Source organism: Pan paniscus, chromosome 20 (assembly GCF_029289425.2).
Source record: "Pan paniscus chromosome 20, NHGRI_mPanPan1-v2.0_pri, whole genome shotgun sequence".
NCBI lineage: Eukaryota > Metazoa > Chordata > Mammalia > Primates > Hominidae > Pan > Pan paniscus.
The window spans coordinates 23532539-23654434 of record NC_073269.2 but is presented as its reverse complement, the minus strand read 5'-3'; the positions used below and the strand labels follow the sequence as shown (position 1 = coordinate 23654434).

At 56.1% G+C, this 121896-nt stretch overlaps 2 protein-coding genes across 6 annotated transcripts; one reads left to right on the top strand and one right to left on the bottom strand.

Moving 5' to 3' along the window:
• The first annotated feature begins 1924 nt into the window (after positions 1-1924).
• Positions 1925-11103, top strand: COMP (cartilage oligomeric matrix protein). Its single transcript, XM_034945518.3, has 19 exons — positions 1925-2677; positions 2933-3018; positions 3255-3306; positions 3753-3925; positions 4580-4717; positions 4964-5038; positions 5127-5285; positions 5363-5467; positions 5558-5665; positions 6235-6394; positions 7227-7345; positions 7586-7638; positions 7731-7912; positions 8026-8204; positions 8331-8379; positions 8785-8981; positions 9514-9686; positions 10683-10822; positions 10915-11103. The coding sequence occupies exons 1-19, from the start codon at positions 2599-2601 to the stop codon at positions 10959-10961; spliced, it is 2274 nt and encodes a 757-aa protein (XP_034801409.1). The 5' UTR covers positions 1925-2598; the 3' UTR covers positions 10962-11103.
• A 439-nt stretch (positions 11104-11542) lies between these two features.
• On the bottom strand, positions 11543-110966 carry CRTC1 (CREB regulated transcription coactivator 1). Of its 5 annotated transcripts, XM_003817748.4 has the most exons (15): positions 110670-110863; positions 50884-51000; positions 49768-49815; positions 47961-48098; positions 46808-46869; positions 44043-44137; positions 40339-40424; positions 34334-34374; positions 33677-33897; positions 28390-28514; positions 25122-25430; positions 22328-22432; positions 18892-18978; positions 18057-18237; positions 11543-16707 (listed from the first exon to the last, which is right to left on the bottom strand). In XM_003817748.4, exons 1-15 carry the CDS (start codon positions 110793-110795, stop codon positions 16496-16498), a joined length of 1953 nt encoding a protein of 650 aa, XP_003817796.2. In that variant the 5' UTR covers positions 110796-110863; the 3' UTR covers positions 11543-16495. The 5 variants fall into 5 exon arrangements, with proteins under 5 accessions (XP_003817796.2, XP_008969268.2, XP_063456108.1 ...); XM_008971020.4 differs by lacking the exon at positions 49768-49815 and having other exon boundaries at positions 110670-110966; XM_063600038.1 differs by lacking the exon at positions 22328-22432.
• Positions 110967-121896: the final 10930 nt, after the last annotated feature.

The following is a 121896-nucleotide window of genomic DNA, read 5'->3' as shown; positions in this document are numbered from 1 at the left end:
GGGACACCCTCAGGAACTCCACCTTTGTAGTTCCCTCCGCCTGGAATGCCCTTCCCTGCAACTCCCCGTGGCCCAGCCATGGATAAGGCCACGTGTGTCCAAGCCCCAGCACTGTGACCAGCCTGTGGCAGGGGCCTGGCTTCCATGTGCTCCTGTCCTAGCTGTGTGCAGCATATGCCAGCCCCCAGGCCCCACTGGAGCTGTGGTTTTCCCGAGAATTCCAGTGCTGCCGGGAGCGGCCCCCAGGTGTGCTGAAGGCCAAGGAAAACAGGAGGTGAGCTCATGGCCCCAATGTAGGCAGCAGGCAGGGCAGGCACTATTGAGGACAGGCTTCATTGGAAATGCTCTGGCTGGGACCAGCTGCTTCCACCAACACTCCATTTACAGGCCTGTCTCTCTTCACGCACTCTCTGTGGCTCCCCATTACCCTCGGGAGACCACTGGAGCCCCACACCACCAGCACTGCCCTTTCACACACAGCCTCATCTCCTGCTTCTCACTGAGCCCCAAGAGCTTGTCACCTTGAGGTCAGTCCATCCAACGGGCCAGGTTGGTTCCTGCCTCAGGGCCTTTGCCTATGCTGTTTCCTCTACCTGGAATGACTTTCTGCTACCTCTGCCTGGCTGTGTCCTCCTCATCATCCAGTCCTCAGCTTGGTGGTCCCTCCTCCTCCAGAAGCCCGCCCTGACCCATCCCCTTTCAAACAGATCAATTTCCTGGGGGCTCCTACCATTGTCTGTGTGTCCCATCACAGCCATGAGCCCACTGGGCTCCCCATTTGAAGGAGAGACTGGTCTGACTTCTTCACCCTGTGTGCCCATCACCCAGCACAGGAGACATGACACACAACAGTCCTTGATGTTTGTGAAATAATTAATGTGTCTAGAAATGTCCCCACCTCCAAGCTTCACATGCTTCCCTCCACCAAAACTGCCCTCACCTTTTCCCTCTGCTGATCCAAGTCCTCCTTTTCTTTTATGTCTGTCTCCTTGCTACCTCCTCCAGGAAGCCCTCGGTGACTTCTCTGTAGGCTCTCCAGAAAAGATATCTGGCTCTGAGTCTAGATTCACCCCTGCCCTCGGGCAGTGGCCTTAGGCCAGTCACTTTTTCTCTCTGGGCCTCAGTTTCTCTGTCTATAGAATAGAGGCTGTGAGTACTGGAAGGTGGGAGTGGAGAGTGTTAACTGATTCCAGGAGGTTAAGGGGTTTTGTAACTCCAGAGTGTGGCTGGCCAGTTAGTGGTAACTTTTATTTTTATTACAGGCTGTTCCCACAGCAGCTGGAGCACAGTTTGGAAGGTATGGCACAGCCTGGACAAACAGAAGCCCCGGACCTCCCCTTGCTAGAGCCCTTTAACTTGCTCCCCTCCAGATGGGGGCCTCACACCCCATTGCACAGATTGGAAAACCAAGTGGGCCTGTCCCCTTGGACAGGGGTTGGGGCAAGATCCTGAACGCTGTCCCCTCCTCCACCAGCCGAGGGACCACGGGGAGGGGAGGGAACACCAGCAATGAGTTGGGTTGGGGGGAGTCATTTGCAGCCCTCCAGCGTTGGGGCCAGAAGCGGCCTCCTTGGACAGAGGCAGGAAAATTGAGAGTCCCCGGTCTCAACTGCCCCTCCCCTATTTTCCATTCATCATCATAATCATCATTACTATTAATCATTAATTAATAATTATTAACTTATTACCTCCATTGTGTAAGGGAGGAATTACGCCCGGGTAATTTTTGTACTTTTAGTAGAGATGGGGTTTCACCATGTTAGCCAGGCTGGTGTCGAACTCCTGACCTCAGGTGATCTGCCCGCCTTGGCTTCCCAAAGTGCTGGGATTACAGGTGTGAGCCACCGCACCCGGCAATTTACCCAGTTTTGAAGCACTTCAGGAGGAGTGGAGGGCCAGTCAGTCTGATCCATAGTGGGTGGACCTATTTTTTCAGACACTGGTGACTCTGTTTCCCCAAGTGTGAGCTGAGAGCGTGGCCATGGAGCCTGCCTTGTTTGGAACTCAGGTTTGGCATACAGCAAGCACTCAATCAATCAATCAATCAATGAGCTGAATGCTATGGCTGGATCCTGTAATCCCAGTTATGTGGGGAGTATCGCTTGAGGCCGGGAGTTTGAGACTACTAGCCTGCACGACATAGCCAGACCCGGTCTCTAAAAATAAAAATAAAAATAAAAATAAATTAGCTGGACTTGGTGGTGCACGCTTGTAGTCCCAGCTACATGGGAGACTGAAGCAAGAGGATGCGATACAGCCACACCCCGTCACACACACACACACACACACACAGACGCACACACACAGTGAATGAAAGTGGGGGCAGTACCCCCTGACTCCCTGCCCCACCAGCTCTCTCCACAGACCCCGGGACTCAGTTTCCCCACCATGTCGAGTTCAGCCGCGGGCGACTTCGCGGGGCATTCCGGGCGGGGACTTGAACGCAGGGGCCAGCGCCATCTGTTTACCTTGAGGCTGGACGTTGGGCAGGGCTGTGGTGGGCCGTCCCTGGGGCCGGCCGTGCCTTGGGGATAAATAGGCCCCGCGGGCCTCGTGGGCGGTAGAAAGCGAGCAGCCACCCAGCTCCCCGCCACCGCCATGGTCCCCGACACCGCCTGCGTTCTTCTGCTCACCCTGGCTGCCCTCGGCGCGTCCGGACAGGGCCAGAGCCCGTTGGGTAAGCCGCGTTAGCACCCGCGCCGTGCCCACGGCCCCACAACGGACTGTAGGACCCGTGAGAGGCCCGGGATCCAGGCTGTTTGGGGCTCACGGACTGTTCGTAGGGGACGTGCCGGGCGCAGAAAGCAGGTGGCGGGACCGAGACTAGAGGAGCGCAGTGGGGCGTCGGAGGTCCGGGTTCGCTGCGACGGTGGGAGTTGGTGGTGGGATTCCCCGGCCCCATGACGCCTCACCAGGTCCCCTGCCGCCGCAGGCTCAGACCTGGGCCCGCAGATGCTTCGGGAACTGCAGGAAACCAACGCGGCGCTGCAGGACGTGCGGGAGCTGCTGCGGCAGCAGGTGCGGGGCCCGGGTGCGGGGCAGGGAGTGCCAGGGAACGGAAGGGGGTCTCAGTTCCCAGCGAGGAGAGAGGAAGTACCCGAGAAGGTGGAGAGGAGATGGGGAGGGAAGGGGGTCGGCGGGTAGGGAGTCCTTGGCGAAAAGAGGCTGTAGAAAGGGACCCCGGGGTAGAGACAGGGGAGACCCGAGGGATGAGGAGAGTTTGGGACCCCGCTGATTCCATCCCACCCCTGCAGGTCAGGGAGATCACGTTCCTGAAAAACACGGTGATGGAGTGTGACGCGTGCGGTGAGCGCGGCGGGGCGGTCGGGAGAGAGAAGAGACGGGAGACGGAGACACAGAGACAGAGACAGAGAGCCAGGGAAAGCTGGGGAGGAAAAGAGACGGAAGGAGATGGAGGCTGACGGAGAGGTGGAGAGACGAACGGGAATGGGATGGGGGGTGTAGAAACAGAGACAAAAACAGACAGAAGCGGTGCGAGAGTTTTGGGAAAGTGAGAGACGCCACGGGGCAGAAAAGCGGGACAGAGACTCAGAGAGAGACCGGGGAGACCCTGCGGTCAGAGCGCGCAGCCTCTGGGGCGGGATCGCGGACAGCGCAGGATTTCGGGCCGCCCCGGGGCGGGGGGTGGGGGGGAAGGGGAAGCCTCCAGCCCCGGGGCGTGGCCATGATAGGCTCTGCCCCCGGGCGAGCCACCGATCAGCCCCGCCGCGTCTCCCCCCTCCCCCCCGCAGGGATGCAGCAGTCAGTACGCACCGGCCTACCCAGCGTGCGGCCCCTGCTCCACTGCGCGCCCGGTTTCTGCTTCCCTGGCGTGGCCTGCATCCAGACGGAGAGCGGCGCGCGCTGCGGCCCCTGCCCCGCGGGCTTCACGGGCAATGGCTCGCACTGCACCGACGTCAACGAGGTGCGCTAGCCCCGACACTCCACCGCCCTGACGACTCCCTCTACCGCCCCCCAATCTCTCGCCGCCCGGGAGACCCCTTCCTCCACTGGGAGTGTTCGCCCCGAAGAGTCTCTCACCTCCGGGGGCGCACGGCCAGACTACCTCCTTACCGCGGGGGGACGCCCAACCCAAGGACCATCCCCGTCACCACCCGGGACCACCCGCCCCCACAACCCCCTCCATAGCTAGTGACGCCCGCCCCGACGACTCCCTCACCGCCAGGGGTGGTCCGCCCCAGCTACCCTCCTCGCCGCAGGGGATCGCCAGTCCCAACGACCCTTCCACAGCCAGGGAACGCACGCCCAGACCCCCCGCCACCGCCGGGCACGCACGCCCCGACGACCCCTGCCCCCCTCTGCTGGGGATGCCCGCCCTCATCCTTCCTCCCCTCGCCCATGAGGGAACAGCTCTCCTCTCCTCTCCCGGTTGCGCCCTTGCCGTCATCAAGGCAAAGTCGTGCCTGACCCCTGCGACAATTGCTTCCATCTCACGTGGCGAAGAGCTCCAAGCACTGGCATATGGCCCTTGAACTTTCCACATCCGAGACACTACGAGGTGCGGCCCCCAGGGCCCAGCTCGAAGCCCTCTGACCCTCTGTGGCCCCTCCTCCCCCAGTGCAACGCCCACCCCTGCTTCCCCCGAGTCCGCTGTATCAACACCAGCCCGGGGTTCCGCTGCGAGGCTTGCCCGCCGGGGTACAGCGGCCCCACCCACGAGGGCGTGGGGCTGGCTTTCGCCAAGGCCAACAAGCAGGTGAGGGGTGTGGGGGCCCCATTTTTGGAGCAGAAGGGAAGGGGGCGTCCATTTTGTTTACCAGTAAACTCCTCTTCCAGCCTCCTTCCAGCGGGAGGGGTGGGGAGAGGAGGGGTCCGCTGCGCCAGGGCTGATCGGTTTGGGGCAGGATGGAGGGGAGAGGCAGGATGCGGAGGAAGTGTGGAGGAGGTGGGAGGTCCGGAGGTGTCTGCGTGGGGTGGTGACCTCTGAGTTCCCCTCCCCTAGGTTTGCACGGACATCAACGAGTGTGAGACCGGGCAACATAACTGCGTCCCCAACTCCGTGTGCATCAACACCCGGGTAAGGCCCGCTGGGGAGGAAGAAAGGATCGCGGGAGGTGGGGCGAGCGGCGGGCGGCCTGCGCTGACCTCCGGCGGCTCCGGCGCAGGGCTCCTTCCAGTGCGGCCCGTGCCAGCCCGGCTTCGTGGGCGACCAGGCGTCCGGCTGCCAGCGGCGCGCACAGCGCTTCTGCCCCGACGGCTCGCCCAGCGAGTGCCACGAGCATGCAGACTGCATCCTAGAGCGCGATGGCTCGCGGTCGTGCGTGGTGAGTGCGGGCGGGCTGGGCTTGAGGCGGGGTTGGGTGGCGGCCACTCCAGGGCACCCACTTACACTCTCCCACAGTGTGCCGTTGGCTGGGCCGGCAACGGGATCCTCTGTGGTCGCGACACTGACCTAGACGGCTTCCCGGACGAGAAGCTGCGCTGCCCGGAGCGCCAGTGCCGTAAGGTGGGTGGGGGCGGAGCGGGGCGGGCCCGGGCAGGAGGGAGGGCGGGACTTCATGACCGCGCCCCTCACACCTTCTGTGCCCGCCCCCAGGACAACTGCGTGACTGTGCCCAACTCAGGGCAGGAGGATGTGGACCGCGATGGCATCGGAGACGCCTGCGATCCGGATGCCGACGGGGACGGGGTCCCCAATGAAAAGGTAGATCTACGGCTCGGCAAGGTGGTTCACTCCTGTAATCCCAGCACTTTGGGAGGCCGAGGCGGGCGGATCACGAGGTCAAGAGATGGAGACCATCCTGGCCATCATGGTGAAACCCCTCCTCTACCAAAAATACAAAAATTAGCGGGGCGTGGTGGTGCACACCTGTAATCCCAGCTACTCAGGAGGCTGAGGCAGGAGAATCGCTTGAACCCGGGAGGCAGAGGTTGCAGTGAGCCGAGATCGCGCCACTGCACTCCAGCCTAGCGACAGAGCAAGACTCTGTCTCAAAAAAAAAAAGAAAGAAAGAAAGAAAGAAAGAAAGAAAGAAAGAAAGAAAGAAAGAAAGAAAGAAAGAAAAAGAAAAAGAAAAAAGAAAAGACAGAGTGTGAGCGGGGCCTAGGGAAGTGGGATGGGGCGTGGCTTGGATGAGGGGCGTGGCCTCCGTGGTCTAGGAGGGGCGAAAGGTTCCTTGCGGAGGAGACGCGTCCTCGGAGATTTGGGAATCTGAGGAGTGTGACCTTTGCCTTCTCGACCTGATCTCACCCTTAACCCACCCTGTCATCCAGGACAACTGCCCGCTGGTGCGGAACCCAGACCAGCGCAACACGGACGAGGACAAGTGGGGCGATGCGTGCGACAACTGCCGGTCCCAGAAGAACGACGACCAAAAGGACACAGACCAGGACGGCCGGGGCGATGCGTGCGACGACGACATCGACGGCGACCGTGAGCTCGATGGGGGTTGGGGGGCGAGGAGAGGCGGCGGGCACCGAAGGGCGGGATTCGGCTCCGGGGCGGGGCTTGGCTGGTTTTGGAAGCCGGATGGGGTAAGCGGACTAGGGCGCCCTGGACCAAAGACCATGGTGGGGCGCCAGAAAAATGCAAGCTGGGCTGCAAGGCCAGGAAAAACGCAGGGATATTTGGAAGGGAAGGTGGTCCCTGTGTCAATGCCGCAGGCAGGAATTAAGAGGACAAGAGATTCGAGCCTGGGGTTTAGGACCTGGGAGGTGACAACTTTACAGATGGGGACATAGGGGCTCAGGGTGGCACACACGGGCACCCAGCTGAGCCACCCTGGGAGTGAGAGCCCGTCCCCCTCACTAGCCTTCCCTTGGATGGGACCATTCATTCTTAAAGTTCCTGTGGGCCAGACGGGGTGGCTCATGCCTATAATTCCAGAACTTTGGGAAGCTGAGGCAGGTGGATCACGAGGTCAGGAGTTCGAGACCAGACTGACCAACATGGTGAAACTCCGTCTGTACTAAAAATACAAAAATTTGCTGGGCGTGGTGGCGCACACCTGTAATCCCAGCTACTCGGGAGGCTGAGGCAGGAGAATCATTTGAACCCGGGAGGTGGAAGTTGCAGTGAGCCGAGATCATGCCACTGCACTCCAGCCTGGGTGACACAATGAGACTGTCTCAAAAAAAAAAAAAAAAAAAAAAGCTTCCATGAAGTTGGGACTCTGTTCCAGGCCAGCCTCAGGCTGGCCTCATCCTAATGAAGTCATCCTGGCCTGGTCCCAATCTTGGGGCTCTGGTCCCGTGGATTTCTGCAGGGATCCGCAACCAGGCCGACAACTGCCCTAGGGTACCCAACTCAGACCAGAAGGACAGTGATGGCGATGGTATAGGGGATGCCTGTGACAACTGTCCCCAGAAGAGCAACCCGGATCAGGTGAGGGCAGGCCAGACTCCAGCTGGGTAAGCCCTCTGGGTGAACTGCAAGTTGGATTACCCAGCCCACAGCCCAGCTTAGAGCATTTTACACTGCCAGAGAAATGACCTCCCGGTCCGAGCAGCCTGCGGTGGGGGTTTCCTTGGGGTCAGGAGGACCTTGGCTGTGCGGCTGGGTTGGGTGGGAGGCTTTCTGATTTCCTCTGTCTGATTATGGACCCCCGCATGCTGCCCTCCGCAGGCGGATGTGGACCACGACTTTGTGGGAGATGCTTGTGACAGCGATCAAGACCAGTAAGGAGGCCACCTGGGGTGAGCGTCCGGGTAGCCTTTGACAAAACGCTCTGGAGAGCTCATTGTCTCTGGATCCCACCTATCCACTCTAGGGATGGAGACGGACATCAGGACTCTCGGGACAACTGTCCCACGGTGCCTAACAGTGCCCAGGAGGACTCAGACCACGATGGCCAGGGTGATGCCTGCGACGACGACGACGACAATGACGGAGTCCCTGACAGTCGGGACAACTGCCGCCTGGTGCCTAACCCCGGCCAGGAGGACGCGGACAGTACGGCGGGGGCGGGGTCTGCGGTGGGGGCGGGGCCAGTGGGGGCTCCTGGCGCGGGGTCTACGGTGGGCGGGCCCTGACTTTAGCCCACCGAGGGGTCTCCCACCTCTCAGGGGACGGCGTGGGCGACGTGTGCCAGGACGACTTTGATGCAGACAAGGTGGTAGACAAGATCGACGTGTGTCCGGAGAACGCTGAAGTCACGCTCACCGACTTCCGGGCCTTCCAGACAGTCGTGCTGGACCCGGAGGGTGACGCGCAGATTGACCCAAACTGGGTGGTGCTCAACCAGGTGGGAGCGGGGTCCACGTGGGGGGTGATGGGACCCTAGAACCCCCACAGTGAGGCCTATGCTGAGGACAGGGTGCGTAGGGCTGTCACGGCCAGCCTGAGGCCCTCCTTTCTTTGACCCCATCAGGGAAGGGAGATCGTGCAGACAATGAACAGCGACCCAGGCCTGGCTGTGGGTGAGAAGCGGGGAGCAGCGCAATCCTGCCACGGAGCGGGCTCAGGGAGAGGGGCCAGAGAAGGGGCAGGCCCGGGCTGAGAATGGGCGGGGCCAGAAGGGGGCTGGCCCGGGCTCAGGAAGGGCGGGGACAGAGGGGCGGGGTTATATGGGCGGGCCCGGGAGGAGAAGGCGCGGGGCCAGAAGAGGGGCGGGCTCGGGAAGGGCGGGGCCAAGTGGAGCTGGACTCTGGAGGGGCGTGGCCAATGGTAGATGGGGGGCGTGGCTGAGTCCGGGCTCTGCGAGTGGGAATGGTGCAGGTCTGCAGGCAGATCGGGACCCAGGGGGCAGGTTTGGATTCTGGGTGCCAGGTTCCGGGGGCTGGGGCTGGCGTTCGGAAAGGCCACTGCTCTCTTTCCATCCCTAGGTTACACTGCCTTCAATGGCGTGGACTTCGAGGGCACGTTCCATGTGAACACGGTCACGGATGACGACTATGCGGGCTTCATCTTTGGCTACCAGGACAGCTCCAGCTTCTACGTGGTCATGTGGAAGCAGATGGAGCAAACGTATTGGCAGGCGAACCCCTTCCGTGCTGTGGCCGAGCCTGGCATCCAACTCAAGGTGCCAGGGCCGTCCGTGCCTGACCTCTGCGGTCCTCATGCCCTCCCATGACCCTCCGTAAAACCCTTTACAGCCCTTAGAGCCCCCCAGCCCCCTAGCCTCATACTATGGACCTCAAAGCTGTCCCAGCCCTCCTCTGGGCTCCCGCAGTCCCCAAATCCTCCCAGTTCCTTGCACAAATTCTCAAACATTCTCAGGGCCCCCCAGTGTTCCTATGGACCCTAAACCCTCTCGCACAGCCCTAAACTTTTCCTTAGTTTCCAAGTCCTTCTGCAGAGCCCCCCATCCTCCCAGACCCTGAATCTGTCCACGGACTCCCAAATCCTCTCATGAACCTGCAGACCACTGCTGCCCCCTGTGACCTATCCCCAAGCTGCCATTAGGCCCCTGAAGAAGGCTTCCTTGTGGGTCTCTCATCCGGATCCCCCTGGCCGCCCACCACCTGCTGCTCCCAACTGTCTCTCCAGGAAGGTGTCTAGGGGGGCTCCGGTGGCCCGCGAGGTCTCTGACCACCTTTCCTGGGTATTGGCAGGCTGTGAAGTCTTCCACAGGCCCCGGGGAACAGCTGCGGAACGCTCTGTGGCATACAGGAGACACAGAGTCCCAGGTGCGGCTGCTGTGGAAGGACCCGCGAAACGTGGGTTGGAAGGACAAGAAGTCCTATCGTTGGTTCCTGCAGCACCGGCCCCAAGTGGGCTACATCAGGTGGGGACTCCACCCTCTGTGGTGGGCTGGGCTGGGGACACACGGGCCCAGGTGGGAGTACCCTGGCCAGGCAGGGGCTGTGTGACCCTGGTCCCCTTATCTGTACGATAGGAAACATACAGAGCAGTTAGAATGAACCTATGCTGGTCCAGGCGTGGTGGCTCACACCTGTAACCCCATCACTTTGGAAAGCCAAGATGGGAGGATCGCTTGAGCCCAGGAGTTCGAGGCAGCCTGGGTAACATAGTAAGACCCTGTCTCTACAAAAAAGAAAAAAATTAGGCCAGGCGCAGTGGCTCATGCCTGTAATCCCAGTACTTTGGGAGGCCGAGGCGGGTGGATCACCTGAGGTCCGGAGTTTGAGACCAGCCTGGCCAACATGTTGAAACCCCAACTCTACTAAAAATACAAAAATTAGCCAGGTGTGGTGGCGGGGCCCTGTCATCCCGGCTACTCAGGAGGCTGAGGCAGAAGAATCGCTTGAACTCGGGAAGCGGAAGTTGCAGTGAGCAGAGATCGTGCCATTGCACTCCAGCATGGGTGACAAGAGTGAGACTCTGTCTCAAAAAAAAAAAAAATGCCAGGCATGGTGGCACGTGCCCATGGTCCCAGCTACTAGGGAGGCTGAGGTCAGTTGAGTCTGGGAATTAAGGCGGCAGTAATTGCACCACTGCACTCCAGCCTGGGTGACAGAGCGAGACCCTGGCCAGGACACAGCACACAGTGTGTATCCAGCTAGAAATGGGGCCTCACCCAGTCCCTGTTTCTCAGCCTCCATTCCATGCTGCTAGCAAGCCCAGGTGCTCTGTTTAGCACCAACTATGTCCAGGGCCCTTGATGCCCACCACACCAGGAAACTGAGGCCCAGGGCAGAGGCCTCACTTGCTCCCAGTGCAGCCCAGTCAGGGGTACCCATCTTCCAGGGCTGGCCACTGAAGCTCTGAGAGGGAAGGGTCTGGCCCAGATCCCCCAGGCCTCACCATGTCTGACCCTCAGGGTGCGATTCTATGAGGGCCCTGAGCTGGTGGCTGACAGCAACGTGGTCTTGGACACAACCATGCGGGGTGGCCGCCTGGGGGTCTTCTGCTTCTCCCAGGAGAACATCATCTGGGCCAACCTGCGTTACCGCTGCAATGGTGAGCCGAGGGCCAGCGGGCCGTGGGCGGGGAGTCTGCACACAGGCCCTGCTGGCCTTCTCAGCCCTCACCCGCCTGCCCTCTCCCTGCAGACACCATCCCAGAGGACTATGAGACCCATCAGCTGCGGCGAGCCTAGGGACCAGGGTGAGGACCCGCCGGATGACAGCCACCCTCACCGCGGCTGGATGGGGGCTCTGCACCCAGCCCCAAGGGGTGACCGTCCTGAGGGGGAAGTGAGAAGGGCTCAGAGAGGACAAAATAAAGTGTGTGTGCGGGGAGTGGCGGCTGTGGTTTTTGCTGCATGGAGACAGTAGGGACGGGCCTCTGAGGGAGGGTCGGGCCAGGGAACCCCAAACCAAGGCCTCAGTGCTGCAGCTGCTGCTGAGTGCCAGTGGCCTGCCAGGGACTGTCCAACTGTGATTTGGGATTTGGGGAGGCCCCTGGGTCCACCTCCACGACCCACCACCTCATGGTCACAGGACTGGATGCCAGCCATGGAAGAGCTGAGACCCCGATACAGTGTCCGCCCCAGGATTCTGGGGGGCAGGTTCCCAGTTGTCCCAGCTTTGGGGACCCCTTCCCTTGCCTGGTCTGGGGTGTGTGTGTGTGTGTGTGTGTGTGTTCGGAAGGGTTGAGGCACCTGCCAGTGCACCTGCCACGCCCATGTGTCACCCCTGAGGGAGGAGGGAGGGGCTCAGAAAAAAGAGGAAGAGCCAGTGACGAAAACGTTGGATTTTTATTACGTTTCATTACAAAGGATGCAAAGGTACAAAGACAAAAGCGGCCCCGCCAGAGGATGGGGCAGGGACGGCCGAGTGTGCCCTGAGCCGCCTGCCCCCGCCCGCTGCGGCCGCCCACAATCATGGCCCACGGGACGTCCGTGGCAGAGTATACATGCTAGGGTTGGGGGAGAGCCAGCCTGGGCACAGAGGAGCACAGGCAGGAACAGGGCTCGCACCGGCGGGTTTGCATATATCAGTGGGGCCACCCAGCCCCTAGGGGACAGTTTCCTACTCAGGGGCACGGCAGGGCCAGTGGACTTTGGCTGCCAAAGCCCTCCCTCCCCAGGCCTACTGGCCAAGTCCATGGCTAAGTCCCCTCCTGGTGGGCAGGAGATCAGAAGTGCTTGATGGCTGGGCTGGGCAAGGGTTGCCCCCAAATTCCAGAACACTTCGAGATGGGGGCCATCCCCCGACCCCAACACATGCTACCTGTCCCTGGCTCCTGGGGGTGGGGTGCTGGCCAGGAGCCCAGAAGGTGGATACAGGCTCTGGAATCATCAGAGCCAGCACCACCCCAAGGCCCAGCCCCTGCCCCCCATCCTGCCCAGGAGGAGCCCGGGGCCCTGAGACCTGCAGGTTTGAGAAAGTGACAAGAGAGAAACTGAGGCTGGGATCACGAGGCACTCACTCCTGCCCCACCCATGCCCTCAGGAACTCCCCAGCACCCAGGCCTGGGGGTACAACTTACTCCACCTCCTGCTCCCAGGGGGAGAATGGTGTCTGTGGCCAGTGGGGGTGGGTGGACACCTGTGCCACACGGAAGAGTATGGGGTGCCTGACCCCTGCCTGGCCAGGACCCTGGAAGGCCAAGGGCCACAGGGAACAGGACACTTGGCTCAGGTGGAGCTGACTGGGGAATGTCCCAGGGACCCCCAAATCACATGCCGCAAGAGCCCCCAGGAAATGGAGGCCCCTGGTCCATGGTGAATGGGGGTAGAAAGAGACCCAGGTGTCCATGTAGCCCAGGCAGGCCTCCCAGGGTGAGTGAGGGGCCGAGTCTTGCCCCTGCTCTTAGGCTGTGTAGGGAAGGCTCTGGCGCCCGCACGCCCTGGCCCAGGGCACCACATGCGGGTGACGGGGCCAGGCCCAGGGGCATATCTGTGCCATCGGCTTTGTGGCCCTTGCTCTGAGAGCCCCTGCGTCCCACCCCCACACAGAGGGCCCCTCGGCCTCTGAGACGGCTCCATCGGGACCCAGTGAAGGTGATGGGAGCTGCTGTTTTCAGGGCGAGGTGACAGAGGACCCCCGAATACCACTGGACCTTACTCCACCAGCCTCTCCCTGGTCGGAGGGCTCCTTGGAAATACAGAAAACTCAGGAAGCAGGTCGCAGCCCGAGTTTGGAAGGATGTTTGGTTAAAAACCAGCTCAAGGCCCACCTAAGGGAGGCACCAGAGCCCCCTCTAGGGACGGGTCCTGCCAAGGCTGTTCAGGCCTGGGATGCTGGGCAGAAGTGGCTCACACCTGTAGCCCCAGAACTTTGGGAGGCCGAGGAGGGAGGACTGCTTGAGCCCAGGAGTCCGAGACCAGCCTGGGCAACACAGCAAGACCCCATCTCTAAAAAAATAAAATAGAAGCCACCCGGCCTGGCCCCCCATGGGCCTCTGGCAGGCTCCTGTCCCACCTGACCGGGCTCAGGCGAGGTCCCAGCTCACAGCCCCCAAGCCTGACATCCAAGCCCCAGCAGGAGGGATGGATGGACATGGGGGGCCCTCCTGGCTAGGGGTCCTCCCGGGAGCTTGGCCCCCTGAAGAAATCAGGCCAAACACACTGATGCCAACACTCTCCTCCCCAGAGCCAAAAACCCACAAGCAGGGCCCTGATGAGGGCAAAGAACCCTCTTCTCTGGAGGACACAGAGAGAGGCTGAACTTGGGCTACACCCTCTGCCTGCAAGACTTGCCACCCTGGGTAGTGACGTCGGCGAAACAGGAAGGTGGGGACGCCATGCTCTCAGGAGGGAGAGCCCTGGCTGAACTTCGCCGTAGGGGACCGATGTACCCAGCAGAGGGTCTGCAGAAGCCATGAGCACATGGGTGCATGGGGAGAGCAGCCTCTAACCCAGTGTAGACCAAGCATCCGGGCCTGACCAAGGACACAGACGGCGGGTCTATGTACACGCCGCAGCCTCCCCACATGGGCCTGCCCCTCAGGAAGTGGCTCGTCAAATCACAGTATTTTCACATCACAAAGCAAAAGGCTGATTCCCTTAAGCTGTCTTGTTTCAGAAAGTCTTGGCAATTCAAGAATATGTAGTAGTGATATTTAAAAAAACCACACGTACGCACACACAAAAGGCCGTGATACAGACCCCCTGGGAGGCCCGCCCAGGTCCAGGAGGGGCATGAATCCTTCTGGAACACAGGGACGCCTGGCTGCTGGCTCCTGGCTGGGTCCCAGGTACTCGCGTGGGCCCCACTTTCCCTGGCAAGCTCGGACCTCGGTCCACCAGGTTCTCATTGGAAAAAGAACTCCATAATGGACCAAGGTCGTCACGTTAACACAATGTCACTGTGAATCTGGCTTCAGGATGCTGAAAATGGGCCACGGGCCTGGGATGCTCTGAGGTGGGCATCCCTCTTCTCCTATCTGTCCACACCGAAGACCAGAGGACAAGCAGTGGCGCCCGCCGGAGGTTGGACGGATGGGGAATGAGGTTTCCTAGCATGGTCCTCAATGCCTTCTTTTGAAAACCGCATCCAGGCGGGTTGCTTGTAATTTTATTAAGGCCATTTTTTTTAAGTCCTACATACAAGTCTAATGGTAATCAAACTCTCCTATGTACATGTAGTTTTTCTTTAAAAAAAAAAAAAAGTCCCCGCTGTCTGCCCCCAGCCTCTGTCATGGTAAGAGAAAGGGACCTTGACCTGGACAGACTGACAGTGTCCCCCCCACACCTTGGAACAAGACGGCAGCAGGAGCAACGTGACCAGGGAGCCTTCTCCTATGAGTGGCCACTTGGCTGCTCAGACACATGCCAAAGGCATTGCCGGGCAAAGAGAGGAAGGGATGGTTGCTAGGATCAATCCCAGCTCTGAGGACAGAAGCCAGGGTGCCCAGGACCCCAGTGAAAGCAGCGGCCATGACACTACAAATAAACGGACTCAGCAGAAGGCGCTGGCCCGGCAGGCAGGGGCGAGCGAGAGCCGCAATGCAGTTTTGGGGGGATCAGAACAGCAGTTCCTATTCCAAGAACAGCAGAAAACAAAGCCAGCCCTGATGCCTCCCTTGCAGGGCCCGTGGTATGGGGAGGGTCCAGGACAGCTCCCAAGTACCCTGTCACCCTGGTCTTGGAGGTGCTCCTGAAACCTGCCACTAAAACGCACACTGCTGTGTGTCTCCAAGTCCACCTGCCACGACCCTGAGCTGCCAAGAAGGGGCAGCCAGCAGACCACGCTGCCCAAGAGAGGGGGTGTGGGCTAGGAGCCAGAGGGTAGGGTGGAGAGGGGATGAAATGCCAGTTCCACCCAGGTTCTCAGGGAGGGCCATGGTCCTCGTCTCGGGGACCCTCGCTCCCTGCCAGTCCCCCACACTCTTGGGGCAGAGAGGTCTCAGCTGCCACTGGTCATGGCATCTTCACACACACACTCTAAGGACTAGCAGGCACCTCTGGGAGAGGCTGGCAGGGCTCGGTCTTCGAGAGACCCTCAATAAAAGCCAAGGCCCCTTCCCGGAAGTCTGTTCTGTGGCCCTGACAGAGGCACCTCTGCCTACCGTGAGCTCCTGACAAGGCCCTGCCCAGCCTGACCAGCCCTTTTGTTTTGAGATAACTTGGGGTGAAACCCAAAAGCCGGACTCACTGCTTACACTCAGGTGGGTGGCGGGCTGCTTTGGGGCGCATGGCCTCCATTTCCAGTTAGCTTAAAAAATAGGTAAAGTTGGATTTCTGAAATAAAAACATGCTCTCAGGCAAGTGTTGGCTTAAAAGATTAAGCGACTCATCTACAACCAAAATGTAACTAGAAACTAAAAGGAAAAAAAAACCACAATGAAACTCCCCTGGCCACCTCTGCCTGTACCTTAAATTAACAGCATCTATGACAGGACTGGTGACCACAGTGCAGGACAGGAGGGGCCACGGATTGTAAAGCCCCAAGAGGTAACCCCTGCCTCCGCGTTCGACCCCTCACGGGGCCTTCCGGTCACTTCCCGGCAAAGGTGGCCACCGATGGGCCTGCCTGCGGTGAGGCAGGGCTTCGAGGGGATGGAGACAGGGCGAGGAGGGTCGTGGGGGGGTCCGCCGCCCTGCATGCTCTGTCCACTTTGCGCCTGCCCCGGTGGACGCCAGGGCTCTGTGTGTGCTCAGAAATATAAAAGACAGCCGTCAAAATAGTGTTTATTTCACTTTGCGTCTGCCCCGCGCTCTGGCGCCTCCTCCCTGGGGCGGCGTGGGGCTCACTCTCTACCTGACCACGGGCTGGGGATGGCGGATGGGCTGGGGGACCGGGAACCAAGGAAGGCAGTGAGAGCTGGACAAACAGTCGGAAAATGCGCCACGGCCCACAGCCCTGGCGGACCATGCGCGCCCCTCCCCTGAGCCTCCCCGCCACGCCGGGAGCTGACACTTCCCGCATCTTACAGGGGACGGCTCAGGCCCCGGGGCTGGGGGCGAGGGAGCCAGTGCAGGGAGGGTCTGCAGGGGCGGGAGGCTCACGGCCTCCGATCCCAGCCCAGCCCTGGGCGGGCGGGTGGGTGGACGGCCCGGCTCGCGGCCTCGCGATTGGGCTTCGCGGGAGGTGGACAACCGGGGGCGGGCTGGCGGGGGGCGCTTGGCGGCATTGCAAGCTCAGAATCACAAGCTCGGCCGTTGGCGAGGGACGGAGCGCAGCCGTCCCCGGGCTGGGGAGGCGCCGTCGGGACGGCTGAGCGGCAGGGTGCCGGCGTGCCCGCTCACAGGCGGTCCATCCGGAAGGTGTCCTCGGTGGCTGGGTCGGCCAGAACCATGTCGGGGTCGTTGAGCATGTGCAGTCCGTCGAGGGTCAGGGGGTCGATCTTGAGTTCATCCAGGGGAAACTGGCTGTCGGAGTCGAAGCTGACGTCGCCGACCCCGGCCAGAGAGCTGGTCAGTTCTTTAGAGAGGCTGGGGGGGGACTCTCCTGTCACTGGGGGATGGGGTGGGGACAAAAGGCACTGCTTAGCCCTGGCTCCATCGCTCGCATCCATGTGTCGGACCAGGCATGCCCGCCGGGCGACTCTGTCCCCTGGGTATGCTGGCAATGTCTGGGGACATTCCAGCTGTCATGACTGGGGGAGGGGCCAGCACATGAGATGCTGCTCAGCACCCTACAGTGCCTGGACCCCAGAGACCAGTCTGGCCCTAGATGTCAGCTCCAGATGTCAGGAGCACCAAGGAGAAGCCTCAGGCCAAAGGCTGTGTCACTGACGCACGTCAGCATGACCTGGCGGGGGCAGGGACCTCCCCGGCTCCCTCAGCCATGAGGGCTGCTCGGCACGAGTCACTGAGAAGCAGGCTGGAGTGACTGTGGGGACCCAGCTGCTGCTAGGGCTGGAGGGAATCCTCAGTTCCCCCACAAAGACCCGGGTTCAAACCTAGGCTTCCACCTACACTCAGGTTCCAGGTCTGAGAAATGGGGCTGAAACGCCCTGTCTTTCTGGGCCCTTGAGGCCATTGCGGGGGTCAGATTCTGATTCTTCTCCTGAGTCTGAGGCTGGAGCGTCCACCCTTGAATTTCTCGTCAACTGCTGCCTACACCCGCAGGGTGGGAAGGAGGTGCTGGATTCTGCACTCAGAGCCCAGGCCACAGTGGGGGAGCACTAAATACGGACACTTCCAGCCTGGAAGAGGCCGGTGAGGACTGCCAGGGGGCGCATCACCCTCAATCCAGCAGCCCTGACTCATAAGGGAATCATCTTCTTCAGCAGGGAGACAGGATCTGGGTTCTGTGCTAGATGGAGCCGGGTCTTGCTGATATGTGCCATGCAGGACGGGGCTGGCTTGTCCCCAGGAGCCCAGGCGCCGTGCTCAGACTGCTTGGGCGTGGTTGTCACGGTGCATCACAGCCCTGACCTGTTAGCTGGCTGCCCAGGCTGGGCTCACCAGACAGGGCCCACCCCACAGCCGTCCCTGACCCTGGTGCACATTCAGCTGACAAGTCAGTGGCCTGGGCAGTGGGCACCGTGTACCCGGCTGCTTGACCTTTACCCGGGCTGCTTGGCCAGACAGGAGGCCGCCGAGAGGGGAGAGTGACCGTCTCTATCCTATGCACGGGACGTCTGGTCCAGAGGCATCTCCCTGGCCTGGCCTGGCCCGAAGCCCAGGAGTGAGTCAAATTCGGGGGAGAGGGGGTGTGGCCTCCTCGGGCCCCCATCAAGCTTGGGTCACAACCCCGGCCCTGTCAACCCTCCTGCTGCGGGACAGCAGTCTCTGGCTGTCTCCGCACGGGCTGAGGCCCCTTGGGGCGCCGCACACGCGCCCCCGGCCTGGCCTCACCTGTGAGGATGATGTTGGGGATGCCACTGTGGCTGGCGTATCCCAGCTGCTGCGAGTCCGGCAGGCTCCCGTGGCTGCCGGTGAGGCCCATCATGGCCGCCTGCGAGTAGTTGAGTGTGGAGCCCGGGCTGTACAGGCTGCTGGAGCTGATGGCGTTCTCCATCATGTTGAACTGCTCCAGCTGGGAAGGGAGGCACACCGGGCTGTGAGGGCCACCGCGGGCCTGCCCAGCTGGCCACCCCAAGCCCCTGGCTGCTGTGGCTGGCCTGCCCGCAGCTGGGGACTCTGTCCCTGCAGGATGCTCGGCACCCAGGCTGCCAAGCACGAACCCCGCTCCGCCCGCCACCTGGGGCCTCCCCGCCACCCTAGAGACTGGCTGGATGAATGGATGAATGGATGAGCAAATGAGTGAGCAGCTCCAGGCTGCCACCAAGCCCTCTGGATGCCCCCGATCCTGGCCTCCACGCAAAGCCAGCACGACCTCCCGGCAAACCCGCGTGCACGGTCCATGCCGAGGCGCCGCGTCCACAGCCACGGTCCCATCCCTGTCTGGCCCGGCGTTTGCTGCCTGCCCCCCCTCACCCTCTGCCCTCGGCCTCCGCTCTGTAGGTGGGCATAGATGCCAGGGGAGGCAGCGCTAGGCCACCCCTGCCGGGGACTCAGCCTCCATAGCCCGCAGATGGGATGGGGCGGGGGCCGAGGGGCAAAGCTGAGGGGCAGGCACGGGCCCCCCGAGCACGTGCAGCTCTGACTCGCAAGGCCCGGGTCCCAGCGAGGGTCCCAGCAAGCATCTGTCCTGGGCACTGGCCGGCTGGCAGCCTGGGCGCCCGCTCACCTGGTGGGACAGAGCATTGGCCTGCCTGGCTGCCATCTGCTGCTCATAGTACGCGTCCCCAAACACGCTGCCCAGGGTGGAAGTGTGCTGCAGACAGAAGAGAGGCCTGCTGTGGTCACGGCCTGAGGCCAGGTGGGAAGTCGGCACCTCCCAAGCCCGGCTGGAAGACAAGAGGCCCCTGGAACCTCCCAGATGGCAGGAGGCTGATGATGATGCTTATTTTGGGGTTCCAGAAGTGCCCCCCAATCCTGGATGACTTTTTTTCCGCCACCTGCTCCTGGGAGGCCTCTGCAACCCGAAAGCCCCTTCCCAAGGCCCCATCCCCATCTCCTCTCCTCAAGCCTGGGTAAGGCAGCCTCTATCTCCATCACAGGGAAGTTGGGGGCCACAGGGATGAGGAACCCCCACCCAACAGGCCCCAGAGGAGAACCTGTCACCAGGGCCAAGGCGGGAAGTGCCCAGACGTTACATTCAGGACAAAAAGTGCACTTGGTGACTCCTGACAGGAGACAAAGGACACGACGCAGGCCACGTACATGGACAGGATGGGCGCGCAGAGCCAGCCACCAGCTGAGAGAGCACAGGACAGGCACAGGGAGAGCCCCTGCCCAGGGCTGCCGGCCTGCGGGACCCGGGGCCCTACTCCTGCTATCTGAGGCCAGCAGGGCTCTCAGAGGCAGGGTGACAGGGGCTGTCCCTTGACAGGAGCAGGGGGCTAGGGGACCTTATGGGTGGTGGAGACGCTAGAAAGGAGACACTCGGAGCCCCTGCCCAAGAGATGGTGGGATGAGGTCTGGCTGGGGTGTGGAGGCGAGGAGAGGGTGGCTGTGGACGAGGCCTCGGGAACCCCAGCTGCAGTGTGACCTTGTGGCTGCTGGAGGCCTGGCAGCATCCAGGGGGCTGGGAGCTCTGGCTAGTGTCCCCAGGAAGCCACTGCCCCACAGCCATTCTCAGAGCTATAGCGTAAGGCATGTGCCCTATAAGGCGTCCAGGTGAATGTCTCCACAGACCCAAAGCCCTGGCCCTCTCCCTTGGAGCTCCCCATCTGAGCTTTGTTCTAGAGCGATCCCCTTTGTTCCAGGAAGACCCCAACGCCTGAGTCTCTGGCCTCAATCCCAGAGAGGGGCCGGCCACAAACCCACCAGCTGCTCCTGGTGGTCAGTGGGCAGACAACAGAGACAGACACGCTCACCCTGGGGCGAGGAGGCTTGTGAGGTTGGACGTCCCACTCAAATGCCAGAGAAGAGGTAAAAAGGTGACCCAAGGAAGGGAAGGCCAGCACGTGTGGCAAAAATGCTATCTTGGCCCTAAAAATCAACGGCTTCAGGTTTTGGAAACAAGGACCGCAAGCTTGCGGCTTGGTTTGCCCGAGGCGAGGGAGGCAGGCAGGCAATAGGTAATGTCCTGGCTGTCGTAGAGCTGGTCCGAAGCTGGGTCTATCCTGGGGCTCGGGGTGTGGGGTGGGACCAGGCTTCCAGGACAGCGCCTGATCCTGTCCCTGTGGGCTTGGGCTCAAAAAGGCCTGGCATACACAGGGGAACACAGGCTGAGGTTTCCCTGTGAGCCTGCCGTGAGGGCTTGCCAGAAAGGTGAGCCTGAAGTTGGGAGAGAGCCACAAACTGGACCAAATGGTAGCTGCCTGTGGCCCAGGGCCTGGCTGGGGTGCACACAGTGGCTACTCAAGGCAGGACACAGCAGGTGTGGGGTGGTCTGGGCCTGTGGGACCGATGGGTGAGTCCTCGGAGACCCAGTGCAGAGGGAAGGCAGGTCTCGGCTCCACCTAGAACCATCTGCCCGAGAGCCCCGTACTGATGTCCCTATACCTCCATGAGCCGCCTGCCTCCTGCATCAGCGCACGACGGACACCAGACACACAGACATGGGCTTGACAACACCGCCACCTGCTCGCTGCCCAGCAGACTAACCCGCTTTGGCTTGGGGCCCAAAAATTCACCAACCATTCCAGTGACTCTCTCCTGAGAGAAACTGGCTCGACTCCTAATTCCTGTCCTGTCCTGTCTCACATGCAAGAGGGACCTCACTCAGGAACCAGCCCCACCTGGGCTGCCCACCTGGGACAGGCCTCACCTGCCGCTTCTCCAGCCCCTCCAGCCCCATCCCCAACAGTACCACACGACGAGACCAGACACGCTGCCAGAGCCCGAGAGCTCAGAGAGCCAGTGCGGGCAGACCAAGCATGCGCAGACACCAGGCTGACCCCCATACGTCCCTGAGACCACTGCTGCCCACCAACTTGCCTCCAGAACACGGGGCTACAGGCAGTGGTCCCAGACGGCCCTTGGCTGATGGGGCAGATGTCCCTATACACGTGTGAGAGCTGGAGATGGGGGCAGAGGGGCTTCACTGTCCTTGTCTGTGGCGCTCACGGTTTGCCCTGGGACAAGGGAGCCCGAACTCAGCCCTGGAGGAGCGACTCTTTTATCTAGCTGGGAAGTAGGACGAGAGCATCCCCTCTACAAGGGACAGGGATGGCTTCAGGGCCCTGGGCACGGCAGTGGCTGCTAGGGGTTTCTCAGCTTGGTGAAATTTCAGGGATGAGATGGTCCCAGGATAGCGGGGTTCTGGGAAGGCTCTGCTGCCAGGGTAAAAAAAGTTGGCAGCTGGATGTTGGCCTTGTGGGCACCCCTTCTCCCGGACAAATGTTCTAGATGGAATGTGGGGTCTACTGGCCACACCTGATGTCAAAGTACAACAGGAGGAGGCTGAGTGGGGAGCCAGGCTGGCCGCTTCCACTGGCCAGGCAGAACGAAGGGGCATTCCGAGGAACCTGAACCTCGGAGTGGCTGGGGCATGAGCAAGCCAGGGTCCTACGGTGCTGGGTACAACAGGAAAACCCAGGGCTGATGGGTGAGGTTTGAGGCTGACCTCAGTCTCCCGTCTGTGGAATGGGGACAAGGGCCCTGAGACACTGCAGAGTGGCTCAGAGAAGCCTCCTGGGCCAGTGGTTCTGGAGAAACACAGCTGCCTATGGGGTGAAGGGGAAAGCAGGGCTGCAGTCAGCGCCTTCCCTGCGGGCGGGCCAGCCATCTCAGCTGCACCCCCAAGTCGGGGGGGTCCCTAAAGCTCCAGCTCACGCTCTGGGTGACACACTGGGTGTGGAGGGCATTGTCCCTGGGCCACTCAATGAGGACACCCAGGCAGGGCCACAGCCATGGCTAATGTCACTAATGCACACCCCCACCTAGTGTTCAGCAGAGGCAGGCTCTGGCGGCTCCTGGGAAGGACCCTGTGGGGTTCCTGCCCTGGTGCAGCCTGGTAGGTGCACAGCTGAGGTCCGATGGCGTGGACGGGATGGGATGCATGAGGACATGCATGAGGAGCGATGCATGAGGACAGACAGTGGGCAGGGAACACACGGGGCATGAACAAGACAAGCGTGGAGCCCACAGGCCAAGGGGGAGGCGGCGCCCCTTACTTGCGGGGAGCTCCCTGGGGAGAAGCCTTGATTGGAGACTGGCGAGGTGGGAGACTGGTTGGCCGGGGAGCCGGCGCTAGTGCGGTACTGCTGCAGAGCCGGCGCCTGCGATGACAGACAGATCAGCACACCGCAGCCCAGCTGCCCAAGCCCGGGCTCCAGTCCCTGCTTCCCGGGAGCAGCCTGATTAGCCCCCAGGCAGGTCCCCCTACCCCTCACACCTTGGTGATGGTCGCCACCCCACTGGTAGGCAGAGGAGCCTGGACACCTGCAGGAAAGGTGGGTACCTGAGCCCTCTGGGGAGCTGCCCCCGAACCCAGGAAGGAACGGCATGGAGGGTGAATAACTGCCCTCCTTCTTGGAGCTACAGGAGGGTGATCAGAGGGTTGGCCCTGACTCAGCAGGCTCAGAGCCATATAGCAACATGTGCACTCTCATGCATGCACACCCACACAGACACACCCACGTGTACACATATCCACACTAGAATATACATACCCACACATGCACACCCACACAGACACATGCACACACATCCACACACACACGGACACCCCCACACATGTGCACATATCCACACATGAATGTACATGCCCATGCATGCACACCCACACATGCACACACACGCATACTCACACCCACAAATGCACACACAGGCACACATCCACACACAAACGTACATACCCACAAATGCACACATGCACACAAATGTACACACCCACGCATGCACACCCACACCCACATGCACACCCATACCCACATGGACACACCCACGCATGTACACACCCACACACACATATATTCACACACCAAAATGTACACACCGTGTGCACACACCCACACAAGCACACATATCCACACACAAATGTCCACGTATCCACAAATGTCCACACATCCACAAATGTACATACCCACGCATGCACACATGCACACACATCCACATGCATGCACACCCATGCAGGTGCACACCACATACACCCGCACCCACCCACTTGTGCACACCCACAACCCACACACACACACCCCCATGGGCAGGGAAAACCCAAGGCTGCCTCCTGTTCCCGGCTCTCGCTGACTGTGTGCCCTGGGCAGGTCCCCTGGCTCTCTAAGCCCCTAAGTCTGCAGCCCAGCAGGTCTGGCCCACCTCTGGGGGTGGGGACTGAGTGAAGGCCATCTTGCTGGTAGCCCAGGCTCCCAGCATGGCGCAGTCACTATCCCTGCCCTGCTGCAGGACAAACCTGCCTGGGTTATGCCATCTGAGACCTGCAAGGGGCAGTCACTTCCTCCACCTGCTCGAGGGACGAAAGGCCCGGGCATCTCACTGCTATGACCCAGAACTTTCAGAGGCAGGTCGGGCCAGGCCAGGCCCTGGATTCAGACCACTCTCTTGTCCTAGCACGGCCCAGCCATGCTGTGTGCCTGCAGACAACTTGCCTGACCTGTCTGAGCCAGTCACTGAATGAGGCCCAGCCTGACCGGTCCAGGGCCTATAACTGCTGTCTCCCCCATGTCCTTGGTGGCGCCTTCTGGGCAGTTTGGGGTAGGGCTTGAGTCCAGGTGGGGCGGGGTGGGGTAGGGCGGGGGGTTGCGGGTAGCTCGCCTGTGTGGGTGATGGAGGTGCCAGCACTGTTACTTAGGGATGGCTGACTTGGGCCTTCCTGGAGTTGGAAAGGACAAAGGGATCAGAGGGAGATTCTCATTTGGGTGAGTCTGTGCAAAAACTCAGAGTCCCCCCTCAACCCCAGGAGGCTAGAAGTCCTTGAAGTGGGGGCAGGAAGCCGTCTTTCTTGTGTGAGGGTGCTGGACATGGACAGCCTGACCCAAGAGCCCTAGAAGGGCCGTCCCTGCACCTGGCCCAGACACCCTGTGCCTCCAAGAACCACCCAGCTCCAAGGCGAGGCCCCACCTTGGGAGCCTCCCCCAGGACCTTCTGTGTTTCCACCAAAGAAAGGACTTGGGCACTCTTCCACCCAGGGGCCGTGGGTGGTCCCCTCCGTGAGGTCAGAGCAGCTTGGGAACACGGGTGTCTACCCACAGGCTCACCTGCCTGCCCCACCCAGCTCAGGCGGCTGTTCTTTGCAGAGCACACAATGTTTGGAGGACATTTAGCCTGGGGCTGGCAGTCGGGGTCAAGTGGGAGGACTCATTGTGCCCGGAACACAAGTCCCTGTTTCCCTGGATGTGGCCCAATGCAGCTGTTTGCCACCCAGCCCGCACCGCTGGAGCAAGCAGGTGGTCTGGACAGTCAGGAAGGTTTGTGGGTACGGGGTTAAAGCCCAGCCTTTGTCTGCCTGAGCCGGCCCTAGGCAGAAAGTCCAATGGTCTGAGCTGCAGCCCCCAGCCCTGGGCCCCAGGCGCTGTGCCCAACGGGCTGCCGCCTCTTGGACTGGCCTCGTCTTTCCTTCTCTGATAAGCTCACGTCATCCCCGGCCCCCGGCCTGCGCCCTGGCCCTGAGAACGCCGTACTCTTCTTGCCTCCTAGGAAGCCTGGCTTCAGGTGGGAGGGGCCAGAGAGGCCAAGAAGGGGTGCTCGGCAGTTAAACATGGGGTGGCCCACCTTGGGTGGAATCTGGGGCCAGCCACCTGCTCGTGCCTCAGTTTCTCCATCTCTACAGGGAGTGACAGTCTCAGTTTGATTCCAAGGGGTAGCCCCGTGGAGAGGTGGGCCCAGGCAGCGTTCGCTGGGGTTCTGACCCCTGGCCCATGCAGCAGGTAACCCGACTGTTCTGCAGCCCCCGGGCTGTCCTCTACAAGACCCCCAGTCAGGCCCCGAGGGACCCCACCCTGGGCTTACCGAGGCGATGTCGATCCCCATCGATGGCTGGCCAGGGTTCTCTGGGGGGGACTGGGGGAGAGAGGACGGTACCGTGACCGCAAGCGGGGGCGGCTGTGGCCCACGAGTCAGGCTGGCGCTGGGCAACAGGGGGCCGCCAGGGGGCAGGCGGACGGGCGCCTGTGGGGGTGGCGGGGGTGGTGGCTGCTGGGACGCGGGTGGAGGAGGCGGTGGGGGCTGGGGCTGCGGCGGTGGCTGCTGGGAGCCCGCCTGGGTGAAGAAGGCGTAGGGCAGCTGCTGCTCCAGAGACAGGGCGTCCATGGCTACGGCCTGCAGGAGAGGAGAGCGTCAGGCGGGGCGGGCCCTGGTTGTCAGCGCCTGGCCCCCTCGGGCCCCCATAGCCTGGCATGCTCAGCAGGCGAGGTGGAAGGGCCCTGTGATCACAGGCAGCCCCTGGGCTGGGTGCTCCTCACAATGAGGGAGCCCAGGCTAGAGAGGGTGGGCCTCACGCAGGGCCCCAAGGGGGTCAGCTGGAGCTGGGCAGGACCTGACCTCCTCCAGCTTGTTGTGCCTGCACCCGCACTACATGCCGTGCAGCTCAGGCCAGCCCACCAGCTGCAGGGCAAGCCCAGGATGGCCATCCCTGGTGGCTCAGTGAGCAGCCAGCTCCCAGCCCCTGTGGGTGCTGTGGGGAAACCTCAAGTGATCCACTGGCCTTGCCTTCCCAAACCCCCCCACCCAAAGCCTTGCCCACTCTGGGGATGCTGGAGAGGCTGGGGTTGCTGGAGATACCAGCATGGCCCCTCACCAAGGGCTGGCTCAGGCCTTCGCAGAGCTGGAAAGAGGAAAATCAATAAGAGGGAAGTGTGTGACGTTCACTGTCTGTGTGGAAACTCACAGCCAGGGGCTACCAAGCTGACAGTCCTTGGGAAAGGTGGGGTCCCTGCCCTCTAAGAAAGGCTGAGCGTGCCCAGGAGCTATGGAACAAAAACCACTTAGCAGGATGCCCGGCCTCTGAGGACCAGTGGGTCATTTGTGAAGAGAAAGGAGTTTCCAGATAGACGGAAGGGGCAGGTGTCAGATTAAGACAGCCTAGCTCACAAAGTGGCTGAAGACACAGCTGCCAGGAGCCAGCGCCCACAGCTCTGTCTGGATCTTGATCTGAATAAGACAGCTTTGTAAGCAGACAGGAGACATGGGGGCCGAGGGGCGGGGAGAAATGGAGTCCGGGCCGGGCATTGCCAGGTACCAAGGAACTACCATTAACTTCGTTGTAGGTGGACAATGCCACTGTGGTTACATTAAAAACAAACAAGTGACGGGCGCGGTGGCTCACACCTGCAATCCCAGCACTTCAGAAAGCTGAGACGGGGTGATCACTTGAGGTTGGGAGTTTGAGACCAGCCTGGTCAACATGACGAAACTCTGTCTCTACTAAAAATACAAAACTCAGCTGGGCATGGTAGGCACATGCCTGTAATCCCAGCTACTTGGGAGGCTAGCACGAAAATCGCTTGAACCTGGGAGGCAAAGGCTGCAGGAGAGCCAAGAGCACGCCACTGCACTCCAGCCTGGGCGACAGAGTGAGACTCTGTCTCAAAAAAAAAATTAAATTAAAATTAAAAAATAAAAAAATTTTAAAAATGTCAAAGTTCTCTGTTAGGGTTTTTTTGTTTTGTTTTTAAAAAGACAAAATGGATAAATTTCTAGAAATGCACAAATGACCAAAACTGACTCAAGAAAAAACAGAAAACCTGAATAGCCTTATAAGAAGGAGATGAGATTGGAAACTTCCCAACACATTTGAGCTAAGACACAGGTGGCTGCACTGGTGAATTTTACCAAACCTGGGACTACAGGAATTTACCATTACACCCACCTAATTTTACCAAACTTTTAAAGAGGAATTAAAAATACTTCCAAAAAATAGAAGAGAAGTGAACATTCCTAACTCATTCTATGAAGCTGCATTGATTAGGTAAAAAAGAGGGAAGATTCAAATTACTAAAATCAGAAAATGAAAATGGGAACTTTGCTACCAACTTTACGTAAATAAAAAGGATTACAAGGCTGGGTGTGGTGGCTCACGCCTATAGTCCCAGCACTTTGGGAGGCCGAGGTGGGCAGATTGCCTGAGGCCAGGAGTTCGAGACCAGCCTGGCCAACATGGCAAAACCCCATCTCTATTATTTTTTTTTTTAATTAGCCAGGCGTGGTGGCGGTCACCTGTAATCCCAGCTACTCAGGTGGCTGAGGCACAAGAATTGCTTGAAATTGGGAGGCAGAGTTGCAATGAACCAAGATCACGCCACTGCACTCCACCCTGGGTGACAGAGCGAGACTCTGTCTCAAAAATTTTTTTAAAAAAGGGATTACGGTCAGGCACGGTGGCTCACATCTGTAATCCCAGCACTTTTGGAGGCCAAAGGAGGCAGATCACTTGAAGTCAGGAGTTCGAGACCAGCCTGGCCAGCATGGTGAAACCCCATGTCTACTAAAAATACCAAAAAAAAAAAAAAAAAAAAAAAAAAATTAGCCAGGCATGGTAGCACATGCCTGTAGTCCCAGCTACTTGGAAGGCTGAGGTAGGTGAATGGCTTGAACCCAGGAAGCAAGGTTGCCGTGAGCCGAGATCATGCCACTGCACTCCAGCCTGGGCTACAGAGCAAAACTTCGTCTTAAAAAAAAAAAAAAAGGATTACAAAAGAGTATTATGAAAAATTTTCTGCCATCAAGTTGGATAGCAAAGATGAAATGGACAAATTCCTAGACACATACAAACTACCCAAAAAAGTAGACAAGCAAATACAGCAAATTGAAAAATCAAAAGCTAACCTCTTGAGTTTTTTCTTTTTTTTTGAAACAGAGTCTCACTGTCTCCCAGGGTAGAGTGCAGTGGTGTGATCATGGCTCACTGCAGCCTCCACCCCCTGGGCTCAAGTGATCCTCTCATCTTAGCCTCCCTAGTAGCTGGGACCACAGGCGCACACCACCATGCCCAGCTAATTTTTGTATTTTTTGTAGAGACGAGGTTTCACCATGTTGGCCAGGCTGGTCTCGAACTCCTGACCTCAAGTGATCCACCCGCCTCAGCCTCCCAAAGTGCTGGGATTACAGGCATGAGCTACGGCACCCAGCTTGAAAATTTGATAATAAAAACTAAAAGTGTTGGGAGCATTCTCAAGGTTTTGTGGCCTCCTGGAAGGAACAGGAGGCCTTCCGAGAGGTAGAGCCAGGCCTCCACCTTTCCCTTTCCCCCTCCCACCTGCCCCCCACCTTGCCCTCGCACCTGAGTGATGGGTGACAGCGGGGACAGGGTGGGCGATGCCTGCTGACGCCTTGCCTCTGTGCTCAGGGACAGGGGGCTGACGCCAGCTGGGCGGTGCTGTGGAGAGGAGCCAGGTGTGCTCATTCCTAGAAAGGAAGTAGGAGGGAGGGAGAGCAGGTGTGAGACTGATCACTGAGAAAGGGCTGCTTACACTCCCACAGTCACACTGCATGGGAATAGCTCAACTGCTCAGACAGAAGCCCATGGACATGTCCCAACTGCCAAACCTGGGCACCCCCCGGAGGCCCTGATCCCTGACCCGAGGGTCCCACAGTCCTGCAGAGTCTGTTCTCCTTCCTTCCAGGAAGGGGGTGTCTCACAGCCAGCCAACCAGCACATCCCCATCTCTGGAGCATAAGATTGGCCCCCAGATGGGCATGTAACCAGGCTGGCCCAATGAGAGCCTTCCCAGGGGCTTTGGATGGAATTCCAGGAAGGGCTGTCTGAAGCCATGTGTGGGGCATCCTGTGGCGAGGTGAGGAGCCAGCTGAAGGGCTGCAGGGCAGAGGCAGCATCTGAGCCTGCTTCCCACTTTCAGGAGACAATAAATGGTTTTTTTTGGCTGAAAATGGCTGGGGTTGTGGTTAGCTTCAAGCCAGCAGGCCCTGCCCAATGCTGTGGTTTTGCCCACCGCCTCGTGGATCTTGCCCTCCTTCAGTGAATGTGTCCATTCCTGCAGCTGCTTCTCTTGGCCCCCAGACCTGAGCACCTGCTATCCCCTATGTCCCACAGCCACTTCCTCCTCCCCAGACCTGGTGCATTCCCCAAGCTGCAGTGCCACCCATCAGGCTGTCTGAACTAAAGAATGTCACTCCTCAACATCCTTCCCCCTCTCTGCCCTGGGGTCTGACACATCATTCCTGCTGGAGGTCCTGCCAGGAGCCGCCTCATCACCCCTTCCCTCACCCCGGCCCCGAAGGCCCTTGCACTGAGCAACCCAATCCTTGGATTCTGCTGCAGTGATGAAGCTGGGTGAGGTCAAGTTCAACGTGGCAGTAGCTGGGGCTGGCTGGGTTATTGTGGGCACCATGCCAGGCAGGCAACAGGCCCCTCGATGGCAGGAGGACCCCTGCGGGCCTGGCCTGACCCCCATCCACTCTGGAGACTTGGTTCCCTGGTTGGTGAGATGGCGACGATAACAGCCGCCCTCTCCGGTTCAAAGTGAGGCCCTGGTGAGGTCAGGAGCAGTCTCTGAAGAGCATCTGGCCTGCAGTCAAGGCGGGGGTGAAGCCGCCTGACTCACCCCAGGAGATCTGGGCAACAGATTAACCTTGTTCCGGCAGATGAGACGGCGGGTGCGTGGGCCCGTGGGAACACACCCGACAAGCACCGAGGGGAGATGACAGACAGCCTTGTCCGTGCCCAGGGCAGCTGCTCACCAGGGCGAGCTCAGTCACGCCTGCACATCCCCTCGGATGCCCTGGCAGCTCTGCTTGGCTGCGCACTGTGGGAGGAAGCCTGGTGCTGTTGACTGCTCCCCAGGCAGCAAGTGCCCTTTGCAGACCCTGGCGTCCAGGGAGGCATCAACAGAGGCCTGGATGGGAGGATGTGGGGGAAGCCTGCTCAGAGCACACTCAGAGTCACGACCCTGGGCCACTCCCTCATCTTCTCCTAAGTGTCCGCCACTTCGTGCGTCCAGCAGGCTGAGAGATGCTCAGTGCCCAGGTCAGAAGCAGAGGTCGGGCTCGGTACAAAGTAGGGGCAAACGTCAGGAGCGTGTGAGGGTACCGATGTGGGACGACAGGGGCGGGTGGGGCCTGAGGCAAACCAGAGCACTGTGGCCCGTCTCGAGGTGCAGGACATCGGCCATGGCCACTGGGCTGTCTGATTCTTCAAGAGCAGCCAGAAATCTGGTGTTCTACGGGCATTCCCCTGGTTTTTCAATGTTGATTCTAAGTACAGTCAAGCATCACTTAACAATGGGGGTGACTTCTGAAAAAACGCGTTGTCCGGCGATTTCATGGCTGTGCATGAGGATCACAGGGCAACTTACACAAACCTGGATGGCAGAGCCTCTGTACACCTCGGCCAGACGGTAGGGCCCTTGTTCCCAGGCTACAAACCTGTACAGGGTGACTGTCCTGAATACCGTCGGCCAGGCGCAGTGGCTCACGCCTGTAATCCCAGCACTTTGGGAGGCTGAGGCAGGCGGATCACCTGAGGGCAGGAGTTTGAGATTGGCCTGGCCAATGTGGTGAAACCCCGTATCTACTAAAAATACAAAAATTAGCCAGGCGTGGTGGTGGGCGCCTGTACTCCCAGCTACTCGGGAGGTTGACGCAGGAGAATCGCTTGGGACTGGGAGGCGAAGGTTGCAGTGAGCCGAGATCACACCACTGCACTCCAGCCTGGGTGACAGAGTGAGACTTTGTCTCAAAAAAAAGAAAAAAAAAATTAAAAACAGTAGGCAACTGTAGCACAATGGTAAGGACTTGTGTGTCTAAGCCTAGAAAAGGAGCAGTAAGACACAGCATTATACTCTGATGGGGCCACTGCCGATTATGTGGTTTGCTGTTGTCAGAAATGTCAAGATGTGGCGTGTGGCTGTATTACAGATGCACAACTGTGGGCCCACACGAAACATACCATGGGCTGGATTTGGCCCTTGGGCTGCCAGTCTCTAATGTCTGCCCTTAATACAAGGGAGTTTTTAATCTTCCACTGGCTGCAAAGTGAGCTCTCGGCCACCCCTGGAGAGGCCAGTTGGCCCAGGAGGGCGGACGGGAGCCTTGCTGTTGAATTCCTTTTGGCAACCTGGCTCACCTTTGGGAACAGGCACAGAGCCAGCTGGAGGGGAAGTCTGGAGCGGGCAGGGAGAGCTGCCAGGGGAGGGCGGGCCAGGTGTCAGGGCCCGCCCGGCCTCAAAGCTGGGCCAGGAAGGAGGAGCCAGGGCCTGCCCTCCTCCTGCACTCTGGAAAGCAGCCAGGGATATGGGAAATGTAGATGGAGCCAAGCGGGGTACTGTCTCCTCGGCCGCGAAGGCCTCTGTCTTCCTTCCTGAGGGAGCTCACGTTCTGACTGGCGGGTGGGTTTGCGAGGAGGGAGGGGGCCACCTTCGTGTGTGCCAGGGGCCGGCAGCTCGGCTTGATTTAAAAGGCGTCCAGAAAGCAAAGCCCCTGCCAGGCGAGCTGCTTGGGCGGCAGGTTCACAAACAACCCAACACATGTCAGGCATTACCGGGCCGCTCTGGCCAGCGCCAGCTCCAGCTTCCACATATGTTGTGTGTTTCCTTGTGCTCGTTTAGACTGGGTGCCGGCTGGAGGTGCGCAGCTCCCGGGCGGGCGCTGGGGACCTGCCAAGGACCCTCCAGCGGGAAGGGGGCCATGTGCTCTGGTGGCCGTGAAGAGATGTGAGGGGAAAAGCAGGGGCTGGGAGATGGCGGCTTCTATGCGGGGCAGGGGTACCTGCAGCCCCAGCGCTGACCTTCAGCTTTCTGGTTCTGCGCAGGTGCGTGTGGATGCCGCTTGCCTGGCCCTGTCTATCTGGAGACAATGAAGAAGGCTCCTCCGAATCGGCTGTGTTTTCTGGGCCTTCTCTGGTGCCCTCTGTCCAGTGGCAGAGCCCCGCGGGCCCAGGGCCCAGGGGCCAGGTGTGGGAGTCAGAATGCAGCCTCAATGCGCTCGGGCTGGGGCCCTGTTCCCTCTTCACTATTCTAGTCCCCATGCCCTCCTCCAAAAAACCCAGGAACATTCACGCCACCCTCCACGCCCCTTGCCTGCCCCTGGCCCTGCTGGCACCAAAGCCAGGAACGCCTCCAGGCTCCTCCCTCTCCTTCACTCCCTGCATCAACCCAGCTCCCAGGCTGGCCAATTTCACCCTGGAGTCTCCAGGCAGAGCCCCCAATTGGGGTGCTGTCCTGCTCCAGTGGCCGCCCCTCCCAAAAGCTCCTTCTTCCAGGGCAGCCAGGGGGACTCCGCCAGTTACAAATGTAAGCATGTGACTGTCTCATGGAAAGCCCTGCCTGGTGCTGCCTTCCAAGCCTGGGGCAGAGGCAGGATGGGCTGGTGGAGTGGGCCGGGGCCGGTTCATTCTCCAGCTCTGGGGCAAGACAGAGCACAGCAAGGTGGCGTCTGTCACCCCCACCCCCAGTGCATCCCCCACAGCCCCTCCAGCCTGTCCCACCCCCCAGGCCTAGTTGGAGCCACGCCATTTCTCCTCCTTGGAAGCCAGGTGCCTGCCACCCCCAGGATGCAGCCAATGGGGACGCAGACAACAGCTAAGGACGGAGCAGCAACGTGGGCCAGGGCAGGGGTGCAGGAAAGCAACGCGGCAGTAGAGGCCAGGGCCGGGACAGCCTTGCCAAGGGGACTAGCTCTGACCAGGGCAGGGCAGGGCAGGGGAGGGAGGGAGGCCTGCAGCCTCCTGGAGAGGAAGGACTACATGTGCAGAGGCCCTGAGGTGGGACTGGGGCTAAGTTCAGAGGGTGGAGGGTGGGCCAGGGTGGACATCCCAGACCCTGGAGGCCTCAGGCTTTCACTGAGAGGGAGCTGGGGGCCGTGCGAGGTCCCAAGTGGAGGAAGCCATGGCTGGTGGCTGTTCTAGGTGGGGAGGGGGCTGGGGGCCTGGGGAGAGGAGCCAGGTCAGGCCAGATCCTGAGGGCGGAGCCGACAGGACACGCTGACAATGGGTCAGGTCCACGTCCGGGAAAGGACAGAGGAGTTGGGGGACACCTCTGCAATCAGTGCAGCCACAGGAGGGGGTCCCGGGGGAGCAGGGCAGCAGCAGCACCAGGAGCTATTGGGACGGGCGAGGGGCCTGTGCAACGTCCCTGTGGATGTGGCTGAGGAAGAAAGGAGTGTGGAGCTGGAGACGGTTGGGGGTGGTGGTGCTGGGATGTGACAAGTAGGTGGTCGCTGTCAGATGTCGGGTGGAGGAAGCAGGTCAGGCCTGGTCCTGCCCCCCAATGAGGGGCTGGGGGCGAGGAGGGGCGGAGGGAAGGCCTGGCCCACCCCAGCTGCGTTAAAACTCCCAGGGCTTCCCTCCTGGACTCCCCAAAGCACCATCACACACCCTCAAACCCACTGTCTGGTGTCTGGGGGCACCAGGCACTCCTTTCCACCAGGCCTGTACCCAGGCCCCACCCCTACCTGGGATGCCTGTGCCCGCTGGGTCAGCCTGTCGGCCGCCCCCCAGCCCTGTCCCCCATGCCCTGGTATTTGGGACGGGACTCTGCCAAGTCATCCTGCAGATGCCCGTGTTGTCTCCACAAGCCAGTGCTCTGTCCGAGGGCGGAGTGTCCCTGCCTTACCCTGGCCGGCGCCACCAATGCCCAGGTGCGTCAGGTTGGCCGCGAGGTTGCCGGTGCTGCTGGAGCTGCTCAGTGCAGGGAAGGTGGGCTCCTCGGGGTCCAGCGGGGTCGGGAGCGGGGAGGGGAAGTGGATGTTGGTCAGGTCGGGCAGGGACCCCCCTGTGTTGTGGGTGGCAGGGATCAGGGCTGTAGTGTTTTCCTGGTCGGCAGACGGGAAGATGCTGGGAAAAGGCCAGAGGCAGGCAGGAGGTGAGCTCACGGGGCGGGGCTGGTGGCGGGGACAGGGGGCTGGCGGCGGGGACAGGGGGCTGGTGGGAGAAAATCAGCAGGTGCAAAAGGCCACCCCCCATCAGGTGCCGTGTGCTTGGGAAACCACTGTTGGCTGGCACCAGGCTGAGACCTTGGAAAGCAGCCTATCACCCGGTGAGGACGGTGGGGGGCCTGGGGGCAGCAACCTCCCTGAACCCAGGAGAGGGCATCATCCCTGGGAATGAGGTGTCTGAGGGGTGGGCATGTGGGGGCTCTGTCACTGGCCTCTGGTCACACGGTGTCCCTCTTGCAGGGACTTGCAACCTCAAGAGAGTGGACAGAATACCCCGGGGTGGACGGAGCAGCGCAGCAGATGCAGTGTGCGGGGTGGGCCCTGTGGAGACTTACTTGATTCCGGGGACCTCACAGGACTTGGGCCTGGACCCCGTCTGAAAGAGAAGACAGGAGAGCCTGAGCCCTGGGGCACACCCCGTGGGGCCCTCCTCCTGGGCACTGGGCCTCCTTGAAACGGCTGATCTTCCCACAAAGCCCAGAGATGCATCATGAGAACCAAGCTTGCTGGGGCCACAGAGCCCCACAGATGGAGGACAGGGGCACCCCCCCAGGGTGGAGGGGCGGGCCCCAGACATGCCCAGCGCGAAGCCAAGAGTTGCACAGAGAGGGTCTCCCTATGGGTCCCCTCCCCCTGCTCCTGCCCTCAGTGGGCAGTCTCTTTTCAGAGGAGTCTGGGGAGAACATGGCATGTGGATCTTTTTAAATTTTTATTCTATTTCATAGAGACAGGATCTCACTTTGTCACCCAGGCTAGAGTGCAGTGGTGTGATCACAGCTCGCCGCAGCCTCAACCTCCCGAGCTCGTGATCTTCCCGCCTCAGCCTCCCGAGTGGCTGGGACCATAGGCACGCGTCACTGCACTGCGCCCGGCTGCTTTTTAAATTTTGTGTAAAGCGCCTCTTGACACTCCCAAGGCTGTGTACCACAGCAGTCAGCAGCCAGCACAGTAGAGGGGCCTCTGCTAAGCTGGCCGCCCTAAGCCCTGGTACCCGAGGCTAAGTGTCCCTAGAGCTGTCCCCAACCATCCATGCTGTTCCCAGATCATGGTGGCAGGGGTTCCGGGGGCAGGAGTTGCCTCTGTCCAGTGCCCACCGGGCAAGTTTGTGAGCAGCCACCAGTCTCCAGGGAGTGAATCAAGCCCAAGGCCCAAAGGAGGGAAGAACTGAGTCAGGGGAGACCCAGGAAGCTTGGACCTGATGCCCTAAACTCAGTTCAGAGGTCACTGCCCCTGTCTTGGGGCTGACCAGCTTTGCAGCAGAGACCTAGACATGTGACTTCCCCAGGGACCCTCAGGGTCTGCTACTTCCTGAGAGTCCCGAGACATCCCTCTGCTATGTGGGCAGCCACACTCATCCCCCACTGACTAGGGCTTGGGTAGCCCTCAGCATGACATTGGTTTTTCTGCTTGGCTGAGGAGCACTGTCAGGACACTTTCGGGACGTGGACATGGTATATGGAAAGGGCCCACAATAGGCTCCTCTTGGACTGTGGCCCACAGAGCCTTTGAAGTTCAGGGTCTCGGGAAGGGCTCCTCTGCCTTTTTTTTTTCTTTTTTTTTTTTTTTTTTTTTTAGAGACGGAGTCTCACTCTGTCTCTCAGGCTGGAGTGCAGTGGCACGATCTCAGCTCACTGCAAGCTCCGCCTCCCGGGTTCACCTCATTCTCCTGCCTCAGTGTCTCGCGTAGCTGGGACTACAGGTGCCCGCCACCAAGCCCGGCTAATTTTTGTATTTTTAGTAGAGACAGGGTTTCACCGTGTTAGCCAGGATGGTCTCGATCTCCTGACCTCATGATCCGCCCACCTTGGCCCCCAAAGTGCTGGGATTACAGGCATGAGCCACGGTGCCTGGCCTCTTCCGCCTTTTAAAAAAATGTTTAATTTTAATTTTAATTTTTTATTTTTATTTATTTTTTTGAGACAGAGTCTGGCTCTGTCGCCCAGGCTGGAGTGCAGTGGCACGATCTCGGCTCACTGCAAGCTCCGCCTCCCAGGTTCACGCCTTTCTCCTGCCTCAGCCTCCCGAGTAGCTGGGACTACAGGCACCCGCCACCACGCCCGGCTAATTTTTTTTGTATTTTTAGTAGAGACGGGGTTTCACCATGTTAGCCAGGATGGTCTCGATCTCCTGACCTCATGGTCTGTCCACCTCACCCTCCCAAAGTGCTGGGATTACAGGCGTGAGCCACTGCACCCAGCCTAATTTTTATTTTTAAATTTTTTTTTAAGAGATGAGGCTCACCGTGTTGCCCAGGCTGGCCTCAAACTCCTGGGCTCCAGTGATCCTCCTGCCTCGGCCTCCCAAAGTGTTGGGATTACAGGCGTGAGCCACGGCACCCGGACTGAAGTATGGACTTTCACAGCAACGGGAAAGAAAATCATAATCCCAGCAGAAAGACCTGCCGGGTACCTCCAAGGGCTTCTGAGGCAGGGTGGGGTCTGGCTCTGGCTGTGAGGACACAGTAGGGTAGCAGGGCAGCCTCCAAGCCCCCACCGCTCACAGACAGAGTCCGGTGAGTTGGCCCTGGGGAGGGGGTGCCCAGGAAAACCTTCCTGGAGGACCAATGTTTCCTCCCCTGTGAGTTGGGGGCACTAACACCAGCCAAGACATGGGATCACTGCAGGCCCTGGGGAACTACAGGCTCCAGGTAGGGTCCCCCGAGACTCCTGTTCAAGGACAAAGGCAGGACCGTCTTCTGCTCTTGGCAGGCATGACCAGACAGAACCCCAGCCATGGATGAGGCCTCCCAGTGTGACACGTTTCCGCCCCTAGGGCCCTGGGGCAAACACTTCTGGCTGAGTTCTTTCGGGATTATCAGATGAAAAAGGCGAACATGCTGGCAGAGGGTGGGGCTGGCCTCAAAATGCACACACCGTGAGGGGGCAATGCCCAACCCGCAGCCACTGGGGTGCCCGAGGGGTGGCGTGCGACCGGCGGGTGTTAAGCCTCTGTGGAGAACGCCGGCTGAACGGGTTTCTGCTTGGCCAGAGCCTCCTTCATTCTGAGAGTAAACATTCGCTTCATTACCGGATTTCTGCAAAGCACACCGGCGATCACGTTCTCAAGAATACTTTGAAAAGCATTCCACCAACATTATGGAGACATTAATGGATTTCTGAGCAGTATTAAAAATTCACCCACCACCCCACTCCACTATCGGGGTGTGTCTCCCTCTGCAAGGTGACTGTCGCCATCTTCCTTTTCTTGAGTAACGGCAGAACATCCAGCTGTGTGGGTGGACCGTGGCCTACTTACCCACCTCTCTGCTGCTGGACATTTGTTTTCTTGTTTTGTTTGTTGTTAGAATTTTTTTTTTTTTAGAGACAGGGTCTTGCTCTGTTGCCCAGGTTGGACTTGAACTCCTGGGCTCCTGGGCTCAAGTGATCCTCCTGCCTCCCAAGTAGCAGGCACACACACATATCACACTAGCTAACTGTTTTAAAATGTTTTGCAGAGACCAGGTCTCAGTATGTTGCCCATGCTGGTCTCAAACTCTTGGGCTCAAGCAATCCTCCCACCTCAGCCTCCCAAAGTGTTGGGATTACAGGCACGAGCCACTGTGTCCGTCCAGCCTAGAGTTTTTTTTTTTTTTGAGATGGAGTTTTCGCTCTTGGTGCCCAGGCTGGAGTGCAGTGGCGCAGTCTCAGCTCACTGCAACCTCTGCCTCCCGGGTTCAAGCAATTCTCCTGTCCCAACCTCCCAAGTAGCTGAGATTACAGGCAAGTGCCACCACACCTGGCTAATTTTTTGTATTTAGTAGAAATGGGATTTTACCATGTTGTCGAGGCTGGTGTCAAACTCCTGACCTCAGGTGATCCACCGGCCTCGGCCTCCCAAAGTGCTGGGATTACAGGCGTAAGCCACTGCACCTGGCCTAGGGTTCTTTTTTAAAGTTTTTTTCCCATAAGAGTGGAAATCTCAGTGACTCCTTGTGCCAAACTGAAACACAGAGACCGAGCCCAGGAGTTTGAGACTAACCTGGGCAACATAGTGAGACCCCCGTCTTTAACAAAAATTAAAAAATAGGCCAGGCGAGGTGGCTCATGCCTGTAATCTCAGCACTTTGGGAGGCTGAGGCAGAGGACTGCTTGAGCCCAGGAGTTCGAGACCAGCCTGGGCAACGAAGTAAGCTCCTGTCTCTATAAATGATTTAAAAATTGGCCGGGCACGGTAGCTCACGCCTGTAATCCCAGCTACTCGGGAGGTTGAGGCAGAAGAATCACTTGAACCTGGGGGACGGAGGTTGCAGTGAGCCCAGATTGCGCCACTGCACTCTAGCCTGGGCGAAAGAGTGAAACTCCATCTCAGAAAAAAAAAAAAAAAAAAAAAAAAGCCAGGTTTGGTGGCACGCTCCTATAGTCCCAGCATCACAGGAGGCTGAGGCAGGAGGATCGCCTGAGCCTGGGAGGTTGAGGCTGCAGTGAACCGTGTTCCCACCATTGCACTCCAGCATGGGCAACAGAGCAAGATCCTGCCTCAAAAAAACAAAAAATACAAAAATTTGTCAGGCATGGTGGCATGCACCTGTAGTCCCAGCTACTCTGGAAGCTGAGGCAGAGGACTGTTTAAGTCCAGGACTCCAGGGCTGCAGTGAGCTAGGGTGGCACCACTGCACTCTTGCCTAGGCATAAGAGAGACCCTATTTCTAAAAAAACAAAAAGAGCCTGTCATCCCAGCACTTTGGGAGGCCAAGGCGGGCAGATCACTTGAGGTCAGGAGTTTGAGACCAGCCTGGCCAACATGGTGAAACCCTGTTTCTACCAAAAATACAAAAATTAGCCAGTTGTGGTGGCACACGCCTGTGACCCCAACTACTCGGGAGGCTGAGGCAGGAGAATCACTTCGCTTGAACCCGGGAGGCAGAGGTTGCAGTGAGCCGAGATCACGCCACTGCACTCCAGCCTGGGCAACAGAGCGAGACTCTTTCTCAAAAAAATAAAATAAAAATAATTAAAATAAATATAATAAAATTTTAAAATAAAAATAAAAGAAAAGAAAAAGAAATACACAGATGGATATAAAGGGCTGACAGCGCCACCCACACTCACCAAGACAGAAAATGCACAACCCTTGTGAGACGCCCCTCAGTCAGGTCTGCCTGCTGGTATCTGTGCAGCTGCATCTCTGCAAGTTTTATGCCTTTTCCAATATTCTTATCCCACTCTGTCCACATGACAATAGTATCAGGAGTGTTTCTCATGAGTTTAAAATTTCTTCAATATCTTATCTCCTCGAGGGACTGAAGACTATTTCCTCAACAAATTCCTTACTCCTGAAATGTGCAGGCTGTTTCTAGTTTATTGCAAAAGCTCTGGAAAATACCTTTAAAAAACACATTGCTCCTTATTCATTCCTCAACTCTCAATGATTGAATTCCTGAAGAAGAAATTATTGGAGCAAATATTTTTTTTTTCCCCACCAGAAGGGGTCTTGCTCTATTGTCCAGGGTGGAGTGCAATGGTATAGTCATAGCTCACTGCGGTCTTGACCTCCTGGGCTCAAGTGATACTCCCGCCTCAGCCTCCTGAGTAGCTCAGAGTACAGGTACACATCACCACCCCTGGCTCATTTTTTGTAGAGGCAGGGTCTCACTTTGTTGACCAGGCTGCTCCCAAACTCCTGAGCTCAAGTAATCCTCCCACCTCAGCCTCCGAAAGTGCTGGGATGACAGGCGTGAGCCATGCACAGCCTGGAGCAAACCCTTTTGAAAGGATTTTGGCACAGGCTGGTGCCTCACTTTCCCATAGGGGAGGAGTAATTTGCATTGCTGTCCCTTTCAGTGCAACTTGACCAGCAACGGGTTTTAATTCTTTTTTTTTTTTTTTGAGATGGAGTCTTGCTCTGTTGCCCAGGCAGGAGTGCAATGGCACAATCTCGGCTCAGTGCAACCTCTGCCTCCAGGTTTCAAGCGATTCTCCCACCTCAGTCTCCCAAGTAGCTGGGATTACAGGCGTGCACTACCATACCCAGCTAATTTTTTGTATTTTTAGTAGAGACAGGGTTTCACCATGTTGGCCAGGCTGGTCTTGAACTCCTGACCTCTGGCAATCCGCCTGCCTCGGCCTCCCAAAGTACTGGGATTACAGGTGTGAGCCACCGCGCCCAGCCTGGGTTGTAATTTTTGTGCAGTTCCGGCCTGTTGGATAAGGCCTGCTGTTAGTGATCTTAGTGATCAACAGACCTAACAGATTCTCTGAATTTGAAGATGGAAAAATCGGAGTGAGGTTCCCTGTCTTGGGAAGGTGAAGCCACCCCAACCTGCCATTTTGTCACCTTTGCCCAGGTGATGCTTGAGAAGAGAAAGAAGAAAAAAAGTTTTTGAAAGCTCATAGGCTCTTACCTTCTTGGTGTCCCATGCTTGCTTGGAAAGGTTTTTGTCTGCCTCTGATGTGGTCTCTTCCATTCCTGGGACTGTTAACAGTAAGACTGGGGAGGTGGGAGGGGGAGAAGGAGAATCAGAGAAGAAATTTCTTTGCAGCCACATGGTGGTACCAGGAGGACACGTCCCTGACACACGGAGTCATGGCCATGGTAAGACTGCAACTGTCCTAACGGGAACTTCTGTGGACTGTACTAAAACCACAAAAAAGGGCTTCATGACAAACAACAACAACTTTATTTATTTATTTATTTATTTATTTATTTAGAGACGGAGTCTCGCTCTGTCGCCCAGGCTGGAGTGCAGTGGCACAATCTCAGCTCACTGCAAGCTCCACCTCCCGGGTTCACGCCATTCTCCTGCCTCAGCCTCCCAAGTAGCTGGGACTACAGGTGCCCGCCACGATGCCGGGCTAATTTTTTTTTTTTTTGTATTTTTAGTAGAGACGGGGTTTCACTGTGTTAGCCAGGATGGTCTCGATCTCCTGACCTCATGATCCGCCCGCCTTGGCCTCCCAAAGTGCTGGGATTACAGGTGTGAGCCACCGTGCCCGGCCCATCAACTTTAAATAAGTCAGAGAATCTGTGACTTAAGAAAAAATAGGCTGGGCGTGGTGGCTCACGCCTGTAATCCCAGCACTTTGGGAGGCTGAGGTGGGCAGATCGCCCGAGGTTAGGAGTTTGAGACCAGCCTGGCCAACGTGGCGAAATCCTGTCTCTACTAAAAATACAAAAATTGGCCGGGCATAGTGGTCAGGACTCGTAATCCCAGCTGCTTGGGAGGCTGAGGCAGAATTGCTTGAACCGGGGAGGCAGAGGTTGCAGTGAGCTGACATCACGCCATTGCACTCCAGTCTGGGCGACAGAGTGAAACTCTGTTTCAAAAAAAAAAAAAGAAAGAGAGAGAGACAAAGAGAAACAAGGCTGGACACAGTGGCTCACACCTGTAATTACAGCACTTTGGGAGGCCAAGGCAGGCAGATTACTTGAGCTCAGGAGTTTGAGACTGCCCTGGGCAACATGGCAAAACCTCACCTCTACAAAAAATAAGAAAGTTGGCCGGGTGTGGTGGTGCTCACCTGTAGTCCCAGCTATGCGAGAGGCTGAGGTGGAGGGCTCGCTTGAGCCTGAGAGGTAGAGGCTCCAGTGAGTTGTGATCATGCCATGGCGCTCCAGCCTGTGTGACAGAGCAAGACCCTGTCTCTAAAATAAAATAATATAAAACAGCAGCTCTGGAGCCTGAGGATGTGTGGATTCTGCTTCCCACAGAAGAGGCTGAACCAACGTGGGCCTCAGAGGCGTCAGGCTACAGAGAACAGCCAAGAATCTCTCCCAAGAGCAGCTGCCTAGCTTGTGTGTATATTTTTCTTTCTTTCTTTCTTTTTTTTTTTTTTGAGACAGTCTTGCTCTCCCACCCAGGCTGGAGTGCAGTGGCACCTTGGCTCACTGCAACCTGCGCCTACTGGGTTCAAGAGATTCTCCTGCCTCAGCCTCAGATTATAGGCATGTGCCACCAAGCCCAGCTAATTTTTATATTTTTAGTAGAGACAGGGTTTCTCCATGTTGGCCAGGCTGGTCTCAAACTCTTGATCTCAAGCAATCTGCCCACCTCAGCCTCTCTCCCAAAGTGTTGGGATTCCAGGCATGACCCACCGCGCCTGGCCCTAGCTTGCATGTTCTGTTCCGCATCCACCACTTGATCTTGCTTCCTGCTCTGGGCTGCTGACACCCAGTGGCTGAACCTTTATTGAGCCCCCGGCACCAAGCACAGGGGTTCAGACCATGTCACTCAATGCTGATGGAGGTGGGACCAGTGCACTCATGGCAGCAGCAGCCCCGTGAGTCAGCCACAATGTCAGCCAGCCCCAGAGCAAGAAGAGGAGAGGGAGAGTCTGAGCGACGGGATGGATGGGCATCAATTGAGGCTCTGGAACCAGCTGGGCCTGAAGGTGCCTTTCCTTGGATCTTTCAGTCAAGGTAAGAGTAAACATTTCCCCATTTTCTTTTTTCTTTTGAGACAGGGTTTCACTTTGTCACCCAGGCTGGAGTGCAGTGGCGTGATCTTGGCTCACTGCAACTTCCACCTCCCAGGCTCAAACAATTCCCCCTCCTGCCTCAGCCTCCCGAGTGGCTGGTACCACAGGCACGTGCAAACACTCCCAGTTAATTTTTTTGTATTTTTGGTAGAGACAGAGTCTCACTATGTTGCCCAGGCTGGTCTCAAACTCCTGGCCTTGTGATCCACCCACCTCGGCCTCCCAAAGTGCTGGGATTGCAGGCGTGAGCCACCACACCCAGCCCATTTCCCCATTTTCTTTATGCCTGTTGCACATTTCATTTTTTTTACTTGTAACTGGGAGACCCACGATGAGCACAGCCAGATAGGCCAACCCCTTCCTTGTTGAAAGCCAGGCTGCGAGGAGGCAGCCAGGCCAACCCCAGCCCTGTCACCACCTCAGGCGCTCCGTGGAGAGTGGGGATAGATGATGTGTCCCTGCCAGGCCCCCACTCCAAGGCCACCAGGGGTCCCACGTTACAGCTCCTTTCCCAGGTTACAGTGTCCCAGGGGATGGTGACATCCTGTTGCCCACCCCTCGGACGTCCTGTCTGTGGGGACCTAGTAGGACAGGCAGCAGCCTCAGAACAGCCTGCTCATTAGGAATAGCAGGGAAGCCCCAGGCACTGTGCCGTCCTCAGCACCCCTGGGTGTTCCAGAAGCCTCATTTTCATTATGGAGACATTCTCTTCTCCCTCCCGTCTCTGCTGCACGCTGAGCCGGAACCCCGGAGTGAGGTTCTGGCCAACAGTCCTCCTCCTCCTCCTCTTCCTCCTCCTATCAGCAGAATCTCCCTTGCGTGTTAACCACCCACTCGGTGAACGGCAGCAATACAAGCATAGGTATGTGAGCCCTAAGCACGTGCAACTCCCTGGCTTCAGTGCCTTGGGCCACACCAGGTTCCCTGGGGCTGGCCTCAAGCCTCCAAGCTCCCTTCTCTGATGGCACCGCCCCAGTTTTTAAGACAGCATATGCCCTCCTTGAAGGTTCCCAGGGTGCCGCCTCCACGCCCGGCTTCAAATTGGAGCCAAGGACCTGGGTACAGATCTGTCCCCGCCACAGGGGTGTGCATGGCTCAGCTGGAGGCGACACTCTGGCCAAGAGTTGGGAAGAGATGGCCTCTTTCTCACTCGCTATAGCTAGGACGGGCCCAGGGACTGCAGGCGAGGAGAGTTCTCAGCAGCAGAGCCAGGAAACAGTCCAGTGGGAAGCAGTGGAAGGAGCTGAACCTGTGGCTAGAAGTCGACCCCTGGCCTGCTCTGTCATGAGCTGACAGATGCTCCTTTGCGTGGGCTTGCTGCCGCTACATTTGAAACCAGCATCTGTGCAGCACCCAGACTTCATGGCCACGCCCTCAATCCAGGAATGGGAGCCAACGTGCGCCTGCAGGGTTGTTTTCTCTGCCTAGAAAACTCCTATGCACTCTTCAAAATCCAACTTAAGTAGCACCACCTCTGAAAGTTTCCGATCCCCTCCCCCGATCCCTCAGCATGGTCTGAGTCTTCCTTTGAAGAGCCATCTGCCCACAAGCTTGTGACCTCCTGGAGAACAGGGGTTACCTGCTGGACTTGCCTCACCCCAGCAGAGACACCCGAGTCCCCTGTCCATACCTCTTTTCTGGTGCACGTCCTGGGACCCACTGCTAAAGGATTCTGGCTGCGTGGGCGTCATTGTGCTCTGGTGCAGGGCGGAGTCAGAATTGGTCCTGGTGGGGAGGGAGGAAGAGACAATGAGCCTCAGCCCAAGGCAGACAATGCGACAGTCCTGATCCCAGCTGGGACATGCTGGATGGACAGGGTGGCAGCTGTGGATCATTTTTGTGAGCTGCTGCACCTGAGCAAAGCTCTCAGGACCTCATTCTAAAAAGAGCCACCAGAGTGACTGCGGTGTTCATCTGCAAAGCTCGTGAAAAACAAAAAGCAGCCACGCGAGGTGGCGCATGCCTGTGGTCCCAGCGACACAGGAGGCTGAGGTGAGAGGATCACTTGAGCCCAGGAATTCAAGACCAACCTGGGCAACAGAGCAAGGCTTCTTGGCTTTGGGGAAAGGACAGTGCCCTCCTGCTGAAACCTCCCAAAGAAGGAGCCCCACAGGTGCCCAGCCTTGGGGTATGAGCCTCCAGTCTGTCACCAGGTCCCCTCTTGGTGACAAACACAATCAGGTGACTGTGACCTCTAGGATGCTCAGTGTCACACAAACCCAGTGTGACAGGTGGAAGGGGCTAGGAGAAGGCCCCGGAAGGAATGAAGCCACTTAGAGGCCCCCGTGGTTGGGAAGCCAACCTGAGGCAGGAGGTCTTGCTTCAACCAGCCCAGGAGAGGCTCTTCCCTCTACCTCCAGGGACCGCATTTCCCTCTAGGAACTGATGGGGAGAAGGCACAAGGCCACCCAATCTGCTCCTGGCTGCAGGTGCCTCAAGAGTGGGTCCCCAGAAAGCCTCCTTGGCTGCCAGGCAAAATGTGGGTACAGCCACCACCAGCTATGTGTCTCTGAGCAAGTGTTTTGACCTCTCTGTGCTCAATTTCCTCATGTCTAAAATGGACTACAATGGAGATGAACACACTGCCCACTCCATAAAGCTCCATTCATTTTATGTAAGTTAATGAATGTGATGGCGGGAACAGGGCCCGACCTATGATACGGGCTTGGTGAGAATTTAATATTGTAGTATACATATATCTTTTGAACAGCTTGCTTACTTTTCTTCTGTTTACTAACATGTGTGTGTATGTGTGTGGTGTGTGTGCGTGTGTATGTATGTATATGGTTTTTCTTTTTTTTTTTTGAGACAGGGTCTCACTCTGCCCCCCAGGCTGGTGTACAGTGGCATGATCATGGCTCACTGCATCCTCAACCTCCCAAGCTCTAGTGATCCACCCGCCTCGGCCTCCCAAAGTGCTGGGATTACAGGTGTGAGCCACTGTGCCTGTTATATATATTTCTATTGTAGTAAAATATATATAACAGCCAGGCACAGTGGCTCATGTCCTGTAATCCCAGCACTTTGGGAGGCCGAGATGGGTGGATCACTTGGGCCCAGGAGTTTGAGACCAGCCTGGGTAACGTGGCAAGATCTTGTCTCTCCAAAAAAAAAAAAAAAAAAAAAAAAAATTAGCTGGAAGCAGAGGTGGGACGATTCAGTCTGGGAAGTCGAGGCTGCAGTGGGCTGTGATCGCGCCATTGCACTCCAGCCTCAGTAACAGAGTGTGACCATGTCTCAGAAAAAAAATTATATACACACACACGTTTGTATACATATATATGTAAATATGTGTGTATATATGTATAGTTTTAACTGTTTTTGAGTGTATAGTTCTGTGACATTAAGTACATTCACATTGTTGTGCAACCATAATCTATATTATTGTATGTTTTTATATTAACTATATTATTGTTATTTTAGGCCTTGGAGACAGGGTCTCGCTCTGTGGCCCAGGCTGGACTGTAGTGGCATGATTACAGCTCACTGCAGCCTTGACCTCCTGGGCTCAAGCAATTCTCCCACCTCAGCCTCCCGAGTAGCTGGGAGTACAGGCGTGCACTACTACATCTGGCTAATTCTCTCATTTTTTGTAAAGATGGGATCTTTCTATGTTGCTCAGGCTGGTCTTCAACTCCTGGGTTCAACTGATCGCCTGCGTTGGTCTCCAAAAGTGCTGGGATTACAGGCGTGAGCCACTGTGCCTGGCCTGTATTTTTCCTAATCTTCCATCCTAAATGTGTTAATATAATTTTATCATCACATTTTTAATGGCTGTTGAGTAACATGGGTACCTGCTCTGAATACAGCATTAAATAGGAAAGAGCAAGCTACAGTGCTGAATATGCGGTATCGTCCCACTTTCTTTTTCTTGCGATGGAGTCTCACTCTGTCACCCAGGCTGGAGTGCAGTGGCTCAATCTTGGCTCACTGCAACCTCCGCCTCCCGGGTTCAATTATCCCGCCTCAGCCTCCTGAGTAGCTGGGGATTACAGGCATGCGCCACCATGCTGGCAAATTTTTGTATTTTTAGTAGAGACGGGGTTTCACCATGTTGGCCAGGCTGGTCTCGAACTCCTGACCTCAAGTGATCCGCCTGCCTCGGCCCCCCAAAGTGCTGAGATTACAGGCCTGAGCCACCACTCCTGGTCCCACTTTTGTTTTTGTCTTTTTTTTTTTGTCATAAGTGGGGGGAAGGGAAATGTTAGAAGACCTCCCAAAGCTGGAACTCCTGTGTTTCAGGGTGAAGGCTAATTTCTAGAAACTTCTGGATGCATCTTAGTTTGGTCATTGTTTAAGCGACTGTGTCCTGCTTTTCCACATGTAACCATGATGAGAGTTTGGTTTTGTTTCCAACAAGAAGGGGGCGGGGCGGGGGGGTGTCCAGCCACTGACCTTCTCCAGCTGGTGTCCGCGGGTGGTGAGAGGTACACGGTGCCGTAGGGGCAGCTGTCGGCGTGAGGTGAGTTAAGGGGGCAGTGCCACTGGCTGAGACCCCGCCTCCAACAACACACTCTCAGCCCAGGGCAGGAAGCCCTGGCTGGCTGGCTGGGGTCGGCCTGAGGCCTGCAAACAGCTGGGACCAGTAGGGCGGGGGGCGTTTCCTGCTGGCCTTTCCTGCCTGGCTACAAGCAGCCCCCATTCCAGGGGCTCTCCAGGGGTACAGCCCTGTCCACCTAGCACTCAGCACTCTGCTCCGTGAGCGCACGTGCGGGCTGCACCCCTCCAAGGGAGGGGGTTCTGGGCTGTGAAAGTAGGGCCTGTGGGGACGCTGGGGAGTCTGAGTTCAGCTGGCCCTGGTCTGGACTCTCCATCCTGGGCTGACGGGGTGGCTCCTGGGGCCCAAGGGCTCAGTCTGGGGCCCAGCTGGTCAAGCTCCCCCAGCCCACGGAAATGAGAACTGGAGAACAAGCTTCTCTGTTCTGGAGAGCCGGGGGATCCCGGGAGCAACCTGAGGCCGCTCAGACTCTGGTGTTGTGGGGCCTGGCTGGCTGAGCACCAAGGGGCGGCTGAGTTGGGGGGGAGGGGGGGACTCTGGCTGATCTCTGCGTGACCCAGTCGCAGAGGCGAATTTTACTCCTGTCTTACCGAGATGGAGCCTCCCTTGGATGCGTCCAGGTCTCACACAGACCCCCTTAGCCCCACTGCCTTGGCTGGGCTGCCCTCCGTGCAGCGCGTAGGAGAGGCCTCATCAGCTCACAGCCCTGACTGTGGGCTCCCTGCTCATGGCCTTCCTGGCCCCACTGCCCTGCCAGGTGTCTAAGCCCTCTGTGGTCAGGTATAACCTTCCTCAACTCCTGCCTTGGGAGCTGTTCCCTGTGCCCCTTGAGCCCCCAAGTCTGGCCAAAGGCTCCAGGGCTTGTGGCACAGCCTCCTCCAGGAAGTCCCCCAGGCTGCCCTGAGATCAAGCCTCCCAGATGGTGCTGCCCTGATTCTGTCCCCAGAGCTGGAAGCAGGCAGCCCTGTCAGAACCTGCTGGGTAAACTTGGGGCCCTGCCGGCACCGACAGGGCCTGGCCCCCACCCTCATCCTCTGGGGAAAAGGATATCTGCCGTCCGTGTTTGTCCACTGACAGGGGCCGGCGGTGTGGGGAGCCGAGCCGGCCACGCTCCCGGTACACCCTGTCCACCAGCCCATGGTGCCGGGTGGTCCGGCTGGTGTCCAGGCCCGAGGATTGGAAGGGGGTCTGGGGGAGGAGGAGATGGAAACAGAGAGAGAGAAATCCAAACAATGGTTACCAGCTGTGGCCCCAGCGCTGGCCCCAGTCTGATCGCAGGGCCCCCCACTCTGGAGCACCCTCGGCCATCGCTCCACAGCCTGGGATGGGCTTCTTCCTTCAGCCCCAGCTCCCTGGCTCTCCAAGCACTGGGGGGCAGGGAGGGGGTGTGAGCTGGGGTCCCGGGAGCCAGGGTGGCAGGGGCGTGCAGTGCAGCTGGCATGCACAGGCCAGGCAGAGCGGCACAAGCTCGGGGCCAGCGCCCGCCGGGTGCCAGGGATGTAGCCGGCCTAGGCAGCCCTCCTCCCCAGTCTCACCAGGTGCAGACAGGCCTCCGCCCTCTCTCTCCGGGCCTGGACGGCCTCCTACCCCCACCTACGTCATCCCTGGAGGGGCCTGCCAAGAGACGGCCCAGGGGCTTCCAGCCCAGGACTGTTTCGGGGCCCACCTGGCCAAGCGAGAGTTCCTGGGAGGCTTCCTTGTGGAGCCCAGGGCTGCTCTTGATTGAGACGCGGCCCCCACACACCCTCCCCCGCAGCCTCCTCCAGGCACTCCAGGCACCACCAGAGCCAAGTACAGGCGCCTTCCGGAGCCATGGCCCACTGCTTGGCTGGACGGGGCTTCCTCCCAGCACCTGGGGCTGGCACCAGGCTGGCCCTCCCCAGGCCCTGCTACATGCCCGGCCTCATGCCCCCGGGGCTGCCAGGAGCCCGCCCTGACCCTGTGTTGCCCACTTGCCATCTGACTGGGGTGAGATCAGCAGGCTCTGCCAGCTTTGGATGCAGCCAATCCCCCAGTCCGGCCATCTGGCCCCTGAGCCCTTATGCCTTCTCTGGGCAGCCGGGCAAAATGAGACTCTGATACTAAAGTGAGTCTCCTCTCCAGAAGCCTGTCCATGGCTAGGATTGCTGCTTTGTCCCAGCCTCGGCCAGAGTTCAGGGCTGACTACTGTCCCCAGCCCTGGGGACCCCCAAGTCTTTCTTCGATCCAGCATGAACTCTGCTGGTTTGGGTCTTTCTGTGGCTCTTGCCCCCAAAAGGCTGTGGGCATGGGAGACGTGGGCCTGTGACGATGAGGGTGGGAACTGTGCTGTCCAGCGCACAGGCTCCTCAGGGTAGGGGCAATTCATCTCCTTCCAGAGATGCCTTGAAGCCCAGAGGGAAACTGAGGCAGCCAAAGCCAAGCCAGAGGCAGAATGAAGTGGGGGCTGGCCACACCCGGGCTCGCCACATCCTGCCTGCTGGCCTGGTTTGGGAGATGCGTGCACATGTGTGTGTATGTGTGTGTGTGTGTGTGTGTGTGTGTGTGTTTGTGTGTATATAGGGACGGACCATGCAGCTTTGGGGCACATGCTGGGATTCTGCTCTGCTGGACCCCAGATGGGGATGCGCGGCTATGGCATCTGCCCCAGATGGACCCCAAGAGTCCCCAGGGCCTCTCGACGCGACCATACGCACTTCCCGAGATGGGGGTGCGGAGTGGATCCATTTCCATTTGGCGGACGGGACACCTCCACCTCCCTGGGAGCCGCAGGGGCGGCCGCTTGGGGAGCTCAGGGATCCCCAGCGCCCGCACACGGGTCGGGGTCTTGCAGGCTGGCGCCGGGGACGCCGCGGCCTCAGCCTGGGGGCTCATTTACCAGAGAGACAGGAGCCGCTGCCAGGGCCTCCCCCAGAAATCCGCTGGGCTGAAAATGCAAAGAACCGAGACTTTGAGACGCTGCTGCCTTGCCTGGCCCCAAAGGCGGGATGCGTGGGACCTCCCCCCGGGCTGTGGGCCTCGGGCGACAGACACCCAACAGGGTCCTGTGCCCCTCAGCCCCACTCAGGCTGAGCTTGCAAGGTGCCCAGAGAGAGACTCTCCTCCAGGGAAGAGGGGACAGGAGAAACAGGAAAGGGAGAGAAGGGCAGGAGGGGAGAAAACCTGGCCGGGAAGGGCTGTGACAAAGAACACGCCCAGCATCAGTGATGGCCCGCACTCTGTATGCCGGAGGAGGCGCACCGTGGTGGCCAGCCCAAGGATCCCTGCCCTGTCCAGCGGCGGTGCAGGTGGCGGTGGAGCTGGTGGGTGACTCGGGAGGGGCCCCGGCTCCATCTGGCCTGTCAGTGGCCATGGCTGTGTCCGAGGTGGTTTTCTCAGCCACAGAGTAGGTGTGACCCCCCCAGGGGGACCTGTCCATGCAGAGCCCAGACACCGTCCTGGGGGTGGCCCTGATTCATAGGCCAGCTCCCTCGGCCCCACCCCATCCCCATCTCCACCCGCAGACCAGGGACAGGGAAGAGGGCCGCTGTGGGCCTTATCTCCTGTTTACGATAAGGCTGTGCACGGCGGCTGTGCGGCCTGCGGGAGCCGCGCTGTGTGGGCCTCTGCCAAGAAACGTTTGCAGACAAGTGGGGTCAGGCCGCCGGGCCTCCTTCTGAGAATTGCTGGGCTTGCGGATTAGTGAGGCAGAACAGAGCCAAGCCCCAGTGGCCCCGAGCGGTTCCCGCTGCCGCACAGCCGGCCAACAGGTGTAGCGGCTGCCGAAATGCTGGATGGCCAGATGGAGGGCTCGCCTCGGGGTCTGCTGATGGGGAATGGGCTGCGGGGGCACCCTGGTGGGGCCACTCTGCTTCCTCTGGTTCCCAGGGCAGACAAGGAGAAGGCAGGGGTTGGGTGGGCTCCGCCAACTGTCTGATAACCCCAGCTGTCCTCAATGTCTGGCCCCCAGTGGGAGGCTGGGGGAAGCTCCCCACAATGGGGGCAGGGCACTCACCTGGAAGGGCAGGTCCATGGTGCCACTCCCGATCTGGTTCACGTTGGGCAGGGACCCGCCATAGTACTGGCCTCGGCTGGGGCCCAGTTGCAGGTACTGTGATTTCTGGAGCTGGAGCTGCGAGAGAGAAGCCAGCAGCTGCGGGAGGGGTCACCTCCCAGGCTCACCTCAGAGTGCCAGCCCCAAAGGCACAAAAAGACCCAAGTGGTGGGATTGACAGCCTAAGTGCAGAAGTTTGCAGGACCTCATGACCCAGATGCTTAAGGAAACCAGGTGTCCCTCCACCAAAAATGGCAGAATCAGAAACCCGAGGTGCCGGGACGGCTCCCCAGGCGGGGCAATGCACCATGCAGAAACCCATGACCGTGAACCTGGGGAGCTGGCTGCCTTGCTGCTGATTCGGCCAGTCAGTGAATGAGCAAGAGAGGCACTGGCGGGCCTGCAGCCTGCCAAGGAGGCCCCTCACCAGCCCAGGGGAGCCATTTCTTATCACGGCCAGAGGCTGTGACTTGGCAGGCCAGGCGGCTTTCCACTGGCCTGAATCGGAGGAAGCTGTCTCAGAAGCGTGGTGATGGCCTTCAAAGCGTGGGACTTGTGATCCCGACGGCAGCCCACACAGAGCCAGGGCAGCCAAGTCAGTCCCCCAGACCCAGCTTGAGTTCTAGAGGGTCCTGAGCCCCATGTTCCTTCCTCATGGTCCCTCCCAGCCTCTTGGGGGCTGGGCCCAGCTGAGCGCCTTCATCTCGGCTGCATCCCTGCTTCCCACTCCCTGATGGCATCAGGGCACAGAACCAGGGGCCAGGAGCTCCCTGATGGGTCACGCTGACTCTGAACAGGGCTGGAACCTGGCCTCCTCCCCTTCATGTGGCTGATGCTGATTTGCCAGTAACAGAGGCCCCTGACTCAGGTGGCACGACCCGAGGCCCTTGGGGATGCTGGTCCATGATGCCCGCCATGCAACTGGGGGAGGCAGCCACCGTGAGGAGAGGCGGGGCTGGGCAGGCAGGAAGGAGGGGTGGTTGTCCACTCTGGCCCGGCAGGGGCGGTTGCTAGGGTGGACACTGTGTACACAACAAGGCCGACTCGTTCCTTACAAACAGCTCCTGGCAGTGCGTGGAGAGCTGGCTGCCCCACCGCCCCAGCTTCCTAGAGGGCCCTGGACACCGGAGGCGGAAGTAAAGCCCAGGAACTGGCCACCTGCCCGGCTGAGCACCTCGCCCAGGTAAACAGCTGTTTCCTGTGAGCTGAAGTGGAGCCGATGGTAAGATTAACCTTGTGTGTTATTGGGTGGCTCTCGAGGGCCTGGGGGTCCGGCCCAGGGTCTGTGCTGGGAGCCCTTGGTGGCCGCTGGCCAGACACATACACAATGAACATCCACAGTGTCCCTCCCAGCAGTCACACCAGATGAAACAGGCCAGCTCTGGGCTGCAGCAGGGGGAGGGGGTGTAGGGTGGGGGTCCTACAGCTCCCACCCCACACCTACCTGGGCATAGGTCGCCTGTGGCCTCCCGTGACTTTCTCCACCCTCTTCTGTGTCCAAGTAGCATGACAGAAACCTGTGCTACATTCACCTCTCACTGACTGTACGGCCCTAAAGGCTGTGACCCCTCCTGGACCTGTGTCCCCGACCTAGAGTGAGTGCTACAGGCAGATGTGAGAGGGACACACGACGTGTGACACAGCAGGTACTCATGCCACATGTGCTTTCTACACGGGCTGAGCTGCCAGCTCCCAGGAGGCCAGACATCAGGGGCAAGAACTCCCTGAAGCAGCTTTGTTTACACTATGTCCCCAGGCCACAGGAAACCTGGGATGCGGGGACAATCTACAGGACTGGGGACACACAGAACTCTCATGGTTCCCAAGCCCCATCTCTGTCCAAACCTTGCCCACAATTCCCAGCTCCTGTCCACTTTGCTGGAGGCACTCAGGCTTCGGAGCACAGCCCCTGGGCCAGGAGTGGACACTGAGTGGGGACTCTGCTTTTCTTTTTTGTTGTTGTTGTTGTTGTTTGTTTGTTTTTTTGAGATGGAGTCTCGCTCTGTTGCCCAGGCTGGAGTGCAGTGGCGCCATCTTGGCTCACTACAACCTCCATCTCCCAGGCTCAAGTGATTCTCCTGCCTCAGCCTCCCAACTAGCTGAGACTACAGGCACCATGCCTGGCTAATTTTTTTTTTTTTTTTGTATTTCTAGTAGAGACAGAGTTTTTCACCATGTTGCTCAGGCTGGTCTCAAACTCCTGACCTCAAGTGATCCACCCGCCTCGGCCTCCCAAAGTGTTGGGATTACAGGAATGAGCCACCGCGCCTGGCCTCTGCTCTTCTTTTGGGGAACCCCATGCTCATTCTTGGTTTTGCATGAGGCGTTGTACAGCAAAAGCGTTAAGCTGGCCCCAAGAGAGGTCTGGCCTTTGTCCCCAGCTCCTGGGAGGTGACCTGCAGGAGAATATCCTGCCTGATAAGAGTGTCATTGTATGCCTGAGGCCTTGGGCTATGGCAGAGTCTGCTCACACTGTGGTTTTAGGGTGGGAGTTTGGGCACATCAGCTTGACATCTGGAGGGACTAGAGACAGGTTGGCCATGAGGGTGGTCAGCCACGTCTACAGGACCAGCCCCCAGTACAGACCCTGGACATGCAGGCCAGGGGAGCTTCTGCGGCTGGCAGTGCTCCATGCTGGGAGAATTACGCACTGTTCACATGAGGGGCTGACTGGAGGTTCTGGCCTGGTTTCTCCTGGACCTTGCCCATCTGCCTCTTCCCTTGGGTGATTTTTTTTTTTTTTTTAAGATGGAGTCTAGCTCTGTCATCCAGGCTGGAGTGCAGTGGCACTATCTCGGCTTACTGCAACCTCCACTTCTAGGGTTCAAGCGATTCTCTCACCTCAGCTTCCTGAGTAGCTGGGATTACAGGTATGCAACACCACACCCAGCTAATTTTTGTATTTTTAGTAGAGACGGAGTTTCACCACGTTGGCCAGGCTGGTCTTGAACCCCTGACCTCAAGAGATTCGCCCGCCTCAGCCTCCCAAAATGCTGGGATTACAGGTGTGAGCCACCACACCCAGCCTCCCTTGGGTAATTTTAATGTGTCCTTTCGCTGCAATAAACCATAAGCATGAACAAAACGGCTTCTGGGGAGTCCTTCCAGTGAATTTTCTAGCCAGAGGGTGGGCACGGAGACTCCTGAGTCTGCAGGAGCTGACTTTCCTCCCCAGCCTGACTGGAACCCCTGGGAGCAGGGTCCTCCTTTCTCTGGGGTCTCAGGGTGGTGGGACGCCAGCTTGGGCTCTGCCCCCACAGACCTCTGGCCTCAGCTGGAAGAACTGCCAGATGTCACTGCACTGCAGGCAACATCACAGCTTTTCTCATCGCCACATCACAGTCCCCTGCCCCCCACCATGCTGTGCTCCCCAAACCACTGAGACCCTGAGGACGAGCTCCGTGAACCCAGCAGCCAGCCCAGGGCCCGCTGCTCAGCAGCGCCTGCCGGCAGAATCCACAAGTGAACAAAGACGTGAGGGGGTGAATGAATGAATGAATGAACGCTGCTGCACTCCCTCCACAGCTGACTTCACAAGCCAGGTGACAGGCCTGTCTGGAGGCTGTACAAGCACTTAAGATTAAAACCCAGGAGGCCTCAGGTGGCAGCTTGGCCACCCCCTTCCTCAGCTGGCCCAGGCAACACAAGCCACCTCAAGGTGTAACCCTCACTTGGAGCCAGCGGCTAGCTCTGGAGGGAGCTCCTGGGATGCCACAGCAGCTCCAGCCTGCCCTACACAGAGGCTCGGGGCTGACCTGGGACTCAGGTGTCCCATCTCCACACCATCCCCATGGCTGTCAACAAGCGGGGCGACAGGTGAAACAGCTGAGGCCTGGAGAAGGCGTCCGGTAGGAGTCGGGAAAGCTGCAGCTCCCAGGGCGCCCCTCACTCATGGCCTGTGGGCCAGACAGATGGGCATCTGGTCCTGGCTGCCCGGCCATGAGAGTAGACCCCACTAGCAATTTGGAGGGCCCTGCTGAGGGTGGGTGGGCGCCCCATTAACCACGCTTTGCCTCCGGCCTCCCCAGCCTCACTCCCTCCAGCCGCCCAAGCCCCAAAGTGCCCCCAGCTTGTCCTTTCCCCACTGACCCCTCATGCAAGGCCTGACGGCCCCTCCTTAGAGGGGCATCCCCAACACCCCTGCTCAAGAAGCAGCCCCCCAAGTCACAATCGCACCAGCCTCTGGCTTTGTTGTTGTTGTTGTTGTTGTTGTTGTTTTGAGACGTTGTCTCCCTCTTGTTGCCCAGGCTGGAGTGCAATGGCGCGATCTCGGCTCACTGCAACCTCTACCTCCTGGGTTCAAGCGATTCTCCTGCCTCAGCCTCCTGAGTAGCTGGAATTACAGGCGTGCCACCACACTCGGACAATTTTTGTATTTTTAGTAGAGATGGGGTTTCGCCTTGTTGGCCAGGCTGGTCTCAGACCCCTGACCTCAGGTGATCCGCCTGCCTCAGCCTCCCAAAGTGCTGGGATTACAGGAGTGAGCCACTGGGCCTGGCTCAGCTCTCCTTTCTCTTACAATTAAAGAGAAAGGCCCACCCTAATCCAGGACGGTCTCATCTGGAGGCCCTATTTCCAACTACAGTTGACCCTGAGACAACACGGGGATTGGGGAGCCGACCCTCATGTGGCCAAAAATCCAAGTATAATTTTTTTTCTTTTTATACTTTTTACTTCTATTTATTTATTCATTTATTTATTTTGAGACAGGCTCTCACTCTGTCGCCCAGGCTGGAGGGCAGTGGCACAATCACACCTCACTGCAGCCTTGGCTTCCCAGGATCAGGTGATCCTCCCATTTTGGCCTCCTGAGTATCTGGGGCCACAGGCACAAACCACCATGCCTGGCTAATTTTTAACTTTTGTAGAGATGGAGTCTCACTATGTTGACCAGCTGGTCTCCAACTCCTGCCTTCAAGCAGTCCTCCCACCTCAGCTTCCCAAAGTGCTGGGATTAGAGGCATGAGCCACCGTGCCCCAGTCCAGTATAACTTCTGACTCCTCCAACACTTAACTAATAGCCTACTGTTGACTGGAAGCCTCACTGATAATATGAGTCAATTAAGACAGATTTGGTATGTTATACGTATTACATACTGTATTCTTACAATAAAGCTAAAGAAAAGAAAATGATACTAAGAAAATCATTAAGGAAGAGAAAATGTTTGCTATTTGTGAAGTGGAAGGGGATTATCCCAAAGGTCTTTGTCCTCACCGTCCTTCACGTAGAGCTGGCTGAGGAGGAGGAAAAGGGAGGAGGAGGAGGAGGAGGAGGAGGAGGAGCAGCAGCAGGAGGAGGGCGGCGGCTTGGTCTTGCTGTCTCAGGCATGACAGAGGCGGGAGAGAATCCACGTATGAGTAGACATGCGTGGCTCAAAACCATTGATTCAGGAGTCAACTGTAAGGTCACCTTCCCAGGTTCCAGGAGTGAGAGTGTGGACGTATCTTTTTGTGGGACATGATTCACCCCTCTACAGGGCTTTTGAGGGTGTACCAGTACATGCCACTCTCCAGATGGGAAAACTGAGGCCCCACATGCCTGAAACTTAACCCCTGCGTGACCAGCATGACTGAAGTCACATGGCCCCTCCTGGGACAAGTGTTACTGAAGCCACCCGATCTCAGATGAGAGCTTGCCAGCATCAGTGGAGGCACGTGGGAGGCAGATGTGGACCCAGAAGCTCTGACACTACCAAGCTGACCGCAGGGACCCCCGCTCCTGATACAGCCTGCGCCGGGACCCCCTCACACAAAGTCCTACCCCCCCACCTGACCCCTCTATAGAGCCCTTCGTAAAGGTGGCTTCTCAGGCCTCCGCTGACCCTCGCCCCTTGCTGACAGGACCCTCGCCCTGGAGAACGCCCACCTCTGCCTCTGTCTGTGCCCACGTCCACACTCCTGCTGAGTCTATGCCCCCTGCCCCGCCCAGGAAGCGTCCACAGGGCTGGATGGAGCAGAAGCCCCTAGGTAGGGGAATGGAGGCCGGGTGGCCCCAGTGTAATGCGCCTGTGGCTACTTCTCCAGGATGTGGAGAGATGTTCGGGCAGCACCCAGTCTCCCAGGAATTCTGCACAGGGCACAGCGACACCCCCACCTGCCGGCCCTTCCTGGGGCTCGCTCTGCAGACCGGCCAGCCTTGGTCACGCCCAGAAGCAACTGCCATGGCAACCGGCCAACCTTCTAATGAGATTGAGGGAAGCAGGCGGGCTGATGGCTGAGCTCGGCCCTGCAAAGCCGTGGCAGACCCAGGGCCTCCCTGTGGGGGGGCCAGGGAGGGAAGCGCTGTCTGTGCCAGTCAGGCCTCAGTTTCCCCCCCTCTCCACCTCTAGGCTTCAAAGTCTAGTCTCTACTCTCCATGACCATAGGCTCCAGCTCACATGCTTCCTCCCGGAGCCACCAGTCGCTACCTCCGGGCCTTTGCACGGGTGCTGCCTGTACCAGAAGGCTCTTCCCCCTGGGCCCACCGCTGCCCAGCACTGAGCCTCCTCCAAGGGGCCGCCCTCTGCACAGCCCCTCCCCTGACAGTCCAGATGGGGAAACTGAGGCTCAAGAAAGCACAGAGACTGCCTGAGAGCAGAGGCAGCATGCACCTCAGCCTGAGGCATGGCCCTACAAGAGGAAGGTGGGGAGTGAACACTTTCTCCAGCCCAGCGAATGCACAGGATGTACCTGGATCCTGGATCCTGGGAGCTGACCAGGACCCCGGGGATTCGCACCCCTTGACCCTGCAGCCCCATAACTCAGGGCTTCCCAAGATGGAGTTCTGGGAAGGCTGATGAAGGCAGAGGGACCCTGGAATGGGGAAGGAGGCCTGGGCCTTGGAGGGATCTCCAAGCGTCCCAGCAGCCGCAGGTGGGGATGTGTGCCGACTTGAAGGACACCCCCACAGGGCAAGAGCCTTCATCCTCTCATGTCCACGCTGGCTGGAACCCCTGCTGCTGGCGTGAAGCCCAGCTGGGTCAACAGCTGAGAACCAACCAAGGCTCAGGCACCCACCCGCTCAGCCAGCCCGGCTCCCGCCCCACCACGGCAGTGTCCCCACCTCCCCTGCCAGACTCAAGGCAAGAGTCTGCCCAGCACTGGGCATGGTTCTAGGTTCAGTGGACATGGCAGCCAGCCAGCCAGATGGGCACTGCTCACATGAGCCCACAGCCCAGAGCGGGCAGCAAGCATTAGATCTCCAGGCAAGTGGTGACTGTGGGAGCTTCAGCCTGAGCCACTGTGCGGCCGTGGACTGGCAGAGACACAGCACTGGGGAGCCTTGCAGGGGAGGAGGAACAGCAGGTGCCAAGGCCCAGGACTGGGAGCTCATAGGGTCTGAGATGGGCCACCAAGGGTGAAATACGGTCATCGAGCCAGAGCCAGAGCAGGACTCTTCCCCTAAGGGCTCCAGGCCTCTACCGTGAGGCCTCACCTGCCCATGCTGCCCAGAGCCGGCCCCACAGCCCTGTCACCGCCCCCGCCCCAGCACTCCCAGGGGACATGCCATCTGCTCCCTGCAGTTGAGACCTCGGCTTCAAAACGAGGCCTGCAGGACCTGGCGCGCGCCTCGATCCAGTGCCATGCTCAGGATCCCCCGCTCCCCGGGGGCTCCCCTTGTCACTGCCCTGGATCAAGCAGAACAAAGGAGGTGAACACCCTCCAGGCCAGCTTTTAACCAGATGCACCAGCAGGGACGGCATCCCCAATGCCAGGAGGGGCTGATGCCAGTGTGAGAAGGGAGACAGGGACAAGAGCCCTCAGGCCTCTGCCCAGCCCTGGGGCATCCAAGTCTCTGACAGGTACCCCCAAAGCTCCAAGTGATGTCGGAGGCTGCAGCAAAGCCTTCTGCCCCTGACTTGTGGACATAGAACTTCCCATGTCTGACCCTCAAGCCTCCTCCTGTGCTCCTCCAAGGGCCCAGCAAAGAGCCCCAGATCTCACGCATTTTGCCCAGATGCCCGTCGCCATCACCTGTGCGTGTTGTGGGGGAGGATTTTCTGCCCGGATGCCTCGCCATAGGGGTAAGGGATGCATGCCCGGCATCCCCTGACCGATTCATTCTCCCAGAGGCCGGGGCTGGGTAATGGCCGCAGGGTACACCGGGAATGTGGGAGCTGCTGCCCACCTCCAGGCACTGGGTCCTAGGGGAACAGGAGAGGCTAGTGACTGAGGGGATCACCTGCTGTGTAGCAGGAGCTGCCAGCCCTGACGGACCCTCCCCAGGGTGTTGCCACTGCCCACCTCTGGAAACTGTGTGTGTGGGAACACAGCTTGGAGCAACAAGGCCACAGCCTGAGACTGACGTCCCGCATCTCTTTTCTTTCTTTTATTTGCGACAGGGTCTTTGTCTGTGGCCCAGGCTGGAGTACAGCGGCACGATCAGGGCTCACTGCAGCCTCCTGGGCTCAAACAATCCTCCCATCTCAGCCTCCTAAGTAGCTGGGAGTAGTGGTGTGCACCACCATGGCCTTTTTTTTTTTTTTTCTGTAGAGACAGGGTCCCCCATGTTGTCCAGGCTGGCCTCAAGCAATCCTCCTGCCTTGGCCCCCAAAGTGCTGGGATGACAGGTGTAAGCCACTGTGCCCGGCCCACCATTGGTTTCTCTCTGTGGCCTGTTTCTTTCTATTTTTTTTTAATCTTTTACATGAAAAATATACTTTCAAAAAAGCTGCAATAAAATCCACATAAAAAATTTACCATGATCTTGTTTGAAAGTGAATGATTCAGAGGCGTTTAGTACACTGTCAACCATCACCTCTGTCTGGTTCTAGAACATTTCAATCACTCCATAAAGAAACCCCATCCCCATCAGCAGTCACTCCCCATTCCCCTCCCCCAGCCCCTGGCAGCCACTAATCCGCTTCCTGTCTCTGTGGATTTATCTGTTCTGGACTTTTTTTTTTTGAGACGGAGTCTCACTCTTGTCACCCAGGCTGCAGTGGAGTGGCGCGATCTTGACTCACTGTAACCTCCACCTCCCGGGGTCAAGCGATTCTCAGCCTCCCAAGTAGCTGGGATTACAGGCACGCGCCACCATGCCCGGCGAATTTTTGTATTTTTAGTAGAGATGGGGTTTCACCATGTTGGCCAGACTGGTCTTGAACTCTTGACCTCAAGTGATCCGCTCACCTTGGCCTCCCAAAGTGCTGGGATTACAGGCAGGAGCCACCGCGCCCAGCCAGCCCCTCTGTTTTCTTACAGGAGTTTTACACTTCTAGCTCTTGCACTTAGGTCTTTGGCCCATTCTGAGTTCATTCTGGCTGTCATCTTTGTTTTTGCCTCAGTCCCTCCATGCCGTGGGTCCCCACGTTTACTGAGGGCCTGATGAGAAGAGCTGAGCTGACCCCTCGCTGCATGGCTGGTCCACCAGAGTTCCTCAGTAAACATCTGCCGAGCTTGGGAAGCGATAGGGAATGATGATGAGAGCATCACGGGCACGTGGATTCCAGGCTGAGTCTCCTGGGCCCTGGAGACACTCCCCTGCTGCCTCCTTGCTCCCTCCACTCATGTAAATACAGAACCACATACACAAACACCAGGCCTGCCTCGGAATGCCTTTTATCAGGCATGGTTGCTGCTGCCAAATTTCCAGACCCAGCTGAACAGAGGGTCTGCCGTGAGCACGTTTTGTTTCTCTTGTAGGTGGCGGCTGGGACGTGTGAAGGGTCCCTCGGGGGCTGAGCGCACACAGCTGGTTCACAGGGGCCTCCCTCCCCACAAAAGAGACTCCAGCCCTGCCAGCTGGCCAAGCGCCCACCCTGTGTGGGGCCTTGCAGCAGTCCTAAGAGCAGGGAGACACAGCTGTACCCTTATTTTGCAAGCTGGTAAATTGAGGCACTAAGGGAAGACAGGAGGGGCCTCAGTTACAATCCAGGCTCTTTCCCCAGCCGGGAGGGCTGTCTCTTGTCATCATTTTTTTTTTTTTTTAAGAGACAGGTCTTGCCCTATTGCCCAGGCTGGAGTGCAGTGGAGTGAACACAGCTCACTGCAGCCTCCATCTTCTGGATTCAAATGATCCTCCTGCCTCAGCCTCCCGAGTAGTTGGGACTATAGGTGCCCGCCACCACGCTCCGCTAAGTTTTTTATTTTCAGAGATGGGGTCTTCCTATGTTGCCCAGGCTGGTCTTGAACTCCTGGCCTCAGGTGATCCTCCTGCCTGGCCTCCCAAAGTGCTGGAATTACAGGTGTGAGCCACCACACCCGGCCTCCTGTCGTTATTCTGAAAGGCTTCTGGAGTATCCCCAGGTTTAAAGCTCTCTTTTCCTTCCCCCAGAGGCAAACCCCAACTCCCCACTGGCGGCACTCAAGGCCCTCCTCCGCCTTTTGCCGCTGGGCCCTGCACCCACGAAGCCCTTGTCTGGAACCTTCCACAACAGTTCCCATTCATCATCTGGGACTCAGTTCAAGCACTACCTCCCCAGGAAGCCCTGCCAGACCCCCAATCCCTGCATCCAAAATAATCCTCTGTCTTAGCAGCCCAGGCTGCCATGATAAAATACCAAAGACCAAGCAGCTTAAATGACAGAAATGTCTTCCTCTGGACAGAATGCCTTCCTTCTGGAGGCTGGAAGTCCAAGATCAGGGCCCAGCAGTACCCAGACCAGGTTCCAGGTACAGCGCCTTTCCTGGCCCTGGGGGGCCAACCTTCTGAGTCCTCGAATGGCCTCTCCCAGCTGTGTGTGCTTAGAGATCTCTCTTCTTCTTCTTACAAGGCCTCCAATCCTAGAGATCGGGACCCCCCCTTTATGGCCTGATTTAACCTTAACTACCTCCTAACAGCCCCACCTCCAAATACAGCCTCGCTGGGGGTGAAGGCTTCAACTTGTGAGTTTGTGGGAGACAGAATTCAGTCTGTGGCACCTGCTCACAAATAAGCCGCCTGCCTGTGTCTTTCTGCAGGCCAACATGCCCTGCCCCTGGGGGCCCAGCATCACCCCCAGGAATTACAGGAACTGTCCATAGACAGGTGTATCTGAAACTGGGCAGCCCAGAATCGCCCCACATCCCCAGTCATCAGGGGGCAACCACAGGCAGCCAAACCCAGGTGAAGCCCACGGAGCCCAGGACTCTCCCTGCAGGAGCCCCCGGGGTGCAGGGTGGGTGAGGAGAGGGGGTTCCTGGGTCGGGCTCCAGTGTGCGCTAGCCCTAAAGGGCCAAGTGTCTGTGGTACAAAGGTGACCAGCAGTGCCTTCCCCCCACCCCCCGGGGCAGCCAGGCAGCCGAGGTGTGACGAGCAGGAAGCTGTGGGCGGTGTTTCTGTAATGAGTCTCCCGAAGATAAGCAATGTGCCTGCTCGGTGGGGTTCACGGGCTGGGGACGCACGGGGGCTAGCGGGGGGCCTGCCGTCCAGCTGGAGGCAGCGCAAGGTAGCAGGAGCAGCCCAGAGTTCAAGGCCAGGCAGCCCAGGATGAATCGGGTCCTGTGTTAGTTAGATGGACTCACAGCTCCCCTGAAACTCATGTCCACCAAAACCTCGGAACGTGACCTTATTTGAAAAGAGAGAGTTTCTGCAGATGTAATTAGTGCGGGATCTTGAAATGAGATCATCCTGGAATTAAGGAGGTCCCTGCATCCAATGACTGGTGCCCCCATGAGAGGGGAGGACAGAGACACTGAGGAAAGTGGGCCAAGCGGCAATAAAGGCAGAGATTGGGGTGCCGCGTCTACAAGTCAAGAGCCTGCCGAGGATCGCTGGGCCACCAGGAGCTGGAAAGGGGCCTGAGACTGGCTCTCCCTCGTGGCCTCAGGAGGAACCAGCCACGCTGACTCCTTGATCTTAGGCTTCTGGCCTTCAGAGATGAGAGACAAGACATTTCTATTGTCTTAAGCCACCTGATTCGTGGTGCTTTGCTATGGCAGCCTAAGAAAATTAGCCCAGGCTGAGCACATTGGCACACACCTGTAGTCCCAGCAACACGGGAGGCAGAGGCAGGACTGTTTGAGTCCAGGAGGTGGAGGGTGCTGTGAGCCAAGATTGTACCACTCACTGCACTCCAACCTGGGTGACAGCGAGACACTGTCTCTTAAAAAAGGGAAGGAGGGAAGGAGGGAGGGAGGGAGGGAGGGAAGGATACTCAGCCCCGGAACTGTGGAGGGCCTGGGACAAGCCCTTCCCTCTCCAAGCTCCCTCTGGACATGGGACTCAACTAAGGCCACGACTCGGGGCACACCAGGAGGAGACAGCCACAGGGGCCACTGGCGGCTTCTGGGCTGGTCCCCAGGAGTAGGGGGACCAAGGGGGGCACCACTGGCTGAAGAGTAGGGTCAACAAGGGCCCAGAGGGGGCAGGGATCCTGAGACTAGGGAGTTGGGAGGGGTGGTTACAGGAACCGTCCAGGATGAAGGATGAGGTAGGCAGCGGGTCGGGCGGCAGGAACTGCAGGGGTGGGAGTGGAGGCTGGACACAGGGAGCAGAGACCAGGCCAGGCCAGCTCTCATGGTAGTCACTGCAGAGGGACGGGGAGGGTGCAGATGAAGCCCAAACCAGGAGAGCACAAGCAGCGGCGAACGCCCAGCCGGTGACTCCACGGCAGGGCTGTAGGGCGTAGGGGGGCCCCAGTACACTGGGAGAAGGGCCCATCCTGAAGACACGCCTACCCGGAAGGCCCTGTGAATGTGACCCCGACTCCACCCCAAAGTCCAGGGGCTGCACCAGGTAGCGTGTGAAGCAGGGGGGCTCGGTGTTCACTAGGCGCCCCCTGCCTGGGACATGCCCCAGCAGATCCAGGGGAGGCAGGAGGGACCCTGAGTGAGGAGCTGGTGATGTGCTTCGTGGGATCTACACACAGCAAAAAGCCCTTACCTCGTATGGGCTGCTGAGGCTCTCAGGAGAGCCCATCCCCACCAACGCCACCAGCAGGGCCAGCTGAAGGTGCAGGCCACCTTCCCAGGGTAAGCCAGCAGAAGCCACGGCCGGCCTTGGACAGGACATAAGCACAGGATGGCTGGCACCCAGCACCATCCCACCTCGATCTGTGTGGGGAGCTGCATGGCTAAGTGCACTTGCTGCTGGGCAGTGGCCCCTGGGTGGGGTGTGGCAGACCCCGGCACCCAGTGCGTGACCCCACCGTAATCACTGAGGCCCAGGCAGGAGTCACAGCTCCTGGTTTCACAGGCAACCCCAGGAATCTGCCACAGGCTCCAGCAGGGCCAAGAACGAGGATAAGGAGTGTGGACACCACCTCTGGGGGAGGCCACAGGGCTGCGGGGCTGGGAACTGAAGGGGCTTCCAAGCAAATGAAACGGAACCAACTTATTATTATTATTATTCTTTTAAAGATGGGGTCTTGCTGTGTCACCCAGACTGGAGTGCAGTGGTGTAATCATGGCTCACTGCAGCCTCAACCTTCCAGGCTCAAGCAATCCTGCCACCTCAACTTCCCCAGTAGCTGGGACTACAGCGGCAGGCCAACACGCTTAGCCAATTTATTTTTAGTAGAGACGCGGTCTCCCTATGTTGCCCAGGCTGGTCGCAAACTCCTGAGCTCCAATGATCCTCCTGCCTCGGCCTCCCACAGTGCTAGGATTACAGACATGAGCCACCACACCCAGCCTGAACCAACTTCTTTTTTTTTTTCTTTTTTTTTTTTGAGACGGAGTCTCGCTCTGTTGCCCAGGCTAGAGTGCAGTGGCGCGATCTCAGCTCACTGCAAGCTCCGCCTCTTGGGTTCACGCCATTCTCCCACCTCAGCCCCCTGAGTAGCTGGGACTACAGGTGCCCGCCGCCACGCCCGGCTAACTTTTTTGTATTTTTAGTAGAGACAGGGTTTTACCACGTTAGCCAGGATGGTCTCGATCTCCTGACCTCGTGATCCACCCACCTCGGCCTCCCAAAGTGCTGGGATTACAGGCGTGAGCCACCGCGCCCGGCCAGCCTGAACCAACTTCTAAAGAAAATAAGGCGGGCAGGTGCAGTGGCTCACGCCTGTAATCCCAGCACTTTGGGAGGCCAAGGGAGGTGGATCACCTGAGGTCAGGAGTTCGAGACCAGCCTGGCCAACATGGTGGAACCCTGTCTCTACTAAAAATACAAGAATTAGCCAGACATGATGGCAGGCACCTGTAATGCCAGGTACTTGGGAGGCTGAGGCAGGAGAATCACTTGAACTCGGGAGGTAGAGGATGCAGTGAGCTGAGATCGTGCTACTGCACTCCAGCCTGGGCGACAGAGCAAGACTCTGTCTCAAAAAAAAAAAAAAAGGCCAGGTGAGGTGGCTCACACCTGTAATCCCAGAACTTTGGGAGGTCTTTGGGAGGTCAAGGTGGGCAGATCACTTGAGGTCAGGAGTTCTAGACCAGCCTGGCCAACATGATGAAACTCCATCTCTACTAAAAATACAAAATTAGTTAGGTGTGGTGGCACATGCCTGTAATCCCAGCTACTCAGGAGGCTGAGGCGGGGGAATCACTTGAAACCAGGAGGCAGAGGTTACAGTGAGCCAAGATTGCACTATTGCACTCCAGCCTGGGCCACAAGAGGGAAACTCCATCTCCAAAAAAATTTAAAAAAGAGGATAAGGCACGGAGAACTTCCCCGGAGCTGCTCTGTGATGTTACGACTGCTTTTTCAAGTGACTTGGTGTCAGGAATGAATGAAATCGGGATCTCTGATACTTTTAAGCCCAAGCCCATTGTCCTGGTTTTGCTTACCCACAATGCATCCTGGGCAGCGATTGAAGCTGAAGAGGCCTGGGAATAAAGTTTCAAATGAGGCTAATGTACAATTCTTCACCTAGTAACATAAGGGGGTGGAGAGGCAGAGATGGGCCAGGACGGGACATTCTCCCAACCTCTGTGCAACCTCACCGGGAGGGCCAGGACACCAGGGGAGGGGTCACTTGTCCTGACCCCAGAGTCCCCCTTGGTCCATCCCCAACTCTTGGGCATGATATCAGTCTCCTGAGGCTGCTGTAACAAATAAGCACAAACCAGGTGGCTGACACAACAGAGATGTTTCCCGCACAGCTCTGGAGGCTCTGAAAGTAAGGTGGAGGCCAGGCACGGTGGCTCACGCCTGTAATCCCAGCGCTTTGGGAGGCTGAGGTGGGTGGATCACCTGAGGTCATGAGTTCGAGATCAGCCTGGCCAACATGGTGAAACCCCATCTCTACTAAAAATACAAAAGAAAATTATCTGGGCATGGTGACGGGCGCCTGTAATCCCAGCTACTCAGGAGGCTGAGGCAGGAGAACTTCCTGAACCTGGGAGGCAGAGGTGGCAGTGAGCCGAGATTGTGCCACTGCACTTCAGCCTGGGCAACATAGTGAGACTCCATCTCAAAAAATAAAAATAAAATAAAAGCAAGGTGGCCTCTCTCCCAGCTGTTGCGGCTGCTGGCCATCCTTAGCACTTCTTGGCTTGTAGACGGATCGCCTCATTCTTTGCTTCTGTCTGCTTGTGTCCTTTTCCCTTTCTTCTTCTTCTTCTTTTTTTTTTTTTTTTTTTTTTTTGAGACAGAGTCTTGCTCTGTCACCCAGGCTGGAGTGCAGTGGCGTGATCTCGGCTCACTGCAACCTCCACCTCCCAGGTTTAAGCGATTCTCCTGCCTCAGCCTCCCACATAGCTGGGACTACCGATGCGTGCCACCATACCCAACTAATTTTTTGTATTTTTAGTAGAGATAGAGTTTCACTGTGTTCGCCAGGATGGTCTCGATCTCCTGACCTCGTGACCTGCCTGCCTCGGCCTACCAAAGTGCTGGGATTACACGCGTGAACCACCGTGCCTGACCTTGTCCTTTTCCTTTTCTGTCCCTGTGCCTCTGTTTTGCCTTGTTTGTTTGAGACAGGGTCTCACTCTGTCACCCAGGCTGGAGTGCAGCAGCACAATCATAGCTCATGGCAGCCTCGAACTCCTGGGCTCAAGTTATTCTCCTGCCGCAGCCTCCTCAGTAGTTGGGACTACAGGAGCACACCACCAAGCCTGGCCAATTATTTTCTAATTTTTTGCTGAGATGGGGTCTGGCTATGTTGCCCAGGCTAGACCTGGACTCCTGGCCTCAAGTGATCCTCCCACCTTGGCCTTCCAAAGTGCTGGGATTAAAGGCCTAGGCCACCGTGCCTGGCCTGTTTTGCCTTCTTTTTTTTTTTTCTTTTTTCCCCAAGACAGAGTCTTTCTCTGTTACCTAGGCTGGAATGCAGTGGCACAATCTCGGCTCGCTGCAACCTCCACCTCCTGGGTTCAAGCAATTCTCCTGCCTCGGCCTCCCAAGTAGCTGGGATTACAGGCACCCACCATCACACCTGGCTAATTTTTGTATTTTTAGTAAAGACAGGGTTTCACCATGTTGGCCAGGCTGGTCTCAAACTCCTGACCTCATGATCCGCCCGCCTTGGTCTCCCAAAGTACAGGGATTACAGGAGTGGGCCACCACGCCCGGCCTTTGTCTTCTTTATAAGGACACCAGTCACTGGATTTAGGGCCCACCCTATTCCATAATGACCTCATCATGACTTAAGTCCATCTGTAAAATCCCTATTTCCAAATGAGCTCACTCACAGGTTCTGGATGAACATGAACTTTTGAGGGGATACTGTTCAACCCCCTACACTCACCAAACCCCAGGTCACCTCCAGCCCACACTAAGAACCATCCCAAGGAAGCAGATGCCCATGGCTCTCACCTCATCCCTATAGCTGGCCGCCTGAGGGCTCCTCTGGGGCAGCCAGCTCCCCTCCTGGGCCTGGGCCTCCTCTGCTGTCCCCCGGGGACCGAGGGGTGAAGCGAGGCCGGCACACGTCAGCGGTGCTGGAAATGCGTGGGGCTCTGAGAGGCAGGTGGCTGGGAGAGCCGGCTGAGCCATTTGGCAGCGTCCGCCGAGTGCCTGAGCAACGTTCCTGCCCTCTGACCTGGTAATCCCACTTCTGGGAAGCTCTCCTGAGGGAAATCGTCCAGAACGCAGATTTATGCGCAAAGATGTTCCTGCGTCACCAGCTGGGAGAACAAGGAGCTGGAGCCTGTTCCAGGGCCCGGCCTCAACTCCAGAGAAGATCGAGGGCGCGGTACATGAGTCGGGAGGAAGCACTTTCTAGAACATCTTTACTGCAGATCTGCATGGGCACAGGCAGACCTGGGCTGAGGCTGGGTGGCCCCCGTCCCTGGGATGTCCCCAGGGGATCTGGGCAGCAGGAGCAGCCAGGGTGACCGGCAGCCCCGGAAGCGCCACACACGGGGAGAGAGGAATTCTCCAGAACACGGGAGGGCCGAGGTGGACCCTGTAAGCCAGGAGAGGGAGACCACGCAGGCTGTGTTGGGGGAAGGTGGCGGAATACCTGAGCCACGCAAGAAAGACAGAATTAGACTCAGAAGAGGAGAAAGAAGCCCCTAACCCAGGCCAGAGAGGTGGGAGGCTCAGGAAGAGGGAGGAGGGGCTGGCGCCAAGGACGGCCAGGCCTCCCCAGGGATGCAAGTGGCCAAGCCAGGTCCAGCCGGCAGCCTGGTGCCCCTGTGAGCACGCATAGCCACAGGTCTGGCACTGATGCCTTCTCCAACGCTGACCCAGGGGCCCGTATGTGGGGACGGCTGGCCAGGCTGCCCCAACCTCTGCTCCAGGAGGGTGGCCGAGGCCTCCTAGGTTCTGGGTCCTCCTCCTTCTCCTCTCCAGGATAGAGACAGGCAGGAACCCAGAAACCAAGCGATGACAGAGAGCAAGGATTCTGGGAGCTGGACAGGGGCTCCCTGGAGGCCACAGGGAGGGACAACTGAGATGGATCAAACCACCTAAGGGGTGCTGGCCTCAGGCCCGAGCTGGGGGAGAGAAGGGGCTGGAGGTGCAGAGGCCTGCAGAGGTCAGAGGTCACAGGAGGCCTCCCCCTCAGCATTGCCATGAGGGGCCAGGCAGGGGCACTAGGGAGCAAGGGGGTCTCACACAGGGACGCTGGCCTAGAGTGCTATGAAGAAAAGATACTGAGCTCCCCAAGGTGAAGCATACAGGGGTCTCCTGGGTGTGTACTCAGGACAAAGGGGACACCCCCCAGCTCCAGGCGGGTCCAAGGGACGGACCAACAGGAGCGCTCCCGGGTGGGGCCAGTGTGCTGAGGGAAGCTGGGCAGGGGGTGACGGGGTCAGAGGCCTTAGGGAACTGCCAAGGCAACCAAGAGGGTGAGAGGCAGATCCCGAGCGCTCGATGCAGGTCAGCTCAGCTACTGGGGAGTGAATTCACGGTGTCCCCAAAAGGTTATATCCACCTCCTCATCCCTGGAACCTGAGAGTATGACCTTATTTGAAAAAAGAGTCTTTTCAGACATAATTAAGGGAAGGATCTTGGGATGAAGAAATCATCCTAGATTAGCCGGGAGGACCCTACATCGGGTGACTGCTGCCCTTTTAAGAGACAGAAGATGAGACACAGTTGCAGAGGGGGACGGCCGGGATTGGGGCGATGCAGCCACAAGCCAAGGAACGGCTGGAGCCACTGAAAGCTGGAAGAGGCAGGAAAGATTTCTCCCCAGAGCCTCCAGAGGAAGCTCGGCCCTGCCGATACCTGGATTTTAGACTTCCAGGCTCTAGAACCATGAGAGAAGACATTCTTGTTCTAAGCAGCCCAGGTGTAGTACTTTAATATATTACAGCAGCCACCAGAAACTCACACATGGCCCCCCAGTCCCAACAGGTGCTGCTGTCTCCCTTTCCAGGGCAGGGCTGAGAACCTGAACACCCCAGGTCCCTTGATCCTAGAGCCAGCTCATCATGGAATCCCCCCACACACAGCAACAACCCGTTACCTCTCTAAGATGAAAATGAAATTGACTCCTAGCAAGTGCAGAGAACAACACCCCACGCACCCACACACCCCACCCCACAGACTGATCAGCTGTCACTGCTCCCTCCTGGGGCCTCGCCATCTGCAGAGGGGACGAGGGAGCTGTGTCGATGCTGCCGAGGAGCCTGTCCGCCCCGCCGGTTCCCGCCTGGAGCCCAGGGGACAAGCCCTGGGCTCACGGTGTTGCTCTCTCAACTCCCATGACCACATATGTGGGATGCTCTGTTCTGTGCAGGGAGGTTTCACATGTCTTATAAGTGCAGCATACAGTGTCTGCTTCTGCCTGGGGTGACGGTGGAATGCCATCGCCATTAACACGCCAACGTGCATCCTCCCTCCCGGGGGCTCCAAGCACACGGGGACAACTGAGAGGATGGTGGCGTGTGCAATGTGCCCCACACTGACGAGGCTGCTGTGGAGCTGGCACAGGCAGCAAGGTGGGTCGACGCAGGGGCTGTCTCACTCCATCTGAGACCAGTGTCCCCGCAGGGCCACTGCCCTGTTGCCCACAGGCCGTCTGACCACATCAAAACACACAGCTAAGGCTCCCTCTCCAGGCCCCAAACAAATGGCAATCAGGCAGAAATACCAACCAGATGCCCCCTTGCCCTCCAGAGTTCTCTCTGAGGTCTTTTATCTAATGTGATGCAAACCTACTGTTAGGAAACCCATACTGGACCTGGGGTCCCCAGTGAACTGGCCTTGGCCACAAACTTCCAACACTTTAAGCCACAGCATGGAGACGCCACGTGGCTCCGCACCTCTGGGCTGTGGTGACACAGACACCCACCCTTCATCCCTTCCTCACGCCCTGCTACTTCCAGAGAGCTGTCTTCAGAAGCAAGGATGCTAAGGCAGATGGGAAGAGACAGGTCTCCGTCTCTCCCCATGGGGAGATTGGAGATAAGATGTCAACAAACTTACAAAGGGTAGGTGGACGGTTAACAACACCCGAAAGACAAAACCCACCAAATAAATGGATAAACAAAATGTGGTCCATCCGTACAACAAAATATGATTGTAGGCCGGGCAATTACAGTGGCTCAGGCCTGTAATCCCAGCACTTTGGGAGGCTGTGGCAGGTGGATCACTTGAGGTCAGGAGTTTGAGACCAGCCTGGCCAACATGGTGAAACCCCATCTCTACCAAAAATACAAAAATTAGCCAGGAGTGGTGCCCCATGCCTGTAATCCCAGGTACTTGGGAGGCTGAGGCAGAAGAATCACTTGAACCCAGGAGGCAGAGGATGCGGTGAGCCGAGATTGCACCTCTGCACTCCAGCCTGGGCAAGAGAGCAAGACCCTGTCTCAAAAAAAAAGACTGTAGCACTGATCCACGCTACAGCATGGACAAACCTCGAAAACACGATGCTGAGTGACAGAAGCCAGACATAAAAGGCCACATGGTGTGAGATTTTCATTGATATGAAATATCCAGAATAGGCAAAGCCACAGAGACAGATTAGTGGTTGCCTGGGGCTGGGAGTGGAAATGGGGAGTGACTACCTGCGGGGTGAGGTCTCCCTCTGGGGAGATGGAAATGTTCTGGGCGCAGACAGAAGGGAAGGTTGCACAGCACTGGGAGTGTGCTACACGCCACCACGGCCTGCTCTAAAATGCTTAATTTCATGTTATGTGAACATCATGTCCATTCAAAAACTGGTGGCCGTCAGCAGTCCTTGGCCTCCTTGGCTTGTGGCCGCATCACTCTGGTCTCTGCCTCCTTCATCACGTGGCCTTCTCGCTGTGTGCTTGTGTCTTCTCCTCTTTAAATAAGGACACCGGTCATGGGATTCGGGGCCAATCCTAAATCCAAGACGATCTCATCTCAAGGTCTTTCACTTCATCACACCCCCAAAGACCTTTTTTCCACATAAGGCCAGAGTCACACGTTCCAAGACTTAGGACATGGGCGCATATGTCTGGGGGATACTCTCCAATCCACTCCCCCAGCATCTCTGAAGCCAGCTGGGAGGCACCTGGCATGCCTGTGGCCTGCGTCCACACCCCAGGTCTCCTCTCCCCAGCCAAGGGGCCCCAGACAAGTTGATAACTGCTTGGCATGTTTTCTCATCTCCCATTCAGGGCTGCAAGCTCCCCATGGCAGGATGGCAGCGGGGCTGGGATGAATCTCATCTGGGACTTAGTCAGCGGATGCATAGGTGTGGGGGTCTCCGGTGCATGTCCCCAAAACCCACAGCCTCTGGTGACTCCGGGCAGACTCCGGCCTCTGCTGAGACCCCGGCTGCACGGTGACCCAGGTACTCCCATGTGCTGGATCATGGGGTGAAGTACGTCACAGCACCTCCTGGGCAGACCCAGAGGAGGCTGGGGGACCTCAGTAAGGGCCAGTGATGATGGACTTGGCAGAATGTCTGCTGTGGGTTGCCTGTGTCCCCTGGAAACACATAGCCATGTCCTAACCCCCCCATCTGTGAATGTGACTGTATTTGGAGAGAGTCTTTGCAGGTCGAGGCCAGGTGCATGGCTCACGCCTATAATCCCAACACTTTGGGAGACTGAGGCAGGTGGATTGCTTGAGCTCAGGAGTTTGAAACCAGCCGGGGCAACATAGCAAGACCCCGTCTCTACTAAAAATACAAAAATTAGCTGGGCATGGTGGATCACGCCTGTAGTTCCAGCTACTCAGGAGGCTGAGGTGGGAGGATCGCTTGACCCCAGGAGGCAGAGGTTGAAGTGAGCTATGATTGTGCCTCTGCACTCCAGCCTGGGCGACAGAGCAAGACCTTGTTTTTAAAAAAAAAAAAAAAAAAAAAGGCCGGGTGTGGTGGCTCATGCCTGTAATCCCAGCACTTTGGGAGGCCAAGGTGGGTGGATCACAAGGTCAGGAAATCGAGACCATCCTGGCTAACACTGTGAAACCCCGTCTCTACTGAAAATACAAAAAATTAGCCGGGCATGGTGGCAGGCGCCTGAAGTCCCAGCTACTCGGGAGGCTGAGGCAGGAGAATGGCGTGAACCCAGGAGGCGGAGCTTGCAGTGAGCCGAGATCACGCCACTGCCCTCCAGCCTGGGCGACAGAGCGAGACTCCGTCTCAAAAAAAAAAAAAAGAGGTTGAACTGGAGTAGGGTACGCCTTAAATCCAATGACTAGCATCCTCAGAAGATGAGAAGAGACACAGTGAGAGGAGGTGTCCACATGACAATGAAGGCAGAGACTGGAGTGATGCAAAGGGCGCCTAGAGCCACCGAAGCTGGAGGAGGCAGGAAGGATCCTCCCCTAGAGCCTCCTGCAGGCACCAGCCCTGCCGACACCTGCACTGAATACATTTCTATTGTTTTAAGATACCCAGTTTGTGGTCATTTGTCACAGCCACCAACAGGAAAGGAAGGACTAAGGCCCCACGCATGTGTGCACGCAGTGTACACGGGCAGACAGAGAGGGCTCCATGCATGCGTGCACATAGTATACATAGAGAGAGAGGGCCCCATGCATGCGTGCACATAGTGTACATGAGCAGAGAGAAAGAGAGGGAATTCCAAAACTCGGCCGGGTGCAGCAGCTCACGCCTGCAATCCCAGTACTTTGGGAGGTCAAGGTGGGTGGATCTCTTGAGGTCAGGAGTTCGAGATCAGCCTGGCCAACATGATGAAACCCCGTCTCTACTGAAAGTACCAAAGTTAGGCCGGGCGTGGTGGCTCACGCCTGTTATCCCAGCACTCTGGGAGGCCGAGGCGGGCGGATCACAAGGTCAGGAGATCAAGACCATCCTGACTAACATGGCGAAACCCCGTCTCTGCTAAAAAAAAAAAAAAAACACAAAAAATTAGCCAGGCGTGGTGGCAGGCGACTGCAGTCCCAGTTACTCGGGAGGCTGAGGCAGGAGAATGGCGTGAACCCGGAAGGCGGAGCTTGCAGTGAGCCGAGATCATGCCACTGCACTCCAGCCTGGGCGACAGAGCGAGACTGTCTCAAAAAAAAGAAAAAGAAAGAAAGAAAGAAAATACAAAAGTTAGTCAGGTGTGGTGGCTCACATCTAATCCCAGCTACTCGGGAGGCTGAGGCAGGAGAATCGCTTGAACCAGGGAAGCAGAGGTTGCAGTGACACGAGATCGCGTCACTACACTTCAGCCTGGGAGACAGTGAGACTCCATCTCAAAAACAAAACAAAACAAAACAAAAAAACTCACTTTTTCTCCACCTTGACTCAAAACACATCTCTCGGTGCACACTTGTGTTCTGGAATGTGCAAGCACACGTCTCTATTTGTAGCTGGGGGAACAGATCCTTTGCAATTTAATTTTAAATCTTATCACCAATTGAATAATGCAAACCACTGGCGGGGGATGCTGGCCACTTGAAACAGGGTCTCCCCAGGAGCGGCCCCTCGGTCCCAGGCAAGAAGCCCGACGCCGACGCTGCCCACATGGATGGGCCTGGGGCCTCCCCGGAGCGGGCCTGTGCCCGTCTTGAAAATGTCAGGCCTGGTTTCTGACAGGTGCCGGACCTAACCTCAGGGAAGTCAGATCCCAGACACGGCAGAGGAGGCCCGGCCCTGCTCGCCCCGGGTCAGCCGCCCGCAGGCCTCTGGGATTCTGAGCACCGCGGGGCGATCTGCCAGGAGCCACCTCCGGTCGAGGCGGAACAAATGATTTTTGAAAACGGCATCTGCCTGCTGACACAGGGCTTGCTTGGGGTCTGGGCTGAACCCGCCTCTCTGAGCAGCTCTTTCGACGCTGCCTCCCCCCAGGACGGCTAAGACAAAGGCGAGATGCCCTCATTACCATGAGCCCAAAATAGCTTTTATGCTCCATTTTTTAGACATAGCTTGACTATGGAGTTACATAACACCAAAAGTCATTTTATGATTTGGAAGGCCAGATCCTGGGCCTGCCGGGGCCCACCTGGTACCCCTTGAGTGCCCTCACAGCCCTGTCCCAAAGGCTTCACCCAGGCCCCCGAACTCCTAGCCGGGCCCCAGGTGGCACCTGCTGCAGGCCCTGGGGACCCGGTGGGGTCGGCCCTTGCCTGTCTCACCATCTTCAGGCCGCATTCTGGGCTAGCGGGGCCAGGCACCACATTTGGAGTGCCCAGCAGACACACACGATGCAGGGAAGGACCAAGCCCAGAGGAGGGGTCACTAGTTGGAGGCTGCGCCCGCCAGGGTAAAGGAAGCAGGGACAGAGGCTGGAGGTGTCCCTTTCCTCTGCCTGCCTCATCACTCCCATGATCACTTCCCAGCAGCCCAACTTCCAGGGCCCATCGTCAGCCCCCTCCCTGGTACTAGCCCGTGTCATCTCGCACCCAGACACCCACGTGACCTCCTCCCAGGCCTCCCTGCTCCCTCTGCAAGTGGCTGCCGAGACTCCTTCATTTTCTTCTCTTTATTCATTCAGTTCAAATTGTGTTATGCTCCTGTTTTAAACACACCAGTAGGCTTCCATCCTATTTAAAATAAACCCCCAATCTGTGTGGCGGTTCCTCAACAAGTGACGTGCTGAGCTGCTGTTATGACCAAGCAATCCCACTCCTGGACGGATGCCCCCACGAAATGAAGACAATCATACATGAGTGTGTGTACCAGCACGATGGACAATAGCCAAAAGGTGGGAAAACCCATGTGTGTGCCAAGGGATGAATGAATAAGACTGGTCCGTCCATACAGTGGAATAGGATTCAGCCATGAAAAGGAATGAAGGCTGGGCACGGTGGCTCACACTTGTAACCCCAGCACTTTGGGAGGCGGAGGAGGGAAGATCCCTTGAGGCCAGGAGTTTGAGAGCAGCCTGGCCAACATGGTGAAACCCTGTTTCTAAAAAAAAAAAAAAAAAAAAAAAAAAAAAAAAAATTAGCCAGGCATGCATGGTGGTGCACACCAATAATTTCAGCTATTCGGGAGGCAGAGGTTGGAGGTTGGACAGAGCCCAAGAGGTGGAGGCTGCAGTGAGCCGTGATCGTACCACTGCACTCCAGCCTGGGTGACAGAGTGAGACCCTGTCTCAAGAGGAACAACAAAAAAGGAAGGAAGCACTGACCCATGCTACAATGTGGATGAAACTGAACATGTGATGCTGAGTGAGAGAAGCCAGGTACAGAAGGCCACAGAATGTGAGATTCCATTGATCTGAAATGCTCAGAACAGGCAAATCCATAGAGACAGGAAGCAGATTAGTAACTGCCAGGGGCTGGGGAGGAGAGGAGGGGAGGGACTGCTAATGGGGACAAGGTCTCCTTTGGATGATGAGAATGTTCTGGAACTAGATAGCTGTGATGCCTGCACAATACTGTGAATGCGCCAAACGCCATGGAACTGTTCACTTTCAGATGGTGAATCTTATGTTATGTGGTGTTCACCTCAACAATAGATAAGTAAGATTCAAAGCCGGCCCTGTGATGGGGCTGCCCAGGCCCTGCTGTCTTTTTCTTCTCCCTCACTCCTGTCCCTACTGCCAGGTCCTCTTCCTGCTGTCAAAGGCCCTCTCCCCAGGGGCCCTCTGCTTGTACTGTTCCTGCCTCACACACGCACCCCCGTGTCTGGAAACCACTGCTGCCTTGACCAGGGCTGGCATGAGAAACCGTCCTGCGAGAGGCCCTCCCATGTCCCTGCGGCCCTGCTCTGCTCCCACCCAGCATTTGGCCCACCCCGGAACCCTGCACCCTCCTCTCTGAGCTGCATCCTCCAGCCCCGCCCATACTCACTGTAGGCTGAGACTGGAAAGCAGTGTTTGAGCCCAGGGGTCCTGCATCCAAGCTGGTGGCCGCAGGCATCTGTGTCTGCCTCTCTGGGCCCCAGTGCCCCACACACAGGCAGAAACACAGGCTCCTGTGAGTGAGCACTACGACCCTTCTGAGGGGACAGTGTTTGGGGTGATCGGCTCCAGAGGGGAGGGACTGGCCCCTGAACAGTATGGGGTGGCAGCCCTGCTCCAGCTCAGCATCTATGGCAAGGGCTCCAGGGATGCCCTTGACCCCAAGGGCCACTACCCAGTCATTACTGCACCAAGGACAGAGGCCACAAGGAGACAGACCCAGTCCTGGCTCCCACACAGCCTGAAGACCCTGGGAGAGGGTGCTGGGGGAAAGCCTTCCCCTGGGCCCTCCACTCCCAAGCCCAGCAGCCCCCTCTCAGCCCCACCCTGGGAGTGCCACCATCACCCCTCACTCAAAGCTCCCCAAACTCATGTCTCCAGCCCAGCGCCAGTCACCCACCCAGGGAGGCTGTACAGACATCACACGTGTTCACACACATGCACCCAGCCACATGTGTGCACACTCACAGCAATGCACATAGTCACATAAACACATTCATGCACATGCATGCACATATGCTCACATGCACACACACATGCTCACACTCCTGTCCTGCCTGCACGCCAGCTCCCACTCACTTGCACGCACACGAGCACATTCACAACTGCCCAAACCTGTCCCTTCCTTAGGAACCCCCCATGCCCCACCTGGCTCCCCCATGTCCCAGCACCTCTTCTGCCCTCTCGCCTCTTCTGTCCTCATTCTGGCCCAAGCCACATCTCTTGCCTGGACAAATACAGAAGCCTCCTACTGGGGTCTCAAGTTAACCCTGCAGCGCCCAAACCACTCAGCTGGAGTCTCTCCAAACTTCCCACCTGAGCAGGTCACTCCAGCTCTACAGGAAAGATGACACAGCATGCTCTACTCGCTAGCCCCTATACTAGCCATGCCCTCTCCACACACTAATGCCCGCTGGGCTCTCCACACGCTAATGCTTGCTGGGCTGCACCTGGGCTAAGAGTCATGCAGGAGCCGGCCAGGCACAGTTGCTCACACCTGTAATCCCAGCACTTTGGGAGGCCAAGGTGGGTGGATCATGAGGTCAGGAGTTTGAGACCAGCCTGGCCAACATGGTGAAACCCCATCTCTACTAAAAATACAAAAATTAGCTGGGTGTGGTGGCAGATGCCTGTAATCCCAGCTACTCGGGAGGCTGAGGCAGAGAACTGCTTGAACCTGGGAGGTGGAGACTGCAGTGAGCTGAGATCGTGCCACTGCACTCCAGCCTGGGTGACAGAGCAAGATTGCGTCTCAAAAAAAAAAAAGTCATTCGGGAGCCACATTCTGGCCCCACCTCCAATAATGACCCTCAGGCTGATGTCCCCACCCTAAGACCACAGCCCCCAACAAGGGTGGGCTGTGGCTGCTGCACTCACTACAGGGTCCCCAGGGCAGGGCACTGGGCAGGGCAGCGGGGGGCACATGCCACCAGTGACTCTGGGAATCCCGGAGGCATCCCTCCCCACCTGCAGCCCAGCATGGGGACCATTCTCAGCATCCCCGCTCTTTGGCAACATCCCCCCGCTCCACCGCTGCCAGCACATAAGCATACACCTGTCCCAGGCTTCGGGTGCAGGAATGCCGGGGACAGCTCCAAACAGCAGCCAACCACAAGCAGTGGCAGGAAGGAGCGTGGGCTGCAGCAAAGTCAACAGGGAAACAGGATGCAGCCCTGAGCAGGGTGGGTTCAGCCAGGCGGGCCCCTTGGCTGGGACAAACCTCCAAACAGGCCAACTCAGAGAGACCCCCCCGCCTGGGAGCCCACCTGCACGTGCAAACAGCACTTGGTTCCAAGATGCGATCACACAAATGACGAAAGCAAAAGCATCGTGATGTCCACACACTGAGAAGCAGGGGAAGAGGGGAGGACAGGCCCGTCCCCGGGGCCACAGGTGGCTGAGGGGAGGCTGCAGCTCCCTGCTGGGCATGGGGCCTGCACCACAATACTTACTTTCTGTTGTGGGACGTACTCCCAGAAAGGTATGTCCAAGTCCTGACCCCTGGCACCTGGAATGGGAACTTACTTGGAAATAAGGTATTTGCAGCTGTAATTGAGTTAAGGTCATGTTGGAGTAGGGTGGGCCCTAATCCAATGGCAAGGGCCTTTAGAAGAGAAGAGAAGGGGTATTAGCCAGGCGTGGTGGCGTGCACCTGTAATCCCAGCTACTTGGGAGACTAAGGCAGGAGAATTGCTTGAACCTGGGAGGTGGAGGTTGCAGTGAGCCGAGATCGCACCACTGCACTCCAGCCTGGGTGGCAAAGCGAGTCTCTGTCTCAAACGAAAAAAAAGAGAGGAGAAGGGGAAAGAGATGCAGACACACAGGCCATGTGAAGACAGGCAGGGACTGGAGTGATGCGGCTACAAGCCAAGGAGCTCCGGGAGCCCCCAGAGGCAGGAGGGATCCGCCCCTAGAGGTTTCTACAGATAGTCAACCTTGCCCACATCTTGATCTTGGACTTCTGGCCTCCAGAGCTGGGAGAGTATACATTTCTGTTTCTTAAACCACCAGATTTTGTGGTCATTTGTAGTGGCAGCCCCAGGACAATAATAAAAACTGTGCTTGAAAGGTCCCTGAACAGGCACGGAAATCCTTCCCGAAGCCCAGGCTGGGAACTGCAGGCCCCAGAGCCCAGTGGGGGCAGGAGAGGCCCTCCAAAGGGCTGAGGGAGGGCAAGGGAGCATATAGGCCCAAATATTCAGGGTGCAGACAGCAGGATGTGGCCACAGGGTTGGAGGTTCCCCAGAGGTCATCAACATTTGGGGGTGAGAACGACACCTCAATCCCTAACCTGCCATGCTGAAATGAGAACGCTCTGGAGAGACCTTTCTGGGGATCAGAGCACAAGCTGGCCAGTAGCCACATCTGACCAGTGGATGGGAAGCTGCCCTTGTCTGTTTAATGAGCATTAGTTTTAGGCCGAGTGTGGTGGCTCACACCTGTAATCCCAGCACTTTGGGAGGCCAAAGCAGGCGGATCACGAGGTCAGGAGTTCGAGACCAGCCTGGCCAACATGGTGAAACCCGCTCTCTACTAAAAATACAAAAATTAGCCGGGCGTGGTGGTGCACACCTGTAATCCCAGCAACTCAGGAGGCTGAGGCAGGAGAATTGCTTGAACCCAGGAGGCGGAGGTTGCAGTGAGCCAAGATCACACCACTGTACTCCAGCCTAGGTGACAGAGCAAGACTCCGTCTCAAAAAAAAAAAAAAAAAAGAGTGTTAGTTTTGTTGCAAACCGAATAGCAGGTGGATGGAGTGCGCCTGCCTGGACCCACTGGGGAAACTGCATCATGGCTGCATGTGTGCTGTGATGTCTTCCTCAAACGGAGCTATTCTGATTCCTGCTGATTTCTGGGGCACCCCAAACCCTAGCATGGGATACAGGGCTGTGGAGGGTGGCCTTGGGTGTGCATGGCTCACCCAGCCTCATGCATACGTGTAAGGACAGTATGGGCTTGTGTGGGGCCTGGCGTGCCCTCCCACCCTGCTGCTTCTGGGCACGCTAGGGTGCCAGGAGAGGTGAGCGTGGGCCGCCCACAGGAGACATGTGGCTGCTATTTTTAGTGTAGGTTTCCACACTTGCAGGCCCTCCCAACACAGCCCTACCCACCAGGCTGGGGAGTGGGCTGCCAGTGGTGCAGGGCTCACCCCAGCAGATACTGCAGGGCTGTGTCCTCCAGCTCCCACCTCTGCGTGGCCTTTTGGGATGTCAGCTCCTCCCCGCGCGTGCAGCTGGGTGTACAGAACGGGGCTCTGTGCCTGGGCACGCCACTTCATATACTTGGGCCTTTGCTTCACGCGCAAGTGGAATATTCCAAATGGACCTGGGCAGGAATCCCAGCCAACACGAACCTGGACCTTGAGCTAAGGCCAACCGGCGGTGAGCCTGGCCTCTGCAGAGCCGTACAGAAACACTACAAACCCCAACAACAGGCCCAGTAACATTGGAGGGAGGAGGGGCACGAGGAGGACGCCTAAGGGTGCAGGGCCTCAGCTCCCACAGAAGGGTCACAGCAGAGAACAAGGAAAAGGAGCTTAGAAAACCAGTCTACTCCGGGAAGACAGCCCGGCCACTACTCAAACAGTTAAACCCAGAGTCACTGCATGATCCCGCAATTCCAGGCCTCAGTATAGATCCAAGAGAACTGAAGACAGTGTCCACACAAACCCTGCAACACACATGTCCATGCAGCTCTGTTCATAACAGCCAAAAGGTGGAAACAGGCCAAATGCCCATCAGCAGACAAGTGGCTGAACAGAATGTGTTCCATCCATACAGTAGAATGTGCTTCAGCCAGATGTGCTCCATCCATACAGCAGAATGCTATTCAGCCATGGAAAGGAATGAGGCACTCATCCACGCTACGACGTGGAAGAAGCCTGAAGACACGATGCTGAGTGAGAGAGGCCAGACACAAAACGCCACATAGTGTGAGATTCCATTGATCTGAAATGTCCAGAACAGGCAAATCCATAGAGACAGGAAGCAGACTGCTGGCTGCCAGGGGCTGGGGAGGGGAACGGGGAGTAACTGCTGATGGGGATAGGGGGTGGGGTCTTTTTTTTTTTTTTTGAGACAGTCTTGCTCCATCACCCAGTCTGGAGTGCAGTGGCACGATCTCGGCTCACTGTAGCCCCTACCTCCCGGGTTCAAGCCATTCTCCTGCCTCAGCCTCCCAGGTAGCTGGGATTACAGGCATATGCCAACATGCCCAGCTAATTTTTGTATTTTTAGTAGAGACAGAGTTTTGCCATGTTGGCCAGGCTGGTCTCAAACTCCTGACCTCGAGCGATCTGCCGGCCTTGGCCTCCCAAAGCGTTGGGATTATAGGAATGGGCAACTGCACCCGGCTAAGGGGATTCTCTTTTTGGGAGGATGAAATGTTCTGGAGCCAGGTAGAGGTGTTCACTGCACAATATTGAGAAGGTACTAAATGGCACTAAATTGCACACTTTAACATGGCTAATTAGGGCTGGGCATGGTGGCTCACGCCTATAATCCCAGCACTTTGGGAGGCCACGGCAGGCAGATCACCTGAGGTCAGGAGTTCTAGACCAGCCTGGCCAACATGGTGAAACCCTATCTCTACTAAAAATACAAAAAAATTAGCTGGGTGTGGTGGTGGGCGCCTGTAATCTCACTACCAGAAAGGCTGAGGTGGGAGAATCACTTAAACCCGGGAGGTGGAGGCTACAGCGAACCAACATCATGCCACTGAACTCCAGCCTGGGCAACGGAGTGAGCTCCTGTCTCAAAAACAAACAAACAAACAAACAAACAAACGTCTAACTTGGCCAGGCACAGTGGCTCATGCTTGTAATTCCAGCACTTTGGGAGGCTGAGGCAGGAGGACGGCTTGAGCCCAGGAAGGAGTTTCAGACCAGCCTGGGCAATATAGTGAGACCCATCTCCACAAAAAAATTTTAAAAATTAGCTGGCCATAGTGGCACATGCCTGTAATCCCAGCTACTTGGGAGGCTGAGGTGATAGGATCACTTGAGCCTGGATGTTGAGGCTGCTGGGATAGAACTACTGCACTCCAGCCTGGGCAACACAGCAAGACCCTGTCTCAAAAAATTAAATAAAGGCTAATTTTTATGTTATATGTGTTTTATCTCAGTGAAAAAAGTATAAAGGAGAAATAAAAAGTATACCCAAGGTTCTGGCAGTGTGGGGGTGGGTGGAGGGGCCCAAAGTAGACCACACTAGTGCCATCTAACCAGGAAGCCACCACGGTCCCACATGTGTATAAGGAAGAGGACGTCAGCTGCTGATCCAAGACCCTTGGCATCAAGCTTCTTGGCTATCACACACCCCCTCCCAACGCAGCCGGGAATGGGCGGAACTGCCCGGCACCCACCCCAGGACCAGCACGGCCGCCCCACCCACTACAGCCCAGAGGCCCTCAGGCCCACGTCAGAGCCTGTAACCTGGCAGGCAGGAGCAGGAGCGTGGCCGGCCGCAGCTGTGGCCTTCCTGAGGTCTGAGAAGGATTTTTTTAAAAATGCAAACTGGTGGCCAACTTTTACTTTTTTTTTCTTTTAAGTTAACTTAAACATCAGAATTGCTTCGCTTCTCCTGAAACACTGGAAGTGCCGACAACTCGGGGCCCGGATTCCTGGCAGGCGATGGATGCATCCCCAGCTCCCACCCGGCCCAGGCACAGAGGCGCAGGATCGGTGCCCTCATGCTCCCCTCCAAAGCGGCCCCGGGGCCGCCAAGGCCAACGCGTCCCACTGCCCCTCACTCTGGGTCAGCAGCTGTGTGGGCTGACCCAAGGCCTGGAGGGAAGGATGGCTCCCCGACTCCCAAACAAGAAGTCCTCCAGGCCCCTCCCCGAGAAGCAGGCCACCTGGGACGGGAAGGTTCAGTGCTAGGATGCCACATGTGGCCAAGCAAAGCTGGGAATGCGGGTCTCACCCTGAGCCAAAACCCCAAGGAAATTTACTGCAGCTCATCCAGCAGTTAACTGTTAGCAGCCCTGGCCACAGTAGACTCCCCATCAGCTGGAGGCCTACAAAGCCCTGGGGAGGGGGCACTGTGGGGTGGGACAGGGTGAAGAAAGAGGGGTGACTGGCCAAGCCTGGGCATGGGCTTTCTAAACAGTCAAGGGTGAGGCCGGGTGCGGTGGCTCACACCTGTAATCCCAGCACTTTGGGAGGCCAAGGCTGTGGATCGCTTGAGGTCAGGAGTTCGAGACCAGCCTGGGCAACATGGCAAAACCCAAACCCCATCTCTACTAAAATACAAAAATTAGCCGGGCACAGTGGCGGGTGCCTGTAATCCCAGCTACTGGGGAGGCTGAGGCAGGAGAATCACTTAACCCAGGAGGCAGAGGTTGCAGTGAGCCGAGATCAAGCCATTGCACTCCAGCTTGGGTGAAAGAGTGAGACTCTGTCTCAAAAAATAAATAAATAATAAATAATAAATAAATGTAAAAAATAAACAGTCAAGGGTGCCTGAGAGTGTGACCCTCGCTACCCTCTGACCCAAAGCCCCCATGGGAGGGAACAGCTCAACACGGCCAGGAGCCCGGCCAGCCGCCCACTCACACTGGCTCCTGGCTCCCACCCCCTCCAGCAGCCCCAGAAAACCCTGCATGTCCAGTTCACCCAGAGGGATGGTCCCTTTCAAGAAGGATCTGCTGGCCAGACACTGTCCCCAGGCAGTAGGACGGGAGGCCAGGGAGGGACGTTGAGGAACGGGGAGTCCACAGCAGGGGAAGCCACAAGTCCTTGCTGGCCCAGGACAAGCTGTGCTGGCTCAGATGGGCATGGGCCGGGCAGCTGGGTGGGTAGATGGAGGAAGGAAGTGGGGGACTTCCGAGTGAGTGGGGCTGTGCAGAAAACAAGCTGGAAATGGGGTGGGGGGAAGGTGGCCAAGGAGGTGACGCTGGAGCTGGGAAGAGCACTCCAGGCAGGAGGCCCCGTGAACACAAAGGCCCTGGGGTCACAGAGTGACCACGACAGTGGCTCGCCAAGGAAGCCAGGGTGGGCAAAGAAGTGTCGGGGGGCGGGTGCTGGGCTCAGAGCCTCAAGAGAGCTGAGCTTTGTGGGACCCCATCCTGGGTGGGACGAGAAGCCGCTGGAAGGATTTAACCAGGAGTGACCTGAGCTGTCCTCCCTGTGGCAAAGTCACCGCTGCTGGAGGAGGCAGGACTGAGGGGCCAGGGCAGGGCAGGCAACATGAGAGCAGCAGCCCGTCCACGGCAGGGAACGCCAGGCAGCTGTCCCCGGCCTCAGCCCTCGGAGCCCTCAGGTCCTAACTTTAGGGCTCCTGATCCTGGCTGCGTTCCAGGCTGGGGTCCCAGCATGAGGAAGCCCGCCCAGGGCAGACGGGACCCATCTCCCCCAGGTGGAGTCCTAGGTGCACTGCCGGCTTCCCAGAGGACCTCAGCAGGGGTGTCCGCAGGTACAGAGGCTCATCCCAACTCCCATCCATGGCCTTGCTCAGACACAGCCCCCAGCCACCCTCAGACGCCCTCTCTGCTCCCTCTCAGCCCCACGGAGATACTGCCCTTCTTAACCTGCCCTCTCCCTCCTTCCTGTCTAGGCCCCATTTTGGGCCTGGAGGCTTCTCCCTCTGAAGCTGTCCTGGCTCCTGCCACCTGGCCTGTCCCCTGCACCAAGAGCCACACCCCCCTACTGCAGCCCTTCTCCCACTGCCTGAGGGTTACGTGTGGGGGCAAGGTGGGCATAAAAAGGCACCATGAGGGGACATCAGGACAGAGGATGAGGGGCCAGGGGAGGGGAAAGGTGGTCCCTGTGTGAGGGAGGCTGCGGGCACCAGGCTGGGAGGCCCTGTCCCCTCGGCTACCACCTCCTCATGTGCACCCTGCCAACACCAAGCCTCTGCAGCTGCTCTGCCCACTGCCAGGTGCACCTGCGACTCTGGGCTCCACAAGGCTCCTCCCATGCCATGCCTGGCACCTGCTGCTCCAGAAACAGCCCTGGGACCCTGCACCTCCGAGCACCATGCGGGCTCAGAGGAGGTACCGGGTGGACATTTACCCACTGCACCCATGAGGCCTTCCCCTCAGCCTTCCTCCCGGGCCTAGAGACAGCACCCCACGGAGGACAGGACAGCAGGGAGCGGCAGGGAGGAGTCACCAGGGTGGCCACACGGCTGCCTGAACTGAGCACAGCTCTGGGCTTGCCACGGCATGGGATGCTGGTATGAGGGCAGAGTGGCTGAGTAGGGGCAGGAAACCAGGGTCCTCCTGCTTCTGGGCACCGCTCAGCTGGGAGCAGGGCCAGTGCCCACGGAAGATACCACAGGGTCCCGAACGGCGGTGGGAAGGGAAGGGCCAGGCCGGCCCCGCAGGAGCCCTGACCTCGGTCCCCACGCTCCGTCTGCCTCTCAAACTTGGCTCCCCGAGGACTTGGCCTCTGTGTTTCTCACGTCACTCCTTACTGTCAGCTAACTCCCAAGTGCCGCCCCAGCCCTGCTTCCAGAACATTTCCTGTGATGCCCCAGGAGACTCCTCCAGCCCAGCAGCCCCTCACCAGGCTCGTCATGGTCCCGATTCCCCCAGCCAACGTGCCCAATTCACCTGGCCCTGGCAGACAGTGCCATGATCTTCCTGATGCTGATACAGAAGCCAGAAACCCGGGGTGGCCCCGTTCCTCTCTCGGGCACCCTGGGTTCACCTCTCCTCTGCAGTTCCTGAGCCCCTCCAGAACCCACAACTCCCTTCCCTGTTCTCCTCTCCAACCCCACCACCTTTTCTCTAGCCTTTCTTAAAGCTCAAAGCTGATCCTGGGTCACCCCTCCCCACCCCATAGCTGGCTGTGGGATCACGTCCAAGCTCCCCAGCTTGGCTCTTGGGCCTTTCTAGATCTGGGTCTCCACTCTCCTTCCTCCTTCCCTGCCTCCTGTAGGCCTCTGGGCCCCATATATGCTGTTTCTCCTCCACCCAAAGAGCCTTCCCTTCCCTACCCACCTCTTGCACCGGCAACTCGGACCTCACCCCTAATGTCCCACTGCAGAGCTCTCCTCCTCCAGGCAGCCCTCCCAGGAGACATGGCTGCCTTCATGGAGCACTACCTGTGCAAGCTACAGTCCTGAGGACTGTTCATGCATTGACAGAGTTAGCCCCCTTCATGGCACATCTTACAGATGGGGAAACTGAGGCAGGGGCCAATTATGGGCTTGCCCAGGGTCACATAGCTGGGAGGAGGAGAGTGTGACTTCTTTTTGTTGTTGTTGTTTTAAATAGAGACAGGATCTGACTACGTTGCTCTGCCTGGTCTTGAACTCCTGGGCTCAAGTGATCCTCCTGCCTTGGCCTCCCAAAGTGGTGGGATTACAGGCGTGAACCACTGTGCCCGGCCACAACTTAATATTTCAGAGGTGGCAATACTACCCAAAACAGTCTAGATTCAATGCAATCCCTACCAAAATACCATTTCCTGAAGAAATAGAAAAAAATCCACCCTAAAATCCATATGGGATCTCAAGGAATCTGAAATAGACAAGACAATCTTGAAAAATAACAAAATTGGAGGACTCACACTTTGTTATTTCAAAACTTAACTACAAAGCTACAGTAATCAAAACAGTGTGGTACTGACATAAAGACAAACATCAAGACCAATGGAATAGAATAAAAGCCCAGAAATAAACCCTCACATATATGGTCAAGTGATTTTCAACAAGGGTGCCAAACCATTCAACGGGGAAGGGACAGTCTTTTCAACAAAATGGCTCTGGAAAAACAAGATCTCCATATGCAAAAGAATGAAGCTGTGCCCTGATCTAACACCATATACAAAAATTAACTCAAGACGGATCAAAGATCTAAAGCTAAAACTATAAAAGTAAAAAACTAAAACTGTAACTCTATAACTAAAACCATAAAAGCTAAAACTATATATACTAAAACTATAAAACTCTTGGAAGAAAACAGAGGAAAAGCTTCATACACTGGATTTGGCAATAATTTCTTGGATCTGACACCAAAAGCACAGGCAACAAAAGAAAAAATACATAAATTGGATGCTGCCAAAATTAAAAACACTTGTGCATCAAAAGACGTAATCAACAGAGTGAAAAGGCCCCATTCCCACGGAATGAGAGAAAATATCTGCGAATCATATAGATGATAAGGGATCAATATGTAGACTATATAAAGAACTCTTACAACCCACCAACAAAAAGAAAAACAACCCAATTTAAAAATAGTCAAAATGTGAATGTACTAAAAAGCGCTAAAAAACAAGGGCAAAGGACTTGAATAAACATTTCTCCAAAGACAAATGGCCAATAAGCACATGAAAAGATGCTCAACAGCACTAATCATTAGGGAAATGCAAACCAAAACCACAATCCCTATCAAAATATCCTTTTTTGCAGAAATAGAAAAAAATCCACCCTAAAATCCATACAGAATCTCAAAAAACCTCAAATAGCCAAGACAATATTGAAAAAGAATAACAAAATTGGAAGACTCACACTTCTTGATCTCAAAACTTAACTACAAAGCTACAGTAATCAAAAGAGTGTGATACTGGCATAAAGAGAAACATAAAGACCAATGGGGCCAGATGTGGTGGCTCACGCCTATAATCCCAACACTTCGGGAGGCCAAGGCGGGGGGGGGATCATCTGAGGTCAAGAGTTCAAGACTAGCCTGGCCAACATGGTGAAACCCCATCTCTACTAAAAATACAAAAATTAGCTGAGTGTGGTGATGGGCACCTGTAATCCCAGCTACTCAAGAGGCTAAGGCAGGAGAATCGCTTTGAACCCGGGAGGAGGAGGTTGCAGTGAGCCAAGATTGCACCACTGCACTCCAGCCTGAGAGACACAGCAAGACTCTGTCTTAAAAAAAAAAAAAAAAAAAAAAAAAAAGACCAGTGGAATAGAATAGAAAGCCCAGAAATAAACTGTCACATATATGGTCAAGTGATTTTCAACAAGGGTGCCAAACTACTCAATGGGAAAAGGATGGTCTTTTCAACAAATAGCTCTGGGAAAACAGGATCTCCAAGTGCAAAAAGAAAAACAACCCAATTTAAAATAGATAAAGTATGAATATACTAAAAAGCATTAAAAAAAAAAAAAAGAGAGAGAGGAAAAGGAAAAGGGCACAGGACTTGAATAAACATTTCTCCAAAGACAGACAAATGGCCAAGAAGCACATGAAAAGATGCTCAACATCACTAATCATTAGGGAAATGCAAACCAAAACCACAATCCCTATCAAAATATCATTTTTTGCAGAAAAAATGATATTAGGATTAGTAAATATTAGTAGACATTAGGATGGCTATTATCAAAAAATCAGAAAATAACAAGTGTTATTGAGGATATGGAGAAACTGAAATCCTTATACACTGTTGGTAGGAACATAAAATGGTATAGCCACTACAGAGAACAGTGTGGCAGTTCCTCAAAAAATTAAACATGCTGGCTGGGCGTGGTGGTTCACGCCTGTAATCCCAGCACTTTGGGAGGCCAAGGCAGGTGGATCATCTGAGGTCAGGAGTTCGAGACCAGCCTGGCGAACATGGTGAAACCCCCATCTCCATTAAAAACACAAAGATTAGCCAGGTGTGGTGGCATGCGCCTGTAATTCCAGCTACTCGGGAGGCTGAGGCAGAACCGCCTGAACCCAGGAGGCAGAGGATGTGGTGAGCCGAGATCACGCCACTGCACTCCAGCATGGGTGGTAGAGCAAAACTCTGTCTCAAAAAAAATTAAACATACAATTACACATGATCCAGCAATCCCATGTCTGGGAATATACCCAAAAAAATTATGAGTAGGGACTCAAAGAGATGTACACCAATGTTCACAGCAGCACTACGCACAATAGCCAAACGGTGAAACCAGCCAAATGTCCATCAACAGATGAACGGATAAACAAAATGTGTCCCATCCATACAGTGGAATAACAGCCTTAGAGGGGAAGGACGTTCTGACACATGTTACAATGTGGACGAACCTTGAGGACATTATGCTCAGTGAAATAAGCCAGACACAAAATGATAAATCCTGGATGATTCTCCTTACATGAGGTCCCTGGAGTCGTCAAACTCATAGAGGTGGAAAGTAGGATGGTGGTTGCCAGGGGCTGGGAGGGAATGGAGGGTAGTAGGAGGGTGGGGGTTGGGGGTTGGGGGGTAGGGGGTGGGTGGGTGAGTGTTTAATGGGGACAGAGTTTCTGTGAGGGAAGATGCAAAAGCTCTGAACACAGATGGTGGTGATGATTGCAAAACAATGTGAGGGTACTTACTAAATGCCACTGAACTGCACACTTAAGGTTAAGACAGTAACTTACACGTTATGTGTATTTGTTTTGTTTTTGGTTTGTTTTTGAGACAGGGTCTTGTTCTGTTGCCCAGGCTGCAGTGCAGTGGTGCGATCATGGCTCACTGCAACCTCTGCCTCCAGGGTTCAAGCGATTCTCCTGCCTCAGCATCCCGAGTAGCTGGGATTACAGGCGCCCGCCACCACACCCAGCTAATTTTTGTATTTTTAATAGAGACGGGGTTTCAACATGTTGACTAGACTGGTCTCGAACTCCTCACCTCAGGTGATCCACCTGCTTCAGTCTCCCAAAGTGCTGGGCTTACAGACAAGAGCTACCGCATCTGGGCACATGTTATGTGTATTTTACTAAATTTAAAAAAAAGAAAAAGGCTGGGCATGGTGACTCACGCCTGTAATCCTAGCACTTTGGGAGACCAAAGAGGGTGGATCACTTGAGCCTGGGCAACATGGCAAGACCCCCGTCTCTACAAAAGAATTTTAAAACTTAGCCAGGCATGATGGTGTAGTCCCAGCTACTTGAAAGGCTGAGGTGGAAAGACTGCTTGAGCCCAGGAATTCCTGGCTGCAGTGAGCACTGCACTCCAACCTGGGCAACACAGGCAGATCCCTATTTTAAATATAAAAAAAGAAAAAATATAAAAAGAAAACGAGCACTTCACTTCTGTGGGATCCCCACCAAAATCCCACAACCTCAGTCCAATTGCCAGAAAACCTCCACAAGACCACAATAAGGACATTCCACAAAACACCTGACCAGCTCTCCTCAAGAGGGTGAAGGTCACAGATGATGAGGAGACATTGAGGAACCGTCACAGATTGGAGGAATCAAAGGAGATGCTTTGACTAAATGCAACACGTTGCCAGGCGCGGTGGCTCTCGCCTGCAATCCCAGCATTTTGGGAGGCCAAGGCAGGCAGATTACTTGGGGTCAGGAGTTCGAGACCAGCCTGGCCAACATAGTGAAACCCCATCTCTACTAAAAATGCAAAAATTAGCCAGGCATGGTGGCTCAAACCTATAATCCTAGCACTTTGGGAGGCCAAGGCAAGCGAATCATCTGAGGTCAGCAGTTCAAGACCAGCCTGGTCAACACGGCAAAACACCATCTCTACTAAAAACACAAAAATTAGCCGGGCGTGGTGGTGCATGCCTATAATCCCAGCTACTTGGGAGGCTAAGACACCAGAATCGCTTGAACCTGGGAGGTGGAGGTTGCAGTGAGCTGAGATCGCACCACTGCACTCCAGCCTAGGCGACAGAACAAGACTCTATCATAAATAAATAAATAAATGCATAAATAAATACGTAAGTAAATAAATGCAACACATAACCCTGTCCAGAGAAGGTGCTTAAAGGAGCAATCCGGGGAAATCCAAACACAGTCTGGAGTCTAGTTAATAGAACTGTGACAACTGGGCCAGGAGCGGTGGCTCACGCCTGTAATCCCAGCACTTTGGGAGGCCAAGGTGGGCAGATCACGAGGTCAGGAGATTGAGACCATCCTGGCTAACACAGTGAAACCCCGTCTCTATCCTGACCGAGACCGTCCTGGCTAACACGGTGAAACCCCATCTCTACTAAAAATACACACAAAAAAATTAGCCGGGCGTGGTGGCAGGCACCTGTAGTCCCAGCTACTCGGGAGGCTGAGGCAGGAGAATGGCGTGAACCCAGGAGGTGGAGCTTACAGTGAGCCGAGTCTCAGCTACTCAGGAGGCTGAGGCAGGAGGACTGCCTGAGCCCAGGAAATTGAGGCAACAGAGCGAGAGCGAGACTCCATCTCAAAAAAAAAAAAAAAAAGAACTGTGACAACTGGAGGTCCCAGCCTGGCCGTTGCAACCAGGTCACGTGTGATGTTCACAACGTGGGAAACAGGTGGGGGGTTATGGGTATTCCCTGCACTACCTCCAAAACTTTTCACAAAGTCTAAGAGACTATCTCCTGTGTAATCCCAGCACTTTGGGCGGCCGAGGCAGGTGGATCACCTGAGGTTGGGAATTCGAGACCAGCCTGACCAACATGGAGAAACCCTGCCTCTGCTAAAAATACAAAATTAGCCGGGTGTGGTGGCACATACCTGAAATCCCAGCTACTTGGGAGGCTGAGGGCAGGAGAATCGCTTGAACCCGGGAGGTGGAGGTTGCGGTGAGGCAAGATTGCGCCATTGCACTCCAGCCTGAGCAACAAGAGCGAAAATCCATCTCAAAAAAAAAAAAAAAAAAAGACTATCCCCTAAGAAGCCAGGTATGGGGCTCAAGCCAGCACTTTGGGAGGCCCAGGCAGGAGGAGGATCACTTAAGCCCAGGAGTTTGAGACCAGCGTAGGCAACACAGGGAGACTCCCGTCTCTACAAAAAATATATACTAAAAATTAGCCAGCTGTGGTGGTACACGCCTATGGTCTCAGCTACTCAGGCGGCTGAGGCAGGAGGACTGCCTGAGCCCAGGAAATTGAGGCTACAGTGAGCCAAGATCGCACCACTGCAGTCCAGCCTGGGCAACAGAGCCAGACCTTGTCTCAAAAAAAAAAAAAAAAAAAAAATGCTGGGCACGGTGGCTCACGCCTGTAATGCCAGCACTTTGGGAGGCTGAGGCGGGCAAATCACCTGAGGTCGGGAGTTCAAGACCAGCCTGACCAACATGGAGAAACCCCATCTCTATTAACAATACAAAATTAGCCGGGTGTGGTGGTACACGCCTATAATCCCAGCTACTCGGGAGGCTGAGGCAGGAGAATTGCTTGAACCCGGGAGGAGGAGGTTGCGGTGAGCCGAGATTGCACCACTGTACTCCAGCCTGGGCAACAAGAGTGAAACTCCGTCTCAAAAAAAAAAAAAAAAACAAAACGGTGGGCGCAGTGGCTCATGCCTATAATCCCAGCACTTTGGGAGGCCGAGGTGGGCGGATCATTTGAGATCAGGAGTTGGAGACCTGCCCGACCAACATGGTGAAACCCCGTCTCTACTAAAAATACAAAAAAAATAAAAAACATTAGCTGGGCCTGGTGACACACGCCTGTAATCCCAGCTACTCAGGAGGCTGAGGTAGGAGAATCGCTTGAACCCAGGAGGTGGACGTTGCAGTGAGCTGAGATGGCGCCATTGCACTCCAGCCTGGGTGACAGAGTGAGATTCTGTCTCAAAAAACAAAAAACAAAAATCCTATCTCATAAGAAACAGTTAACAGCAATGAATACTCCCTCAGGTGAAACTAAACAGATGACCCATAAGCCACACAGTGGCAGCTGTCACATTCTGGGCCAAGGCACAGAGGTGAACAAGGTGCGATCCTGCTCTCACTGTTGCCCCAAGTAGCAGCTCAACAGCTGGCCTCGGCCAAGCAGGCATCTTTCAAGGTGTGCACCCACCACGGGCCGGGCACGGGGCCAGACACTTTGCGTGGATGCATCATCTAATCCATGTGACGACTCCTCAAGGGGGCTCTGTGAGCACCCCCTTTTTACAGCCAGGAAACTGAGGCACAGAAGGGAGGGACTGTTTGGCAGGAGCCAACAGAGGCGCATAGAGCAGCGTGATGAGCCCCGGGCTCCGGGGGCGGGCCCGCGAGCAGGCAGCCTCCACCCCATGGTGGACCTTCAGGCTCCTCCCTCTGCCCCCGGCTGAGCCGGCAGTGAAGGGATTAGCAGGCTCCTTGCCGAACAGAGGCCGAGGCCGCCCGGGCGCAAAGATAGGCTGTTGGGACCATAAATCATCCCCAGGGTCTGTGCATTTATTCTGTGATGATATAATGAGCCACTCCTGTCCTAATTACAGCCACCAATCTCGCCTGCCTGGGAGGACCGAAGGGATCCCCGCAGCGATGGAAGCGGGATGCGCACAGATGCGAAAGGACTCAATGGTGTAACGCAGCAGGGAGCCTCTGCTTTCAGTCACTTAAGAAAGAGACGCTGAAGCAGACAGAGAGCCCCTCCGAGGTTCCGAGGTTCCGCAGACCCCTGCAGCCCAGAAAGGTGGACAGCTCGCGTGTCTTTGCGGACACGCTCGGCCTCCCCGTGTCCCCAGCCAGAGGGACGGCCAGCCCACAGAGCCAGTCCCAGGCGCCCTGCTAGGCTGTGCTGATACTTCCTCCCAGAGATTTCCGGGCGAATGACCGGCTGGCATGCACCCACCCACCCTCTGCACCCAGGTGAGTGGTGCCAGATGCAGAGGAAACGGGAAGTGCTGTGGTGTTTCTGTTTTCAATTTTAATCAAAGTTTTGAAACATAAATGATTTCTTTATTTTCATTTTTTTTATTAAAAAAAAAAAAAGCGTGGCAGAGAGCTTCTCTGCAGCAAGAGCCCCGGCAGGAAAGGGAAGAGAAGGGCGGCCTGCAGAAGTTCTCAGGGAGGCTTCGCCCCCTTGCCGAGAGCCCCCAAGCACCGTGGTGGTCTCTGGGCTGTTGAAATACCAGAGTGGGGTATGTGGATAAGGGACAGGGTGGCTAGGATATGGGCACAGGGTATTAGCACCCTCAGTGGGAGAAGGCCCACCCTTCCAAGCAGACTCAGCTCCTCTGGGCCTCACCCCACCCTTCAACCCCACCCCACGGAGTGAAACTCCTGGGACCAGCGGAGGCGTCAGGACCCAAGTACAGAGAAGGGGGAATTTTATGTAGTAAATGAGGACCCAAAGCCTCTCAGCCGCTATAGTGGTGACGTTCCCCAGTGTGGGGCTCCCTGAGATGGAAGACGCAGCCACTTAACATAACCCTCCCGTCGCCCACCCTCCTGGGGAATCAGGCTCAGGATCCATGGGTGTCACAGCTGCCGAGATGAGGCTCAGTCTGTCACAAGCCCGCCTTTGCCAAGCCCCAGGTCATCACAGAGCCCCAGCACCCACTATCTCCGGGGGACACCTGCCCTGGCCCCTCCTAGGCCTCCTGCTGCTCCCTACTCGTTCCTCCCAGGCCTGTCCCCACATGGCAGCCAATGGGATCCTTGCAAAGCATAAATCCCACATCACTGCCCTGCTCAAAACCCTCCCCACCCCAGGACCCGATCTCAACCCCTCACCCTGGCCCACGAGGCATCACCCCCAGAGCCAGGCGAGGCCAGGCTCTTTGCTTTGGCTCAGAGCCGCAACCTCAGGGGCAGGGCCAGCTGGCACAGGTGTGGCTTCCTGTCACTCCCTAGGGCAGGGTCTCCAGCTGACCTGCTCTCCAAGGTGTCTCCAGGGCCAGCTCACAGGAGATGCTCAGGAAATACCAACTGACTCGAGGAATGGACTTTCCTATCCAAACCCTCACTGCTGCGGGGAGAACTCACCAGGCCACCCCAGTGCTTCTTGTTCAGGCACTCAGAGGGCAGGGTGGGCACCACCATGCAGCCCCAGGGTCATCCTACCCCGAGGATTTGACCCTGGAACACACTGTGTTCCGTACAAGTATACAGGCTCAGGATTTGCTTAGAAAAATGTGAGCTCCAGGAATACCACAAACTACTCTTCTCACTTCAGGGCCCCTCAACAGCTGGTACATGTTCCCAGATGGAGGTATTGAGAAGACCCCGCACACCCCTCCCAGGACTGAAGTGGGGACATTGGACCATGTGACATGGTACTGGCCCTCTTAGCACCTGCTTCTATGAGATTCCAGAATGAACTGGAGACAGGCCTGCCCACAGGGAGGTCAGATTCCAGAGCCTGCTGATGCCTGCTGAGCACCTGCTGAGTTCACACTGTGCCTGCTGAGCGCCTGCTAAATACACACGGTGTGTCAGCTGAGTGCCTGCTAAATACACACTGTGCACCTGCTAAGCGCCTGCAGAGCACACACGGTACGCCTGCTGAGTACCTGCTAAATACACATTATGCACCTGCTGAGCGCCTGCTAAATACACACTGTGCACCTGCTGAGTGCCCGCAGAGCACACACTGCGCCTACTGAGTACACAGTGTGCACTTGCTCAGCAACCAAATACACACTGTGCACCTGCTGAATACACACCGTGTGCCTGCTGAACACTGTACGCCTGCTGAGCACCTGTATACACATTGTGCACCTGTGGAATACACACTGTGAGCCTGCTAAGTGCCTGCTAAGTACACACGGCACTTGCTGAGCACCTGCTTAGTACACACTGTGCATGTGCTGAGAACCTGATGAGTACACACTGCGCATCTGCTGAGCACCTGCTGAGCACACACTGCACATCTGCTGAGCGCCCGGTGAGTATACACTGTGCACCTGCTGAGTACACACTGTGCACCTGCTGAGTGCCTGCTGAGTACACACTGTGCCTGCTGAGCGCCTGAGTACACACTGTGCCTGCTGAGTGCCTGCTGAGTACACACTGTGCACCTGCTAAGCACTTGCTGAGTACACACTGTGTGTGTGCCTGCTGAGCGCCTGCTGAGTACAAACTGTGTGCCTGCTAAGCACCTGCTGAGTACACACTGTGCACCTGCTAAGCACTTGCTGAGTACACACTGTGCCTGCTGAGCGCCTGCTGGGTACACACTGTGCACCTGCTAAGCACTTGCTGAGTACACACTGTGCCTGCTGAGTGCCTGCTGAGTAAACACTGTGCACCTACTAAGCACTTGCTGAGTATACACTGTGTGCCTGCTGAGTGCTTGCTGAGCGCCTGCTGAGTACATGCTGCGCCTGCTGAGCGCCTGCAGAACACAAACTGTGCACCTGCTGAGCACCTACCGTGTGCCTGCTGAGCACCTGCTGAGTACACACTGCAGAACACACCGTGCACCTGCTGAGCACCTGCAGAACACACACTGTAAGCCTGCTGAGCACCAGCTGAGTACATACCATTAGCCTGTTGAACACCAGCTGAGTACACACTGTGTGCCTGCTGAGCATCTACTGGGCACCTACTGAACATCTGCTAAATATTTCCTTGTGTGGGCACAAAGTGCCTCTTGCAGGCCTGCTGTGTCCCCATCAAGCACCTGTTGGATGCCTGCCAAATGCCTGCCCAGTGCCAACTGGGTACACCATGTGTCCACAGTAGCCACACCTCCAGCATCTTGGCAGCAGTGAGCACACAGTGAGTATCTATGCCAGGCCCCATTCCAGATACACCAGATGCCTTCACATTCACGTCTCACCATGATCCAATGAGGCAGAGACCACTGTGACCCCTACTGCACCATGCACCAAAGACAGCAGGGCCTCCCAGGTTGGGCCAAGAGCATTGGCTCATGCCTGTAATCCCAGCATTTTGGGAGGCCAAGGAGGGAGAATTACTTGAGGTCAGAAGTTGGAGACCAGCCTGGCCAACATGGTGAAACCCCATCTCTACCAAAAATGCAAAAATTAGCCAGGTATGGCGGTGCAAGCTTGTAATCCCAGCTATTCAGGAGGCTGAGGCAGGAGAATCGCTTGAACACGAGAGGCAGAGGTTGCTGAGCCGAGATCACACCACGGCACTCCAAAAAAACAGAGGCCTCCCAGGTCTAAGCTCGCCCAGAAGGAAGCGAGGTGGGGGCTGAGGCTGACTGTGTGGCCCTGGCTGGACACCGATGGGGCTGCTCCCCCCGGTGCCAAGTGCTTCTGAATCCCTCTGTGCAAGAATCCCAAGGAGGAAGCCCCGGCCACGCTTCGTTTCCAGTTGGCAAATAATAAACATTGGCTCTCGGGCATCCCTGGCCCTCGAGGCGCACGGCACTTCCTTATTTACACACCTGGACCCCCATCCAGCTGCTGGCACCACAGCCACACCCAGAAGAACAGGGCACCCACCTCCACCCAGGGGCCACGCAGGACCTGTTGGAGGTCAGAGACATACCCCAACCAGAAATAAAGTGGGGGTGTGTTCTATCCCATGAGCTCCAAGGTGAAGCAGGACTCTCCTACCCCCCAACCCTCCCCTGTGATTCTGGTTCCCACGCTGCAGCCTGGGACTCCCCCACCCGTCCTCCCAATAATCCCTGTCACCATCACCTCCTAAATGCCCCGAGTCTTCCTCCATGAGTGGCACACCTCCAGCTGCTCACCCTCCTCCCTACTGGAGGGGGCTCAGGGACACACAGGTGGGGCCATTCCCAGGCAGGCACCTTGGAGAGGTCCCCACTCCCCCAGTACATGCACTGGGACAAACACAAAGAATGTTTAGGTTGAGAAAAACCAGGGATGACCTCTATGCTTCTCAACAGATGAACATGAACTGAGAGGCTCAGCGTACAACAAGGTCCTCCGCATGGGCCTTGGAGTCAGACACAGGTTCAAGTCCCAGCTCCTCCTCCCACCGTCAGCCATGTGACCTCCTGTGCCTCAATTTCTCATCTGTGCCATGGGGGCAGGCAACAGGCCCTTTCTCATGAGTTACTGCAACAATCCACTGTGCACAAATACATGGATTCTAGCAAGGCCAGTTCCTGCCACTCCCTGGACCCCCACTGTCACGCACATTGCCATCCCACTAGAACCTTCCATGGCTCCACATGGCAGGGCCTGGCTCCAGGCCCTCCACCCACTGTCGTACCCGCTCTGAGGGCCCCCTCCTCGGCACACAGGCTTCCAGCAGCCTGAACCGCCCTGCCCCACCCTGACCAGCCGGCCAACTCCCAGAACTCCGTGACACGGCAAAAACACGCAGGCTGCGGGGTTAGTCCAACCTGGGTCAGATGGCAGCCTCTCCACTCTAGCGCTCTATGACATTCGCTCTCCGGGCCTGTCTCCCACTCTGTAAACCCGGGAGGATGCCACCAGCTGCCCGGAGCAGTCATGTACTGCAGGATCCAGGTTTGCATCTCATGTAGCCAGTAGCCTCCACCCACCCCTCTGCACCTGCATGCTCCCGGCACACACAGGGCCTGACACCAGGGCTTCTGGACTGTGACACTGCTGACACTTAGGGCTGGATAATTCCCTGTGGTGGGGGCCGTCCTGTGTACTGTAGTGTTTTTGTTTGTTTGTTTGTTTTTGAGATGGAGTCTCACTCTGTCGCCCAGGCTGGAGCGCAGTGATGCGATCTCGGCTCACCGCAAGCTCTGCCTCCCGGGTTCACGCCATTCTCCTGCCTCACCCTCCCGAGTAGCTGGGACCACAGGCGCCCACCACCATGCCCAGCCAATTTTCCGTATTTTTAGTAGAGACGGGGTTTCACTGTGTTAGCCAGGATGGTCTGGATCTCCTGACCTCGTGATCTGCCTGTCTCAGCCTCCCAGAGTGCTGGGATTACAAGCGTGAGCCACCACACCCAGCCGTGTGTACTGTAGTGTTGACCAGTATCCTCAGTCTCTGCCCACTGGATGCCAGTAGCACCCCATTCCCCGTCGTGACAACCACAAATGTCCCCAAAAGTTGCCAAATGCCCCCGGGGGCAGAATCGGCCCCAAGTGAGCCCCCTACTCTGCACGGAATAACCTGTGGATTTTGATGTTTCCCTGACCCTGGGTTCAGGCCAGTCTCTCCCCAGGGCAGACCCCACTTGTGCTGTCCATATGGCATTTTACAGAGTCCCATTTAAAAAAAGAAATCCCCAGGCCGGGCGCAGTGGCTCACATCTGTAATCCCAGCACTTTGAGAGGCGAAGGCGGGCAAATCTCGAGACCAGGAGTTCGAGACCGGCCTGGCAAACATGGCGAAACCCCCATCTCCACCAAAAGTACAAAAATTAGCTGGGCACATTGGCTCATGCCTGTGATCCCAGCACTTTAGGAGGCTGAGGCGGGCAGATCACTTGATGTCAGGAGTTGGAGAGCAGCCTGGCCAACATGGTGAAACCTCATCTCTACTAAAAATACAAAAATTGGCTGGGCATGGTGGCGCGTGCCTATAGTCTCCGCTACTTGGGAGGCTGAGGCAGGAGAATCACTTGAACCCAGGAGGCAGAGGTTGCAGTGAGCCAAGATCTTATAGGAGCAAGACTCCCTCTCTCAAAAAAAAAAAAAAAGAGGTCGCTGAAAGTGGGAGAACTGCCACCAACCTCACTCTCCTTGCTAACCACCCCCAGCCCCTGCAGCTGATCTTCCTTAACACTTGAGGTCAGTGGGTTTCAAACTGTGTGGGAGTCCCAGAGGCCAGCCAATCCCTTCTGTGAAGGGCCAGATGCGCCTGGCGCAGTGACTGACACCTGTAATCCCAACACTCTGGGAGGCCAAGATGGGACAATTGCTTGAGCACAGGAGTTTGAGACCAGCCTGGACAACACAGGGAGAAGACCCTGTCTCTACAAAAAATAAAAAAATTAGCCGGGCATGGTGGCTAACACCTGTGGTCCCAGCTACTCAGGGGGCTGAGGTGGGAGGATCGCTAGAGCCCAGGAGGTCAAAGCCACAGTGGACAGCATGATCTCTGTTGCATGGGACTATGCTGATGTCCCACAAAAGCAGCCACAAAAAAGGAATAAATGGTTGTGCCCATGTTCTAATAAAATAAAGAGACGTAGCTTACAGAGCTCTGGATTAGTAAGTCATCAATTCAGTGGGTCCCAACTGGTACTTTTTATTTTTTTCTTCTTTCTTTCTTCTTCTTCTTTTTTTTTTTTTTTTTGAGATGGAGTCTCTCTGTCGGCCAGGCTGGAGTGAAGTGGCGTGATCATAGTTCACTGCAGCCTCAAGCTCCTAGGCTCAAGAGAACCTCTCGCCTCAGCCTCCCAAGTAGCTGGGACCACAGGCATGAGCCACCATGCCAGCCTATTTTTTTTTTTTTTTTCTGAGACGGAGTCTCGCTCTGTTACCCAGGCTGGGGAGTGCAGTGGTGCAATCTCAGCTCACTGCAACCTCCACCTTTCAGGTTCAAGCGATTCTCCTTCCTCAGCCTCCAGAATAGCTGGGGTTACAGGTGCCCGCCACCATGCCCAGCTAATTTTTGTATTTTAGTAGAGACAGGGTTTTACCATGTTGGCCAGGCTGGCTCGAACTCCTGACCTCAGGTGGTCCACCTGCCTTGGCCTCCCAAAGCGCTGGGATGACAGGTGTGAGCCACTGTGCCCACCCAGTCCAGGCTAATTTTCATATTAGAACAAAACAGAGTACATCAGTGTGCCTGCAAACAGTAAGAGTTAAGCGGGCCGGGCATGGTGGCTCACGCCTGTAATCCCAGCACTTTGGGAGGCTAAGGCGGGTGGATCACGAGATCAGATCAAGACCATCCTGGCGAACATGGTGAAACCCTGTCGCTACTAAAAATACAAAAAAAAGTAGCCGGGCATGGTGGTGGGCGCCTGTAGCCCCAGCCACTCAGGAGGCTGAGGCAGGAGAAGGGCGTGAACCCAGGAGGCGGAGCTTGCAGTGAGCTGAGATCACACCACTGCACTCTAGCCTGGGCGACAGAGAGAAACTGTTTCAAAAAAAAAAAAAAAACAAAAGAGTTAAGCTCCTTGGTAAAACCTGTCTTGATTGCACATTTGGTGGTAGGTGCTGGCAAGCCATGAAAAATGAATTTTTTTTTTTTTTTAGACGGTGTCTCACTCTGTCACCCAGGCTGGAGTGCAGTGGAACAATCTCGGCTCACTGCAACCTCCAGCACCCTGGTTCAAGCAATTCTCTTGCCTCACCCTCCCAAGTAGCTGGGACTACAGGTGCACACCACCACACCTGGCTAACTTTTGTATTTTTAGTAAAGACAGAGTTTCACTATGTTGCCCAGGGTGGTCTCGATCTCTTGACCTCGTGATCTGCCCACCTCGGCCTCCCAAAATACTAGGATTACAGGTGTGAGCTACCATACCCGGCCAAAAAATGAATTTCTTTTTTTTTTTTTTGAGACGGAATCTCGCTCTGTCACCCAGGCTGGAGTACAGTGGCACGATCTTGGCTCACTGCAACCTCCACCTCCCAGGTTCAAGCGATTCTCCTGTCTCAGCCTCCCGAGTAGCTGGGACTACAGGCATGTGCCACCATGCCCGGCTAATTTTTTGTATTTTTAGTAGAGACAGGGTTTCACCATGTTAGCCAGGATAGTCTCTATCTCCTGACCTTGTGATCCGCCCGCCTCAGCCTCCCAAAGTGCTGGGATTACAGGCGTGAGCCACCGTGCCCGGCCCAGAAAAATGAATTTCTAACTGCAGAGCCACAAGTGCCATGCCTGTTCCTGAGCCAGGGACATCTGCTCCTCACCCAGCCCTGCAGCCCCTGGTTTCACACACGCTGAGGGTCCAGGAAGCCCTCCCAGATTCCCCAGAGCACGTGGACCTGGTCGCTGCACACCCTAACCACTTCTTTTTTTTTTTTTTTTTTTGAGACAGAGTTTCACTCTTGTTGCCCAGGCTGGAGTGCAATGGCACGATCTCTGCTCACAGCAACCTCCACCTCTGAAGTTCAAGCAATTCTCCTGTCTCAGCCTCCTGAGTAGCTGGGATTACAGGTGCATGCCACCATGCCCAGCTAATTTTTGTATTTTTAGTAGAGACGGGGTTTCATCATATTGATGACGGTGAGGGAATTAATTTCTGTTTTTCATGCCCCTCACTTTGTGGTCATTTGTGACTTTAGCCAGTGGCAAGGAACCCCGGGCCTGAAAGAACCTGTAGCACCAGGTAACCTTGTGGACTTCACATCAGGACAGGGCTGCGGCCGCTTGCAGATGCATAAGTCCAGCCAGCTCCAGCTGGCTCCGCAGGTTTTGTGTGGGGTTACCACCGAGGCCCGGAGTGGACCCTTCATTCAGCCCTTTTTAGTAGCAGGGGCCCTTGCTCTACACTGGATGAGACAGAGGGAGACAGCAAGAGCAGGGCCTGGGGTGGAGGATCAGGACCACAGGGTCGGGGTTGGAGTGTAGGAGCTCAGTGTTCGGGTTTGGATTGTGTCCTAAGAGTGGGGGTGGGGAAGACCGAGCGCGGTGGCTCACACCTGTAATCCCAGCACATTGGGAGGCCGAGGCAGGTGGATCATTTGAGGCCAGGAGTTCGAGATCGGCCTGGCCAATAGGATGAACCCCATCTCTACTGAAAATACAAAAATTACCCAGGCGTGGTGGCAGGAGCCTGTAATCCCAGTTACTCGGGAGGCTGAGGCAGGAGGATCGCTTGAACACGGGAGAAGGAGGTTGCAGTGAGCCGAGATCACGCCACTGCACTCCAACATGGGCGACAGAGTGAGACTCCATCTCAAAAAAAAAAAAAAAAAAAAAAGAGGCACCGGCAGGCCCATGCTTCCTCCAGAGGCTCTAGGGGAAGACCCTTCCTATCCCTTGCAGCTTCTGGGGGCTCTGGGCATTCCTTGACTTGTGACCACATCGCTCCAATCTCTGCCTCCATTGTCACATGGTCCTCTCCCCTGTGTCTCTGTGTCCTTTCTTGTCTTTTTTTTTTTTTTTTTTTTTTTTTTTTTTTTTTTTGGAGAAAAGGGTCTCACTCTTTTACCCCAGCTGGAGTGCAATGGTACAATCATGGCTCACCACAGCCTTAACTCTTGGGCTCAAGTGATCCTCCCGCTTCACCCTCCCAAGTGGCTGGGACTACAGATGCACACCACCACACCTGGCTAATTAAAAAAAAATTTTTTTCATAGAGATGAGTTCTCACTTTGTGGCCCAGGCTGGTCTCAAACTCCTGGCTCCAAGTTATCGTCCCATCTCAGCCTCTCAAAATGCTGGGATTACAGGCGTGAGCCACTGTGCCTGGTCCCCCTCCATCTTTTCCTTTTTCTTTTTCTTTTTCTTTTTTTTTGAGACAGGATCTCACTCTGTCACCCAGGCTGGAGTGATCATAACTCACTGTAACCTCAAACTCCTGGGCTCAAACAATCCTCCTGCCTCGGCCTCTGAAAACTCTGGGATTAAAGGCATGCATCGCCACTCCCAGCCCACTCTTCTTTTTTTTTTTTTTTTTTTTTTTTTTTGAGACAGAGTCTCGCTCTGTCACCCATGCTCGAGCGCAGTGGCGTGATCTCGGCTCACTGCAAGCTCTGCCTCCCAGGTTCATGCCATTCTCCTGCCTCAGCCTCCCGAGTAGCTGGGACTACAGGCGCTCACCACCACGCCCAGCTAATTTTTTTGTATTTTTAGTAGAGACGGGGTTTCACCATGTTAGCCAGGATGGTCTCGATCTCCTGACCTCGTGATCTGCCCACCCCGGCCTCCCAAAGTGCTGGGATTATAGGAGTGAGCCACTGCGCCCAGCCATGGCCCACTCTTCATAAGGATACCAGTCACTGGATTTAGGGCCACCCCCCCAGGATGATCTCATCTCCAGATCCTTACCTTAATCACATCTACAGAAACCTTTTTTCCAACTAAGGTCCAATTCACGGGTTACAGGGCTAGAAGGTGAGCAGATGTTTTTTAGCGGCCACCACTCAGCCTGCTGCAGGGCATGCAGCTCACAACCTGGGGAGTACTGAGACAGCTTAGCTTTTTGGAGGGGCCTGGAGAGTGATGAGGATGAGGGCAGCTTGCCCCACCTTTTGTTCAGGGAGCAGCTCAGGGAGTCCTGCCTGTATACGGAGGCTGCGGATGGCAGCAGACAGCTGAAGCAGCCGGCACAGAAACAAATAGCGCCAAAGCCAGGACTGGGGGGCGGGCTCCACACTCAGCTAACCTGAGCCACCACTGCGCTGTGCCTGCAGCCCAGGGGCCCGTTTTACTCCAGCTTCACAGTAGGTAACAGCAGGAGAGTGCCCTCCTTCAGCCCTGACCATGCCACCGTGACTGTCTTGCCTGGGTACTTTTTCTGGCCCAGGTGTTGCTGTCTGAGGTCGTCAATGATCAGTCATACGAGGAATCCCCAATGTCCTGAACCCCTGGCAAGCAGACGACACTCCCCCCTTCCCTTCCCCTCACCCCCAACATCCAATCCTCCAGCACGTCTGGGTGGCTCTGCTGCAGAAATGTCACCAAATCCACCCGCTCTGTCACCCCCTTGCTCCAGCCATCATTCCCCCTGATCTGGACACCTGCAGCGGCTGCTCACACCACACCCATCCCACTCACAGCCACAGCTATCCTCCTGAGACACACGACATCCTCAAATGGATAAATGGAGAGTTACCAGAGGACCCGGCAACTCTACTCCCCAGCACATGCTCTGAGAAATGAAGATATACATCCACCCAAAAACGTGGACAAAGATGCCAACAGCAGCGTGATTCACGACAGCCAAAGGTGGAAACAACCCGTGTTCATGGCCAGATGAATGGACAAAACGGGGTAGACCCACACCATGGAATATGACATGAACTATTACTGAGCCATGCCGGTGACGGTACACCACACTGGGAATAAACTTAATGCCACTGAATTTTATACTTAAAAAACGTCGAAATGGTAAGTGTTATGTTACATATATATATATATATATATATATATATATGGCCATCAATTTTTTTTTTTTTGAGATGGAGTCTCACTCTGTCGCCCAGGCTGTTGTGCAGTGGCGTAATCTGGGCTCACTGCAACCTCTGCCTCCCGGGATCAAGCAATTCTCCGCCTCAGCCTCCCAAGTAGCTGGGATTACAGGCGTGTGCCACCACATCCAGCTAATTTTTGTATTTTTAGTAGAGATGGGGTTTCACCATGTTGGCCAGGCTGGTCTCGAACTCCCAACCTCAGGTGATCCACCCACCTCCTTGGCCTCCCAAAGTGCCGGGGTTACAGGCATGAGCCACTGCGTCTGTCCATGCCACCAATTTTAAGAAATAAATGGAGGCCAGGCACAGTGGTTCACGCCTGTAATCTCAGCATTTTGGGAGGCTGAGGCGGGCGGATCACCTGAGGTCAGGAGTTCAAGACCAGCCTGGCCAACATGGAGAAACCCCATCTCTACTAAAAATACAAAACTTAGCAGGATGTGGTGGCAGGCGCCTGTAATCCCAGCTACTCAGGAAGCTGAGGCAGGAGAATCGCTTGAACTCGGGAGGCAGAGGTTGCAGTGAGCCATGACTGTGCTACTACACTCCAGCCTGGGAGACAGAGCAAGACTCTGTCTCAAAAAAAAAAAAAGAAAGAAAGAAAAAGAAAGAAAGAAATGAAGCACTGATCCAAGTTAGAGGCTTGAAGTCACGATGCTAAGTAAAACAAGGCAGACACAAAAGGCTTCGTGGTGCAGGATTCGCCTCACTGTGTAGGATTCTATTGATATGAAATGTCCAGAACAGGCAAATCCATAGAGACAGAAACCAGATTAGTTGACCAGGTGTGGTGGCTCACACCTGCAATCGCAGCACTTTGGGAGGCCAAGGCGGGTGAATCACTTGAGGTCAGGAGTTCGAGACCAGCCTGCCCAACATGGCAAAACCCTGTCTCTACTCAAAAATACAAAAATTAGCCGGGTGTGGTGGCACCTGCCTGTAATCCCAGCTACTCAGGAGGCTGAGGCAGGAGAATCACTGGAACCCGGGAGGCAGAGGTTGTAGTGAGCTGAGATTGTGCCACTGCACTCCAGACTGGGTGACAGAGCTGAGACTCTGTCTCCAAAAAAAAAGAAAGCAAGCAAGCAAAGCAGATTTGTGGCTGCCAGGGGCTGGGCAAGGGGGAGTGGGAAGTAACTGTTGATGGGGACAGGGTCTCTTTCTGGGGGTACGAAATGTTCTCAAGTTGACTGGTGTTGGCTGTGCAAATGTGAATATACTAAAAGCCACTGAGTGGCGGAATGCCATGGAAATGACATCTCAATAAAGCTGTTACAAAAACAAGCGGGGCCAGGCGCCGTGGCTCACACCTGTAATCCCAGCATTCCAGGAGGCCAAGGTGGGCGGATCACCTGAGGTCGGGAGTTCAAGACCAGCCTGACCAACATGGAGAAACCCCATCTCTACTAAAAATACAAAATTACTCAGGCGTGGTGGTGCATGCCTGTAATTCCAGCTACTTGGGAGGCTGAGGCAGAAGAATCGCTTGAACCCAGAAGGCAGAGGTTGCAGTGAGTCAAGATCGCACCACCACACTCCAGCCTGGGCGACGGGGGGGCTCCTTCTCCAAAAAAACAAAAACAAAAACAAAAAAACAAACAAACAAAACAAGCAGGGAGGCTTCCCAGACCCCTCCCTCAGGGGAGATCCAAGCTCTTGCAGCCTCACCTGCCCTCCTCCCTGCTTTCCACCCATTCTCAAACTCGCCAAGTCGTTCCCACCACAAGGCTCTGACTGTGCCTGTCCCCGATCTGAAGTGCTCTTCCCTGCTCTCTGGGGATGCTGTGTCACCCCTGTCCCAGCCACTCCTAGCACGTGGCTGAGCCACTTCTCTCCCAGCATGTGCCACCTTCTGAGGGCGTCTGCTTCATTCGGATGCATTGATGCTCTCCTGTCCCCCCTAAAACTATGCTGGCTCCCCAAGAACACAGCCCCGTATGCCCTGTACACTGCAGGAGCTCCAGCACCCCAGTCTCTTGAGACATGCCAGACAATGAAAATTGTCATTTGACGGAATGAACCCGCTGCCCCAACTTTACAAGTCAGGATTCTACGGCCCAGAGGGGTTGAGAAACCCACCCAGTGTCACACAGCAGAGCGCCATAGACAGCCTGCCTGTCACGCTGACCCAAGCCTAAGAGTGGGAGGGAACGCCCACACACCCACCCCTCCGCCCCGAGACCTGCAAACAGTCTCCCGACTTTACGCCCTGTCCCCCAACCCTTCAGTGCTTGTGCCCTGGTGAGGTCCCTGTCTTCTAGCCAAACATCTGCTGACTGGCCTTCCACGGCAGCAAGACACCTCAGGTGCCATCACCACCGGCAACTGTGAACAGACACGCATGAGTGACATGCTGTCCTTTGGAATTCAAAGGAGAGGAGCAGGTGCCGACCGGACCATGCCTCACCTGGCTGCAGGTGTGGCCAAACTCCTGCTGTCTACAGTATGGGAGGCAGCGCGCCATGGCTGCAGGAGGGAAGCCCACATCATATAGGTTCATTCACCTGCTCCAGGCACGGCGGACATGCCACTTGGACTGTGCAGTGGCCAGTCAAGCTGGGAATAAGCTTGCCCACCCTGGTCGCAGCCTGCCAGAGACGGCACAGCCATATAGGTGGGAGCAAAGGATGGAACTCTACCTGACCAGGTGCAAAGCTCACACCCTGGCCCACCTCACTGTTACACCTCTAATCAAAAGTTTCTCAGCCTTGGCTGGGCACAGTGGCTCACGCCTGTAATCCCAGCAATTTGGGAGGCCGAGGTGGCCGGATCACCTGAGGTCAGGAGTTCGAGACCAGCCTGGCCAACACGGTCTCTACTACAAACCCCATCTCTGCTACAAATACAAAAATTAGCCAGGCATGGTGGCAGATGCCTGTAATCCCAGCTACTCGGGAGGCTGAGGAAGGAGAATCACTTGAACTCGGGAGGCAGAGGTTGCAGTGAGCCGAGATTGCGCCACTGCACTCCAGCCTGGGCAACAGAGCAAGAGTCTATCTCAAAAAAAAAAAAAAAAAAGTTTCTCAGTCTTGGCACTGCCGACATCTGGGGCCAGATTATTCCACACGATGGGGCCATCCTGTGCACTACATGTAGGGGGTTGGGCAGCATCCCAGCCTCCACCCACCAGATGCTAGAAGCACCCCCTAATCATGATGACCCAAAATGTCTCCAGACATCACCAAGTGTCCCCTGGGGGGCAGAATCACCCCCTGCCCCAGAAAGAGAACAATGCTTTGTGTCTAAAAATCTAGTGTGAACTCACCTCTGCCCAGAGCCCATGCTCCCCTGACCCCAGGTGATGAGGAAGATGGGAAATGGTTTCCAGGGCTGAAAGAACTGCCACCTGCATATCTTCAGAATCTTGTTTTTGTTTTTGTTTTGAGATGGAGTCTCACTCTGTTGCTAAGGCTGGAGTACAGTGACACAATCTCAGCTCACTGCAACCTCCACTTCCCAGGTTCAAGCGATTCTTCTGTCTAAGCCTCCCGAGTAGCTGGGATTACAGGCATGTGCCACCACACCCGACTAATTTTTGTATTTTTAGTAGAGATGGGTTTCACCATGTTGGCCAGGCTGGTCTCGAACTCCTGACCTCAGGTCATCCACTCACCTTGGCCTCCCAAAGTGCTGGGATTACAAGTGTGAGCCACTGCACTTGGCCTCAGAATTTTTCTAAATTCATTGACTGATGAATGGATAAACAAATACAATATATCCATACAACAGAATATTACTTGACCCTAAAAAGGAACGAAGCACTGATCCATGATACTACAGAGATGAACCTCGAAAACATGATGCTGAGTGAAAGATGCCAGTCACAAAAGGCCACGTGTTGTGTGATTCCATTTATATAAAATGCCCAGAATAGGAAAACCCACAGAGACAGAAGACAGCTTAGTGCTTGCCAGGGGCTAGGGGAGGGGGAATGGGGAGTGACTGTTAATGGGGACGGGGTTTCTTTCTGGGTGGATAAAAAGTGTTCTGGAATTACAAAATAGGGGTGGTTGCACAACTCTGTGAATATACTAAAAACCACCAAACTGTACACTTTAAACAAGTAAATTGTATGATGTGTGAATCATATCTCAATAAAGCTATTATTTTAAAGAGATGTTTTCAACAACAATAATCTATTTCCAATCCCACGCAGAAACTGGACTTCTAATCAGAATGACACCCATGAACCTACCGTGACCCCTTTCTTCCGGTCACACTGCAAACATTTGACAACAACTGCACGCCAGCACACACCATGTGCTGGAGACAAAAAGAAGTGGCCACTCCTGCCTCAGAAGCCCTGATATGTGGGGGACACTCACGTGGAAGGATGCTCAAGTTGCACACTTTCTTCTTATTTTCTTTTTTTGAAATGGAGTTTCACTCCTGTCACCCAGGCTGGAGTACAGTAACATGATCTCGGCTCACTGCAACCTCCACCTCCCAGGTTCAAGTGATTCTCCCACCTCAACCTCCCCAGTAGCTGGGATTACAGGTACCTACCACCACGTCCAGCTAATTTTTATATTTTTAGTACAGACAGGGTTTCACCACGTTGGCCAGGCTGGTCTCGAACTCCTGACCTCAGGTGATCCACTGCCTCAGCCTTCCAAAGTGCTGGGATTACAGGCATGAGCCACCACACCTGGCCATTTTCTTATTTTTTTTTCATTCATTCATTCACCAGCCATCTCTTTCTGTACATCCTGAGCAAGAATGTAGCTGCTTGGAGCTGGGAGGACAGATGTGGCACACTCACCGAGCATGCCTAAAGCAGTACCTGGGTGACAGTGAGCTCCCAATCATTACCAACACAGAAATGAAGACACAAATCCTAGTCTATAAGGTCACAATCTCTCAGAGAAACAAACAACTAGTTACAAAGTAACACACACTGAAAGTGCTACCTAAGGAATCAGAGACTGAGGTTAAGTCCACCTGAGCCAGTCACATCAGTGGCTGAATCTGGAAACCAGGGATATGAGCATCTGCAAAGCCCACCCAAACCCTCCCCAAGGCCCCAGGATGCAGGAGAGAGGTCTCACCACACTGCAAGAACAAAGTGGAGATTCAGCATCACCTTTGCAAAGTGTGCTCACCACCCTGACCCAAGAGGAAGGTCTTGCTAGGATGCCTGACAAGGGAAGAAACTGAGGCCTGAGGAACTCGGGTGCCTTGCCGTGCTCAGACACCAGCCCCAATCAAGCCCCTGCTCCTGGCCCACAGCAACTTCCCAGGTGAGATTTGCGGGGTATCTGCTCTGCCAGCCAGGAGCCTGGCAGAACCTGGCCTGCCCCTGCACACCAAATGCGCCCAGCCACCTGAGGCAGACCTGGCCCTCCACCCTGGTCCTGAGAGGGCAGGGGCTGTGGTCAGCATCCCCTGTTCCACTGGGAGGAACATCACCTGGCCCCCACCATATGGGCTACATGGAGATGGGGCAGCTGTCTCAACTCCAAGTTCCAGGACTGAGCACAATCTGCCTTCTTGGCCCCCCTCTGGACCCCCTGGGGGACAGGATCTGACCATTCCCTCAGCTGTCCAAGAGGGAGAGATCCCTGTCCCACCTCAGCTCTGCAAGTGGGGACATCTGTTCCTCCCCCAACACCCAGGGAGTAAAGGCACAGGTAACCATGACGTAGAGACACCGGTCCCCCTCAGGTAGCAAGAATGGGAGGGCATCTGTCCCTCCCAGGTAGCAAGGATGCGGGGGCACTTGCACCCTCACCCCCAGCTACCAATGGTGCTTGCAAGCAGCACCCAGCTCATACACCTGTGTCATCCTGCCCCCCCAGGTAGCAATGATGCGGGGGCACCTGTCCCTTCCAGGTAGTAATAATGTGGGGCACCTGTCCCCCTCGGGTAACAATGATGTAGGGACACCTGTCCCCTGTCAGGTAACGACGAGGTACTAGCACCTGTTCCCTCCTAGTAGTAATGATATAGAGGCCCCTGTCTCCACCGGGGAGCAGTGATGCGAGGCACCTGTACCCCATCAGGTATGGATTTTGTGGGGTCACCTGTCCCGCCCACGACGCCCGGGGCGTGGGGACACCTGTCCCCCTCGGGCCGTGCCAAGCCCCGCCCCCGCCGCGCGCGCCCCGCCCCCGCCGCGCCCCCCCCCACCCCGCCCCGTGCACGCGCCGGACACGCGCCCCCTCCCTCCCTCCGCCGGCCCTGAAGGGTCGGCGCGGGCAGCCCCCTTACCCGCGCGGCCCGCGTCAGGCTCAGGTCCTTCATGACCTCCTCGAAGGCCGCCGTCTCCTCCGCCTGCTTCTGATTGTGCAGCGCGATCTTCTCGCTGAATTTCCGCGGATTGTTCGAAGTCGCCATCTTCTCGCCGCCACCTCCTCCTCCTCCTACTCCTCCTCCTCCACCTCCTCGCCCCCCCACTCGCCCGTGCCACCGCGCAAGCGCTGGCTGGGCCCACGGGCGGCGAGCAGTGCGCAGGCGCGCCGGCGGTCGTGAGCGCGGCGCAGGCGCACAGGAGCGGCGCGCGGCGCGGGGGCGAAGGCGCATGCGCGCGCCCCGGCGCGCGCTCGGGGCCCGCGGGAAGGGCGGTGGAGCGCGAGTGGAAATTTCAGCGCCGGCGCAGTGATCCGCCTCCTGGCCCGCTGGACAGCGGCCTCTGGGCTGTTGGACAAGGACCGCGGATCGGCTGGGGCACTGGAGCCCCCAAAAGGGAGACGGCCTGACCCAGATCCTCCCAATTCACAAGGGTGGGGCCAGGCACCCCGCCCCGCAAGGATTGGTGGCACCCCAAGTTGAACCTGGATTTGGAGCTCTAAGAGCTCTGAAAACAGACTAGGGCGTTGGTCACTCATGCATTCATTCATTCAAGGAATATTTACTGAGCACCTACTATGTGCCAGGCAAACTGGAGTACAGGCGTGAACAAGCAGAGGTGATCCCTGCCCTTATGGAGTGTACAGTCAGAGAGGGGGCAGACATAGCACACAAATAACCAAGAACTTTTCAGATGGAGGTAAATGTGATGCGGTAAATAAGACCAGTGGCCAGCCACAGAACATTAGGGAGGGAGGCTCCTGCAGCCACCACAGACAGGGAGGCGGAAAGTTATCTTAGCTAAGACCTGAGCCCTGCAATCGGCTCTCTCAGTCCATAAACCTAGCTGTTGCCCTTAACTTCTTTTTTTTTTTTTTTTTTTTTCCTTGAGACCGAGTTTTGCCCTTGTCGCCCAGACTGGAATGCAGTGGTGCGATCTCGGCTCACTGCAACCTCCTCCTCCCAGGTTCAAGCCATTCTCCTGCCTCAGCCTCTCCAGTAGCTAGGATTACAGGCAGGCGCCACCACGCCCAGCTAATTTTTTTATTTTCAGTAGAGACTAAAGACCATGTTGGCCAGGCTGGTCTTGAACTCCTGACCGCAGGTGATCCACCCGCCTCGCCCTCCCTAAGTGCTGGGATTACAGGCGTGAGCCACCATGTCCAGCCGACGACTGTTTTTTCCCATTCCCTTGCAATGGGCATATTGCTATTCTCTGGATACCTGAGCCCAAAGAACTGGAGTTACAGAGCTTCAGCCTTCCCTCTGCATACTTCTCCAGTCCAGTCTTGTTCAAGGATCTCTATTTTGCAACAAGGTGCTAACAGAAGGGTCCAGAAATCCCATCAAGACTCAGCAGTGAAGGAAGGAGCAGAGACTCCCCCGATGGCAGAGTGGTAAGCCAGGGAAGCAGGAGGGACTCTAACCCTCCCTCCCTCAAGATAGGGACCCCCAACCACCAATATTGAAAGTTTATATTCAGGAGGCTGCAGGGATTTCAGAGCATGGGCTGGGTGGAAGCTAGGAAGGTCAGCTGGGGGAATTGATGATGGCTCTAATGGCACAACAAGCACACATTTTATTGGACTGAGGATGGCTGGAGGGGATGCTGACATCTTCCAAACATGCTTTGATTCATGCTTTACAACAGGTAATAAAATGCTCATGTTAAATATATATATATGTATATATATATATATATCGATTTTCATTTAGAATGCCTTGGATATTGCCACTGCCCTACTTTATCTTTGTTTTGAGACAGAGTCTCACTCTGTCGCCCAGGCTAGAGTGCAGTGGCGCGACCTTGGCTCACTGCAATCTCCGCCTCTCAGGTTCAAGCGATTCTCCTACCTCAGCCTCCCAAGTAGCTGGGATTACAGGCATGCACCATGATGCTCAGCTAATTTTTATGGGATTTTTTTTTTTTTTTTTTGAGACGGAGTCTCTGTTTCCCAGGCTGGAGTGCAGTGGCACAGACTCAGCTCACTGCAACCTCTGCCTCTGGTGTTTAAGTGATTCTCCTGCCTCAGCCTCCCAAGTAGCTGGAATTACAGGAACCCACCACCACACCCGGCTACTTTTTGTATTTTTAGTAGGGACAGGGTTTCACCATGTTGGCCAGGCTGGTCTTGAACATCTGACCCCAGGTGATCTGCCCGCCTCAGCCTCCCAAAGTGCTGGGATTACAGACATGAGCCACCGCACCCGGCCATCTTCCTTCTTGATATGATTTTGCGCACTTTGGTAAGCTCCTATACTTTTTGCCTAACAAGCATATTCCTTCTCTCAACCCCACCCACTCCCTCAACTTTTTAGTGTCAACAACCCTTATTTGGGGAACACTGGTTCTGACTTTCAGTCTGTGAGATGTGAATGGCTGGTCTCACCACTCTCCCACCACACAAACACCCCTCCCTAAGGTGGAAGTCTTGGCCAATCAGCATAGCCCATTGTGCTGGCCATCAAGATTGGTTCAGGCCAGGCTGGGTGTTGTGGCTCATGCCTGTAATCCCAGAACTTGGGAGGCCGAGGCAGGAGGATCATTTGAGCCCAGGAGCTCGAGACCAGCCTGGGCAACATAGCGAGATTTAATCTCCACTAAAAATAAAAAAATTACCTGGGCGTGGTGGTGCCTGCTTATAATCCCAGCTACTCAGGAGGCTGAGACAGGAGGATTGCTTGAGCCTGGGAGATGGAGGCTGCAGTGAGCTATGATAATGCACTGCACTCCAGCCTGGGTGACAGAGCAAGACCCTGTCTCAAACAAACAAACAAACAAACAAACAAAAAACAGGCTGGGCGCTGGGTCATGACTGTAATCCCTACACTTTTGGAGGCAGAGGCGGGCAGATCACCTGAGGTCAGGAGTTTGAGACCAGACTGGCCAACATGGTGAAACCCCATCTCGACTAAAAATACAAAAAAAGTTAGCCAGACGCGGTGGCACACGCCTGTAATTCCAGCTACTGGGGAGGCTGAGGCAGGAAAATCACTTGAACCCAGGAGGTGGAGGTTGCAGTGAGCCAAGATAGCACCACTTCACTCTAGCCTGGGCAACAGAGGGAGACTTTGTCTCAAAAAAAAACAAAAGATTAGTTCAGCTGGGCCAAAAGAGTGGACCCACACAGAGGAAAACAGAACCAGGCCTGGCACGGTGGCTCACAACTGTAATCCCAGCACTTTGGGAGGCCAAGGTGGGTGGATCACTTGAGGTCAGGAGCTTGAGACCAGCCTGACCAACATAGGGAAACCCCATCTCTACTAAAAATACAAAATTAGCTGGGCATGGTGGCACATGCCTCTAATCCCAGCTACTTGGGAGGCTGAGGCAGGAGAACAGCTTGAATCCAGGAGGCAGAGGTTGCAGTGAGCCGAGATCACATTACTGTACTCCAGCCTGAGCTTCTGGATCCAGCCATTCCTGAAGCTAGACTCACCTGCCTTTTAAGTTATGTAGGCCAAAAATTTATTCCCTTTTGTGCTTGTCTATTTGTTTTCTTGTTTGTTTGTTTGTTTGTTTTTTCAGACAGGGTCTCACTTTGCTGCCCAGGCTGGAGTGCAGTGGCATGATCATGCTCACTGAAGCCCCAACCCTTAGGCTCAGGTGATCCCCCCACCTCAGCCTTCCAGGTAGCTGGGACTACAGGTGTGCACCATCATGCCTGGCTAATGTTTTGTGGTTTTTGTAGAGACAGGATTCATCCTGTTGCTCAGGCTGGTCTCAAACTCCTGGGCTCAAGTGATCCGCCCCTCTCAGCCTCCCAAAGTGCTGAGATTACAGGTGTGCACCACCGTGCCTGGCCTGCCTAAATCTATTTCAAGTCCTTTTTCTGTTCCTGGTTCTGACTGAGACTGCAGCTTCTGTGAGTCCAATGCGAGACTGGGCCCGCTACATATGTGGCTTCTAGTTCTTTTTTTTTTTTTTTTTTTTTAAACAGAGTCTCGCTAGGTCTCCCAGGCTAGAGTGCAGTGGTACGATCTTGGCTCACTGCAACCTCCGCCTCCCAGGTTCAAGTGATTCTCCTGCATCAGCCTCCAGAGTACCTGGGACTACAAGCGTGCGCCACTACGCCCAGCTAATTTTTGTATTTTTAGTAGAGATGGGGTTTCACCATGTTGGCCAGGCTGGTCTCGAACTCCTGACCTCAGATGATACTCCCACCTTGGCATCCCAAAGTGCTGGGGTTATAGGCGTGAGCCACCACGCCTGACTGGCTTCTAGTTCTTGACAGCATCCTGTGAGGTCAGAGAAGAAATAAAGACAGAGAGCAGGGACAACAGCTGCCCTAGCAACTTATGCACCAAAACTAAGGCCTCACAGCTGACCTCAGCTGCTTCCACACACTGAGTTTTGTAGGCTTTAAATGAAGTTAGCCAGGCGTGGTGGCTCACGCCTGTAATCCCAGCACTTTGGGAGGCCGAGGCAGGCGGCTCACCTGAGGTCAGGAGTTTGAGACCAGCCTGACCAACATGGAGAAACCCCGTCTCTACTAAAAATACAGTATTAGCCGGGCGTGGTGGCACATGCCTGTAATCTCAGCTACTCGGGAGGCTGAGGCAAGAGAATCGCTTGAACCCAGGAGGTGGAGGTTGCAGTGAGCCAAGATTGGGCCATTGCACTCCAGCCTGGGCAACAAAAGTGAAACTCCATCTCAAAAAAAAAAATAAATAAATAGATAGATAAATAAAAATAAATGAAGTTAATAAGTGTCAACTGCCTTACTTCTAAGAAGTGCTCCGTAATTGATGCCACTTACCCTAATCAATTACATGTATCTTTTTTTTTTTTTTTCTTTTTTGAGACACAGTTTCGCTCTGTTACCCAAGCTGGAGTACAGTGTTGCGATCTCGGTTCACTGCAACTTCCAACCTCCGCCTCCCGGGTTCAAGCAATTCTCCTCCTACTTCAGCCTCCCGAGTAGCTGAGATTACAGGGGTGTAGCACGACGCCTAGCTAATTTTTTCTTTTTTTTGAGATGGAGTTTCGCTCTGTCTCCCAGGCTGGCGTGCAGTGGTGAGATCTCGGCTCACTGCAGCCTTCACCTCCTAGGCTCAAGCGATTTTCCTGCCTCAGCCTCCTGAGTAGCTGTGACTACAGGTGTAGGCCACCACACCCGGCTAATTTTTGTATTTTTAGTAGAGACGGGGTTTTGCCATGTTGGCCAGGTTGCTTTCGAACTCCTGACCTCAAGTGATCCTCCTGGCTCGGCTTCGCAAAGTGCTAGGATTATAGGCGTGAGCCACTGCGCCTGGCCCTGTAGGCTTTAAATGAAATTAGTATGTGTCAACATATGTTAATATGTTAGTATGTTAACATATGTTAATATGTGTCTCACTAAGAGGTGCTCCATAAATGCCACTTACCCTGATCACTTACATATATCTGCACTAAGCCAGTTTCCAGACACAGGAAGATGGAAGAGAAAAGATTTTGGGGACTAGCAGGGGTTACAGCAAGGAGCCATCCTGGGCATGTGCAGAAGTCAGTCTGCTGCTCTTCCTACTCACCCCCATTCACCCCACGGCCCGCCTGGCGTGAAACTTGATCCATCCTAAACCCTGGTGATGAGTCAGAGGAAGCAGCCAGCCCGCTCATTGTGCAATGGCCAGACAGCAGCCCAAGCCCCGCTTCTTGCTCCACTGACCCCCAGCCCTGAGAAGGGCGAGGCTTCAGTGTCCAGTGACCTGGGCAAAAACCAACCCTGAGGTTTTCACTTTCTTCCTTCATCAAAGGAACTTGCTGCCACCCAGTGTGGTCCAACACTGCTCCTCACAGCAGCCCTGCGGGCTTTGCAAAGCAGGGCAGATCCCACACTCCCATCGCACTTAAAAAAAAAAAAATCTAAAGGCTTGGCGCAGTGGCTCATGCCTGTAATCCCAGCACTTTGGGAGGCAGAGGCAGGTGGGTCACCTGAGGTCAGGAGTTCAAGACCAGCCTGGCCAACATGGTGAAACCCCGTCTCTTAAAAAAAAAAACAAACGAAAATTAGCTAGGCATGATGGTGGGTGCCTGTAATCCCAGCTACTTGGGAGGCTGAGGCAGGAGAATCGCTTGAACCCAGGAGGTGGAGGTTGCAGTGAGCCGAGATCGCACCATTGCACTCCAGCCTGGGAGACAGAGTGAGACTCCATCTCAAATAAAAAAAAAAAAATACCCTCCTCCTGGCGGCTCCACATGCTTATGCTCGGCTCAGCTCTCGCTCCAGCCACACGGGCCTCATCGCTGTTCCCTCTGCCTGGATTGCGCTCCTCCAAGATGCTTTCGTGGCTGGCTCCTTCTCGACTTGCAGGCCTCTGCTCTGAGAGACCCTCCTGAAGGGTCTAGCTGCAGTGGACCTCCAGCGTCTCTTCCCATGACCCAGAAACATCCCACTCTCTGAAGGCAGCTGTTTGTGCGGTCTCATCTGATCCCTTGTAGATTGAGCTGAGATTATGTTCGCCTTTCCCAAAGAGGCCAGGGCCAGGCCAGAGTTCCCTGTGTGCCTGTGGAATGTGGAAAGGGCACAGACACACGTGATTTCTTATGTGTTTTTGTTCATTCGTTTGTGCGTTTTTAAGACAGAGTCTTGCTCTGTCACCCAGGCTGGAGTGCAGTGGCGCGAACTCGGCTCACTGCAACCTCCACCTCCACACCTGTAATGTCAGCACTTTGGGGGACTGAGGCGGGCGGATCACCTGAGGTCAGGAGTTTGAGACCAGCCTGGCCAACATGGTGAAACACCGTCTCTACTAAAAATGCAAAAAAAACATTAACTAGGCGTGGTGGCGCACGCCTGTAAACCCAGCTACCTGGGAGGCTGAGGAACGAGAATCGCTTGACCCGGGAGATCAAGAAACTCTTGAGCATTTCTGTGTGGTCCAACACTTATCAGTTGTCAAGCTGTGTGACAATGGAAAACTGTCTTCACCTCTCTGAGCCTCACTGCCCTCCTCTGCTAAATGTGGACAGTGGTGCTCCTCATAGCAGGCTCTTGGAAAGATGAAACAGATAACACATGGAAAGCACTTAGCTCAGTGCCTGCTTCATCCAAGCACTCAGCAACTGTTAGGAAAGCAAAACGCTACTTCGCGATGTTAGTTTTCATGCTTTGCTTCTCAGCTCTTCCTTATATGGGATCTTAGTCGATTTGGGGTACCCACGTCGTGTGGAGGTGAATTAGGGCCATTGGAGCTGAGAGGCAAAGAGGAAAACAATCCCTGGTCTGTCTTTGACTTCCAAAAGAGGCTCTCATCGTACAGAGTTTTTAAAGGGCAAAGCAAAAGCCGGGTCTGATCATGAAGAGAGAGGGAAAGGACCCAAGAGAAGCCAGTGATGCCCCTCCTTACGATAAGGTTACAGGAGGACCCAGGCCCCTCGTCCTCCCACCCAGGCTTGAGTGGTGGGTGGAGGGTGGGACGGGGTGGGCCGCCAAGGAGGGTAGTGAGAGGCTGGAACTGGGCAGGCGGGGGACCCATGGTTCAAGTCTAGGGACCCAGCCACTTGTGTTGAGGGATAGATAGCTGAAGTGCGTGTTGGAAAACTGGTTGGTTGGCTGGATGCATTGGCTTGTGCCTATATTCTCAGCACTTTGGGAGGCAGAGGCAGGAGGACTGCTTGAGCTCAGGAGTTTGAAACCAGCCTGGGCAACATAGAGAGACTTGGGCATGCTCCCAGGGACACCTACAGTGTCCATGCCCTGAAACTTGGCCAAGGCCCCACTGACCTCCCTACATCCAGACCCCCATCCTGCTTTCCAAGAGCCTGGGGCACTCACAGCCCCCACTCACCTGAAACAAACAAACAAAAAAGAGGGATACCTCGACCTCCAGGGGGCAGTGGCTGCTAAGGAGATGCAGAACGGGCCTTTCTTTTTGGTTGCCAGCATCAGGGTCCCCATCCAAGTTTGGGGAGTCCCCCCACAGAGGGAAGTTGGTCACCCTGCTAACAAGAGAGGCCCCCAAGCCAAGGGTGACCCATCGAAATATTGGCCGCGGTTCCCACCTATTCCTGCGTCCCTGCCCTCTACAGTTCTTCCTTCCAGGTGGAAGACACTTCCCCATTCCAGATGTGGGGCTCAGCCATGTCATTTGCTTGGCCAGAGACTTACGGGCAGGTCAGGCATAGTGGCTCATGCCTGTAATCCCAGCACTTTGGGAGGCCAGGGCAGGTGGTTGACTTGAGGCCAGGAGTTCGAGACCAGCCTGGCCAACAAAGCGAAACCCCATCTCTACTAAAAATACAAAACTTAGCCAGGTGTGGTGGCACATACCTGTAATCCCAGCTACTCGAGAGGCTGAGGCAAGAGAATCGCTTGATCTTGGGAGGTGGAGGTTGCTGTGAGCCGAGATTGCGCCACTGCACTCCAGCCTGGGTGACAGAGCGAGACTCAGTCTCAAATAAATAAATAAATGAATAAGCTGCTCTTGGTGGCATGAGCGTATAGTTCTAGCTAGTCAGGAGGCTAAGGTGGGAATATCACTTGAGCCCAGGAGGTCGAGGCTGCAGTGAACCATGATTGTGCCACTGCACTCCAGCCTGGGCAACAGAGCAAGACTCCATCTCAAAATAAAAAAAAAAAAGACTTACGGGCAGATGTGATAGTGTGTGAGTCCCGAACTGAGACCCTACGAGGCCTCACGTGATTCCACTTGTCCTCAGACACCTGCAGGAGGAAAATGTGCCCTGGCTAGCTGCTGTTCCAGCAGGAGGCAAGAACCCGTGGAGCAGGGACTCTGGGCTACTCTGCATCCTTGCACCTGTAAGCAGAGCTGCCCAGCCGAGGCCCGCCTAGAGCAGACACCACCTCTGCTGACTCACAGACATGTGAAAAACAAACGCTTATTGTTGTATGCCATTGAGACTTGGGGGTGTTTGTTGCACAGCAGTGGCTGACTAATACACACGAATGTACTCACTTTCACCACTCCTGGGACAGCTGGGGAATGGCGTGGGATACTGGCTGGGCCTCCGGGATGTTTCCATGCAGGCACAAGTGCTACAGAGAAACAGCATCGGGGCAGGGCCATCTGTTTTCTAGGGGCAGCTGTGGCTGAGTGCCCAGGGCAGATGGCAGTGCCAACGGAGGCGTCTGGATTCTGCAGTGGTGGCAGGATCATCCTCTGGTATAATTTCAGCTGAAGGCCTAGCTGCCTCACCCCTTTGATTCCCTTGTTTACTTTTTTCTTTTTTCTTTTTTTTTTTTTTTTTGGAGACAGGGTCTCACTGTGTTACCCAGGCTGGAGTGCAGTGGCACAATCACAGCTCACTGCAGCCTTGATCTCCAGGGCTCAACCTACCCTCACCTCACCCTCCTGTGTAGCTGGGACTACAGGTGCACGCCACTATGCCAGGCTAATTCTTCTATTTTTTGTAGAGACAGAGTTTTGCTGTGTTGCTGGTCTCCAACTCCTGAGCTCAAGAAATCTGCCTGCCTCAGCCTCCCAAAGTGCTGGGAATACAGTCTCTAAACCAAAAAGAAAGAAAGAAAGAGAGAGAGAGGCATAGTCATGCCCCCTCCCAGAAATCATGGGCCACCAGTCATAACATCCCGGCACCTCTGACCTCCAGTCTCCTTGTTATGAGAAATAATGTCTGCACTGCAGAAAACACTAATGGCCAGATATGCTTGTCACCAAGCAGTTCCAAAATTATAATGTAAATGTGGCAGATGCTGGAGTATTCCCATCTCATGTCAGGGTTTTTACTTGTAAGCAACAGAAACTGACTCTAGACAATTTATTTACTTAAATTTTTTTTGAGATAGAGTCTTGCTATGTTGCCCGGGCTAGAGTGCAGTGGTGCAATTTTGGCTCACTGCAATCTCCACCTCCCAGGTTCAAGCAATTCTCCTGCCTCAGCCTCCCGAGTAGCTGGGGTTACAGGCATTAATCACCACACCTGGCTAACTTTTCTATTTTTAGTAGAGGCAGGGTTTCACCATGTTGGCCAGGCTGGTCTTGAACTCCTGACCTCAAGTGATCTGCCTGCCTCAGCCTCCCAAAGTGCTGGGATTACAGGCGTGAGCCGCTGCATCCAGCCTGGACAATTTAAATAGCCAATGTGTGTATTGCAAAACTGGTTGGTTGGCTAGGTATGGTGGCTCATGCCTATAATCCCGGCACTTTGGGAGGCCAAGGCAGGAGTGTTGCTTGAGCCCAGGAGTTCAAAACCCGCCTGGACAACATAGTGAGACTCTGTCTCTATTAAAAAAAAAAAAAAAAAAAAAAGCCTAGGCGTGGTGGCTCACGCCTGTAATCCCAGCACTTTGAGAGACCAAGGTGGGAAGATCACTTGAGGTCAGGAGTTCAAGACCGCCTGGCCAACATGGCGAAACCTCGTCTGTACCAAAAATACAAAAATTAGCCAGGAGTAGTGGCATGCACCTGTAATCCCAGCTACTCAGGAGGCTGAAGCAGGAGAATCGCTTGAACCCAGGAGGCAGAGGTTGCAGTGAACTGAGATGGTGCCATTGCACTCCAGCCTGGGCAACAGAGTAGACTCCGTCTCAAAAAAAAAAAAAAAAAAAAAATTGTTTGGTAGCTCACAGAAGTGATGAGAAGGCTGGAAAACCAGGCTCAGAAAAACAGGCTGGAGTGCAGTGGTGCAATCACAGCTCCTTGCAGCCTAGAACTCCTGGGCTCAGGTGATCCTCCCACTTCAGCCTCCCTGAGTGGCTGGGACTACAGGCGTGCGTCACCCTGATGAGCTTTTTTTTTTTTTTTTTTTTTTTGTAGAGATAAGTTCTCACTATGTCACTCAGGGCTGGTCTTGAACTCTTGGACTCAAGCAATCCTCCTGCCTCGGCCTCCTAAAGCTCTGGGATTACAGGCGTGAGCCACCGCGCCCAGCCTGAGTGTGCTCTCTTAACTTGCTCCTCCTGGCCACAAGATGGCTGCAGAAGCCCCTGGCATCGTGTCCTCATAAGAAGCAGTAAGGAAGGGAAGGGGGCAACAAGGCCTCTCTCTCCCTTGTCCAGAAACACCCGACCCCTTCAAGCTTGCTGGCCAGAGCTGGGAAACACGCCCAGATTACAAACAACCCCAGCAAAAGGCATTGCCAAGAACGGCTCAGCTGAATCTTAACCCCAGAGGCTGGGCACGTTGCTGCTGGCACCAAATCAGGGATCTGATGGTGAGGAGGGAGGAATGGCTGCCCGGCTGGCCACCA

What these genes read in the sequence shown, in the direction of transcription:
- COMP (XM_034945518.3), top strand. Translation starts at nt 2,599, where the DNA reads ATGGTCCCCGACACCGCCTGCGTTCTTCTGCTCACCCTGGCTGCCCTC. An exon ending in TCGCCAAGGCCAACAAGCAG is followed by an intron (nt 4,718 to 4,963) that starts GTGAGGGGTGTG and finishes CCCCTCCCCTAG; the next exon opens with GTTTGCACGGACATCAACGA. An exon ending in ACGGGGTCCCCAATGAAAAG is followed by an intron (nt 5,666 to 6,234) that starts GTAGATCTACGG and finishes CCTGTCATCCAG; the next exon opens with GACAACTGCCCGCTGGTGCG.
- CRTC1 (XM_003817748.4), bottom strand. Translation starts at nt 110,795, where the DNA reads ATGGCGACTTCGAACAATCCGCGGAAATTCAGCGAGAAGATCGCGCTG. An exon ending in GCCTGACGCGGGCCGCGCGG is followed by an intron (nt 51,001 to 110,669) that starts GTAAGGGGGCTG and finishes TCTCTCTCGCAG; the next exon opens with CTCCAGCTCCAGAAATCACA. An exon ending in AAGCATGGGACACCAAGAAG is followed by an intron (nt 34,375 to 40,338) that starts GTAAGAGCCTAT and finishes CTTCTCTTTCAG; the next exon opens with ACGGGGTCCAGGCCCAAGTC.